At 42.1% G+C, this 144,179-nt stretch overlaps 2 protein-coding genes, 2 long non-coding RNA genes and 3 other non-coding genes across 9 annotated transcripts; 5 read left to right on the forward strand and 2 right to left on the reverse strand.

The window, feature by feature from the left end:
• Nucleotides 1-7,104: 7,104 nt before the first annotated feature.
• On the forward strand, nt 7,105-7,185 carry TRNAL-AAG. The gene has a single exon. It is a non-coding gene; the product is annotated as a tRNA-Leu (tRNA).
• A 34,707-nt stretch (nt 7,186-41,892) lies between these two features.
• On the forward strand, nt 41,893-69,623 carry LOC120106728 (mediator of RNA polymerase II transcription subunit 15a-like). Its single transcript, XM_039119782.1, has 10 exons — nt 41,893-42,082; nt 49,348-49,459; nt 55,337-55,475; nt 63,176-63,246; nt 63,499-63,576; nt 63,702-64,850; nt 66,809-67,135; nt 68,518-68,706; nt 68,795-68,883; nt 68,987-69,623. The coding sequence occupies exons 1-10, from the start codon at nt 41,964-41,966 to the stop codon at nt 69,189-69,191; spliced, it is 2,478 nt and encodes an 825-aa protein (XP_038975710.1). The 5' UTR covers nt 41,893-41,963; the 3' UTR covers nt 69,192-69,623.
• Nucleotides 69,624-70,717: 1,094 nt separating this feature from the next.
• Nucleotides 70,718-75,802, reverse strand: LOC120106729. The gene is made up of 2 exons (XR_005508788.1): nt 75,417-75,802; nt 70,718-70,978 (listed from the first exon to the last, which is right to left on the reverse strand). It is a non-coding gene; the product is annotated as an uncharacterized LOC120106729 (long non-coding RNA).
• On the forward strand, nt 73,511-95,690 carry LOC103698854. Of its 3 annotated transcripts, XM_039119783.1 has the most exons (4): nt 73,511-75,038; nt 76,357-76,411; nt 77,771-78,790; nt 95,514-95,690. In XM_039119783.1, the coding sequence occupies exons 3-4, from the start codon at nt 77,785-77,787 to the stop codon at nt 95,525-95,527; spliced, it is 1,020 nt and encodes a 339-aa protein (XP_038975711.1). In that variant the 5' UTR covers nt 73,511-75,038; nt 76,357-76,411; nt 77,771-77,784; the 3' UTR covers nt 95,528-95,690. The 3 variants fall into 3 exon arrangements, 1 of the variants encoding a protein (XP_038975711.1); XR_005508787.1 differs by lacking the exons at nt 77,771-78,790; nt 95,514-95,690 and adding an exon at nt 77,382-77,559 and having other exon boundaries at nt 73,789-75,038; XR_005508786.1 differs by lacking the exons at nt 73,511-75,038; nt 76,357-76,411; nt 77,771-78,790 and adding exons at nt 92,648-93,164; nt 94,484-94,538.
• A 1,626-nt stretch (nt 95,691-97,316) lies between these two features.
• LOC120106732 lies at nt 97,317-98,789 on the reverse strand. Its single transcript, XR_005508790.1, has 3 exons — nt 98,190-98,789; nt 97,903-98,001; nt 97,317-97,706 (listed from the first exon to the last, which is right to left on the reverse strand). It is a non-coding gene; the product is annotated as an uncharacterized LOC120106732 (long non-coding RNA).
• A 2,274-nt stretch (nt 98,790-101,063) lies between these two features.
• Nucleotides 101,064-101,144, forward strand: TRNAL-AAG. The gene has a single exon. It is a non-coding gene; the product is annotated as a tRNA-Leu (tRNA).
• Nucleotides 101,145-116,439: 15,295 nt separating this feature from the next.
• On the forward strand, nt 116,440-116,545 carry LOC120106734. Its single transcript, XR_005508792.1, has one exon. It is a non-coding gene; the product is annotated as a small nucleolar RNA R71 (small nucleolar RNA).
• Nucleotides 116,546-144,179: the final 27,634 nt, after the last annotated feature.

A 144,179-nucleotide genomic window follows, 5' to 3' on the forward strand; every position in this document is an offset into this window, starting at 1 on the left:
TCCGGTCTAATGAACCGAGTTGACCAGGTAAGCTCCCAGGTAAGTGGAGGGGTCACGATGCGTTCGCAAAGGTCCCACTTAAAACCCACTTGCCTCGAACAGATGAACTGTCTCCCTTATAGGGACAAAGCTTGCCTAGACATCAACTAAGCCACAGAGCGAAATTGGTGCAACCTTCGGTGATCTTCGTCCTATTGAGCTCGAATGTCCCTAGGGGCCAACGTCTAATTGATTTTAATTAAAGATGACACTATGTGAGATTGAGTTCACCTAAGTTGGGCAAGAGTCCGGTGATGAAATCCGGCTCTTATCTTGTTGGGGTGATTGCCCTTACTATGTGCAAATTGATTTGTGTATGTGTATCAAGCATGCATTCACAATTTTGCTATAATTAAAATCAAACAATCACCACAAAATTTCAAGCCAATAATTAATTTAAATAAGAAAAGTTTAGAGGTTACCAAAGAGAATTTCTCCAGCAATTTATTTTTTTTTTTAAACCTCTACAGCATTTCTTTTCCAGCAGTTCTCCTTTTGATCATCCCAAATTTTTTTTTCCTCGATTCCTGATAAAAAAAATAAATAAATAAATAAAAATTAGTAAGGGAGAAAAAGAAGATAAGAAAAGTAACAATAATAGAAATTTTTTTTTACAATTTTTTTTAATTTTTAAATAATTTTTTTAATAAGAAAAATAACTATGCTAGCAATCTCCGGCAACGGCGCTAAAAATTGATCGGTTCTTTCAATTTCGAAAATAAACCACGCAATAGCACGTATCCTGTAGGATAGTGATTACGGGTGTCGGTCCACAGGGATTGGAGACAAGTTATTTTTCTTTTAAAAATAAATCAAGAAGAAGAGTTTGCTAACTTAATTATACTGAATTAATCTATGAGTGCAAATTGGAGTTTATCAGAGTAGAGGGATCTAGGATTTGGAATCCACCGCATATCATTGCATTAGGGGTTGTGTTCTTAATTTTTATCTTTTGGAGAGGCATGCAAATTGGCTACAAGCCTTTTAAAATAAAAACATAAAGAGTTTTAGAAAGATCCATCTTCGGTATAGCATGAAGTGTCTACCTAAGTATGCTAATCTAGGGTGTAGCACATCTCATCTTCCTAGGCATGGATCATCTTAGACTACTTTAGCAAACATGAATAGTAAATGGCATGCTCAAGGTTTAAACATCATAAAATAATTTTTTATTAAGAATGAGAATTTAAACAAACTCCAAAAAGATTAAAAGAGTAAGAACTACAATGCCCTGTTACATTGCTAGGGCTTCATCCAGCCCTAGACTAGATGCTCAGCCGCGCATGGTTTCCGGACGGCCTTTCATCTTCATATAAAAATCTTCCGCTACCGCTGTTCCCAAAATACCCAAAATATTCTCTCCCCCCTCCTTTTCTTTTCTTTTCTTTTCTCCCGAACAGAGCATCTCTCCCCAAAACCGAGCGCCCCCCTGTTTTCTTTCGAACCTAGCTCCCCCCAGCCGATGGCCACCCTCCTCCTTTTATAGCTGTCCGGAGTGCTCATTTGGGAAGGGAGAAGATATCACGGGTGGCTGATTCCGAGGCGTGATACCGGAGGGCAGATCGCGGACGAAGACGTTGAGAAATGGGAGGCTGGGTTGTGGGCTATAGATCCGTGGAGCGGCTGGGTCTCGGCGTGATCCGTGGAGCGGTTGGGGCGCAATGCTGGGAGGAGCGGAAGAAGAAGGTGGCCGGATCCATGGCGTGATACGCTGGGAGAATGGCTGGATCTCGGGTGACGACGTGGACGGCGCTAGAGACGGATGCCGACGGCTGGGATCGCGGAGGAGTGGTCGCTGGCTGCACCGGCGGATGGCGGAATACTCGGGGATGAAGACGATGCCATGAATCTCGGCTGCTGGGAGGGGCTGATCGGAGGATCGATGGGAGGACGCCATGGACGGCCGTGATGCACTGCGGGAGGAAGAAGATAAACAGTGGATTCCCAATTTTTTTTATTTTTTTATTTTTTATTTATTTATTATGTATTATTTATTTTTTTCTCTATCACTGTTCACATGAACAGTGTTTTCACGAACACTGTTCATATGAACAGTGTTTTCGGCATTTTGTTTTTTTATTTATTTATTTATTTTTAACACTGTTCTTATGAACAGTGTTTGAACTGGACACTGTTCATATGAACAGTGAATCGTGAATATTTAGTTATTATTATTATTATAAATTTTATATGAAGGCAGATAACGAATTGGTTGGGAATTGACTTTGGGTTTGAGGTGGGTTATGATGGTTGACTTGTCCTTGAGCCCATTGTCATTTAAATTTAATTCTTGCTAAGCTGCTTCAGATCGAACTCGACCAGACACGACTAAAAACCGGACCGTGACCTAATAAAAAGGGTTAATCAAACCTTTGCCCCATACATAATTAATTATAACTTTCGGTCGAATCAGGACCAAAACCCATTTAATTATAACCTTAGCTTGATTACAACTCCATCAGGTTACCAAATCGGGTCAACACAATCTCCTCCTTATATGTTTTCATGAAAGATTATAACCAGGAGAGAGACAAGTTTAGAGTCTATTTTGAGAAAAGAATTATTTATCTCTTACCATATTTTAAATTCATTTCCATGTTATTTAATTTTATGGTAAAATATATATTTATCAGTTTAAAAACATTAATAAGTGCTATGGAAAGATAAGTAAATTATAGATTATTAAGCACTTATCATTGCTTTATTTGGAGCAAGAACAAAGTGTGGATAAACGGCGACACGGGTTGGACACGTTGCGCGGAGGCACGGAGCCCGAGCCAGAGCGGCGAGCCTGAGCCCGCCCCATCCCCATCCCCATCCCCATCCCCGTCCCCGTCTCCGTCGGAGAGAAGAACAAGCAGCCAAGCTCGGTTCCGACGGATTGTCGTCGGAGAGAAGAATGAAGGAAAGAAAGAAAGAAAATCAGAAGGAGAAGAAAGGAGGAAAGAAATCAAGCATCTCGAGAAGTAACACATTCACTTGAATATAGAAAAATTTGGCAAAATCAAGCTCAGCAAAAGGCACATTTGTTCACACATCCTTGAAGAATGACCCTTATAGATATTAAAAGATGCTTTTCAAGTACAAAAATCATGAATCCACAAAATTTGCACATTGGTGATAACATAAACTTGCATGTTTGTGGGATATTGGTTGCACTTCAATTGAATACCCATAATTCTATTGTTGTTTTGAACATTCAACTGGGATAGAACTGGATCCCAACCACATCCTATGGAAGAACAAGAAGATGCAGATGAATGTGAGCCAAAATGAAGGTTATTAATATTTGACATTCCACCTTTTACCAAATTCATGATTGTACAATATTTGTACATACTGTCGAGTAGATAGAACTAATATGTTCATCAACCTAAAACATTGAATTTAAATAAGCAAACTAGAATAAAGATACTGCACCCTATTATCATTAGTAACAAATTGCAATATAAGCATGTTCATTATTAACATGAAACCATTTGGCAAAACCAATGTCAACCAAAGGCACATCTTCATACACATCGCTCAAGAATGACCTGAACAGATATTGGCAGAATTTCTCGAGCACAAGGACCACAATTTCACAAGATGCAAACATTGGAATAACATAACTTACAGGTTTGCAAGATATTGGTTGTGCCACAACAGGATCCCCTAGATTGAGATGTTGCTCTGAGGATTCGGTCGAGAAAGAACTAGATCCAACTACATCCTGTGGAACAACAGAAACATGCAGATGAGAGTGAGTAAAAAAATAAAAATAAAAATAAAGAGAACAAGTGAGCTAGAAAATTGAAGGATCTGAAATCTTTGACCTTCCATAGTTTGCCAAATATATGGAACTACGATTTGTACGAAACTGTGAAGTAGATAAAAGGTCAATCTCAGAAATCAGGTAGAGGAATTACCGTGCAAAAAAGAGGAAAGAGCACAATTCCATGCCATTATGGGCTCCATTAAACATACGCTCTCCGATCACCGTATTTCCTTTGAAATAGGCATGTTCTTCTTATGATGTTGCCATGTGAAGAAAAAGAGGTCCAATATTGAAATATACATAACTAGCAATTTCAACAATGAAATGGTTCAAAATCATCTAACACAAGTTACTAAACTTCAGATAAGCATCAAAATTGATCGGACATAAGGATTATCAAAATGATATTTTTGACACTAATTATGTTCGAGTGTTTTACCTGGAAACAACAAGGCACAAGATTGCTAAACAAATCTTCTTTTACATCATCTGCATCAATGGAGTACAAAGCATTTTTAAGCCCGCGAGAAGCAAGATATTCCTCTGTTTCTTTATGCAAAGTGTAACCCTTAAATACACTGACAGCAGGATCACATACCTATTGGGAAAAAAAATTGATTAAACTAACGAACCACCAAAGCAAGAATCACCTTCTTTGCAAGATAGGCAATAAAAAAAAGAGCAGCTCGGTGCATGAGGCTCCCGCCATCGCATGGTTTGGGGAGGGTAAGATATATGTAGCCCTACCCCCACATGTGGTGAGACTATTCCGTATTTCAAACCTATGACCTCTAGATCACAATGGAACAATCTTACCATTGTGTCAAAGCTCGCCTCTCCAGGCAAGATGGACAATAGCTGTTTAATAATTTATAAAAATTTAACTCAAACGATTGACAATAACCTTTTATAAATTTAATAACTTGAACATAATTTTGAAAGTCGGCATTTGAAAACCATTAGACCAAATTCCTAGAGTAGCAGTCTGAATCCTGAACATCAAGAAAATTTATCATGGAAATTTCTACAAGGTCATCCTACATCGTCAAGTGCTTGATTTAAAGTTTTTTCCTTTTTTTCCTTTCTTTGCTTTGCTTTTTGCTTTCTAGAAAACCTGCCGCTCAGAATGTTACTAGCCAGATCATAAACTGATCTCAAAACTTTCAGTAAAACTAGCTTTTACGATACACATGTGAAGGTGATTGACCAGTCTCGCTCCTCTTTTGTCCAATCTAGCTCTTCTTTCATCCCACATAGCACTAGCACGTAGCACTCCAAATTTGGAACATTTAGTTACCTAATATATTTTGTTAGACTCAATACATTGCAGCTTCCTAGTCCTCAAAGTTTGTAACCAAACAAAGCCATATATGTTGATTTTAAAACAGAGCAAAGATGACAATGAAGGGAAAAAAGCAGAACAAAGACTAGATAAAGCTTTCAAGAGGCATCTTGGATCCAAGGACATAATTGAAGATTTGGACAAAAACAACTGTTATCATAAAGAAATAGATAACGAAGCACACACATGAAAGAACATATGAATATACAGAATAGTATAAGATTAAAGATTCCATAAGGAAATATGATATCTTTAGAGCAAAGAGTCAAAACCATGAACATTTTCTTCTCGTCCTTCCTTTCCTTTATCGGCAAGTCACACTAATACAGTTGTCTTTAGCTTCATGAAGGGGAGGTTAGAAAACTGAATGATCTGATTCATGACTAAGGCGAGTTATTGTACATCTAGCTTTAAGAGAAAAACATGAATGAGTCTGCCCAAGTCTATCATGTCTCCAATTACTTGCCCTAGTTAAATGAAACTCCATGTCATGTTCTTAGTAAGTTGATCCAAGCAAATATTTCTTAGTTTTTTCAGAATGAGTTTGAACTCTTTGCATCAAGCATATATGTTTTTTTCCAAATATCATCTTCTTATAGTTTTCAAATAAATATCATCTTCTTGTAGTTTTCAAATGTTGATCATGCCTAATCCTATAATAAGCTCAGACCAATATAGTGGCGGTTGCAAAAAGTTAACATGAATAATGAGTGGAGCATATCAACTCTTGCAATGGCTGAAACTTAAAAGACCAGAAAGAACATATCTTTTAACAAAATATAAGGACAGTGACACTTGAACCCATCAAGGAATATAAAGACCAAAGAAAGGAAACCTTCACAGTGCTTTACACTACAAGAAACAGAAAATGAAAAAAAACAACAAAAAAAAGAAATAACAGCCCCATAAAGTTAATGGTATCAAAGATGCCTACCAAAGAGCTAACTTGAGCTTGACATTCACTTAAGGTTCAGTAAATGGAAATAATATTCCCCTTATGTACAACATAGAATGCATTAACATCCTCCATTGACAGCCAAGGATCTACTTCTGGCTGAAACAAACCAGTTATGCATAAAGCAAAGAAGAGCTAAACATAAGCTTATCAACAGAAATTTTAATTTATATCCACCAAATGCCAACATGCAAATGCCTCGACTATGTTGTAGACAGAGCAAAACAAAGAACCTCCAAGATGATTCATCTTTTGTGAAAAACATTGTCGACCAAACTTATCTCAGTTGGTAGCATCCCACTCGTCAAGGCAGACATCCCAAGTTTGACTCAGGATGATACTCCCACTGTATTTCTCAAGAAAATATTTTTTTGTGAGAATATCAATGAAGCATTTGTGCATCAAATGCAGTTCATCAAAGAGTTTCGATTTGTTATGTTGTTAAGATGAGGGAAATTGAGATTAAAATCATACGAAAGTGTAATTTGATCTAATCAAGGGGTGATAATTTGCAGCTATTTTGAATCTGCTGAAAAGGTATCAATGAAAATGGAATCTCAAAGGTAGTATTTTGTTCGATCAAAAATGGCATACTTTCCAGTAAAACATATTGAACTCCCTCCACTCATTCATCAGCATCCCAGAGAAACAAGTTATGACCTACTGGTCAATTATAAATACAGTATGACAGTACAAGATCAGTATACTATAAATCAAAACATTTGCTGAAAACTGACAAAATATTTACTAAAACATGATTTCTGGAAACATAAAGTTATAGTGGTATACTGGTATCTGTATAAGTATCCACTTTTTAATTCCTATCAACTACAATTTATAAAAACTTTTGTTATGGCCACAGCAGACACAAGAAACTCGGATAATAATTATAAAAACAACGCCTATTTTCTTATGCAGATGTCATGGTCAAAAATACTAGCTATAGAAGATTTGATGTTGAGAAGGGACCCAGACAAAGAGCCATCTTCAAAAACAAACTAAGTATAACCGGTTGAGATGGGCGAGTTGGTCTAAGGCGCTAGATTAAGGTTCTGGTCCGAAAGGGCGTGGGTTCAAATCCCACTCTCAACATAACTGTTTTTAATCATTTTTCACCGAAGCAAGTTACTAAAAGAATTTTTCCTCCCATCCACTTTGACAAAAAACAATTTGCTAAAATCATTTTTAAATCCTACCCTCAATATATATTGTTTTAATCTTTTTGGTAAAACTAGTTACTAAAAAACACCACGTCCATTTTATCTAAGTAAACAAATATTTGTCACATATTTAGAATATACATATATATTAATATTAAGAATATATATATATATATATATATGTATGTATGTATTGACACACATACTTACATATATATACATACTCTCAACATAACGTTTTTTAATCATTTTTCACCGAAGCAAATTACTTAAAAAATTTCTCCTCCCATCCATTTTGACAAAAAACAATTTGCTAAAATCATTTTTGAATCCTACTCTCAATATATATTGTTTTAATCATTATGGTAAAACTAATTACTAAAAAACACCGTCGTCCATTTTATCTAAGTAAACAAATATTTGTCACATATTTAGAATATACATATATTATTATTGTTACGGGGGAAATAAGCCGCCATGCCCCACGTGACCGGCACGCGCGCCCAGGAAGACTACGGCTGCCCTTTGATCCAGCGCTCCGACCCCGAGTCGGACGTCCTCGGCTCCGCAGCCCGACCCCGAGTCGGCTGCCCTTTGATCCAGCAATCCGACCCCGAGTCGGATATCCTCGGCTCCGCAGCCCGACCCCGAGTCGGCTGCCCCTTGATCCAGCGCTCCGACCCCGAGTCGGAGATCTCTTGATAACGACAGGCTATTCCCCAGAGGCACGCCGCGGCCTCCTGCTCCACTACTCCCTGCAACGGCTGTATCCGATGCTGCTCCACGATCTCCTGCATCAGCCGTACAAAGCGGAGCCCCACTATGCCCTGACGTGGCCGTACCCGGTGCTGCTCCACGATGCCCTGTAACGGCCATGTCAGTGGCCACACCATCGTGCCCCACGATAACGAACCCCCCTGAGAGACCCCCCAGCCAGGTATATATGCGGCTGGGGGGAGAAAGGGGGGGGTGAGCAATATCTCCCAGAGCACTCTCTTACTTGCGATTATCACCTCTCCTCCTCCTCCAATCTCCTCTGACTTGACCGTCGGAGGGCCATCACCACCCTGGTGGTGGTGCAAGGCTTGTTTGCAGGTTTCTTGGCGGAAGGTGGAGCGCAACCAACACCAACCAAGACAACTCAGACGGAACCCCGTTCACACTGCAGTGCCAATCGTTCTCGGTTTGGACCACCAGCAACAGTTGGCGCTAGAGGGAGGGACGAATCTTAGAACGATCATAATGGCACGGCGAGGTGGTCGTGGAGCTTCCAATGCTTCCGGTCGCGGAGCCTCTCGCGCCTCCGGCCGAGAGGCTGCTGCGTCCCCAACGCACTCTCAGCAGCATTCCACCGCCCCTTCTCCCATTCAGACGGTCGAAGCTGCTCAGTTCGACCAGCTAGCCCAGCAGGTTCGCACCCTCGCGGAGGCAGTGCAGAATCTGCAGGGTGTGATCTCTCGGGTGCCGCAACGGGCTCAGGAGCCGCTGCCCCCCGAGCACTCGCCTCTTCCTCACAACCCGCGCTCCTTCCTCTCCCATGGAGAGGAGCGCCGGCGCGAGGAGGATTCTCGAGTGCGGTCCATTCTGCCAGGACCTTCTCATCGGAGCTGTGCGGGGTACGAGAGGCGGACCCGGGCGCGTTCTCAGACACCCCAGTCCTCGAGGGGCCCGCACTCCAGTCGGTCCCCCTCGCGCCGCTCCTTCTCCCCCACCCACCGGTCGCGCTCCCTGGACCGGCGGGTGGACGATCTCCACAGACAACTCCAGGTCCTGAAGGGCCACTCCAAAGATCCCTTCGCTGACTTGGAGATCTCCTCCCAGCCGGCGCTTGCCTCGAGGATCCTGCGGACCCCGAACCCGCCGGGGTTCAAAATGCCGGCGATCGAACCCTACGACGGGGCGGCGGACCCGCGGGACCACGTGGAGAGTTTCAGGACTCTTATGCTCCTCCATGGAGCATCGGATCCGCTCCTCTGCAAGGCCTTCCCGGCGACCCTCCGTGGCCCGGCAAGGGCATGGTTCGCCGGCCTGGAGGCTAACTCCATCCAGTCCTTCGACCAGTTCACCCGCTTCTTCATCAGCCATTTCGCCGTCAGTAGCAGGCGGCGACTGGTCTCCGACTCCCTCTTTGATGTCCGGCAAAACGAGGGAGAAAGCCTGCGGGATTATCTCACCCGCTTCAACAAGGCTACACTGGAGGTCCGGAACCTGAGCCAGGAAGTGGCTCTCTCAGCCCTGAAGCGTGGCTTCCGGAAGGGCAGACTCACCTTCTTCCTGGACAAACGCCTGCCGCGGAGCTTCCCGGAGCTGTTATCTCGGGCAAACCAGTATGCAGACGCCGAGGAGGCAGCCTCCCACCGGAACAAGGAGGCCGCCGAGGCCCCTCTAAAGCCCGGGAAGAAAAGGCGAAAAGAGGCACCCCAGAGGAGGAGCCCGACGCCTCAACGCCGGCGCAGAAGCCCGTCACCAGCAAGGAACCACGGCGCCACACGCCCTCGTTCTCCGCACCGACGCTTCAACCGGTACACCCCACTCCTGGCCCCCCGGGCCCAGATCCTCATGGAGGTCAAGGGGCGGGAGGACCTCCCGGTCCCGAGGCAGATGAAGAAGATCCCTGGGAGGAGGCCTTCTCGGGCGTACTGTGAGTACCACCGAGACCACGGCCACGATACCGAAGACTGCTTCCAGCTTCGGGACGAGATCGAGGCTCTCATTCGCCGAGGGCGTCTCGGTCGATATGTAAACGACCGACGTCCCCCGGCAGACCCGCGTCCGGCCGACCCGGCCCCTCAGGAGCCTCGGAAGCAGAATCGACCCGTTGCGGGAGTGATCCACACCATCACTGGGGGCTGCTCTCGGCCCGTGAGGAACGCAGGGGGCTCGGCGGAAGCATCAGGAGTGGCCGTCGCGAAGAGGCAGCGGGTCGGAAATGTAATCGCTTTTTGTGATGAAGATGTAAAGGGGGTTCAGACTCCCCACGATGACGCCATGGTGATCTCTCTCACTATGGCGAACTATGATGTAAGGCGTGTTCTTGTGGATAGTGGAAGCTCAGCTGATATTTTGTATTACGAGGCCTTCCAAAAGATGAGCTTGTCCCGACAATTGTTGCAAAAAACATCCACCCCCCTCATAGGATTCACTGGAGACGCTATCTCGGCCGAAGGTGTCATTGAGCTGCCTGTGACTGCGGGCGTTGCACCCGCAGAAGCCACGGTGCGACTCGGGTTCTTGGTCGTCCGTGTCCCCTCGGCCTACAACGCTATCCTCGGACGACCCGGACTGAACGCCCTTCGCGCGGTGGTTTCTACCTACCATTTGCTCATGCGGTTCCCCACGGCGGCCGGGATTGGAGAGGTCCGAGGTGACCAACCAACTGCACGGCAGTGTCTCCTAGCAACTCTCAAAGGGAAGAAGCCCATGGAGGCCCTAAGCATCGAGTCCCTTGACGCCAGAGACGAAGTGGCCTTGCGGCACGGGGAGCCGGCCGAGGGCGTAATCGAAGTTCCCCTCGAAGAAGGCCGCCCGGACCGCACGGTCCGGGTCGGTGCCAACCTCGACTTGGAAGCTCGGCTCCGGTTAGTGGAATTCCTCCGAGCCAATGCTGATGTGTTTGCCTGGTCGGCGGCCGATGTACCTGGGATCGACCCGGAGGTCATTTCTCACGCCCTCAACGTCGACCCGACCCACCGACCAGTAAAGCAAAAGAAGAGACACTGTGCCCCGGATCGGATCCGGGTGGTCGACCAGGAGGTAGACAAACTCTTGGAGGCAGGTTTCATAAGGGAAGTGAGCTACCCCGAGTGGCTGGCAAACGTCGTACTTGTCCGGAAGGCGAGCGGGAAGTGGAGGATGTGCGTCGACTACACCGACCTGAACAAGGCGTGCCCCAAGGATAGCTTTCCGCTTCCGCGAATAGACCAACTGGTCGACGCGACTTCCGGATATCAGCTGCTGTCTTTCATGGACGCCTTCTCCGGCTACAACCAAATAATGATGGCTCCACAGGACGAGGAGAAAACGGCCTTCATAACAGACAGGGGGCTGTACTGTTACAAGGTAATGCCCTTCGGTCTGAAGAACGCTGGCGCTACTTACCAGCGCCTCGTCAATAAAATCTTCAAGGAGCAGATCGGCCGGAACATGGAGGTGTACGTGGACGATATGCTGGTAAAGAGCCGCCATGCGGATCAGCACATTGCGGATCTGGAGGAGACCTTCGCCACCTTGCGGAAGTTTCGTATGAAGCTAAACCCAGCGAAGTGCGCCTTTGGTGCTTCGGCAGGGAGGTTCCTCGGCTTCATTGTCAACCAGCGGGGGATTGAGGCCAACCCGGACAAAATCAAGGCCATCCAAGATATGTCCCCTCCGACCAAAGTGAAGGAGGTTCAGGAGCCCGCTGGGAGGGTCGCCGCGCTCGGACGATTTGTGGCAAAATCGGCCGAACGCTGCCAACCGTTCTTCAAGGTGTTGAAGCGCCCGAAAAACTTCCTCTGGACGGCTGAATGTCAAGTGGCGTTCGACCAGCTCAAGGAGTACATGGCGTCTCCTCCCCTGCTGTCCAAGCCGCAAGAGGGGGAGATGCTCTACCTTTACCTGGCGGTCTCCCCAACCGCAGTCAGCGCAGTACTGGTTCGGGAAGAGGCAAAACTTCAGAAGCCCGTGTACTACACCAGCCGAGTCCTCCGGGATGCCGAGACGCGGTACACGAAGGCTGAAAAGATCGCCTTCGCGCTACTGACTGCGACCAGGAGGCTTCGCCCCTATTTCCAGGCTCATTCTGTCACCCTTTTGACCGATCAACCACTGCGGCAGATCCTCAGCAATCCTGAGAATGCGGGACGGCTGGTGAAGTGGGCAGTAGAACTTGGTGAGTTCGACATCCGCTACCAGCCCCGGCCCGCCATCAAGGCCCAGGTGCTCGCGGACTTTCTCGCTGAGTGCACTGTGCAGGAGACGGAACCTAGGCCGCCGGAAACACCCAGCCTCGATCTCCCGATCTGGACGCTCCACATTGACGGGTCGTCGAACCCTGAAGGTGGAGGGGCTGGGCTGGTCCTTACCAATCCCGATGGAGTGATAGCCGAGTATGCCTTGAGGTTCGGATTTCCAGTGACCAACAATGAGGCGGAGTACGAGGCCCTAGTCACGGGACTCAAACTCGCCAAGGAGCTCGGCATCCGGCGTCTGAAGGTCTTCACCGACTCCCAGCTGGTGGTCGGGCAGGTTCGAGGGGAGTTCGAGGCACGGAGCCCGACCATGCAGAGCTACGTCCGGAAGGTGCAAGCACTCATTCCCGACCTCGGCAGTATTGACATTCAGCAGGTCCCAAGGAGCGAAAATGCTAGGGCCGACAGGTTGTTCCGCTTGGTGGGCGCTGAGGCACACAACTTGTCAAGGGCGATATACCTGGAGACCCTAGATGCCCCGAGCATCGGCGAGGCTGAAGCGGTAATGGCAATTGATCCGGAACCATCTTGGATGGACCCGCTTGTAGCTTACCTCGCCGAAGGGATCCTCTCCGAAGATGAAGATCAAGCTCGGCGACTTGTTATGAAGTCCGCCCACTACGTACTCTACGAAGGGAGGCTGTATCGGACCTCGTTCACCGCCCCCCTCTTAAGGTGCCTCCGCCCTTCGGAAGCGGTTTACGCCCTCAGCGAAGTCCACGAAGGCATCTGCGGATCGCACCTGGGGGCTAGGTCCCTGGCACATAAGATCATGAGGCAAGGCTACAATTGGCCGACCTTATTGGAAGACTCAAAGGATCACGTACGGAAATGCGGCGCCTGCCAGCGCCACGCCAACATCCAGAGAGTCCCCTCTGTTCCCTTGGCGCCAATCACCGCCCCCTGGCCCTTTGCACAGTGGGGAATGGATATCCTCGGACCATTCCCCATCGCTTCGGCCCAGCGGAAATTTTTGATTGTCGCCATCGACTACTTCACCAAGTGGGTGGAGGCAGAGCCACTGGCCACCATCACGGAGGCGCAAGTCCGGAAGTTCGTAAAGAAGAACATCATTGTCCGATTTGGGGTACCTCGGGTCCTCATCTCGGATAACGGTCGACAGTTTGATAACAAGCATTTCCGAGACTTCTGCGAGGAGTTCGGGATCGAACATCGGTTCACGTCCGTGTCGCATCCCCAAACCAACGGCGAGGCCGAGGTCACAAATCGGACAATCCTCCAAGGTATCAAAGCGCGGATCGGACGGACGGGGCAAGCTTGGGTCGAGGAACTCGAGAATGTCCTTTGGGCGTATCGGACCACGCATCGGACTCCTACCGGGGAAACGCCTTTCAGCCTAACCTATGGCACGGAAGCCGTTGTCCCCGTAGAGCTCGGACTTCCCTCACCTCGGGTAGCCGCACACCGACCCGAGGCCAACTCGGAGCAACTCCGAGGGAACCTGGATCTCTTGGAAGAAGCAAGGGAAATGGCGCAGGTTCGGATGGCAATGTATCAGCGGAGGGTGGCCCGATATTACAACTCCAAAGTCCGACCGAAGCTTTTCAGAATTGGAGATCTGGTGCTGAGGCGAGCTAAGGCATCTCAACCTACGGAAGGTGGGAAGCTAGCGCCGAATTGGGAAGGCCCGTATAAAGTTCGTTGGGTAAACCGACCTGGCTCCTACCAGTTGGAAGCCCTAGATGGCCGAGAAATTCCAAGGGGCTGGAATTCCGCTAACCTGCGGATGTATTACCAGTAGAACAACAAGGCCAGAAAGACAATTTGAAAAGGTGCAACACTTTTCATTTCAATAATTTCTGGTTACAATGGCGTGCTCGTGTGATTACAAGGAATTCCCAGAGGGGAATTAGGGAGTAAAGAAAGCAAAGAAGAGGTGGAGAATCCGTGGAGCTGAGGACCGAGGATCCCAAACCCTCAACCCAAAGCAGCTGCAATCCCACCGGAAGTGGGTGCTTCTAACCGGAGGCGCCATCCAGCACCTCACCAAAAAGACGAGGAGCCGCCGCAGAAGAAGCTCCCGCTGCCCCCAGGGGAACGCCGCCTCCAAAGGATATTCCCATCCTCCCCAGTGGTAGGAAAGAGAAGGAATTCGAGGGGGAAGAGCATATGGAGGCGCGGTCCCGGACTGAGCGTCTGGTGCAGAGCTCAATCGGGAGGCTGAACTTCAAGGAGGGGAGATGTGATCCCGGATGAAACGCCTAGAGCGGAGTTCCGCCGGGAAGACTCTCCTTGTTGATCCCAGATGAAACGGCTAGTTGGCTGAAGTCGCAAGGGGAGCGCCTCCCCTTTCCTTCAACAGGAGTCTCTCAGTCATATGCCAAGGAGGAGGTCCGCGATTCATGGCAACCTGAACAGCTCCGGCTTGGCAAACTCCATCGTACCTGCACCTGTATTTATAGCCAAACTGCGGCCCCCTGGTCGTTCCGATGCGGGTGGCTCCAATAAATGCAGGCGCATTGAAACCGGAGCCGTTCCGGCTCCCGAGGCGTATCTCTCCGCGATTTCCTAAGCGTCATTCTCCTTAAACCGCATTCTTTGTGCAGGACAATCCGGGTGTCATGTACCCCTAGGTCCACATATCTCCGCTCGCGCCCAGGCCGTATCCTCCTCGAAGAACCCGCGTATCGCGGCCGCTCAACTAACACTCCTCGCAAGCAGCAGCTGGCGATCCGATTTCCCAGGTAACGTATTAATTAGCGTTTAATGCCCTTCTCGGGTTCCCCCAGGCAACGCTTAGAGAAAAGGAGAAACATGATCGCGGCTGGCCACGGAGAAACCCCGTCGGGCAGCGAGCGACAAGCGCACGACCAGCGAGCGGAATTTCCCGAGGCTCGGCCCTCGGATGCCAGGCTAACCCGACGATCATCCCGGGAGCAGACTAGCCTGAAGCCCCGACCGGTCGCCTCGGCTTGCGCCAGCCTTGGCCGACCAACGAGCGGAATGTCCCGAGGCTCGGCCCTCGGATGCCAGGCTAACCCGACGATCATCCCGGGAGCAGACTAGCCTGAAGCCCCGACCGGTCGCCTCGGCTTGCGCCAGCCTTGGCCGACCAACGAGCGGAATGTCCCGAGGCTCGGCCCTCGGATGCCAGGCTAACCCGACGATCATCCCGGGAGCAGACTAGCCTGAAGCCCCGACCGGTCGCCTCGGCTTGCGCCAGCCTTGGCCGACCAACGAGCGGAATGTCCCGAGGCTCGGCCCTCGGATGCCAGGCTAACCCGACGATCATCCCGGGAGCAGACTAGCCTGAAGCCCCGACCGGTCGCCTCGGCTTGCGCCAGCCTTGGCCGACCAACGAGCGGAATGTCCCGAGGCTCGGCCCTCGGATGCCAGGCTAACCCGACGATCATCCCGGGAGCAGACTAGCCTGAAGCCCCGACCGGTCGCCTCGGCTTGCGCCAGCCTTGGCCGACCAACGAGCGGAATGTCCCGAGGCTCGGCCCTCGGATGCCAGGCTAACCCGACGATCATCCCGGGAGCAGACTAGCCTGAAGCCCCGACCGGTCGCCTCGGCTCGCGCCAGCCTTGGCCGACCAACGAGTGGAATTTCCTGAGGCTTGACAACCCTCGGATGCCAGGCTAACCCGACGATCATCCCGGGAGCAGACTAGCCTGAAGCCCCGACCGGTCGCCTCGGCTTGCGCCAGCCTTGGCCGACCAACGAGCGGAATTTCCTGAGGCTTGACGGCCCTCGGATGCCAGGCTAACCCGACGATCATCCCGGGAGCAGACTAGCCTGAAGCCCCGACCGGTCGCCTCGGCTCGCGCCAGCCTTGGCCGACCAACGAGTGGAAGGTCCCGAGGCTCGGCCCTCGGATGCCAGGCTAACCCGATGACCATCCCGGGAGCAGACTAGCCTGAAGCCCCGACCAGTTGCCTCGGCATGCGCCAGCCTTGGTCGACCAACGAGTGGAATTTCCTGAGGCCTAACCCTCGGATGCCCGGCTTAGCGCCGAAAGAATTTCCTGAGGCCTAACCCTCGGATGCCTGGCTTAGCGCCGGAAGAATTTCCTGAGGCCTAACCCTCGGATGCCTGGCTTAGCGCCGGAAGAGTTTTCTGAGGCCTAACCCTCGGATGCCTGGCTTAGCGCCGGAAGAGTTTCCTGAGGCCTAACCCTCGGATGCCTGGCTTAGCGCCGGAAGAATTTCCTGAGGCCTAACCCTCGGATGCCTGGCTTAGCGCCGGAAGAATTTCCTGGGGCCTAACCCTCGGATGCCTGGCTTAGCGCCGGAAGAATTTCCTGAGGCCTAACCCTCGGATGCCTGGCTTAGCGCCGGAAGAATTTCCTGAGGCCTAACCCTCGGATGCCTGGCTTAGCGCCGGAAGAATTTCCTGAGGCCTAACCCTCGGATGCCTGGCTTAGCGCCGGAAGAGTTTCCTGGGGCCTAACCCTCGGATGCCTGGCTTAGCGCCGGAAGAATTTCCTGAGGCCTAACCCTCGGATGCCTGGCTTAGCGCCGGAAGAATTTCCTGAGGCCTAACCCTCGGATGCCTGGCTTAGCGCCGGAAGAATTTCCCGAGGCCTAACCCTCGGATGCCTGGCTTAGCGCCGGAAGAGTTTCCTGAGGCCTAACCCTCGGATGCCTGGCTTAGCGCCGGAAGAATTTCCTGAGGCCTAACCCTCGGATGCCTGGCTTAGCGCCGGAAGAATTTCCTGGGGCCTAACCCTCGGATGCCTGGCTTAGCGCCGGAAGAATTTCCTGAGGCCTAACCCTCGGATGCCTGGCTTAGCGCCGGAAGAATTTCCTGAGGCCTAACCCTCGGATGCCTGGCTTAGCGCCGGAAGAATTTCCTGGGGCCTAACCCTCGGATGCCTGGCTTAGCGCCGGAAGAATTTCCTGAGGCCTAACCCTCGGATGCCTGGCTTAGCGCCGGAAGAATTTCCTGAGGCCTAACCCTCGGATGCCTGGCTTAGCGCCGGAAGAATTTCCCGAGGCCTAACCCTCGGATGCCTGGCTTAGCGCCGGAAGAGTTTCCTGAGGCCTAACCCTCGGATGCCTGGCTTAGCGCCGGAAGAGTTTCCTGAGGCCTAACCCTCGGATGCCTGGCCTAGCGCCGGAAGAATTTCGGGAGCCAGGAGTCAGCAAGACGCTACCGAGAGTTAAAAGAAAAAGAAGGACGAAGGCGAGATGAAGAAACATTCAACTTGCATTAATTTTCATTGTTTCAGGGCCGAGGCCCATACAATTTGGCAAAACGCCGGTATGCAAAAAAAAAAAAAAAGAAGACAACGAAAGGTACAAGAGGTCAGCTTGGAGGAACTCCCGGGTCGGGAACGTCGGGCTCGTCCGCAGGAGGTAGGGAAGCAGCAGGAGAACCAGCAGGCAATGGCGCCGGAGAGGAGTCGAGAAGGGAGATCTCGCTCAGGTCAACTTCGGGGTACTTAGCCGACACCCTTGCCAGGCCCTCCTCGAAGCCTAAGACAAAGGCTTCGGCCCCCGCGTCCGACGCGTCACGGACAAACTCGTCGGACTGACGATAGGTCTGTACTGCCTCCGACATATCATGAGCGAACTCGGCGGACTGGCGATAAGCCTCTACCGCCTGACGCCCGATTTCCGCACTCCTCTCGGCCAGCGCCGCCTCTGCCTGCTCCATAATCTGGGCTTTCGCCTCCAAGACCTTCGCCACAATCCGGCCTTCCGCCTCGGTGGAGACCCTCAGCAGCTCAGCCCGAGCCTCCTTGTGCTTCGCTTCGGCAGCAATGCGAGCAGCCTCAGCCTCCGTCAGGCGCGAATGAAGCTCCTGATCGCTCGCACGGGACTTCTCCAAGGCCGACTCCAATTCGCCCAGCTTAGCTTCAAGAGACCGGGTTCGGTTGCGGGCGTTGTCGGCTGACCGCTGGGCCTTCTCCCACCTCTCCCGGTAGTCGGCAGCCTTCCGGGACTGCTTCTCGGCCCGCTCATCCGCCTTCTTGACCTCGCCCTCGAGACCCGAGGCAACCTTGAGCTGCTCCTGAGCCTCCAACAGTTGCTTCTCGAGGGCAGCAAAGCCGAGTGCCCGCTCTTCGGCCTCCCGGAGCCTCGCCTCGAAGTCCCCGGTCGTCCTGCCTGCCACAGCCTGGCCTCCCTTTTCCACTGCTTTCAGCCGGTCCTCGGCCTTCGCCAGAAGCCCCGCCTGTTCCTTGTAGCACTCCTCCAGACGGATCATGTACTGGGCGAGCTAAGAAATAGGAAAAATAAGGGAGTCAGGCGGAGAACAACAGAGCCAATAAATGGTGAAAAGCGGCCAGAAGAACACTCACCGACATGAGACAGACACAGCTGGCAGCCCCAACGTCAGAGACCTCCAACTCCCGGACCCGCCGACGGTCCTTCTCCAGCAGCACTGTTTCGATGAGATTTCGGGCGCCATCGGTAGTGAAGGCAGACCCTGATTTCTCCCCAGAGCCGGACGGTGGTTCTGCAGCCTTACCCCTATCCATCGCCTGGGGAAGAGTCCGGCCGATCGCGCTCGGGGCGGGGGTCACCCCAGGAATTGATAGGGTCCCGCTCGGTCGGGGCCTCGGCGCGTCCCTCCTCGAGTCATCAGGAGCCGACCGAGTCGAAGGCCGGGTCGGGGACCGATCACGTCCGACCCGTCCGTCTCGGGCAGGCTCGGATGATACCTCCGGAGTAGCGGCAATCTTACCACCGGAGGGCTGATACAGCGTCAGCTGCCGGTCCGTGCCCACGACGTCTCCCTGATCGGTGGGCCCGGACTCGTCGGTCGGCGTCGGAGGCACCTCCTTACGGGACTTCTTCGCCGGTGGGGCCCCGCTCGGAAGAGCTCGTTTCCTCCTCTGGGCTGCTTCCAGCAGGGACGCCCTACCAACAGCCTTTGTCTTCACCGACCGCATGACGTCGTCGATCTCTGCAAAAAGGACGGGATAGTCGGAGACGGAGAAACCAAAGGAAAGAACGGGACGAAAGAAGGGAAAAAGTCAAGAAAGAATCGGTGGCGGACTCACGGTCGGTGGGGACCGAGCTCAGACCGACATTCACCAAAGTATCCTCGGAAATAAGGCGGGCCACCGGGGGGAGCTGGCCCTCGGCAACCAACCCCTTCAAGGCGGCCAAGCCATCGGACTCCTCCCTTGACAGTCTCGATAGGCCGATCGGAGACTTCATCGGGGTCTCCCAGGTCGCCCTGATTTCCCAAGAGGGATCTGCATCAACAAAAAAGAAGCGCTCCTTCCATTTGTGAATGGAGGTAGGAGCCTTCTTGACAAGGCCGCATCCTCGCCGCGCTGCGAAGCACCACCACCCTTTGTCCTGGGGGTGGCCGCTCAGGCTGTAGAACTCCCAAAAAATATTCAGGGTGGCGGGGATCTCGTGCATACGGCAGAGAACCTGGAAGACCGTCAGGGCCCGCCACGAGTTCGGCACCAGTTGCGTCGGTGCCACTCTTAAACCCCGTAGCACCTGCATGACCAAGTCCGAAGGGGGAAAGCGGAACCCGGCCTGGAGAATGCCCTCATTGATGGCGATCTTCCCTGGAGGAGGATGGGACATCCTCTCCTCAGGCCCCGGGAGCGTGGCGTTGCAGGCCTCGGGAAGGTGGTACCGAGCCACGAGTCTGTCTAAGTCTGTGGCGACCAGCTCCGACTTAATTTGGTCTGCTCTCACTTCGCCCATTCCTAATGGCCAATAAACCTACGGTCAGGACGGGGACAGGAAGGGGGGAAAGACCGGAGCGACTGGAGTACACTAGTATAAGAGGGGAAAGTATGGAGAGCCCTAAGTAGAAGAATGGGGAAAACTCACCGGAAAAGAGGTAAGAACGGCTCCGAGAGCGCCAAAGGAGAAACAAGTGAACAGTCCGACGGCAGCAACAGCTGCGCAAAGGGGAAACTTGAAAATATCTGTAAAGAAGAAGACGGACGGGGAAAGGCCCCCGATTAAATAGGCGGAAAGGCAAGTGACGCCTCGATGACGCCAGAGGACGCCTGGCTGCCGAAGGGTCGCTCGCGCCCCAAAGGCGAATCGACACCATTAAGGAAGGATGTCCGCCGAAATCCTCAGACTGCCAGGTCGGCAATAACCGCCATACGCCATAAAAAGGGCGGGGAGCTCGAAGCGCGCGCGCCTCTCCGAGGAACGACGGCAATCCCGAAACATCACTCCCTTCACCTGTTCCCCTTCTGGTTCCAGGCTCGGAAGTGGGGGGCTACTGTTACGGGGAAAATAAGCCGCCATGCCCCACGTGACCGGCACGCGCGCCCAGGAAGACTACGGCTGCCCTTTGATCCAGCGCTCCGACCCCGAGTCGGACGTCCTCGGCTCCGCAGCCCGACCCCGAGTCGGCTGCCCTTTGATCCAGCAATCCGACCCCGAGTCGGATATCCTCGGCTCCACAGCCCGACCCCGAGTCGGCTGCCCCTTGATCTAGCGCTCCGACCCCGAGTCGGAGATCTCTTGATAACGACAGGCTATTCCCCAGAGGCACGCCGCGGCCTCCTGCTCCACTACTCCCTGCAACGGCTGTATCCGATGCTGCTCCACGATCTCCTGCATCAGCCGTACAAAGCGGAGCCCCACTATGCCCTGACGTGGCCGTACCCGGTGCTGCTCCACGACGCCCTGTAACGGCCATGTCAGTGGCCACACCATCGTGCCCCACGATAACGAACCCCCCTGAGAGACCCCCCAGCCAGGTATATATGCGGCTGGGGGGAGAAAGGGGGGGGGGTGAGCAATATCTCCCAGAGCACTCTCTTACTTGCGATTATCACCTCTCCTCCTCCTCCAATCTCCTCTGACTTGACCGTCGGAGGGCCATCACCACCCTGGTGGTGGTGCAAGGCTTGTTTGCAGGTTTCTTGGCGGAAGGTGGAGCGCAACCAACACCAACCAAGACAACTCAGACGGAACCCCGTTCACACCGCAGTGCCAATCGTTCTCGGTTTGGACCACCAGCAACAATTATTATTAAGAATATATATATGTATATATGTATTGACACACATACTTACATATTTATACATACTCTCAACATAATGTTTTTTAATCATTTTTCACCGAAGCAAATTACTAAAAAAATTTCTCCTCCCATCCATTTTGACAAAAAACAATTTGCTAAAATCATTTTTGAATCCTACTCTCAATATATATTGTTTTAATCTTTTTGGTAAAACAAATTACTAAAAAACACCATCGTCCATTTTATCTAAGTAAACAAATATTTGTCACATATTTAGAATATACATATATTATTATTATTATTAAGAATATATATATATGCATAGACACACATACTTACGCATATACATACTTGCATATATAAATATACATAAATATATACATAATTATGTATGTATAGTATTTGGTAAACATGTATGGGGCATTTTAAATTTGTGTATATTATCCATCTTGTATTTAGATCCAAGGTTAAACTTATCCAAAAAGTTCTAATTGTGCATCCTTATGTGCAAGAATAGTCCAATCTTTGTCTTTTAAAAATCGATAATTAAGAAAAGTCAAATATTTTTTGTGCAATATTATCCATCTTGTATTTAGATCCAAGGTTAAATTTGTCCAAGAAGTTCTAATGTGTCGGCCGTTATGAGAAAGAAAAATCTATTTTTTTTCTTTACAAATCAATAATTAAGTGGTTTTTTATGCAAAATTTACTTTCACCTTTTAAGTATTTTCGTTGCAAAGTTTCATAAGAGCAATAGAACATGTGTACGAGTCCAACTATCGTCATTCATAAGTTGGATCGTGGTAAAGCATATGACAGTTTGATTCAAAGATTTATATTAAAAATATTTTTTATACTATAGGGGGCCACAAAGGGGTTAGTTTCAGAATGAGCCAGCCTTTTTTTTTTGGACCCAAATTAGACTTGAGTGATACGTGAGCTAAGATGAGTCAGGATTGGATTAGAAATTATAAAATCTAGAACTGACCTAGTTTTCAAATGAAGTTCAATTTTTGACCCCAATCCGATTAGGAATTTGTAGTCTACTCAGGTTGCATTCAGGTCATGGATAGATCCGGCCAATTTGTGGTCGTAATCTTGTAGCAGCTCAACAATCTGCTTGTTATTAATTATCAGAAAAACACAAAGGGAAAAAAAGAAAAAGATAAAACAAAAAAACTTATTCAGCAAATAATGAAAGATGGATTTATGTTGTACTTATCATTGATCAAGCCCACCTAGGACGGTTATTATTTTCATTTTTTGTCCAATCGGAAGGTTTTGTGTTTATTTTTATTTTTTATTTTTTGGATAGAGGGAAAGCTTGCTGTTGCTTTTATTCCCATAGACAAGATGGTATCAGATTTCTTTAAACTGTTTACTCCATTAGTCGGATTTATCAAACAACATCCTGTATTTTTAGGTATTATTTTGGTTGCAAAGTTTCCATCTCGGCTCGAATTTGTATCGTACCATATATCCTTGTTCATTAGTCTGTTGGAGTTAAAACATGGATCATTTTAAATCATAGTCAGGGGGTCAGATGGAGCAGTCTAATTGCCTCTAAATGGATTTACAAATTTATGAATTATATTTATTTATATATTGCAGCAGTTTAACATTCAGTGTATTTGGCAAAATAATAAATATCAAATTTTTGTGCCCACCCTTGGTTCGACCCCATCTAGCATGGTTCTTCCTAAAATAAATTATAATTTTACTGGGATGCAATTTTTTGTTTTTGTCCAGATTATCATGATTTGGACTGCTTGGTTAGATGGACTTCAGCACTTGCTTTATTTGGAGCAAGAACAAAGTGTGGATAAATGGCGACACGGGTTGGACGGTCCACATTGCGCGGAGGCACGGAGCCCGAGCCAGAGCGGCGATCCCGAGCCCGCCCCATTCCCATCCCCGTCCCCGTCCCCGTCCCCGTCCCCGTCCCCGTCTCCGTCTCCGTCGGAGAGAAGAACAAGCAGCCGAGCTCGGTTCCGACGGTTTGTCGTCGGAGAGAAGAATGAAGGAAAGAAAGAAAGAAAATAAGAAGGAGAAGAAAGGAGGAAAGAAATCAAGCATCTGGAGAAGTAACACATTCACTTGAATATAGAAAAATTTGGCAAAATCAAGCTCAGCAAAAGGCACATTTGTTCACACATCCTTGAAGAATGACCCTTACAGATATTAAAAGATGCTTTTCAAGTACAAAAATCTTGAATCCACAAAATTTGCACATTGGTGATAACGTAAACTTGCATGTTTGTGGGATATTGGTTGCACTTCAATTGAATACCCATAATTCTATTGTTGTTTTGAACATTCAACTGGGATAGAACTGGATCCCAACCACATCCTACGGAAGAACAAGAAGATGCAGATGAATGTGAGCCAAAAGTAGAAAGCTAGAAAAATGAAGGTTATTAATATTTGACATTCCACCTTTTACCAAATTCATGATTGTACAATATTTGTACATACTGTCGAGTAGAAAGAACTAATATGTTCATCAACCTAAAACATTGAATTTAAATAAGCAAACTAGAATAAAGATACTGCACCCTATTATCATTAGTAACAAATTGCAATATAAGCATGTTCATTATTAACATGAAACCATTTGGCAAAACCAATGTCAACCAAAGGCACATCTTCATACACATCGCTCAAGAATGACCTGAACAGATATTGGCAGAATTTCTCGAGCACAAGGACCACAATTTCACAAGATGCAAACATTGGAATAACATAACCTATAGGTTTGCAAGATATTGGTTGTGCCACAACAGGATCCCCTAGATTGAGATGTTGCTTTGAGGATTCAGTCGAGAAAGAACTAGATCCAACTACATCCTGTGGAACAACAGAAACATGCAGATGAGAGTGAGTAAAAAAAATAAAAATAAAAATAAAAATAAAGAGAACAAGTGAGCTAGAAAATTGAAGGATCTTAAATCTTTGACCTTCCATAGTTTGCCAAATATATGGAACTACAATTTGTACGAAACTGTGAAGTAGATAAAAGGTCAATCTCAGAAATCAGGCAGAGGAATTACCGTGCAAAAAAGAGGAAAGAGCACAATTCCATGCCATTATGGGCTCCATTAAACATACGCTCTCCAATCACCGTATTCCTTTGAAATAGGCATGTTCTTCTTATGATGTTGCCATGTGAAGAAAAAGAGGTCCAATATTGAAATATACATAACTAGCAATTTTAACAATGAAATGGTTCAAAATCATCTAACACAAGTTACTAAACTTCAGATAAGCATCAAAATTGATCGGATATAAGGATTATCAAAATGATATTTTTGACACTAATTATGTTCGAGTGTTTTACCTGGAAACAACAAGGCACAAGATTGTTAAACAAATCTTCTTTTACATCATCTACATCAATGGAGTACAAAGCATTTTTAAGCCCGCGAGAAGCAAGATATTCCTCTGTTTCTTTATGCAAAGTGTAACCCTTAAATACACTAACAGCAGGATCACATACCTATTGGGAAAAAAAAATTGATTAAATTAACGAACCACCAAAGCAAGAATCACCTTCTTTGCAAGATAGACAATAAAAAAAAGAGCAGCTCGGTGCATGAGGCTCCCGCCATCGCATGGTCTGGGGAGGGTAAGATATATGTAGCCGTACCCCCACATGTGGAGAGACTATTCCGTATTTCAAACCTATGACCTCTAGATCACAATGGAACAATCTTACCATTGTGCCAAAGCTCGCCTCTCCAGGCAAGATGGACAATAGTTGTTTAATAATTTATAAAAATTTAACTCAAATGATTGACAACAACCTTTTATAAATTTAATAACTTGAACATAATTTTGAAAGTCGGCATTTGAAAACCATTAGACCAAATTCCTAGAGTAGTGAATCCTGAACATCAAGAAAATTTATCATGGAAATCTCTACAAGGTCATCCTACATCGTCAAGTGCTTGATTTAAAGTTTTTTCCTTTTTTCCTTTCTTTGCTTTGCTTTTTTGCTTTCTAGAAAACCTGCCGCTCAGAATGTTCCTAGCCAGATCATAAACTGATCTCAAAACTTTCAGTAGAACTAGCTTTTACGATACACATGTGAAGGTCTCACTCCTCTTTTGTCCAATCTAGCTCTTCTTTCATCCCACATAGCACTAGCACGTAGCACTCCAAATTTGGAACATTTAGTTACCTAGTATATTTTGTTAGACTCAATACATTGCAACTTCCTAGTCCTCAAAGTTTGTAACCAAACAAAGCCATATAAGTTGATTTTAAAACAAAGCAAAGATGACAATGAAGGGAAAAAAAGCAGAACAAAGACTAGATAAAGCTTTCAAGAGGCATCTTGGATCCAAGGACATAATTGAAGATTTGGACAAAAACAACAGTTATCATAAAGAAATAGATAACGAAGCACACACATGAAAGAACATATGAATATATAGAATAGTATAAGATTAAAGATTCCATAAGGAAATATGATATCTTTGGAGCAAAGAGTCAAAACCATGAACATTTTCTTCTCGTCCTTCCTTTCCTTTATTGGCAAGTCACACTAATACAGTTGTCTTTAGCTTCATGAAGGGGAAGTTAGAAAACTGAATGATCTGATTCATGACTAAGGCGAGTTATTGTAAATCTAGCTTTAAGAGAAAAACATGAATAAGTCTGCCCAAGTCTATCATGTCTCCAATTACTTGCCCTAGTTAAATGAAACTCCATGTCATGTTCTTAGCAAGTTGATCCAAGCAAATATTTCTTAGTTTTTTCAGAATGAGTTTGAACTCTTTGCATCAAGCATATATGTTTTTTTCCAAATATCATCTTCTTATAGTTTTCAAATAAATATCATCTTGTAGTTTTCAAATGTTGATCATGCCTAATCCTCTAGTAAGCTCAGACCAATATAATGGCAGCTGCAAAAAGTTAACATGAATAATGAGTGGAGCATATCAACTCTTGCAACGGCTGAAACTTAAAAGCCCAGAAAGAACATATCTTATAGCAAAATATAAGGATAGTGACACTTGAACCCATCAAGGAATATAAAGATCAAAAAAAGGAAACCTTCACAGTGCTTTACACTACAAGAAACAGAACATGAAAAAAAACAACAACAAAAAAAAGAAATAACAGCTCCATAAAGTTAATGGCATCAAAGATGCCTACCGAAGAGCTAACTTGAGCTTGACATTCACCTAAGGTTCGGTAAATGGAAATAATATTCCCCTTATGTACAACTTTGAATGCATTAACATCCTCCATTGACAGCCAAGGATCTACTTCTGGCTGAAACAAACCAGTTATGCATAAAGCAAAGAAGAGCTAAACATAAGCTTATCAACAGAAATTTTAATTTATATCCACCAAATGCCAACATGCAAATGCCTCGACTATGCTGTAGACAGAGCCAAACAAAGAACCTCCAAGATGATTCATCTTTTGTGAAAAACATTGTCGACCAAACTTATCTCAGTTGGTAGCATCCCACTCGTCAAGGCAGACATCCCAAGTTTGACTCAGGATGATACTCCCACTGTATTTCTCAAGAAAATATTTTTTTTGTGAGAATATCAATGAAGCATTTGTGCATCAAATGCAGTTCATCAAAGAGTTTCGATTTGTTATCTTGTTAAGATGAGGGAAATTGAGATTAAAATCATACGAAAGTGTAATTTGATCTAATCAAGGGGTGATAATTTGCAGCTATTTTGAATCTGCTGAAAAGGTATCAATGAAAATGGAATCTCAAAGGTAGTATTTTGTTCGATCAAAAATGGCATACTTTCCAGTAAAACATATTGAACTCCCTCCACTCATTCATCAGCATCCCAGAGAAACAAGTTATGACCTACTGGTCAATTATAAATACAGTATGACAGTACAAGATCAGTATACTATAAATCAAAGCATTTGCTGAAAACTGACAAAATATTTACTAAAACATGATTTCTGGAAACATAAAGTTATAGTGGTATCTGTATAAGTATCCACTTTTTAATTCCTATCAACTACAATTTATAAAAACTTTCTGTTATGGCCACAGCAGACACAAGAAACTCGGATAATAATTATAAAAACAATGCCTATTTTTCTTATGCAGATGTCATGGTCAAAAACACTAGCTATAGAAGATTTGATATTGAGAAGGGACCCAGACAAAGAGCCATCTTCAAACCAATACTTGAAAATCATTTCCACATAATTCAAAACACATAATTTGAGAATGTTGGGAGCATGACTTAGAGGCCTCCTAAAGTGATATCCTAATGTAGGCAGCATCGTAAGTGTGTTACATCTAGAGATATTTTGGTGGAGCAGCTATGCAACAGAAACTGTACAAGTCCATGCCCAAGTAAAGAATTAGACATATCACACTCCTCATTAATTTTCCCCTCAAATGGATGGTGCTTGATGTAACTGGGGAAAGATGTGCTGAAGTTTGTAATTTCTATAAAACTATATATTTTATTGTTGAAGTTGGGATGATTTATGATGCTAAATACTAGCTAAAAACTTTTTTTTATTGAAGACGTATATATAATAATATAAAGCAGTTCAAATCAGTTGGTCGAGAGAATTTACTAGAGTATCTTAGTGCAAATCCTTCACAAATTTGCTTGCTTCTTCATTGTAATGCATGCTAAATTTACGGTATGCTGCACCATCCTGCCGGAATGTCATTGGCATGGACATGATAAGCAGTAATTCAATACCTGGTAGATTATTCCAATTCAAATAAAAATAGAAGCCTATATTTAGACACTGGAATTGTGCAAGGAGGTAGCAAGAGCAAATGGCATAATGTGCTGCCCTAACCAACAGAGGAATTGATACATGCTAGTTCAATCCTTGATTTATAGCGATATGTAACATCGACATATGTATCTAGATGTTAATTTGTGTGAACGTAGAAGGGCTAGAGAAACTCTCAAAAGGTGAAGAGACACAAGAACACCAAGTGCCAAAAGGCAAGAATGAAGAGGAACAGAGTGAATGCAAATAAATCAGGGGAAGCAACCAATGATTTGAGTGACCCTAGAGAGCTCTAAAGCCATAAAAGACAAATGGAAGCGACCTTGGAGAAACAATGCAAAAGAAGTAGACAAGGAAATGGACACCTCCAACTGGTGATATGGTGAACAAATCCAAGAAAACTGATTAGACAAGGTCAAGTGAGAGAATACAAGGATGGAAATCTGAACCTATATTGAGCAGATATAGTTTAATCAGGATGGAATGACTCGAAAAAGGGCAAAAATGAGTAGGTACAAACGTAACCATAAACATCAAGCCTTGTCTTACTACCATTACTGATCCCGAGCCCTCATGAAAATGTTGGCGTCCGACCGCACCGGAACCCACTCACACCGGCACTGCCCACCAACGTCGGAAAACAAAGAGAGAATAACTCTCTCGCTCCCTCGACACCGGACTCAAGGATCACCGCTTAGCTTATCCCTACGAAGGGCAAAAGATTACCCCGTGGTGTCAATAGGGTAAAACACTTGAGCACCGCAGCGGATTATCAAACCAAAGGAAGAAGAAATAGGAAGAAGATAGCAAAGCAAACACAAAGATGTAACGAGGTTCGGCTACAAATAGCCTACGTCCTCCACCGCTCCAAATCTCAACTAGGATGAATAGACTACAGAGATGGCACACACCCGAACGATCACACGAGATCACTCTACAAGAGATTCACACAGAATTCCCTTTGCACAAGAAGTAGGATCCCAATCCTCTTCTTCTCTAGAACCCTAGCCTCACAAACAAGAGTCTCTCTCAAATATACGGCCAATCGCTATACCCTAGGGCTCTCATGAGTCCTATATATAGTCTCAAGACCTTCAGATGATCATAGCCGTCGAAACGCCAACAAAACACCAAAAGAAAACTCATCCGTATGATTTCCGCGAGCTCGAGTCGACTCGGCTTTTAGTTCGAGTCGACTCGGGCACGTCTGGACAACTTCCAGTATGACTGGCACGATCTCGAGTCGACTCGACTGTGGCTCGAGTCGACTCGACGATGCTTCGAGTCGACTCGACTGTGGCTCGAGTCGACTCGACGATGCTTCGAGTCGACTCGACTGTAGCTCGAGTCGACTCTGACAGTCCAGACAGAAACATGGTTTTTTCGGCCTTTCTTCTCCCGGGTCGACTCGATGGACCTCGAGTCGACTCGACTGTTCCTGAGTCGACTCGACTGAAGCTCGAGTCGACTCCGACAGTCCGCCAGACAGAAAACTATGCAGAATTGATTTTTCTTCAATTCTCTTCATCACCAAAGGTCTCCACATACCCCAACAATCTCCCACTTGGAGACCTTGGGTATATCCTCTTGTTACTTGGCTCTCCTCTGTGCTCCCACTGAAACTGAATCATCCTAGTGAAATAGGTACGATGCCTCCTCAACGTCTTCAAGCATGAAGACCAGCAGAAGCTGAACAACTCCTCAGCTTCTCCACCGTGACGACCTTCGTCAGCATATCTGCAGGATTCTGACTTGTATGAATCTTCTCCAACTTGACGAGTCCCTGCTCGAGCAATGACCTCACGAAGTGGTACCGTATGTCAATATGCTTCGTCCTCGAATGGAAAGCTGAATTCTTCGCCAGATGAATTGCACTTTGACTATCTGAATATAACATGCAATCCTTCTGCTCCTTCCCAAGCTCCTTCATCAAGCCTTGAAGCCATATTAGTTCCTTGCACGCCTCTGTGGCTGCCACATACTCCGCCTCCGTAGTCGACAATGCAACAACTGGTTGCAACCTGGAAATCCAACTGACGGCTCCACTGCCCAAGGTGAACAAGTACCCTGTCGTACTTCTTCTGCCGTCCAAGTCCCCTGCCATGTCTGAGTCCACAAAGCCCTGTAACTGGATCTCAGAACCTCCATAGCACAATGACATGTGCTCCGTGCCCTTCAGATACCTCAGTATCCATTTGACCGCGCGCCAATGCTCCAAGCCTGGGCAGCTCATAAAGCGACTCACAACTCCCACTGCTTGAGCAATGTCTGGTCTTGTACACACCATAGCGTACATCAAGCTCCCCACCGCCGATGCATACGGGATTTTTGACATATTGAGCTCCTCCACCCGCGTCTTCGGACTTTGCCCTTTGGAAAGCTTTAAGTGGGCACCCAGCGGTGTGCCAACAGGTTTGGCACCCTCCATGCAGAATCTCCTGAGTACTCGGCTGATGTACTCCGCCTGAGATAGTCTGAGGATATGTTTAGACCTATCTCTGCTGATCCGCATTCCAAGGATCTGTTTCGCTGCTCCTAGATCCTTCATTGCAAATTTTCTTGACAGCTTCAGCTTCAATTTTGCAATCTCATGCATGCTAGCTCCTGCAACTAACATATCATCAACATACAATAGCAAGATAATGTAAGATGTACCGAAGTCCCGGAAGTAGCAACAGTGATCCTCCTGACATCTCCTGTATCTTATCTTAAGCATGTAGCTATCGAACTTGAGATACCATTGCCTGGGCGCTTGTTTCAAACCATAGAGGCTTTTCTTTAATTTGCAAACCAAGTCACCCATGCCAGCTGCAATGTATCCCTCCGGCTGCTGCATATATATCTCCTCATCGAGATCTCCGTGGAGAAAAGCCGTCTTCACATCAAGCTGCTCTAAGTGAAGATCCTCTTCTGCCACCATGCTCAGCACCGCCCGAATAGAACTCATCTTGACTACAGGAGAAAAGATCTCCGTGAAGTCGATACCTGCTCTCTGCTGAAACCCTTTTACAACCAGCCTGGCCTTGTATCGCTTCTTCCCATTCTGCTCTTCCTTCAGCCTGTAAACCCATTTATTTGACAGTGCTTTCTTCCCCTTGGGCAGATCCACCAAATCCCACGTTTGATTCTGCTCCAATGACTTCATCTCATCATCCATGGCCAACTCCCACTCCTTCCTGGTATCAACCTCCAATGCCTCCGTGAAGCATTCAGGTTCGCCATTATCTATGAGCAGCAAATAACTAAGAGTCCCATCATACCTTTGAGGAGGCTTCCCATGAGTACTACGAGTGGACCTTCTTAGTTGTGGAGGGGATGCCAATACTTCAGGTTCTTGCTCTGACTGAGTCTTCTGACCAGAATTTGTAGACTCCTCTTCAGGATCCACAAAACACGGCTCAACAGGTTTTGTTTCTGATTCAGTGCTCTGCTGCATTTTCTCATTGAATACCACATCATTACTACGAATGATCTTCCTGTGTTCGGGATCCCAAAACCGATACCCAAACTGTTGACCTCCGTATCTAACGAAAATGCACTTCTTTGATTTGGTGTCTAGTTTGCTTCTTTGACTGGAATCAACATGGACATAACTGGTACAACCGAATACTCGTAAGTGCGCCAAATCAATCTTCTTTGCTGTCCATGCTTCCTCAGGAATCCCAAATTCAAGTTTCTTTGATGGCCCTCTGTTGATCAAATAGGCAGCAGTGTTAACTGCTTCCGCCCAAAACTGCTGTGGCAATCCAGCATGTATCCTCATACTCCTGGCACGCTCATTAATTGTTCTGTTCATCCTTTCAGCAACTCCATTTTGTTGTGGTGTCCCTGGAACTGTCCTCTGTCTAACGATCCCAGCCTCTGCACAGTAGTCCTCAAACTCCCTGCTACAATACTCACCACCGTTGTCTGATCTCAGGCATTTTAACCTCCTTCCTGTCTCGAGTTCTACCATTGCCTGCCATCTCCTGAAGACCCCAAATACCTCTGACTTGTGCTTCAAGAAGAACACCCAAAGCTTCCTGGTAGCATCATCAATAAAAGTAACATAGTACTGAGATCCACCAATGGAAGAAACCGGTGCAGGCCCCCACACGTCCGTGTGCACGAGATCTAGCTTTTCTTGCTTCCGAGGTTTACCTTCTTTGTTGAATGAAACACGCTTCTGCTTTCCGAGAATACAATCCTCACAGAAGTCCATCTCAACACTCCTGAGATCCTGCAGTTTTTCCAACTGGTGCATCACCTCCAGTCCCTGATAACTCATGGGCCCAAGTCTGCAATGCCATAACTTGGTGTCCACATCTGCTGCAGCAACTCCAATAGAGTTTTCTGTGCCATTGGCGACATAAAGTGTCCCAATCTTCTTGCCACTAGCCACCGTCAACGAACCTCTGGATACCTTCCACTGATCAGCTGTGAAAGTAGTCTTGTACCCTTTGCTCGCCAACTGTCCAACAGAGATCAGATTCCTCTGCAGTTGAGGCACGTGCCGTACGTCCTCAAGCTCAAGTGAAGATCCAGAAATCAACTTCACTTCCGCGCTTCCCCTTCCTTGTATAGTGCAAGGCTCTCCATCCCCTAGGTAGACTTTGCCGAAGTCTCCCTTCTCATATCCTCCAAGAAGCTTTCGTTGGGATGTAGCATGGAAAGACGCGCCCGAGTCTATCACCCAAGACTCGTCACCGGTAGATAAAGATAGAACGAGGGCATCCATGTCACCGTCTTCAGCAAGATTTGCCAGATCCTTGCTGACTCCTTCGGTGTGGTCGCCTTGCTTCCCTTTAGGAGATTTGCAGTCCCTCCTAAAGTGCCCCATCTTCCCGCAGTTCCAGCACTTCGCTCCCTTGTTCTGAGGTGCTCGAGACCTGCTGGATCTCGACTTCGAGTCGCTTCGAAATCGACCGTCCTTCTTTTGTCTTCCCCGGTCAGAGGTGTTTAGTGCACTTCCAGACGACTCCGCAGCTCCAGAAGATTTCCTTCTTGCTTCTTCACTCAGAAGCACTCCCACAACGTCATCAAAGATCAACTTCCCCGTTGCCGAAGAGTTGCTCACCGCCATCACCAGGCCCTCCCAGTTATCAGGTAATCCGGAGAGAATTAGCAATGCCCGAATCTCATCGTCAAAACTAATCTCCACTGACTCCAACTGGGCCGTGAGTCCATTGAACTCGTTGAGGTATTCTGCTACGCTGCCGCCATTTTTCATACGAAGATTAAACAACCTCTTCATGAGAAATACCTTGTTTGATGCTGAGGGTTTCTCGTACATCCGCGACAATGTTGCCATCAACTCCATCGTCGTCTTCTCGTTTTTGATGTTGAATGCCACTTGGGATGCAAGTGACAATCTTATGGTGCCGAGCGTCTTCCGATCGAGGACCTCCCAGTCTTCATCGGACATCTTCTCTGGTTTCTTCGCTCTACCTCCAAGAGGTAAATAGAGATCCTTCTGGTAAAGGTAATCCTCTATTTGCATCTTCCAAAACCCGAAGTTCGTTCCATTGAACTTCTCAATTCGCAACTTTCCTTCATCCGCCATTGCAGAATAACCAATAGCTCTGATACCAATTGTTGGCGTCCGACCGCACCGGAACCCACTCACACCGGCACTGCCCACCAACGTCGGAAAACAAAGAGAGAATAACTCTCTCGCTCCCTCGACACCGGACTCAAGGATCACCGCTTCGCTTATCCCTACGAAGGGCAAAAGATTACCCCGTGGTATCAATAGGGTAAAACACTTGAGCACCGCAGCGGATTATCAAACCAAAGGAAGAAGAAATAGGAAGAAGATAGCAAAGCAAACACAAAGATGTAACGAGGTTCGGCTACAAATAGCCTACGTCCTCCACCGCTCCAAATCTCAACTAGGATGAATAGATTACAGAGATGGCACACACCCGAACGATCACACGAGATCGCTCTACAAGAGATTCACACAGAATTCCCTTTGCACAAGAAGTAGGATCCCAATCCTCTTCTTCTCTAGAACCCTAGCCTCACAAACAAGAGTCTCTCTCAAATATACGGCCAATCGCTATACCCTAGGGCTCTCATGAGTCCTATATATAGTCTCAAGACCTTCAGATGATCATAGCCGTCGAAACGCCAACAAAACACCAAAAGAAAACTCATCCGTATGATTTCCGCGAGCTCGAGTCGACTCGGCTTTTAGTTCGAGTCGACTCGGGCACGTCTGGACAACTTCCAGTATGACTGGCACGATCTCGAGTCGACTCGACTGTGGCTCGAGTCGACTCGACGATGCTTCGAGTCGACTCGACTGTAGCTCGAGTCGACTCTGACAGTCCAGACAGAAACATGGTTTTTTCGGCCTTTCTTCTCCCGGGTCGACTCGATGGACCTCGAGTCGACTCGACTGTTCCTGAGTCGACTCGACTGAAGCTCGAGTCGACTCCGACAGTCCGCCAGACAGAAAACTATGCAGAATTGATTTTTCTTCAATTCTCTTCATCACCAAAGGTCTCCACATACCCCAACAGAAAAAGGTGGTGGTTTGACAATCGGTTGACAGCCAGCCATCAAAGGCATGTAAAAATTATGAAATTAAACTAGTGGCTATGATGTAAACATTTCTATAAAAGCCACAAAATAAGGGAAGAGCATCATAGTAGAAGTGACAGAAGACCATTTGGAACCAAAATGCCCTTATCAACCCCTAGCATCACTCAGTTACAAATAATACTAGAATATAATACATGACATTGTTTGTATTAAACAGAGAACCTTTTAAGCACAACTTAAAATGGAAATCAGTACATACAGGAATAAGAAAAGGCTTGTACACTTGGAAAATTCAATAAGCTCTCCAATGATGAAAGGTCCTTGTTTGCTGCAGTTCTTTAGTTTTTGAATGTGAGTTAATGGATTTTCTGGTCTTTCTTCTCTTCTCTCTCCTAAAGAGCAACGGATTATGGATTTCTATGGTTTCTATAAGATTAGGTAATTAGGATGCAGCAAGGTTCGCAATACCTATACTTACCACCCTGTGCTGGGTGTATCATACCATACTGATACTGGAGCAAGACTTGATATGGGGGGCTTACCGAATCTCGGTATGCCAAACCAACCCCTATATCGGATGTACCGATACTATACCAGCATTGTAGTGGGATGGGTTTCTGATCGAGATTGTGAACCTTGGGCTATAGAGACTACCTCCATATTTGATTAGAATATTTTATCCATGTATTTTTTTAGAGCTGACATGAATTGTATCTAAACCTATTCTCATAGGTTTAATCTGCAGGAGTGACCCCGTGTTCAGCAGCTCTGTAAATAACATTTCTTTTTCTGAACTTTATCTAATCCTTGGCTTTTTAAACCAACTTTACTCTTTATCCACCACTACTAACTCATTTTTGTCCTCTACCTTCCTTCTAAATACCCTAGTTGGCTCCTTTCTGTGAAATGCCCTACATCAAATAGAGATTCCTTACTGGAGCTGCTTGCTTGTTGTCTATTGCAAGCTGCATTTTCTTGACTTTGGACTCTTTTTGTTTAGGAGAGCCAAGAGGTGCATGAGGCAAGCAGTAAAAATGCAAATGCATGTGGAGGAGAATAGAGGATACTAAACAGAATTCATGAGAGCCCTAGGAGACTATAATTAAAGCAACATATTGGATAGTTTCCAACTCACCAAGCTGCACTATATAAGATTATTACATTTTTTAATAGTCTGTATGACCCACCTATTGCTGATAAATAAACAGTCAACAAGGGATTTTTCATAGTAATTTTTAACCAAGTGATGCTCTTTAGCATTGGCAAAAAGATAAGATGACTTTCTAACCCTATATTTATATTTCTAGTTCTATATCGTGGGAACCTATCTTTTATGGTTCTTTGGTTTTGAAATGCATTAATGAATTTTCTGTCTGTTTGCTATCCTTCTTTCTCCTAGAGTGCAGTAGATTTCGCTGCTTGCTGAAGGATTAGGTCATTAGCTATACAAGTAGCCCCTACCTTCAATTGTGAACTCGATCGAAATATTTTACTCATTTATTGCCTCAAATCTGATCTTGAATTAAATCTAACCTTGATACTTGTCATGAATACTATCATATCTGAAAAAAAGCAGACAATGTTATATTATTTAGAATGCTGGGAAATAAAGAGCGTGTAAGAACATTAGAGGGTATAAAAATGAGACTGTCCTGATCATGGCTCTAGTATATCTTGGAAGGAGATGCTTAGAATAAAGAATAACGAATGCTTAATAGTTTGGAGTTGCATTAGCAGACATCAAAAGGACAGATACTATAAAGAAAGTATAAAGGAACTCACCTGCCATTCTTTTTTGATACAAAGGATTATAAGACTACGCTGACTTTATATTTAGCAGCAAACACAATTGCTTAAAAAACTGATAGGATATGTTTTACATGATGAAAATCACAAAGTAATATTAAGATGTTTAAAGCCAAAACTTCCTCAACTTCCAAGCATAAGTCCACTTTTCTAACCGAGATGTCATGAATCGGGAAAAAACTTCAGAAAATTCAAGGGAAGCAGGTAATGTACCAGCTCTAGAGAAACTCTCATGCAGCTGCTGTGGCTCCTTCAGCAGTGTAGAGAAAAATAAGCTCCAGTTAGTACAGCAGCTTCATACGGTAACATAAAATTTTTCCATCAAAATCTGTATGATGGAATAAGAGACTTTTCAAGCTGTCATTTTTCATTATATCGCATAATACAAAAGGAAAAAAAGGAAGGAATAATGAAGAAAAATGGAATGCAAAGAAGAACAAAATCCCTTGTTACCGGTCAAGAGAGGAACTGGAATCTTTCCTTGGATGGAGCAGGCATAAGCCCCCTGATTGTTATAAACCCTAATGCCAAGCCTATAGTCCCTATTTTTCAATAACCAAAATAGTAAATTTGAGGATTTGGGTACTTGGAGCATTACCCCCAATTTTTCATCAGCCTCCTCCATATCATATGAAATCTTTGAGAAGCCGTAGGAACAACTTATCAGAAGACCAGTAAAAAAAAATCAAAGAAACCTTCAAGAAAATTAAAATCTCGAAAAAAACAGAAATTGGAAAAAAGAAGAAGGGGAAGAGGAAGAGGAGGCTCAGATTCACAATTTACATTCCATAAACTCTCTGCAGCTAAACCAAAACGGGCACAAACGGTTGCCTGCAGAAAGGTAGCAGGCCATCCAAGATCGCCATCCCGTTAGACATACCCATCTTTCGCACAGCAATGCAGCAAAACCCTCGCCGAGGAATCATTACAGCCTCTTCATATAAACCTCAAAAAGAATTGCCGCTTTCCAAATTCGCAAAACATAGAAGAAGAAGAGCAGGAGAGAAGAAAGAGAGAGAGAGAGAGAGAGAAAGAAAGCACATCAGCATGGCCATTACCCAAGAAGAAGAAGAAAGAGAAGACCATCTAATCTTGGTAAAGAAAGCTAGCGAAAACTAGGGTTCGAAGGCTCAGAGGGATTCTTGAATCGACCGGAAGTTATCACCTTTTCTCGTCCTTCTGTAGCCTCTCCATCTAGCAGTGGCTCTAGATCGGTTGCCTGCGGAATAACAGACCTTCCATAGCTGCCTCGCCAGTGGCTGGAGAAGAAGGCATGCAAAGAAGAAGATAAGAAGAATAATAAACCCTGACGACTCACCCATCATCATCGCTTCCACGTATATACACAGAAGAAGAGGAGGAGGAGGAGAAGGAGGGAGGGAGAGAGAGGAGGTGCTAGGAGAGTAACCTCCTCTCCCGAGGAGAAAGCCAGCTAGGAGATGGGAACCGAGAACCTCAGAAGAAAGGGTAAGAGAGAAGAAGAAGAGCAAAAAAAGGGTGCCGCTTTCCGCATTCGTAAAACAGAGAACAAGAAGAAGAGCAAGAGAGAATAAAGCAAGAGAGAATAAAGCAAGAAAGAGAGAGAGAGAGAGAGAGAGAGAGAGAGAGAGAGAGAGAGAGAGAGAAAGCACAACGGCATGGCCATTACCCACCTGAAACAAGAACAACAACAAGAAAAAGAAAGAGAAGACCATGTAATCCTGATAAAGAAAAGGAACGAGAACTAGTGATCGGAGGCTCAGAGGGATTCTTGAATCGGAAGTTATCACCTTTTCTTCTCCTTGGGCCGCCTCTCCATCTAGCAAGGACTGCAGATCGGTTGCCTGCGAACCACAGACCTTCCAGAGCCGCCTCGCCGATCGCTAGAGAAGAAGAGGCGAAGAAGAATAATAACCCTTGCGACTCACCCACCATCATCGCCTCAATATATATATATACACACACACAGAGAGAGACAAGGAGAAGGCGGACGGGGGAGGGAGAGAGAGAGAGGTGGTAGAAGAGTAACAGAGAACCCTCCATGGATGATTGCCTAATCCCTCGAGGAGAAATTGACCTCCAGTAAGAACAGATGACCCATGACTTCTAAGGCGATCTACAAGCCAAATTTCATACCACACTATTTTTTATCTATATGACTGATTAGACAAGCCACCTTCTTTCCAACTCAAACCAGCGGTCCTCTCTCTCTCTCTCTCTCTCTCTCTCTCTTCTGGGCCCAAGAGATTCTGAAGCAGAGCACAGCTATGTGGAGCTCCTGTCATCATCTTCTTCTTCTTCTGGCACAAGAACATATCTGAGATAGCTCCCATTCATTAAAGAAACCATCTTGGGTCTGCTTCTCTGGCTTTCTTGCTGCTATACCTGTCCCGAGTTAAACCAAAAGCTTGAGAGCTCGGCGTTTGGGTTTCCTTCTGTTTTGCTCTGTCGTTTGAAGCCAAATCGATAGCTCATTCTCTTCTCCAACTTCTCTTCCAAACCTCGTCGACAGGATGATCACAGCTGCCGATCTCTACCACGTCCTCACGACGGTAGTCCCGCTCTACGTCGCCATGATCCTGGCCTATGGCTCTGTCAAATGGTGGAGGATATTCAGCCCCGACCAGTGCTCCGGCATCAACTGCTTCGTCGCGCTCTTCACCGTCCCCCTCCTCTCATTCCACTTCATCTCCACCAACAACCCATACGCCATGAACTACCGCTTCATCGCTGGTCACGGGTCGACCCGACTCGGAGGAGGCGCTCGGAAGAGGCGGCGCTCGGAATGGCGATAGGGACTCGGGAGAAGAAAACTCTGGCGCTGTGATTCCAATTTATAACGCTCCATTTCGGGTTCGGCTCTTCAGTTCGGGTCGGAATCGGGTCCAGAGTCAGTAAATTCGAAATAAATCCAAAAAAAATAATGGGCCAGGTAGGATCGAATCCAGATTTCGTAAAATCAGATCCGACCTAAAAAATGGCTTAGGTCTAATTGTAGAACCCAATCCAAAAAATAGTTTGGATCCAATTTTAAAACTCGATTCAGGCTTGCAGATTTTAAAATTTAAATTTGGTTGGGACTACAGAGTCGAATCGGATCGATCTGAGCCGATCCATTTGCAGCCTTAGCTTGGAGAGAACCCGTTCTCCGATCTCTCAAAGGGGGATGACTCTTTATATAGCGCGCCTGCCTGTGTCCCTTTATAAAATATTTGAGCCATTATATTGAAGCCAGGGCTTGCTTACGTCTTAACCAAGGTATTTATTTTTCACTTCTTGGTTTGTACAGAAGGTGGGACAACATGTTTGTATTGTAATTAATATTTAATCAAAATTTTTACTATGAGATTTATTTATTAATGGAACAGATGGGATGATGATATTCTTTGTCCCATATTGAGTACGTCATGATTAAAAAAAGCCATTGGCAGCAGAATTTTGCTATTTAATAACTATATTTCTAAAATGCATGTATTTGGTAAACAAACTACCTACCAAGTTAGAATTATTTGAAATGCCCAAAAAATTAATATGTTTGAAATTTATAATTTATCTAATCAATAATATAATTAAAATTAAATTGAATTACAAAAGGTTTAGTTAAGGCATGTGGCTTTTATTCCTTTCACCTAAAGATGAATGTAGAAACAACAATTTCAACTCATAACAAATTTGAGAATAGGATCAAAATACAAGAATCAAACTGTCTAATATCTACAAGATAACTTTGCATCTATTTTTAATAAAATATCAATATGTTGTATGAATATGATATCGACAATAAATCTTATGGAATCCATTTGATATACTAATATATTTTATCATATCTAATATAACAGATATAAAGTGCTCTTCTCAGTTCTACCAAATTCAAAAGTTTTTGCTGTGCAAATGCCTCGGAAGAATTGGAATTAGGCTTACCCGCAAAACATGTTCTAGATTAAATTAGTCGGAGTAACAAAATGTGATTGTTAAAGCATGAGTTTTCCAAGCTCTGAAGTTCCAATGATTGTTATCTATTTCTCATTGAAAAATCTTCCTAAGTATCCATGGAAAGAATGAAATTTGATTGGTTGCTAATTTGTGTTAATCCATCTATAGGGAAAATCAAAAAGTGAAATTTAGGAAGAACTTTGTTGCTTAAAATGACTATATTTATCTATGAGAACAATGTGTTATAGGGTTGTTCATGTGTGTTGATCTTATGGAATGAAATTAAAATGAGCATTCTGACAAAAAGGCAAATATTCTTATGGAAAGTTGGAGTGGGAAATTATAGGATCTGAATTAACAAACTATTTTGGACACAATAGCAGGAATGGAGGAGCAAAAATAGGAACATATAAAGGGAATTCATGGCGGGCCCTGAAATGCATTAATAGCAACATTTAATTAGGTTTGAAACCATTGTAGTTCCATATCTCATATAGAGAACGCAAATCATTTGCAGATCTCAATATGGAAAAAAATAAAGTGGCCCAAAATATAATTGAAGTGTTAGTCAAGGACTTTGTTTTCATTTCACACGTTTCTTGGACAATGTCAAGCCTACTTCAAACTTTATTAAGACAGATGATGCTAGAAGCCATGCGGAGTGCTACTTACTGTCTTAATGGAACTTAAGTGCACATTGGCTAGATAATGATCTCCTTTTATTATCGAAATAAACTTGGAGCAGTTTCGGAAATTAAAGATTCTTAGCACAAAAAAGAGTCAAAAAATCTTAATTTTCCACTTCAAAGGACTACAAAGTCAAGATGAAAAAACAAAGAGTGAATGTAATTAAATAACTAGCCAAGGACTTGTTACGAGTTTCACATTTCACCAAGATTCTTAGATCCTATGATATTCATCATCCGAGTGAGTGTCTGAGACTAAAATGCATCGAGATTTTAAGATACATCGAGATTTTAATCTATCTCTGCCGATATGTCAGAAAGTTTCGGGGAAGCCCAAATTCTCGGAGATCTAACTTGGGATCGAGTTATTAAATGACAACCAAAATAAAAGGTAACTTAGGATTATCAACTAGTTTTAAACATTACTTTTGAGTTTCATTAATTAAACAATTTATTTAATAAAACTTATAGAAAATATAATTATATATACATTGGCTATATCGTATTGGTGGGACTCTAATATTGATGCAAAATGAGATATTGGTAGAAAAAAAATCTTGCATTTTACATATTCTCCAGGATAACTAACAAATTTCGCTTGACTACAAAGTATTCATGACAAGACACTATCAAGGTATTAAACTCTCTAGTATTAAAGTGAGTGCCCACCTAAAATTTTCCAATATGACATTAGTAGCAGTTTAACATGCATTGTTGGCCATTATAATGGAAAATAAGTGCACAATAATGGCAATATTCAGATAGAACAGCCCTAACAATTACAGATCTTTTATTTCACGTCACTTAGGCATCGCAAGCAACATAAGGTGGCCTAAAAATAATAAAATTATCAGAGAGGGACTTCGCTTAAATTTTAGACTCACAACTTTCGTGTGCTGAATGCGCGCGTGACCCGGACTCCATCACACATGATTCTCACGGTTCCCCAATCCCTACTAGGGCGTCCTTTCCTTGGTCCCAAAACGCGTTTCCCCACGCCCAAATTTTAAAACCGCCGTCCTGCTCTCCTCCTATAAATAGGACACCCCCTCGTCTCGTCCGTCTTCCAAACTCGTTGAGAGAGGGAGAGGGGCTTTCGCTTCTCCTTTCTCTACTTCTCCCGACTGAGAGCTTCTTTCAACCCCGGTTCACTCCCATGGAAGGGAGCACTCGGAATCCTTCCAGGGTGGAGGGCTCCGCCCGCGCGGACGCTCGCCCCGCCGACTGGAGGTCCGACCTCAACGCCGAGTCGCGGCAGAGGGTCGTCGGCAAGATGTGAGCGAAACCTCCTGTCTCTTCCTTTGGTTTCGATATTTATCTTTCGATTTATTTGTTTCCCTGCTAGGGATTTATGATGGATGGTTTAATGTTGATCTCGAAATCTTTTTTGCCCCTCCCTTCTTCTTTCCATAATTCGGTCCTTGATTCCTTTTATTTGTGGTTTGTCTTCCTGTTTCTAATTTTTTTTTTGATTGATTAGTGGCGCCCTTATGAATGAAATTGTGACATTGATTCTGTTGTGGTTTTGGTGAGGGTGGTCTGGGATAATATGGTTTATTTTTCGAGGGGTGGGCAGATAGTGTTGAAGTAGAGCATGGACATGGAAAAAAACGAAAAAAAAAGAAGAAGACCCATTAGGGCTTTTCAGCGAAAGGCGAAGACTTGTTTTTCGCCATCTTTGTGTTTGCTTCCAGTATTCTTAAACCCTTGTCAATGGGAGGTGGTGACACACAACGACCAATCCTGAAAGACCACTCTTTCGTCTAAGGATGCCTAACCGCCACACCGATCATTTGGAGGGGGGGGGGGGGTGGGACACTGCAAGGTGGGTAGTTTATCTGGGGCGGATGCCTCCTAAAGAGTAACGGAGGTGTGCGAAGGTAGGCTCAAGTGTTGATTCTGCTAGTCAACGAAAAGCAAATACAATACAAGTACGAAAGGAGCTAACCAACCAAGCTCGGAAATAGGGAAAGACTACCTAAAGACTCCTCCGCTTGTACGCTGCAGGTGCTTTCCTTTTTTTTTTGCAGCGGGATTTCGGGTGAGGTACGGTGTCCGGTTCATTCAACCTATTCTTTGTTGGTGCTTGCTCCGATTCTATAAAACCGAGACTCCGAGACCTACGAACCCGCCTCGGTGCGGGAGCCGCTCACACTTTGTTCAAAAACTTAACGGCAACGCTCATGGCAAAGTGGATGGTTCTGAAAATCAACCACGAGATCAATTTGACCTCTCCCTTTTCCCTTTGTTATGAGAAGTTGTTTTGTGCTGTTTATGATAACAGCTGCATGTATAGGTTCATCAAATGCATAAAATGTCAGTAGAAAAATTAAAGAAGGATAAGGGATGTGAAAGACCCTATTTAAGCTATATGAAAGACCCTATTTTAGAACCTTGTGGACAAGGTTATACTCTTGAAGGGATCCATGTTAGGATTCTAGAGTAAATTCTGTATTACTTCTGTTTATTTAATAATCCTTTTCAAGAAGCACAAAGGCAAATCTTCTTTGAAAAACTTGCTTTGTCATATACAGGGGGAAAGCCAAGATTTTGCCTCGGGGAAGGAGGCAAGGTTAGATTGTCAGTTCCTGCCATGTCTACTAATAATAATGCTTTGACACATCTATTTTAGTATTCATATGATATTCAAATCATGATGATTTAGGCCCAATTCCATAGTGCAGTATTAAAAAAATCATGGATTTAAGAAGAACAAGTAAGTTTATAGATGCTAGAAAAAGAATTGAATTTGCGATGATTTGGAGTAAAATCTTACCATATTTATATAAAGTATTTTTTCAAATTGTGAAATTTTAATGATCATATTATTTATTTTTTAATGTGATAAAGTACAAACAAAGCTTTGTCTATTTGCTAACAGATTACATCATTAATCAACAGCAAAGCAAAATCTATTTAAAGTGCTCTCTCTAAGATTATGATCCTAATCGAAGCAAACATTCTTCACAATCAAACAATTATTATTAGACACCAGTACATGGAAGAAGAGAAGAATTAAGCTCTGTTTGGAAGTGCAGGCATAGGATGTTCTAGGATAAGTTCTCCATTTAGCTGAAGATAAGGGAATGGATAGTGATTGGAGAGAAGAAAATCAATGAGGAAGAGCCCTTCCTTGGTCTTCGGAGATTGTAATCCAGAAAATATAGAATACCGGATTCCATTTAAAAGGCGGTTTCCACTGTCATAATTTTTCTTGAGTTTTGTAATCTTAACTTTCCATATTAGAAAAGATTCTTCCCTCCCATGAAATAATTAATACTTAATGGTAACCTTGTAGAGGAACAATCCATGGATTATTTATTGAAGCATCCAAAGAGCCCTTAAACAAATAATCATAAAAGAACAATACATTTGATGGAAATAAATAACTGAGCAAGAAAAAAAACAGTCATTGGTTATGACCAAATAAGTTTAAGGAATAAATGAAACATTATACTTCTTGCGAGGAGATCATCTTGGCCACTGACTGGGCATGAAAATAAGAAAGCCAAATAGGATCGTCTTTTAGTACCAATTCCGGCTCGACAACATTGAAACAGTCAAGGGAAATGCCTCTTCCTCACCCTCACTGCCTTCCCACTTGGGATAGATTTCGTTTTCTACTCTCTCGTGCCATTTGAACTTCTGTCTTGTCTAGCTTTAAATAATTTTTTTTTAAAAATTAGTTGATATAGAGATAGACATTTATACAGAGAGGAGCTAAAAGAGGGCAATTGGTTTGGATGGAGTTGTGGAGATGTGAAATACTGGCAAAGATATCTTTTTCTTCCTTTATTTGATTACAGAGAAAAAAGAGGGTATGGATTAATATATTATAGACTACAAAGTTTTTAGGAGGGTTCGATGGAGATTTATTGCATGGTTTTTCTAATTAAAATTAATTATGACATAAGGATGAGAGAAGATAGAGTAACTAGGAGGGGCCAATTTTCTCATGGTAGTGGGATAACAAATTTTCACCAATTTTATGAGTGGAGTGGGGCCAACACCAATATTTGCACTTGTACTTACCATAAGGGAATCAAAAGGAACCCCAAAATTTTGGGGTGCCATGCCCCTCTCCCACCATGTCCCCTGGCTCTACTCCTATCTACATGCTGGACATTTGGAGACCACATGCTGCTAAGGTTAAAATTTCTACCTATATTGCACTTTCTTCTTGAAAGGTGCTATATCCATTTATGTTGTTACATGTTGATGTGTACACTTAAGTGCATGTTTATACAACGCAATTCATAAGTCCACCATCTTGTGTAGCCACTACTATAGATGGTCAGTTCTATCTTATAGAGGATATGGAATTTTGATTTACAAATTGGTTATGATAATGACAAACAAACATCATTCTGTATTAGGCAAGATGTTAAAAGTCTAGATAAGTTTTAGCCAATGACCTTCCCATAATATGTCTATTATAAGAGCTTTCCGGAGTACCATTATTATGCATACAACTATTCGAATAGGTAAATTAGTGTGAAAATGGTTGTATCTTTCCCTGTAATTTTTATCACACATGTTGTGATTGTTTGTATTTTTATATGTTTAAAATAGTAGATGAAATGGGCACTGTATCAACATCGTAGGTTAATTGAAGAGAATATATCATATGCTAACATCTCCTACAAAACTATTGTGTTTATGTAAACGTGCTGGCTGGTATGGATACCTCATCGATTTTTCTTACTCGCTCCATCAATGATTATATTTTATTGGCTTGTTAATTAAATCAAGTCTTTAAGATATTACTTCATGATGATCTCATGAGTATGACATTCTTGTTATGACCTATCAAATGTCTCACATACCTCTATACGTTAGAAGCAACAAATGCTTAGGTTGCTGTTGCTAAGATATTACTGAACCATCTTATATACAACTTGGAAAATTTTTTGATGTGGTTTCAAGCTGGAGAAACATGACTTATTTATGGCTTTTTGACTAACAACCACCTAGAGGGCGGGTATTGGTGCAATGGTAAGGTTGCTGCACTATGACTTGGGTGTCATGGGTTCAAAACATGGAAATAGCCTCTCAGCACATAGGGCTAAGGTTACATGCATCTGAACCTCCCCAAATTCCATAGTGGTGGGAGCCTTGTGGTTGAGGACCTTCTTTTAAATTTTGACTGATAACCACCTATTAAGCTTTTCCATGACCTGTAGAGCAACCTAATAAGTTTTATTGCATGATCTTTTCACTAGAGTGATCTTGATATCCTAGATTGTATGCCTAAAACTTGCTTGATATCTGATATCATCATGCCATCCATGATTTAGATGCTAGTCTGGTAGTTACATGAAGTACTTCTTAGTTATGCCATGCAATTTTACTTGGACATTTGTGGTTGCCATGGATATATATATGTGTAAGAATATGTTACATGTCTGCAAGCTGAAAGATATGGATATATATATATGTGGTTGCCATGGATATATATAACTGTAGCCTGGGAGGGTATCTCTTATGCGAAGCGTGTACCTGGTGCCGATTGTGTGTGCCTCAAGGGAGACTCATCCACGATGATTGATTGGGTACGGAGAGCGGATAGATATGGGGATGGTCACCCGTTGATCCGCGAGACCCGCAGACTGGTCTAGGAGTGGGGATCCTTTCGACAGCATATGTGTTTCAGGAGGCGAACAGAGCAGCAGACTGAGTTGCCTCATTTGGCTAGCTGTACCCACATTAGAGCCATATGAAATGTCGTTGTTACCAAAAAAAAAAACATTTGTCCACCTAGCTAAAAATAACCACACCTCTTGTTGTGTTCTTACGATAGAAGATAGGATGATCATGCACTTATGTGCTAGTTTAGCACTTTGTGCTCAAAATGATCTAATTTGCCTTGTAGAAGAGGGTTCAATAGCCACTCATGGTGTGCAGAAAGGTATTCTATTATGACATTCTGAAAAGCGTTGAGAGGTTGTTCTTAATTTGCGCTACAGTGAGGCGGAGTTTATGTGCAATGGAGAATCCTTACTGACTCTTGCTTAGGAGAATGGGTGAGATTTCAGTTGGAATCCAGGTTGTAACTTTGCAGGATAGTGGATTGGTATCTTGTGGGATGCAACATTGTAAAGATAGAAGCAAGGTTAGCCGTCATGGTATCGAACCCCATATTAATACCATCCTAATATAGTATCGGTACACTTGATATGAGGGTTAGTTTGGCGTATCAAGTATCTTGTGGGACACAACACTGTAAAAATAGAAGGTTCGCTCTCCGTACTGGTACCATCCTAGTACAATGCTGGTGCGCCTATTATGGCAGTTGGTTTAGCGTACCAAAACTCGGTATGGCCCCCATACTATATATTAGTTGGTACTGGTATGGTATGGTACAGTAGGTATGCATTAGTACCGATCGACACAGTGTACCATGCACAAACTGTGCAGAAGTATTAGGCAAAAGGTGTATGGTGTGGTTGTCTCATGAAAGAGAGTTTAAGGAACAAGCAAGTAAAAAAGTACTCCATGATTATAAATACTTATCATTTAATTCTTTTGATGCTCTAACAATTAGGATTATATGATTATATCTATACTAGTGTTAAGATGTCACATGTATTCCTCAATGCACTTGGAGCCCATTGATCTGTCTTTATAGGAAGAGTGTCTTGGATAGACTCCCCCCTCTTTCCTTTCTTTTGTCAAGTTTATGAATTCAGGATCATTATATTTACAATTGTACAGGGATAAGGGAGGCTTCGATATATCATGATCCATACCCTAATTAGGAAAGGTCATGGATCTCACATTGAATATTCATGGAGAATTCTGTTATAGTGTTGTAGTTTTTGAAGATGAGAAAACGAATTAAATTTTTTTTTCTCTCTTCTTTCGTCTATAGCAAAGTGGATCTTCATGTTATCTGTGATTTGGTCATTAAGCTAGAGAAATTGTTGCTACCATCATCTGTGAAATTGATCAGAATCTCCTACCTGTCGATAAGTCGATTTTCTCAGATGCGACATCCATGTCTGGTCTAACCCTATTTTAATTCCCATCAAAGATGATATAAATATAGCATGATGCGGATTATGTTGTATTTTTTAGATTGATGGGCATCAAATAAGGTTTAGGCATATGAAAATGCACTAGAGATGAGGATGTTAGGGTGAACTTCTGGTGAATCTAGGACCAGCTCAGGATGAAGCATGTCACTGTTTATGAGCTACAGTGTTATAGAATGAGGTATATCACTTTCTAAGATAATACAGAACGACTGGGATTCTTTTTCAAAACTCCAAAACTGAACTGAATTGAGGCTAGTTTTGCAGTTTTGGCAGAAAATGATGGGGCCAAATCCATAGTGTATGCTGTATATGAAGTACGTATGCCAAATTTTTGCTCTCATCTTTTAAATGTTCAGAAGCAGTTTTCAGAAGATATGGGAGCACTGCATTATTACATTGCAAGGAGATACAGATTTACGTAAACTTTTTGACATATGCCCATTTATGGTGAAACTTAGGCATTTCATTGTTGATGAGTCAATATGTGATCAAATAATAAACTTAAACTTTAAGGGTAATCTTTTATTTGACATCTTACATATGTTTATGCTTGAAGCTACTGAAAAAATACACCCAAAGTTCCTGATAAATAGAATATGCGTTATGATGATATCTAGCTTACTTATTTTTATTATTTGTCCATCTGACATCTTTTCTTGTTCTAATTGACCATTCTATGTTTCAGTAATTTTCAATTGAAAATTGTTCAAGCTGGAACTCATTTGGTCTAGTTGAAACTGAAACCAAGAACTCAAGCTCTGTTTTGTAGTTATATGCAATTAAAATTTGTGGAATCACTATGATGATAACTTCTGGTTTTTTGTTTGTCAATGTGAAGCCTGAGAAAATTGGGAGGAAGATTATACATTGTTTTTCTCCCTATGGTTTTTCATTCTAACATTTGAAGGGTGAAGAATGCATAAGGCCTGACCCTGCTTATATGTGGTAAGGCTTTTTGGTTATCACATATATAAGGTAATAGACATCTCACTAGTATAGGCAGTTGCTTGAATACGTGTTGCTTATGGTTAAGTGTTGCTACTTCTTTGATTTATGATACTGCTAAAAGATGACACAGTTTGTTTTATTGTTTTCCTTTATCAGCAAGTTTCGATATTGAATGCATTTTACATATTGGTCCAGATTCCAGGGTAGCTGCAAGCAACTAGTATAAACATGTTGATCTGGTGATTTAGGTCAATATGTTTACACTCACAAGGATGCGTAATTACTTGTATTTTTTTCTTTTTCCCCTGTGCAGATTTTCCACGCCAATATACTAGGAAAGTAGGAATGCTATACTCTTTAGAAGACATTATGTCACTTTTCCTGACTGTTAGATCAGTATAAAATCAATTTTCTTCAATATTTTCTGATGTTCATCATGTCCTTTTTACAGATTAAAATTTTCTTCATTAATTTTTGTTGATAATTTTTTCAGCCACCTGTAGCTTCTGCATAATGTTTTGATCAATTAATTCTATTTTTTCTTTAAATGCACAGAATCAGCTCTCTAAAGAAACACTTCCCACCAGGTGCTTCTGAGGGTCTAAGTGATTTTCAGAAACTTGCTGTTCGATTTGAGCAAAAGGTTTACGCTGCAGCTACTAGCCAGGTTTGTTCATTTGCTTTTCTTCAATCTTTCTTTGCTTTTTGTTGCAAGATAAAGTGGCCAGGTAAAGACATATCCAAAACCATTACCTGATTTACCGTTCCTGCTTGTTATTTAGTTCTTATGGAAAATTAGATTCCATGCATAAAATCTGGCAGGGTTTGCTGATAATTTTGTACGTACAATATGCATGACAAATGCTCATGTTAAGGTGACTGATTAACTAAGAAAGCTTAGACAAAGGTTGAAAAGATATATGATCTTTGTCTAAATAGTTTGACGAATCAGGCAATCTCTACTACGATAAACTGTAAGGCATTGGAGTCATGTTTGAAACCCCTTCAAGGTTACTATTTTCCATTCTTTGATCTCTAAGAACTTTGTTTGAGTTGAGCACATCAGTGAGCAGTCCTGCTGTGGAAAACATTATATTGGTTTTAGGGGTAAGTATGATGCTGTTGCAGCAAAATAGCAAGCAGGGAGACTAGCCATATTTTATGGAAATATCCCATGAGAAAAACCCTTTCTGGAGCATTGAAATCTAAATTTCACTGAATACTATCTCCTTACGTCAATTTCAAATTTAAATTCTGGAAAAAGAGAATTTGGTACCCAGGTTTCTGCTTTCTCCTTCAATTGAAGGTAGTTGTAATTCGACTTCAAATTTCAGCATACATGTAAATTAGGGGATCTTGTATGCAAACTTTCTGTTCTAATTGAGTCCTCACACCCAGGGGATGCTGTGCTTGCAAAAAAGAACACTTGCGTTGCTGCTGCTCTTGATGGTGTTCTTCTCTGGATTAAAACTTTCAACCTTGAAAGATCAAATAAATAGTGAGGGGAGCTCTTTTTTGAATGAGATCTAGCATAAAACTACAATCGATTGACTCCAACAATGAAGGTTTGGTGACTTTGGCCTCACTAGTATAGGCGTTTTTAAGTAAGATTCGCTATACTGGTACCGGACCCCATACCGGTGCCACATTGTCATAGTGTCAGTATGGTATCGTAAGCGGTACGTCTGATGTACCGAGTGTCGGTACGCCACCGGTTCCAGTATCGGACTGGTATGGCACTGTACGGCATGCCGATACTGTCCAGTGTGGTACGATACAGCATATTATGTTTTTAACAACAATGAAAGGCAAGGAGGAAACTAAAACTTTGTTCTCTACTATTTAGATCGAGAAGGTCTCTATGAGGTAATGCATAGACATCGGCAGCTAAAAAAGAATGACCTTCTTGAAAAAGAATGACATTTTTCAAGAAGGTCTTTATGATGGGAGCTCTTTTCGTAAAAAAAATAATATGATGACAGGAAGAAGAATGACCTTTTACAAACCACCTTCTTCCTACTCCAAGCTTCATTATAACTTTCAGACATATTTGAACTTTCCAAAACAAGCCAGTTTGTATCATTTCTTGAAAACTTACAGCAGAAAAGAAAAGAAAATATAGAATAATTAAGTAAAAGACTCTAGTGGGACCTCATATCTTGAGGTGATGTGTGGGATGTTTCATTTAGCCGGCTGCTATGTGGGCACACCATGGTGTTTAGCCTTTTATTTTCTTTTCCGCTTGATAGACATCAGCAGAATGTATGTCCCATAGGAATGTATTTGGTTGAAGGGGGATAAAAGTTATACTTTTTTCGGGTAATGTTTGGTGTTGCTTAAGAATTGTACTTTTGCAACTTTTTGAAGAAAAGTACTTCCTAGAAAAAATGTGCTTGGTAACAATATCTGAGAAATGCTTCAACAAAATGAAAAATCAAACAAAGCGTTTTAGGAGAAGATAAGAAACCTAGCTTCAGGTTCCTTTTGGGAGAAGATCTTATAAATTAAAAAAAAAAACAGAAGCAACACTAATAGAGATAGTTTAATAGAATTGATATCATACTAGAAACTAGGAATTCAGGCATAAGGCATAAAAATCCAATAGGGATAGTTTGGAAACAAAACACACTTAAAATAAATATTTAATTGAAGCACATTAGTTTGTAGAAATGGAATCACCAGCATATATGGACTTATGGTCCCTTTTTTCTAAGTCTTGCTTCAAAGCAATGCCATGTGTTCCCTCGAAGTCTTATCAATGCAATGAAGTCATGGAGCCCGGGTTTATCTAAAGTCACACCTTGTGTCCAAGAGAGAGCGTTTGTGTGCGTGTGTGTGTGTGAGCGAGAGAGAGAGAGAGAGAGCTGCTTAACATCTTTGGCTAGTGTGTATAAAGAGAAAGAAGAGAGAGAGGCACATGATCCTAGAGAGTAGGTGTATAAATGGTATCTGAAAATCCAATAACTTGATCTAAATATTTTACAATAATGGGGTATGGATCCATTTAAGTTTTCTATAACCTTATTGGAATGAAGTCGATTTCCATATATAGGATCCAATTTCTTATTGGATCAAACTTGGATGTAACTATTGAGCTATATTCAAATATGTTGTGGTTCAAATTTGGCCCGAGGGTGACCACGTCGGGGGAGTCGAGGGAGCTACTGGCCGGGGCGGAGAATGAGGAGAGCCACCTCCCGCGCGACGGCATACCTGCACAAAGCCTCACCGGTGATTCCGGTGAGGGCCCTTCGACACCCAAGTTAGAGTGGATCTTAATTGGTCCAAAAGTTCTCTTAGTGTTACCTGATGGGCCTATATATAGTCTCCGTAGAGGTGTCCAGATGGCGGAGGTATGACCTGTCCTCATCATGGGAGAAGATAGGTTTTAGACAGATGGTGCGCAGCTAGAGCTTGCTTGAGGCGCACGGCATAGGCCGTTTTTCTGTGAACGATAAGGCATTGACGGATGCGACGGGGTATGGCTGGAGCAGCATGGCGTTGTCCACTGTCGTTAGCCAGCAAGCAAGCATGGCGCGGTGACGTTGTAATGTACGGCCACGTAGGTGGGCGTGGGCACGCACGAGGATGCTATCATGGGCGAGGCCGAGCTCGATGAGGGGCCACAGCGTATATTCAGAGAGGTTGGCTTGGCGGTTGCTGAGGTCGGCCTCACTTCTCCGGTCCCGAGGTCGTCCAGTAGAGCGCCTCGAGCTCGAGGGTCGGGGCGCGTTAATGGATAAGATGCCCCGAGCTCAGTCGGAGCGCATTGGCGAATATAAAGGGCGCCCCGAGATCGGTCGGGGCGCGTCGGCGAACATAAAGGGCGCCCCGAGCTCGGTCGGGGCGCATCGGCGAATATAAGGATGCCTCGAGCTTGGTCGGGATGCGTTAGCGAATATATAAGGGCATCTCAAGCTCGATCGGGGCGCGTCGATGAGTATAAAGGGCGCTCCGAGCTCGGTCGGGGCGTGTCGGCGAATATATAAGGGCACCTCGAGCTTGGTCGGGACGTCATTATAAACATCAGAGGAGGTTACTGCAAGTCGTGGCAGCGGAGAGATCCGGCCGAGGTCAACTGAGCCTTCGACAGAGCCCGAGGTCGGACTGGCTTTTAGCGGGACCGAGGTCCGGCTCAATCGGTGTTGGGGTCTATTTGGCTAAATTAGGTGGTCCTATTGTTGTGAGCAGGACGATCCATTTTGCCCCCCATCAAAATCCAACGACCCGATAACCGTATGAATGTATATATGGTTGCATTAATTCCTTTTCTCCATGTTCGGATTTATACTTTTCTCGAACAAGCTCTCTTTAACTTTCCAACACCATCATTTCAGTTCCCAACACCTAGGTGGCACTTATATTCTGATTCTCTTTCAATCAAATCTAACTTCAATGGGAACTTAAAAAACATTCTCAAAGTAATTGTTTTTTTTTGAAAACCAATCATTTACTTCCCATGTCGTGCTCCTTTACTACTGCAATCTGCCACAAATTCACCATATATGGAGGACTGTTGTGAGGAGTCCTTGTAATTTTGGGAATTGTTGACCTTTGCTAGCTGTCTAACTAAAATCATGCGCTCCAATCCTAAATCAAATACAATTATTGATTGAGCTTGATGCGAATTTTGAGCTTTCTAAATTGATGGATCCCAACATGAATTCGAACTTGATTTTTCTTTATCAAGTTTGGATGTGGATACAGCATGGATCCAACTAGAGTTTGACCTGATTACAACCCTACTAAAGAGAAATAGAGGGAGCAAGAGGGCTCTGTAGTTTGGAAGTTTCACCAATATCCACCTGTAAATTTGTCTCAACACCCAATCCAAAATATAGAAATATTTTAATTTTTTAAAAATATGAATTTTTTTTTAATTTAACCTTTTCAAAATAATGTGATAGAGAGAGAGGAAATTGGAACAGTCTAACCACTGTGAGATATTGGAGGTGATTGGGGGGCACATCTCATGATGAGGGTGGTTGGCAGACCTTGTGTATGTAATACATGTACTGGAAATCACTTGAAATCGGGTTGGGGGGAGCATGGCCCCCCTCTGATTGGCTCTCCCCATGTTCTGTGGTGATGGGGCTTCTGATATTGAGGATCACAGACCAGTCTCAATGCAGGACTTCTCTGATTGCAGATCGCCAATTGGTTTTCTTTTTTGATCGATTTATCAATGGTGGTGAGTTGCCTATTGGAAGCATGGCCTATGATCTGATATTCAGTATTTATCATTTATTTTTTGTTTATCCTTACAATCGTCCGTGCTGATCTTTCATGTTTCATTTATGCTTTAATCTACACTGAATGTTAAGTGATGCGTTACATGTTACTAATCATTCATGATCCATACCATTGTTCAAACCTCGAGTGTTAAATGATCTGTTGTGTTGCATATGTTTGGTTTTAGAACTTATATTTAGTTAAGTTTACTCGAAATCTTCTCCTTAATTTAGTGTTTTTGGGTTGATCATTGAATCCAGTCCTTCAACCACTAATGAAATATATTATTTTTCATCAACAAGTTGTGCATAGAAGTACCACCTATTTACATTTCCAAATGAATCTGTTGGCACAACCCATCTGTTAGAATCTGGTGAAGTGATTCTTTTGAATGTGAGTTTATCAATCGAGGTTGAGTAATCAATTTGATTGAATACTTGATAAAAAATCAAGTGCTGCATATTTTATGCTATCTACCTCTCAAAAACTAAACCATCCGGTTATTATATTTTATCAATCTAGTCATAGCTTTTCATCTATTAATAGAAGCATCAAAGAACTTGGAATTAAGATCATCACGCTGAAACCATTGCATTGCCTTTTTACCCTTAATTGACTCTCTTCTGTTCAAGAATAGGGTTTATGAGTTTCTCTGGAAGTTGTGCCTGAATGTCTACAACTGCAACCTTGGTGTGATCATTATAAGAGGCAGGAAAATCAGTTTTCTTTTCCTGTCCAGATTTTATGAGATCTCTTAGTAGCCTTCTACTTGCTTACAAACCAAACATTGGCTTACGTTTGGGACAAGAGTTGAGGGATGCTGTAAGCTTCCCAGAAGGGCAACATGGTCAGTGGTATCAGGCTGTGAAAGATATCTACCATGGAATTTGGGAATAGATGCAATAGGTCATAATATTACGCACTGCTATCCAAGGTTCACCATCTTGGTACTAGACCCTGTACCGGTAATATATTGGTACATTTTTTATATGCTTGGTAAGAGGGTTAGTTCAGCGTATCGGCACTGAGTATGCTTCCCATAAAATGTAACAGTGCAATACCGGTATGGTATGGTACACTCAATTTGCACCGGTACTAACTAGAATGGCGTACTATGCTGCTATCAAGTCTACAAAAAATTCTGCTAGAGACATGAGCATCCTGGGTCGAAGTCCATTTATTGCCGATTTACATTCCAGTGTCTTCATTCATGCCCAACACATGCTTATTCCTACCTTTCCCCCCCTTTTTCCTGTTAATATGAGCTAAAAACTTCCATGGTAAGCAACTTTTCCTATTTTGTATATTTCAGGATGATTATCTGAGGAGAATTTCTGCAAAATTGCTTACAATGGAAACAAGAGCTCAAAATGGTGCTGGAATTAATTCTTCACCATCAGTCCTTGCTACTGAGAGCCAAAATTTAGCTGATCCAGGAATTGGCACAAAAGGTATTAGTTTTTCTAACATGAAGCATAATATATCTTTCAGTTTTTTGATTTATATTTTTTGACAAAAGAGAAAGACTTATTCTAGTTCAAAGATTATGGAAAAAAAGCTTCTTTTGCCTTTTCATATATATAGTCTTCTTATTTTGATCCAGTATAATCTTAAAGCAGGTAAGGCCCATTAAACTTCTCTATTAGTGAATTCTTATTCCATGTTGCACGTTTGCCATTTCTTTCCATACATGTTTATCTGCTTGTCTGGTTATGCTGTCTGGGACATTTGGGTTAACTTGAGATAATATGGTTTCATGCTTTTCTCCAAACTATTAACACATAGACACATGTTTTTTTTGGTTTCCATGTCTTTTTTTCTTTTTAAGCTTTCTTTTCTTTGTATCATTATACCATTAGATTAACAAGGATTGAAAAGCCAAGTGTTTGTCCTTGTATTGGCCAGTATTTACTGTATTTATCTGGCCAATATGCCCCTGCATATGTTGAACTGGGTTTGTGGCTTTGTGCCACTCCTTTTGGTCCATATCAGGGTGTATTGGTTCTGAACTGGCCCTGAACCTCGCCAAACCAAGCAGTAAGATACTGCTTGGGATGAACTTTTAAAGGTTCTTTGCTTGAAAATATTCAAAAAATTGTACAGACTGCTATAATGATTATATGTCTAATTAAGTTTGAATAAGGATGCTTAATTAAATTTTAGAGTTGTTTAATTTTTCATTAATTAGGCATATAATAAGACTTGTCTAATTAAGTTTAAATAAGGATGCTTAATTAAATTTTAGACTTGTTTAATTTTTCATTAAGATACTGCAAGCTTAATTGTCAAAGTTAACATAAAATCATTTTCTTAATTTAAATCTGTTTGATCATCTGAAAAGGAGCTACGAAAAAATTTAGAAATTTGTTTAAGGAAAAAAATAAATTTTCTTAATTGTTTATGTTGGTATTGCATATTAGGGTTCCCTGGGGGCCGGGGCTGTCCTGCATCAGTGCTGGTCATTAAAAAGACATTCGATGTACCAAATAGAATATGATGACAAGTTATTGAATCTGAAAAATTAAAATATGAAACTGATGGATTCAGAAAATTAATTCAAAACATAACATATATGCAAGATGAAACATATAACTGCTGTCATGCATGCAAGATGCTGAAACAAACATCGGTCTGTAGTCTCTAAGAACAAAAAAAAGAAAAAAAAACTAATTGTTGAGAACAGAGATAATGAGAGTTACTAAATTCTTTGAGTCATAGGAGATGGGATATATATCTTGCCCAGTTTATTTGCTGCAGTCGCAATTAGGAATTTGCCTTGTTCGTTTTCCTCCATGCTGGACTATAGATTGTCAATGAATCCAAGATGTTTGTGAACAGATAGCAAAATTGATGCTCAAGATACCTTTGCAATTTAGGATTAGGGTTTGGATGTAGGAAAAAACCAACAAGTGGATTACAGCTCTGATTATCTTCATATCTGAAACATGAAGTTAGCAAAAAAGAACTGACAGCAGATCTTGTGGTGTGTTAAGGGACACAAAGAATATGGGACTTATTTAGAAGATTGCTGGGCTGTGAAGACTTGTGTCGGGGATTAGAAAAGCTGTTGCATGGCTGAAATCATGCTGGGTGAGATAACCTGTCAGCAGTCCAGTTTGATCCTTTAGGAAGGCCTGTTTGATGGCTGCTAACAGCACCTATATTAGGTGGTGCTAGACTGCAGTATAGGACCCATGCACGCGTGTTTAGTCTATCTTTTGTTGTGCATTGGAGAGATCTTGTGTACTTGTACAGGGTTAAGAAACCCAAACAAAACCTCGGTCGTTACAAATAGTATTAAAGCGGACTCGGCTCATTGCTTATGTGTGACTAGTGGATCTCACAGGTTGATCATGATGTTTGTGATTGGATTTGGACCATTGTCCTGACAAGAATGCTAGGCTTTACTCTAAGGGAGTAAGTGAAGACCCATACAGGCGCATGTTTAGTCCCACATTATTCATGCATTGGGGAGATATTGGGTATTTATACAGGGCCAAGGAACCTAAACAAAACCATTCAGCTAGTCTTTTCAGGTGAGGTCCTAGGTTGTTACATGCAAAATGAAAGAATAGTAGAAAAGAAAAAAATAGAAAACAAGATGCAAAGAAAGAGTGAAGAAACTTATGGAATAAAGAAACGTACCTGACTGAAACTGGTTTGATTCTCACTTCCGAGGGCCTTGGATCTGATTTTCCATAAAACCCTAATAGGAGAAGCCTTAAATAGCCATGTGCTTAGTGTTCTTGTTCTTGCTACAATGATATGAACTATATTCTGCACCTATTTTTATTCGTAAGACACCGTCTTGCCTCTACAATTATGCATGTGACTAAACTAATCACTTAAATTCAATCTTTTTCACACTAGACTGAGTAGAACATGGACTAAAGGGACTAAAACAAAAGATAAAATTATAAGTAAGACTCAAAAACCTAACAAGCTCCAATGGTTCGAATGATGCTTGATGATAAGGTTCACAATACCAATTTGTACTTGTACTGGTACCATTCTAGGACCATGTTAGTATAGGTCAGCTTTATGGTATGAATACTCGGTAACCCCCTTGTCTCCAAATTCATGGTGCCACATGATCGAAGTCAATCCAAATACTCGGAAAACTTCTTGAGTGTTGTGTATAAATGCAAAATACTCAATCCATCAAACATTTTTATTTTCATATGATTAATGGACTCTTAGATTATTAGATATATAAATAAATATTCTTTTACTTATTTGCATGTACTCTTGTATTCTATTATTGTTAAGCAGTCTATGTAAATAAATAAATAAATAAATCTTTAAAAACATGAAGACATGATGCTTCTGTGGAATGACATCAGTTATCATACAATTTGCTTTCTTTTTATTATGTGCACTTATCTTAGGAAAATTTATTGATATTAGTTTTTTCTTGATACAAATTGATCAACTTGATTGTTACCAACTTCTTGTACCACTTCAAAAACCTCAGCAAATATAGAGAAGGATGCACTTAATGTTACCTTATTACTTACAAAAATGGAGCATTAAGAAAATAATTCATACAAAAATGTAAATAATGAATTTGGAGGCCAAAATTAGTTGTACAGGTGCATAATGTCCATGTGAATGTGTATCGGTTAATGCCTTATGTTGATATACTACATGTTATGGTATATATTAGCCGAACCATCGAAATAGGACGGTTTGGTCCATACTGAACCATCCCGAATTAGACGATTCGGTCTATACAAAATCGAACTAGTCAAGAATCAGGATGGTTCAGATAGTCAGAAAGGTTTCTGCAAAAGTGGCCTTAAGGCATGTCGAGTTTGTGTATTATAAATTTAACGAGGCTTGCGATGTCCCTTAAATAACCTCCAAGCCTCCCTGACCCCTTTGATTGTTCGACATCTCTCTCTTCCTTCCTCGTTCCTCCCCCTATCCCCTTGGGTCCTCCATAATTAGAGTTTTGAAGCTCCATGTTACCCAACCGTAGGCTCCATCGGTGATAGTGACACTGCGCTCTCCTCAATCGTTGTTGAAGGTGACTTCGATCCCCTCGATCGTGACCAAACTTAGCTATTGCTCTCTTTGTTCCCCCCTCCCTCTTTCTCCTTCTTCCCTCTCTCCCCGTCGCTCATTCACCCCTTCTTCTCTCCCCACCCCCTAGTTATCCTAAGATTAGCATTAAGGTTAGGGCTTTTCTCTCCTTCTCTCTCTTCCTCCCTCTTCTTCTCCCTATCTTCCTCTACATGGACCCCTCTCTCTCCCTCTCCCTCCCTCCTCTCTCTCTCTTCCTTGTTTTCTTCCCTCTCCGTACTTGAGTGTGCTCTTAATCGGAGTGGTACGCATGTGTACTGTACCGAACTGTCGCCGGCCAGTATGAGCCTTGGTACCGGTCTGGCAGACCTTGGCATGTACAATACCCACCTTTGGTTTATAGATTGTACATGTTAGGTAGTTGATATTTCAAACATTGCATACTAACTAGTGGATACACTTTTAATGTGTTATAGTGGATTGCGACATAGGTCCAGATACCACTACTAGTTAAGTTATCTTTAGGATTGGATAAGTGATGTAGCACATGGTGCTGCAAAATAAAGGAGAAAAAATAGCGGACTCGTGAATGAATAATAAAATTAGTATGAATTTTGCAAAATAGCCCACTAAATTTGGATATTTGCTTCTTGAGCTTTCTTGTATGATCATCTTATGCTGTAGAATAAAATGAGATAGTGTAATGGTGACGTGAAAGCTAAATAATAGATGAATATATCTAAAAGTATAAGAGCATAAACATGAGGGCAGAAAAAATAGATGTGTTGCAAGTGTCCTTGCCAAGGTTTGGTGAACAGGTATCGTGAACCGTATTGGTGAACTATCGGTATGGTATAGTATGGGCTGTGCCATGTTGAAGTGTACTGAAATAGGGAGAGGGAGGGGCAGAGAGAGAAGGGAGGAGAGAGAGGGGGAGAAGGAGAGGGCAGGAGGGACTATAACTAAGGTTTGCCGTCTCGGTACCGGACCCCGTACTGGTGCCACACTAATATAGTATCGATATAGTATTGTACATATTTTTTTGGCGTACCGAGTGTCGGTACGCCACCGATATCGGTACCGGTATGGTACAGTACGTTCGGTACCGTCCGGTTTGGTACGGTACGACATACCATGATTATAACCCTAAACCTAATAGAGTGAGAGAAAGAGAGAGAGGGAGCAGAGGGACTTACCAGTGACGGCCGACATTGTCAGCGAGTGGCATCCGACAGCATAGGTACCTTCAAAGGCAGTCCGAGGAGCGAGTGGATAAGAAAGGGCCTCGAAGGCTCTCAAACCATAGAATGGGTGGGGTGGAAGGCATTTTATATATGAACTAACTTGAGCAGCTGTACCGTCCTAAGCTAGCATCGCTATGGCTCCGTACGAGCAGTTCGACTCGGTTTAGCATTCACTAATCCTTGCTAACAAACATGTTATAAAGAGCCACTCACAATATATCTTCGTAACTTTGAACTTAATGCAGGAATATGAGCTAAAACATATGCATCATGGGTTACTACGATGAACTTGAGATCTGCTCATGACCAAATATATCTTAAGGGGCATATATGATGGTGACGATATATATTGAAGCAAAATGCATTTAATTGTATATGTAGTAGTAGTATCTCTTATGCAGGTTTTCAAGTAATCAACTTTGTAAGCCTAAAGCAAAAATCCAAAGGAGGAGATAGATGGAGAATTTGGCAATAGACTTGTTTGTTGCCCCTTTGATGCTCGAGACACATGGAATCAAATGGTCATGATAAAATCATTCCATACATTCTAAACCGTTGCTAAATTCTAAATTGTCTTGTTGATCAAATATGGCTTAGGTTTTTGGATAAGATTGCCTGCTTAGTATTGTGGCAACATTTTGTCGTTCCATTCAAGGATGTAAGGTGGCTTTTTTATAATGAACAACAGGAACTTTGTTATCCAATCATCAACATCCAGTCCCATGTGGTTATGTTCATCTAAATTTACTACAATACCAGAATATCCTAGATCATCCATGCCACTTCCTTTTTAGTGCACATTTCTTTCCCAAATTGGTATGTTTTAACTAGAATTATAGATCTAAGTAGAATCTAGAAAGAACAACGAAGAATCGGTGAAAGAGGAAGGAGATGAATGGTAGGAGGAACTAAAAGAAGAAGAGAAGAAAAATAAAAGGAGTACTACTACTAGTGGTCTTCTTTGTAGCTTAGGTACGTATGGCTTGTCTTTAATTTCTTTGATTTACTCTCTATCTATTGTCTTCGTTATATATATATATATATATATTGAGAGACTTTGGATATATAAGTTTTTATTTTTATTTTGCAGAGAATACTTATAAATTATAACAACTGAAAATGGAGATACATAAATCGCCTTCTTCAAACACCTCTAAGGCTAGGAACTAGCAAGAAAAGGCCTTCAAATTGCATGTTGGGTCCATTCCGAATATGTAATGAATGTCATTAATTGCTGGATACAGCTACTAAATGTGTCGAGTACTTATGTATTCTATTTTGTTAAAATAAAAGGGCTCCATGTGCTTATGGATAGACCTGGGAATAATTCCTCGATACCTCAAGGGATGATAAGCAGGTTTTTTTTCCTCCTTTTCGATGGATGTTGATGTTTCACTAATGGATAGTTAATTTCAGATTCCCATGTTGATGTCATTGTTTGAGATTTATTATGGCCCATGAAGTTGAATGATGACTGAATGATAGAGTTTGTGGATTTTGATCTTATTGTATGAAGTGTAAGCTATTTTTGTGATAACCCTTTATAATCTATGAGTGCTTTATTTATGTACATGTAAATAATTATTTTATATAGTGAGCTTAGCTATATCATATTTTATTTATCTTTTAAATTGCCTGATTAATATGTATATATTGTGCCATATCATATCATATATCCATGCCGTAAAGCTTGGGAGGATTTTCTGAATTGGAATGTCATCAAAAGTATGATAAAAATTTTCTATCTGATGTGTCATTTGTGCTAACTTACTCTTGAAAATGTGTCTTTTCTAAATTCATCATTTTTTATGATTAACATGGGTTTGTTGTTGCCCCCTTCAATAAAATACTGGCTCTACCAGTTGTCCTAGCCTTGGAGAAGTCCTAGGGTTGGATGGCTCATTATAAAATTTTTCATATAGTGAGGTAAACTAGTTCTCACTAAACATATCTTTATTTCACCATGTGCAGCTCAAGGTTTTTTAAGTCGATGTACAGATTTGTATTGGTTACTGGCTGGTACGGGATGACTGCATTGAATTATGTTATGGGTTGTATATGTACTAAGCAAGAATAAGCAGAAGGTGTGAAAACACCTTCAAACTCGTCCTTAGTGGTGTCAAGTGGTGCGTGGTTCATTAGAAGTTGGTTTACAGCAGTTTAAGGTGGTTTAGGTCCATTGATCTAGGGATCAGTCCTAAGGGGGTGCGAGATGCCGGATTCTTGTGACAGTATGAGCCACTGCAGGATGTAACATGGTATTTTAGTCATTAGGATTCATCAATCACTTACTACCTGCAGACTATATTATGTGATAATTTTCCATGGGCAATTCTGATGGTAGATGGTGGACCTACTTAGAAGTTTGTGAATTGCATCTAGACTTGAAACTTTTGCAATGATGTTGATGCACAATTGATTTCAAAAACCAAATTATTTCTATTATTTTTGATACTTAATAAATCATTAGAGATTTCTTCCACGGGCATCCTAAAAGTACAATTTTATTGCTTTCGGGTTTTTTTTAGAGTAGTAAGGTTGTGATAGAATGGGTTTTCAACTTCATGTTAAATTTTCTCTCATCTTATAATATGCCGGAATTTAGATCCGCCAGTAAATAAAGTAGAAGTCCTATTCAGAGAATTATTTACGTCTAAGATAAGGTTTTGTTCTGCTTATTGAATAATAATTTTACATAATTTTGGTTCATATGATTTTTTTATTGGTTAACTAAGTTGAATCCTGTGGCTGAAAGATTGTTAGCAGTTGTTGTTTAATGTCTATCTTGTTGGCCTTGGGTTTCCCTTGAAATATTCCTACTTGCCTAATGCCTATTTCTTTCAGCTAAATGTTTTATTTTTTCAAAAAAAAAAAAACAACAGCATTGGTGGATTCTACAGCACAGATTGGAAATGCAGATGTCGTTGATCGGCAAGAGGAAATCTATCAAGAGGTGACTTATCGCAGCTTTCCTTTCTTGTAATTTCCATTGATATGTTTTTTGTGTTTTATATTATTCATTTGCATAAAATAAATGAAAATTCATTGCAGTGCTAGACAGACCTAAGTTGTTCTTTCAAAAGAATAGAGATGCCCCATGAAGTTTAATCTGTTGGTTAATTTAAAAATTAAATTAGCATAAGAAAGAAACTTAGAGATTTCACCTCTGCATTCTATTAGTTTTGATGGTTTTCCTCAATTGCAGATAATGTCCTGGAAGAAGTACTCTACAGAGCTCAATGAATTCAATGGAAGGATTACTCTGAAGATTGCGCAGTTTCATGTATTATATCTGTTGACCCATAAAGCTTTAGATTTCCCTACAAGTTAAATAGAAGAAATGTTTGAAAATCTAGTTTTTTTCTGCTAATCAATCTTGTCTTCCCCCTTCCCCCCTTATTTCTACAGCATGAAGGTGTCAATGCGGCGGCAACAAAACAATCAAAACAGTTTGAAAAAGCAAAATCGTGCCAGTCTGCATCACGGCTCATATTAAATCTTTTACATACATCTAAGAGCAACATCAATTCTGATGTGATGAGGAAGTTTCCTTTGCTTCAGAATTTTATGAGCAATTTCATAAATTCAAGAAAGAATAGGAGTGTTCCTTCTCAGCCTCAGGGACATTCTCAGTCCATGCCACAGCATCTACCATCTCAAGTTTCTCAGCTGCAGCAGCATGATAATCATGTAAACGAGGTGCAACGGATAAACTTGCCGTGCTCGGTAGCATCAATGCAGTCAGCTGCTGCACCAAGCATGCAGCTTGGATCCATGCCTTTATCAACGGCTGTTAATGTTCCAACAACACAGCAGAACATGGCAAATACACTGCAGCCAACTCCTAGCTTGGATCCAACGAAGCAAGGATCTTTGGACTCCATGAAACAGGGAACTGTGGGCTTGGTGCAACAGGATGATGTTGGATCCTTGCAGACTACCATCAGTGCATCTCAACAGCTACATCAAGTGACACAGTTGCCGCTGCACCAGATGCCACAGCATCAAAAAAATGATGTAAATGAGTTGAAGGGGAGACAAAGCTCTGGCATCAAATCAGGATTATATCAACAACATTACCCTTCAGGTCAGCACCATAATTATTCTCATCAACAACTTAAGGCAGGTGTCTCTTTTCCAATTTCTTCTCCTCAAAACCTTCAACCTACTTCACCTCAAGTTTCTCAGCATTCATCGCCTCAAAAAATTGATCAGAACATTCTATTGTCATCTCTTCCAAAAGAGCAAACACCTTCGCAGTCTGCAAACTCAACCTTTATTTCGTCTCCTTATGCTCCCACAACTCCCTCTCCAGTACCTGGAGATCCTGAGAAACATTTTAGCATTTCATCATTATCAAATGCTGTAATTATTGGACATCAACAAGCATTTTCTTCCCCTCAAAGTCATCCTATTACTATCTCTACACCTGGGATTTCAGCCTCACAATTGCTTGAAGAATTTTCGAGTCCAGATGGGTGTGAGGCGAATGTTGTATTTACAACTCTGGGCAAATCAAATGCCAAAGAACAGCCTATAAATCGCTTAATCAAAGCGGTCAGTCAACTTTTCTAAAGCGCTTTTATATATTGGTCTTTATATGATTTTGTGAAAACTTGGTAATTAATCAAGAAAAGTTATTAGACCATTTTCTATGTTCAATTATTTGCATTCATGGATCTGAAATATTGATTCTCAACATCTGCAATATAGCTAAAACTTTGTAAGTGTTTATTGATGAGGATTTTGCTGCATTTCACATTGTAAAGCTAGATTTTTGTAGTCATTATGAATGTTACTTACATGTTATATTAACTTTTAATCATTATGAAGTTACAGGCTGCATTGAATATGGGACATGTTTTTTTGATATCATTTAATAAAAAATTTCATTCAGACATCCATGTATCTGAAGTTATTAAAATTTTAAACTTGTATTTTATTTGCAAAAGCCATGTTTTTACAAGGTTATTTAGTGATTGATGTCGCCATTTCCCATACGCATTCTTGTGCCTCTTGAAGCTCCTATTAGTTCCATGGAATCGCTGATTGAATAGATTGATGATCTTGTGTGGAGCTGTCAAAGTGTAAGCCCCAGTCAAAGTGATCTCAATCTTCAATCATCAATCCAACATCTTATCATGATTGGGGGTCCTGCAAGAGAATTACAGTCTCTCTTTGAAAAAAAGAAATCATATCAGTTGAGGTCAAAAGGAATTTCCTTAATTCCAGAAATTTTGTGTTTTTTTACAATCACCTCATCAGTTCAAACCCGATTTTTAAATATTTCATAATTTTTACTCTTTTCTCACATTCTTCCGTTTTTTCTCTTCCTTTTTCTTCTTCTTGATTCTTTTCCTTAAAATTTTAGAAATTACTTTTTTATAAACTAAGAAACAGCTTCCAGTTCTGCTTGAACTAGTGTGAGCTAGTTCAACAAGCGGTTGACCTGTTATGGTTGGTATTTGGTAACCTGGTCTTTTCCATGAACTGGATGTACACTGGTAGAGGCCAAAATTTACTGGTTAGGGTGAATTTATTAAATATTGGGCTGTCCAGAATCTGATTCCAACCATTTTCTAATTCATGATTTGATTAAGTAAATAATAGATTTGCTTTCAACTATAGCATAATCTGATGAGAAGGTTTTCCGGTGCATGTCCTTTTCTTTTTTCTTTTCTTCAATTGTTAGATTTTATGCTCTTTTTTTACAACCTACTAATGCTTAAAAGTGCTATCTAAACATTCGAATGGCTGTCTAGAATCTCTAGATGCTTGGATGGGTGTTTCATCCATCAAATGGTTATTTTAATAAATTCTTGAATTGACTATATTTGGAGGCCGGTCTATATGTCTGCCTGGGACATCCAAGGACTGGATGTTAAACATTTTTAGTGGAGAAAGAGCATTATATGTGCACAAGATAAAATCATGTTGGTCAACAATTTCAAGCATTTGCAAAATAATGTAGGGCTCTTTAATTTATCGAGGCTCTTATGTATCTTGTTGTCCAGCCTTTTGGCATGCTACAGCTGCAGGAAGTGAAAAAGTTATTTTTTTTATTTAGGGCTATTTACTTTCTTCGAAATTCTGGTCCAGAGACTGTCTTGTTGCTGCACTTGTATCAATATTTAAACAGCTTGCTTAAAGGTATGCCTCATGTGTTGTAAATATTTCCTATATAAAAATATAACGTATTGGTAGGCGCCGGTACCGGTCCGAATCAGTATCGAACCGGTACCACTGGTTTAGCTTAATTCACGCATCCAAAATATTTGGAAGATACATGCCAGTACGGTTGGCCGGTACCAATTTTTAACACCGAACCAGACCGGTCAGAGCCGGTACTGGTTCGGTATGGGCTGAACCGGCTGGTACAGGCCGGTTCAGCATTCCTTGCTTGGTACCAATTGTATAGATAAGAAGTTAGCTACTAATATGTTAGCATGCATATGCAGTATGTTTTCCAAGATTTAAGAAGTATGAAAACTTTATTGTTTTTGCTACTCTTTCAGGTACAATCCTTATCACCAAAGAAGCTGAGCTCCTCTGTTAATGATATTCGCTCTGTTATCAGCATGATTGATGGAATAGCAGGCTCAGCACCTGGAAATGGTTCCAGAGCTGCTCTTGGTGAAGATTTAGTTGCCTCAACAAAGTTCCATTTGGAAGCTCAGGAACTCATGTCACAGGATGGAAATAATATGACAAAAAAATTGAAGCGTGATATAACTGCCAGGCCCTTGAATGTTATGCCATCAGCTGGCAGCATGAGTGATAGTTTCCAACAATCTGAACTTGAATCAACTTCAACATCCAATTTCAAGAGACAAAAAGTTGAGGTATGGTATAATCCAATTCGTTTTCTTGTGTAGCATCACTAAATGTTTTCTATTATTAATGTATGTTACCTTTAAGTCTGCAGTGTTCAGCTTTTATGTCTAAATTATAAATTCTTGTGTACAATTAAGCCGTTTTCCCCAAGGATAAATGTCAATTATGCTTCAGAGTGGTGGTTTTTGTTAGCTTGGACTTATTATACAGAATAAGGAGAGATAGATGAAGATATATGTAATAGAACTAGAGCTAGTTGGATGAAGCGTAGAGGTGCCTTTGGGGTTTTATGTGATAAATAAGGTATTGCTGATAATCTATAGAACGACTCGGGGGTTTCATGAATTTACCTAAATAATAGGCAAGCAAAAAAGAACCAACGAAAAGAGGTGGGTCTAGCAGAAATGAGAATTTTGACATGGATTTATGTTTTTTTATTGAAAAAAGAAAGATCGAGGGTGAAATTCCATTGGAGTTGCTGAAATTATGGAAATGATGGGAGAATCATCAAATTCGGTATGAGCAATATTCAGTGAGGACCTAATGGGGCACCAGCAAAGATAGGTTCTAATATGTTTTAAAAGATGTAGAAGCATAGAAGAGAAGACATAAGGTCACGTAGATGGTGATTGTGAAGAAGGATTTGGAAAAGCTTGAACTAATACTATGGATGGCCCTGGAAAAGTAAAAACTATGTCAAAACTGTTTGAGCTAATTACAATCCATAAAGCCAATGCCATATATTGTGACAAAGCTGGATGATTATTGTTAATGTTTGAGTAAAACAACCCTTACTCAAGAAATTTTCCATTTTTGACAAATTAAAACAACATTTATTTCTTGGATATCAATTAGATAATGATTGAACTGTTCCAGAAATAATTTATGATAGATCATGCTTAATCAAGATAATAAGGTGGGCTTGTAACAAATAGTCCAGAAACTGCCATATGAGGTTTAATTTTTTGAATAGTACATTTCCAAACAACATAATCAAATCCTCTAAAGATGTAATTCTGTGGAGATGACCTTATGTTAAGCACAAAATTACAGCTTCGAAAGAAAATGCAGATTTTTTTAAAATTATTTTTAGTACATTGACAGATGCATTATGTAGTTGGTTTCCAGAGGTGAGGCATGTCTATGTGAACTGATATTTTATTATTGTATACTCGTTCTTTTCTTTTCTCATTATTAAATTGCAATGGAAATATATTAGACGAGCATCTGGAACTAGTTCCAAGGCTTAAGATGATGTAAATTAAAATTACATGTGCACATAAATTTTTATAAGCCTTGAAAGAACAGTTGCACATTGTCTATCATCTAATATCATCATGCTACTTAGTTTTTGGTATTCTTACTGTCTATTAAGATCTCCTCGATGCAGGTCAACCATGCTCTACTGGAAAAGATCAACGAGATAAATCAAAAATTGATTGGTATGGTGATAACTGCAAGTGAAGATGCTGATATGGTTGTTGCTGCAGCTGGGGGAGAAGGGACAGTTATCAAATGTTGTTTTAATGCTGTGTTTCTTTGTCCGAACTTGAAATCACAGTTCGCTTCAGATCAGATGGTGAGCCCTAAATAGCCAAAAGGCAGAGGTACATATATGAACTCCTCATTGATCTATCTAGTATTGATTCAACATTTTGTTTATGCAGTCTCCAATTGTGCCTCTGAGGATTCTCATTCCTACCAATTATCCAAAATCATCCCCCATACTTCTAGACATGTTACCAAGTGAACTGAGGTGAGATGAAATTGTTGTGATTTTCATGCTTAGGGGTTTGAGTTCACCACTCCCTTCTATATCTGACCTGCAATTTTTCTTATTCAATCATGTGTTCCTATAGCAAGGAGTTCGGAGATCTTTCTGTCAAGGCATGGTCAAGGTTCAGAATGTCCCTCCGTGACCTTCCACAGCCCCTTTTGCTTAGAGAAATCGTAAAGACATGGGATGCCTGTGCACACAAAGTTATTGATGAGTACGCTCAGCAAACCGGAGGCGGTAGCTTCAGCTCTAGGTTTGGTGCTTGGGAGAATTGTGTCAGTTCGTGACCGTGCTGCCGTCAACAACATGGATTTCTGAGGTCTTATGGGTATTTAGCCATAATTAACTAATCATCATGATGGCCATTTTTATGAAGGATGCCTGTTGAAGACCATAAAAATTTGAACAAGGGAGTTAGCAAACAAACAGCTGGGGACAACAATTTCTTCTGAATTTTTGCTAATTGTAATTCATTTGTCATAGGTCCCATATATATATTTTTTCTTGTGTTATTTAGAAAGCAACAACCTGGCATTCTTGGGGTTTCATATGCAGATTCAACAGCTGCATTAGTGCACTCGAGATGGAATCAATGTCTTATATTGTGTGACATAGACTGTTTAGTCTTCTTGTTATGCCATATTGATTATACAATATACTGGTTCAAACCTGGTTTCAGACAATTTCTTTTTTACATTAAAAAATGAAAGTGTACATAATAGAATTTGATTTTCTGTATATCATGGAGTATAACTCCCCTGCAATCAATTTTAGCCTGAGGCTTCCATATGTGGTGCACCTGTCGGCTTGACTGTTTAATGAAGTAACAAACATGTGGTACGAATGAGTTTGGCAACTAAGGTGGCTGAAAGAAATGAGTTGTCCATCATCTTTCTCATACGCGTCATATATGTCTGCTTAAAACCCTGTTATATATGATTCTTGAGTTTTGATGTCTGAAAAGTTGAATGTGCTATATGGAACCTATTTTTCTCTGCGATGCTTGAGAAAATCTTGGGCCTCACGAATCATAAAGGGTGACTTCAGAAAGATTTAGTTTGCTTTGTCCTACTTGTATAAAGATTTACTTTGTTTTTAAGCTCCTGACTTTACAGGCATTGCATAAGCCTTCCATCCTATTTTTTCAAGATGATTCTGTAACTCTGATCCAAATTATGTTGTTATGTAGGTTCATTCATAATTTATGGCATGATAAAACTGAAGACAATATTGATAACATAGAAATCTGTCTGATAACAATGCATCTAGCTGGTTTATGAAATTCATAGTCAATTTTTTTACTAAATTTTCACTTTGTTCTCACGCAACCATAATCATAATCAGTCAAACCTTCTTTCAATTATTTGAAAGCTTTACGAATTCTCATTCAGCAAGCAATTCTATTTGGACCTCTCAAATTATTTAAAAAGGTTAGTTACATTTCAAGCTTTACCATTTTGGTTATCTACCTTCCATCCATTTTATAACAAGCTATTCTTACGCTGAATAATCTGCTATTGCAGTCATTATCTTTTTCTTTGTTATAATGGATATAATATAACAAAGGGGGCCCAAACCTGTTACAGGCTGCTGTAAGATTACAAAATCATCTTAAACCTTCTAACAAGAATAGATTGCTTACAATTTGCTACAATTTTTGACTTTTAGTCTTTAGATACAAATTAAAAAATTTTATTTTAAAATAATATATCTAAAAGATGACTCTTATAACAATCCATTGTACGGTATGATTGTTATTTCTATTTTGATTCTAAATTGCAATTTTCTCTTTAAAAGAGTTTGTGCACCTGCATAAATAATAATAATAATAATAATAATAATGTTACATCGGATATCCTAATGTTTGTTATTTAACAATAAAAATTTGGAACCACACGCTAACAACAGGGAAGTAAAAGGATGATGACGATTATAATGTTATAATGGCCTGCTATAAGTCTACATGTTGGTCATAGAGCCAATATTTCGCTATCTGTATTACATATAAACTCTAGGGTATCCTTTCCTTATCAAGCCATCTTCCCCTTAGCCGGCTTCCTCTCCATTCTTTCATCTGCGACAATTGGTATCAGAGTCAGCAAAGGCTACGTATTATAACCTGCTGTTATTTCTATTTTTATTCTAAATAAAACAATTTTTTGTACAATTTTCTCTCTAAAAGGGTTTGCGCACCAGGAAAAACAAACGCTGTAACGGCTGTTATAACACTCGTATTTTAATATAAAAAATTGAAATCACCCTTTTGTAATCGGGCAAATAACGGCTCAGATTACCGATATAACAGTCGGCGGCAATGGAGGCCGTTATATTGGAATAACGCCGTTATCGGAACCTTAGCCCCTACCCAATCTCCTCTCCCTCTCTCCCGATGTTCTCCCCTTCCCCCTCGGCCGCCGTCCGGTCCCTCTCCGGCCTCCTCCGTCTCGCCGCCGGCGCCGGCGCCCTCCGGCTTGCCCAGCGAGCCCACGCCCGCGCCTTCCCCATTGGCCTCCACCGCCACCCCGTCCTCTCGTCCGCTCTCATCTCCGCCTACTCCCGCCTCGGCTTCCCCTCCCTCTCTCGCCTCGTCTTCGACTCCGCCGCGGCCACCGGCGCCCCGTCCAACATCTTCCTCAGGAACGCCCTCCTCGCCGCCTACTCCCGCGCCGGCCTCTTCATCGAGCCCCTCGCCATCTTCCGCCGCATGCGCACTCACCAATCTCCTGATCATTTCACCCTCGCCATCCTGGCCAAGGCCTCCGCCGAGCTTGTCGACTCCGGCACCGGCAGAGGCATCCATTCCCTCGCTATCTGCCTCGTGTTCGGGTCCGACACCGTGATAGCTGAATCAAGCTGTGGATTTTATAAATTCAATGCCAGTTGCACCCTCTTTATCTAGTGTTTGGGGAGCTCTTTTTGGTGCTTCTGTGATTCATAAAAACCAGGAAATGCAAGATCTGGCTTCCAGGTTCCTTCTTCAGTCAGAACCAGAGAATCCATCAAATTATGTATCTCTATCAAATTTGCATGCCCCTTCTGGAAGATGGGATTGATGAATGGCGTGAAACATGCTACTGTGCTACTAGAATTGTTAGAATTATGTAGTTTTATACATTATTTTTAATTTTAGCAAATTATTTCTGATTTTGATTTGGAAGTATATGATTGAAATATTTATCAGATAGCAGCATATAGAACTAATAATAGGACCAAGCGAAGCCTATTAGCATATTCTTAAGGTAAATGGCTTAGATCGAGGCCCAGCTTGTGGATTAGAAACTTTTTAATTTGGTCCAGATAAGAATTCAATGGGGAGGTTGAGCTCGGGTACTTTGATTCTTAAAAACTAAAAACAATAAATCTAACGAAACTGGTTGAGATGGCCGAGTTGGCCTAAGGCGCCAGGTTCTGCTCCCAAAGGGTGTGGGTTCAAATCCCACTCTCAACATAACGTTTATTAATCATTTTTCACCGAAGCAAATTACTAAAAAAATTTCTCCTCCCATTCATTTTGACAAAAAACAATTTGCTAAAATCATTTTTGAATCCTACTCTCAATATATATTGTTTTAATGTTTTTGGTAAAATAAATTACTAAAAAACACCATCGTTCATTTTATCTAAGTAAACAAATATTTGTCACATATTTAGAATATACATATATTATTATTATTAAGAATATATATATGTATATATATGTATTGACACACATACTTACATATATACATACTCTCAACATAATGCTTTTTAATCATTTTTCACCGAAGCAAATAACTAAAATAATTTCTCCTCCCATCCATTTTGACAAAAAACAATTTGCTAAAATCATTTTTGAATCCTACTCTCAATATATATTGTTTTAATCTTTTTGGTAAAACTAATTACTAAAAAACACCATCGTCCATTTTATCTAAGTAAACAAATATTTGTCACATATTTAGAATATACATATATTATTATTATTAAGAATATATATATGTATATATGTATTGACACACATACTTACATATATACATACTCTCAACATAACGTTTTTTAATCATTTTTCACCGAAGCAAATTACTAAAAAAATTTCTCCTCCCATCCATTTTGACAAAAAACAATTTGCTAAAATCATTTTTGAATCCTACTCTCAATATATATTGTTTTAATCTTTTTGGTAAAACAAATTAGTAAAAGACACCATCGTCCATTTTATCTAAGTAAACAAATATTTGTCACATATTTAGAATATACATATATTATTATTATTAAGAATATATATATGTATATATGTATTGACACACATACTTACATATATACATACTCTCAACATCATGCTTTTTAATCATTTTTCACCGAAGCAAATAACTAAAAAAATTTCTCCTCCCATCCATTTTGACAAAAAACAATTTGCTAAAAACATTTTTGAATCCTACTCTCAATATATATTGTTTTAATCTTTTTGGTAAAACTAATTACTAAAAAACACCGTCGTCCATTTTATCTAAGTAAACAAATATTTGTCACATATTTAGAATATACATATATTATTATTATTAAGAATATATATATATATGTATATATGTATTGACACACATACTTACATATATATATATACATACTCTCAACATAACGTTTTTTAATCATTTTTCACCGAAGCAAATTACTAAAAAAATTTCTCCTCCCATCCATTTTGACAAAAAACAATTTGCTAAAATCATTTTTGAATCCTACTCTCAATATATATTGTTTTAATCTTTTTGGTAAAACAAATTACTAAAAAACACCATCATCCATTTTATCTAAGTAAACAAATATTTGTCACATATTTAGAATATACATATATTATTATTATTAAGAATATATATATGTATAGACACACATACTTACATATATACATACTTGCATGTATAAATATACATAAATATATACATAATTATGTATGTATAGTATTTGGTAAACATGTATGGGGCATTTTAAATGTGTATATTATCCATCTTGTATTTAGATCCAAGGTTAAACTTATCCAAAAGTTCTAATTGTGCATCCTTATGTGCAAGAATAGTCCAATCTTTGTCTTTTAAAAATCAATAATTAAGAAAAGTCAAATATTTTTTGTGCAATATTATCCATCTTGTATTTAGATCCAAGGTTAAACTTATCCAAGAAGTTCTAATGTGTCGGCCGTTATGAGAAAGAAAAATCTATTTTTTTTTCTTTACAAATCAATAATTAAGTGGTTTTTTATGCAAAATTTACTTTCACCTTTTTAGTATTTTCGTTGCAAAGTTTCATAAGAGCAATAGAACATGTGTAGGAGTCCAACTATCGTCATTCATAAGTTGGATCGTGTTAAAGCATATGACAGTTTGATTCACAGATTTATATTAAAAATATTTTTTATACTATAGGGGGCCACAAAGGGGTTAGTTTCAGAATGTGTAATGTCCGGGCCCACAACCTACTAGGCCCAATAGGAAATAGGCCCAGTTAAGGGTTTGGGCCCAAATTTCACTGTGGGCAGTATTATTATAATGGCTATCAGGAAGAGGTTGCCACCTCCTTCCTGCTCTGAAACGAAAGGATAAGACCGACAAGGAAGGGTTACCTCACGCCCCAGACGGTAAGCCAGGCACCATGGCAGAGCAGGGAGAGGTGGCTAGGGTCGCCTCACGCCCCAGACGGTAAGCCAGGCACCATGGCAGAGCAGGGAGAGGTGGCTAGGGTCACCTCACGCCCCAAGTGGCGAGCCAGGCACCATGGCAGAGCAGGGGGCAGCTATGAGTCCCGGAGCCAGAGGATAAGGGAGGATAAGGGGGATGGGACTTCACAGAAGGAAATCCCCAGCCATGCAAACCCTGGGACGGTGACCTCACCCCTGCTGGCAGCCGATTCCGGCGCGCCTGAGACAGGGGGGCGGCTGCCAGTCCCAGAGCAGGGAGGAAAGGAGAGGATGGGACCTCTAAGAGGGGGGTCTCACCCTCTAAACAAATTATTTAAGCCTCTGCCGGCAACCCCAAGTCACAGACTCCCTAGAATACTGAACGAGAGAGAGAGCCGAAGCCTTGGAGCCGAAGGCAAAGGAGCCCTGAAGCTCCAAGGGGAAGGAGGGACTACCAGGGGGAGGTACTGCCCGACTGCAACCGGCCAAGGTAAGGAGCATTAGGGTAAGGATTTAACCGGGGTAAAGAAATTTCACTGTGGGGTGCTCTTCCCCTCTGTGTCAACAGTGAAACAGAGGGGAGGAAACCGACACAGGGGAGGGGGGAAAAGGCCTACAGTCCACGGGTCGGGCCGAGCTCGGCTGCAGATGAGCAGGGCACCGCAGCTTCGGCTGCGGCTACCCTAGGGCTCGGGGGGCAGCCCCGGGCCGCCGGTCTGGCCGAGCCGGCAACCGGCGTGGCCACAGGGCCGCCAGCCCCGGCCGGACCACCACCTCCTCTCCGGCAAGAGGTGGTGGTGCCGGAGGGAAGGACCGAAAAAAAAAGGAGAAAAAGAAAGAAAAGAAGAAAAAGAAGAGGGGAGCCTACCGGTGTTTCGACCGTGGATCTGGCGCGGTGACCTTGGCTGCAGTCGTGGTCGCAGCATCGACGGCTGGAGGCCCTTCCTCCCCTCCCTCGGGCACGGTGAGCTCGACCGCCACCTTCCTTGGTCGCGGCGAGTTCGACCGCAGCCATAGTCGCGGTGGTGGGTTTCTTTCCCCACCATAGTGGGAACGAGGGAGCCGTCGGCTCCGACCACGGGCTCAGCCGGGGACGCCGTGGGCTCGGCCTCGGGCATCGGCCGCAGGTACCGCCGGCCGTGGCTCGGCCCCTCCGGAGAGCACCTTCCTCCCTTCGCAGGAGAAGAAAGGGGGAAGGAAAAGAGGGATCGGGAGAAGGGAAGAAAGAAAGGAAAAGAGAGAAGGAAAAGAAGCTTCGGGAAGGAGAAGAAAAGAAACAGGGAAGAAAAAGAAAGAAAAAGAGAAAGAAAAAAAAAAGAGAGAAAAGAAAAGAGTGGGTTAACGGGTCGGAATCGGGTTTGGGTCCGAAAATCCGTTAAGCCCAATAATAAGAAATTGGTTTAGCCAATTGAACCTGAACCCGAGCCCAATCAAATTGGGCTAAACCTGGACGAGCCAAACTATAAATTTAACCAAAATTAAGCCCAAATGGAATGAGGCCCAAACCCAATTCGGCTGGGATTGGTCCTAACAGACCAAATTAGTGGAAATAAGCCCAATTCAAGCCCAATGTGACTAATTTGGGGCCAAATTGACCCCAGATTAATCCTGACTCAGGCCCAAATAGGCCACGGTGACCCTAAACCCGGAATTAAACCCAATTAAGCTGGGAATTAAGCTTAGTGGCCAATCGGAGGGCCAATTAAGACTTATGAGCCTAGCCAAGACCCCAATACAGAGGAATTAGGCTTGGGCTAAATTTCAGGTAGAAAAGGAAATAACATATTATTATTATGACATGATTGTAGGTGACTTAGGACTCGTCACCAGGACGCAGGAGACCTAGGAGAAAGGCAAATTACTGTAAGTAACTTGTTTTAATCTTGTTGTGAATCATGTATGTAAGTAGCCTGCCCTAATCTTTTATGAATCATACATGAAATTTAACATGTTATGCATGTACTGTAGGCTAAGAACGATATGTGTATCTGACATGCTCTAGTTACACAAGATATGATGATATATGCTTTATATTCCGTTATGCCGTTATGCTCTAGTTACATTACATGCTAAGATATGAGTTATGAAATATGAACATGGGTGGTACATGTCAGTCACATAATTCATAGTTGTGCACATATTATGTTTTCATAGCTCTTGTGATACATGCAAAATGAATTGAATTCCATATTATGATTTTTATTAGCATGAGTGTAAAGAATGATAATGATTTGCTCTAGCTGCATATTGCTTGTAAAGGGGTACCTAAGAACTCCTATTGCTACGGGCCGAATGCAACTGAGCCGGCCTTGCCAGTGGCCGATAATGACTGAGCCAGCCCCGCCAGTGGCCGACTAATAACTGAGCAGGCCCCGCCAGTGACCAATAATAAATTCGCCGTAGCATCTATGAGGTACTACCTATACGAAGCATTATTTATGAACTCTTAAGAGCTACTGACCCAATGTAACTGAGCCGGCCTTGCCAGTGGCCGAGAATGACTGAGCCAGCCCCGCCAGTGGCCGCCTAATAACTGAGCCGGTCCCGCCAGTGGCCAAGAACGACTTGCAGTAGCATTTAAGAGCACGACCACGGCATGCCGGTGGCACGATTTTTCCTACATGTGCACATTACATGATTTCTTGACATTGTAGGATACTGTTTTATTTACTCAGCATGGATATTTTATTATGATGATTGATTTAGTAGCATACATGTCAGCTTCTCAAACCCTGATAAGCATGGTTAGCATTTTTAGTTGATTCGACAAGATTATGCAGGATTACTTACTGAGCCGTGTAGCTCATGCCTGTTCATTTACGTTTTTTTTCAGATCACCACCAGTGACAGCTGCTAGAAGCATTTTTCTTTTGCAACAGGGCTTCCTTATTTTTGGGGATGATATAAATAAACTTTTGTGTATATAAACTATGTAGAAGCTCTGTACTTTATATGAACCAGTGTGTTGTACCACCTTCTTTTGATATATGCAAGTTTGACTGCTTTGACTACCTGTTGACCATGTACGAGGCTGCGTGCTATTGTGGGCAGTAGTCGGCAATAGCACGGCCGTGTCACGGATCCGGATCCGGGGCGTGACATTTCGTGGTATCAGAGCTTTAGGACTAACAAGAACATAACAATAAAATTGGGGTTAACGGGTAGTTAAGTGTGTTGAGACTTATTAGGGTATATTGACCTTACTTTGAATTTTGGTTGCAGAAACACTATAAGATATGGAGGATGATAGGAGGCCACCGTCCCCAGATCCTAGCTACCGCTCCGAGTCCCCGGATACACCACGCTCTGGGGCAGGTAGCGCGGATCTAGCTGGAGTGTACCAATTGATGGTGCAGCTCCTCCAGCAGCAGCAGCAGATACAGCTAGCTACCATACAACCAACCAGCTCTTATTATGAGAGGTTTCGACGATTGAACCCACCAGTATTTGATGGCGGACCGGACCCGATAGCGGCCGAGACATGGATTCGGGATATGGAGAAGATGTTCCAGGCACTCCAGTTCCCCGAAGAAACGAAGGTCCGATTAGCCATTCCCCAGCTGAAGGGGAGCGCCGAGTTTTGGTGGACGACCATGGAGCCCGCATACCCCGCCAGCAGGATTACTTGGAGGGACTTCACGAGGCTGTTCTATGCAGAGTATTTTCCGGACTCGGTGAACCAGATGAAACAAGATGAATTTTTGACACTGACGCAGTCCGAGCATATGTCTGTCCTGCAGTATGCCAGCAAATTCAACGAACTGGGCCGGTTCTGCCCCCAGTTCATGGAAAATGAAAGCAGTAAGGCAAGCCGGTTTGAGCGAGGGTTGAGGTACAGGATCAGATCTCGGATATCTTCTCACCTATTCACCTGCTACAGAGACGTGCTGGATCGGGCCTTGAAGGTTGAGGCCGACTTGATGAGGCCTGACTTAGAAAGAAGTGATCTGACGAAGGCCAGGCCAGCAGGAGGACAGAGCAGTAGGCCCAAGGGCATCAAGGGGTCTATGATTAAGAAGAGACAGAACCGAGGTTGCCCTAGCTGCGGCAAGCATCACAGTGGGCCCTGTTTGAAGAAAATTGGGGCCTGTTTTACATGCGGGCAGCTCGGACATATGGCATGTGACTGCCCGAAGAGGGCACCCAGACCTCCTGCAACCGAGGGCCAGAAGCCAAGGAACACCCCCCGAGTATTCGCACTGACTCGCCAGGACGCCAGTGTGAGCGACCAAGTGGTGACAGGTACATTGCCAGTTAATTTGATTGATGCCTCTATTCTATTTGATTCTGGTTCCACACATTCCTTCGTGTCAGTTAGTTTTTCCAAACAGTTGCACTGCACATCTGAGAAAATAGAACCATTGCATGTTGCCACTGTTAGATGTATGCCCTAGAAGCCAATTTGGCTGACACATTGTTGATTCTAGGGACATAATTTTGTACTTGACTATTTATTATTGAATAAATAAAAGGCATCTTTTTCATTCATATTGTTTATGTGTCTATGAATCGTCCAAGAAATTAATAAGATGATGATACATATTCTCAAGAGTTGAGAATTTGAGCCATGTATCATTGGTGATTAATTTCTAAATGCTCCTGATCAAAGGATCATCACGAGGACGGTGATCGATCCGATCAGTGCACAGATCACTCTCCTTCTGGATGGACGAGACTTGAGTCCACAGTGTAGGGACACTGAAGTGATAGTGCAGGTGCTTGTTAGAGAACAAGGGTACTGAGCGTGACCAATACAAGAAGTCACTTGGATGTCTATCCACTCGTCAGTGACTTGCTTGATGTTGCAGTAGTGTGACTGGTCCTTTGACCTGCAGTGCTTCGGCTACTCACAGTGAGGTTATTATAGTTTGACTGCACACATACATGGTCTCTAGCCATATGGGTCCATGCAGTGTAGATTGGCTGCAGTAAGTTCACTGTAGGAGTAGGGTATGCACCTATATGGAATCTATCGACCTTGATAGATAAGGAGAGATCCTATGTGATTTATAAGACTGAGTTCGTAAGACCTCGGCCGGGGCAGTATACACAGTGGAGAAAGAGTTTTTCACTATCGAACTCGAGTCAAATAAATCTTGACATATGACAGACGATGGGGTTTGACGAGTTGTCCATGACCTCCGTCCTGTAGGGATCCACGATAGTAGGACTGTATCACATGTTAACTGCACCTAGAGGTTCATCATTCCATTCTGCTGGGTAGCCACTACATGCTGCTAGGTGTCACTGGTGGATGGTGGGACTTATAGGGATTATCTTGATGATCGATAAACCCTAATGAGTTGAGTTGGAATCGTTCCAACCCATTGAAAGGAGTTTTCAATGATATAGTGATAGAGATCACAATATATCTCACTACCAGTCAGAATAGAACCTATGGGGTCACACACACTAGAAGTATTGACCGATCCGATGGTTGAAATCGTGATTAGGAATCACAAGAAATCAATTTGATTGATAAGAAGTTGAAGAAGAAACAAAGGGAATTAATTAATTAGACTTAAACACAAATCCTACTTCGGGAGGGATTCCTAGAGTCCTAATTGGATTAGGGCTGGGAATCCTAGTTGGAATAGGACTGGAATTCCTACTTGGAATAGGATTCCTACAATCCTAATGAGATTAGGAATTTTGAATTAAAATTGGATTCCTACTTGGAGTAGGATTTCTAGAAATCCTAATTGGATTAGGACTTCGGATTCAAATAGAGTCCTAATTGGATTAGGACTAAAATTAAATACATCCTAATTAGATTAGGATTCCTTAAGTCTAAATTAATTATTAATCTAATGAATCAACATGACTCCTAATTGGATTAGGATTGAAGAGTTCAATTGAGTCATGGTTCATTCAAATCCTAATTGGATTAGGACTAGCATAGATTGAACCCAATTTGGCTAATCCTAATTGGATTGGGATTAAACCATAAGAGAGGCACCCAATCCTCTTTGGAAGAGGATTAGGGCATCACAAGAAGGAGGGTTCACGCCCCTCCTCCTCTCCTTGTGTGCGGCATGAAGAGAAGGGCCGGCGCCCCCCTTCCCTCTTAGGCAATATGTCTAGGGCTCCTAGATTGTAGGAGCCCTAGATGGCTTTATAAGGAGGCATGAGGCCGGCGCCCTAGCTAAGAGCTCTCTTCCTCCTCTTGCTGCCGCCACCAGCCCCCTCCTCTCTTGGTTCAGCCGCAAGCAAAGGGAGAGCAAAGTCCAAGCGTTGGCGTCATCCTCTTCCTCCAATCCTTCTTCCAACGCAGGGAAAAGAAAGAAGGCTGCAGAAGCTGTGTTCTTCTTCCTTGAGTCCCTTCTTCTTCTTCCTCCTCTCAAGCACTTTCAAGAGTTGAAAGAAAGAGAGGAGATCAGCCATCAAAGGAAGTCTCTGCAAGGGAGCTAGCACCCCGGGGAGACGAGAAAGCTTTGATCGGTCCTCTGCTTCGTGTGGATACCCGTAGAGGCCGAACGTTTGAACGGCTTCAAGCGAACCCTCTTCCTAAAACCACGAATTCAGATTCGCGGTGATCATCTACCCGCGCAAGGTGAAGATTTGATCTTCCTATTAGTTTTAAAAGGATTTAATTCTTACCTAATTACGAAAGGTCTCGAAACAACGGTCATGAGATGAACGTCGAACTCGTGCATGCCGATTCCGCTGCCATCTGAAAAATTTTTGAAATATCAGCGGCATGGGCGGGTTCCCAACAGTGGTATCAGAGCCTAGGCTTCGTAGATTAAGGTAAGAATTAAATATTTAAAGGCTTATTAGATCTGAAAATTGATTGATCATGCATGCTGAAAAATTCTGCATGCAGATTTTTTCAGGGGTGCTGAATTTTTACATGCTGATTTTTATGTGATAAAAAGATGATTCTAATTGCATTGTTAATGGGATTACAAAGTTTAGAATCATGATTAGCATGATCAGCGACCTATGTCATGATATAATCAGTTAAGTTTCAGATCTGAAAATTATAATTGTAGCATACGGTGATGATCATAGGATTCAACCCCTTTTGGTATCAAATGTAATGACCTGCGATGTGATCTGCGATGTCATGTAATTTTTCAGATGCTTGCATGCATCTTATTTGATGTTTTGAGAGGCCTGCGTGCCCCCTAAAAGGAGATGTAAATTATTTTTATTTTTATTTTACATCTGGTTGTATTTCTGTGATGTGATGTACATCAACGATCAAGTTGAAGCAAAGGCATGAGATGAAAGGTGATCCAAGTGGTTGATGGCGATGGGATCAAGGGTTGATCAAGGATCGAATCAAGGAGGCTTGGAACCAATTCAAGAGTTGAAGACCACTTGATCAATTGATGTGCATGTGCTTGTAATACGACCTAATTAGAATCCATGATCATCACCTAGTTAAAGTTTAGCTTTAATTTGATGCCGCGATTATAACTGCCTGCAATGCGCCGTTTGCATGTGATGTGAATGAGAGTCGGGTAGATAGGTCTACATGTGATGTAGCAAACCCAATTGAGACCTAAATTAAAACCTCCTCAATCAAGTCGAGAGTGAACCGACATGAGCAAGTCATATTAGATTAATTGATCTAATTGGTGTCTAGGAAAGCATGAAAGGTGGTTACTTAATTAGGACCTTACTCTCTGAGTAAGGGGAGCCTCCCACCTGCTTACCTGGCCAATTGTTCGATTACCTCTTATGAAAGGCTCAAGTTGCAAACACTAAGACCTGATTAACCAATATTAAGTCAATAGGTCTTCCACTGTAGTAGAGCTGCTAAGGCCTTTCTGATGTTGACTTGTCTCGGCTGGATACAGTGGTCAAGTTGCATTGGGGGGCTGGACCTCTCTATAGACATGAGATGTTGTAGGGTAAAGGTGGGGTTGGGCACCAATAACTGTTAGGTGAGGACCCAATGACGACTTTATTCCTACGGTTATACGATGGGTCTGACTTAACTAAGAAATGGGACCAATAACTGTTAGGTGAGGTCTTCATGGCTTAGAGACCAAGTTGCACTGCAACATGCTTGAGAAGCATTGTACAAGAGTTGTACACTCATCCATCTATGTGTCACCAATAACTGTTAGGTGAGGTGGCATGTGAATTGGTGGGACCGCAGTACCCACTAGAAATCCTAGTCGTGTGGGATTTCCGTTTTCCTACCAGGGGAGTGTGAGGAATTCGAGAAAATAGTGGGAGTCATATTTGTTCTAAAAGACCTTAGGACAGATTAGGATCAAGTACAAGAGTCTAACTAGAATCTTTACTCTCTGCAGATACAATGTCGGCTTCAAACCCTTTGACCCGTATTCTTGAGACCAACCGACTGACCGGAACCAATTACAAGGACTGGCTTAGAAATCTCAAAATAGTTTTGGACTGTGAGAAGATAGGCTATATACTCGATTCACATATCCCCACATTACCAGCACGTCCCACTGATGTTCAGCGTGAGATGCATAAAAAGTGGTTGGACGATGACATTAGAGTAAAATGCTATATGATGGCATCTATGTCTAATGAACTCTAATGCCAGCATGAAAATATAAAGACTGCTAGGGACATACTGGCACACCTACAAGAGTTGTATGGTGAGCAGAGTCGCACAGCTCGTTTTGAAGTGTCCAAGAGGCTTTTCAAAGCGAAGATGCGCGAAGGGCAGTCTGTCCATGATCACGGTCTGACCATGATCAAGGACCTAGAGGAGCTTGAGAAGCTCGGTATGGACATGCACAAGGAATTGCAAGTGGATTTGATCCTACAGTCACTTCCTGATTCATTTGGTCAGTTTATAGTAAACTACCACATGAATAAGATTGAATGCACTAAGACTGAACTAATCAACATGTTGGTAACTGCTGAGGGAGCCTTGAAAGGTTCAAGGGGCAATGTCCTCGCTGCTGAGTTGACTTCTGGTTCCAAGAGAAAGTCTACTTGGAAGAAAAAGAAGCCTGCAAAGAAGCAGAAGAAAGACAAGAAGCCAAAGAAGGAAGTTCAAAAGAAAAAGGCTAACGACAAAGGAAAATGTTTCCACTGCAATGTCGAAGGCCACTGGAAGAGAAACTGTCCTTCATACCTCGAGAGCCTGAAGAACAAGAAAGGTGACACACCTTCAGAAGGTATAGACTTGCTCATTATTGAAACTAATCTAACGGTTTCTTCTACTTCTAGTTGGGTTATAGATTCTGGTTCTAGTGCTCATTTGTGCACTACCATGCAGGGTCTAAAGGAAAGTAGAAGGCTGGCGGAAGGTGCGGTAACCCTTCGGGTTGGCAACGGGGCAAAAGTTGCTGCTGTGGCTGTGGGCACCTACCATCTGCGACTACCGTCTGGATTTAGTTTAATACTTAGAGACTGCTATTATGTACCTGTTGCTAGCAGAAATTTGATTTCTGTTTCATGTCTAGCACAGGAAGGTCATGTTTTTACATTTGACAAAGACTGCTGTTCTATTTATTTGAGAAATAAAATAGTCGCACGTGGTTTTATGATTGACAGTCTCTACCATTTACATATGGATGTATCTGTGAATGTTACCGAGCAAGATGTGAGTGCCAAAGGATCCAAAAGATCCAGAGATGAGATAAACCAAAGATATTTATGGCACCTCAGACTTGGCCATATTGGAGAAGATAGAATGAACAAAATGGATAAAGATGGGCTCTTAGGCTCATTGACTTCCGAGTCATATCCAGTTTGCGAGTCCTGTCTTCAAGGAAAGATGGCCAGACTACCCTTTGTAGGACATGGGGAGAGGACCACTGAAATACTTACCCTAGTACATACAGATGTATGTGGCCCATTCGATGTGCTAGCCAGGGGACGTTATTCTTACTTCATTACCTTTACCGATGATTATTCACGGTATGGGTATGTGTATCTTATGAGACACAAGTCTGAATCCTTTGAAAAGTTCAAAGAGTTCAAGAATGAAGTAGAAAAACAAACTGGAAAACCTCTTAAGGCTCTTCGATCAGATCGAGGAGGAGAATACCTTAGTGGAGAATTCCGGGACTATCTCAAAGAAAACGGCATAGTCTCACAATGGACACCTCCGGGTACACCTCAACTCAACGGGGTGTCAGAGAGGAGAAATCGGACCCTATTGGATATGGTCAGGTCCATGATGAGCTTCACTGATTTACCTATGTTCCTTTGGGGAGATGCCTTACTCACAGCGATTTATTTATTGAATAGAGTTCCCTCTAAATCCGTTCCTACCACACCGTATGAGATATGGCATGGTAAGAAACCAAGTCTGGGTCATCTCAAGATTTGGGGATGTCCGGCCCACGTCAAGCGACTACAGGCGAACAAGTTAGAGGCTAGGACCATAAGTGCTCGTTTTATAGGATATCCTAAAGAGTCATTAGGATACAATTTTTACGTCTCAGAGGATCACAATGTGTTTGTGAGCCGTCATGCCATCTTCTTGGAAAATCAGTTTATCCTTGATAGAGGCAGTGGGAGGAAAATTGAGCTTGAAGAGAAAGTCTCTGAAAAGCAACGAGTCATGGATCCTATAGAACCTATTCATAAGGAGCCAGTACACGATGTCCCTCAACCACCTCGTAGATCTAGTAGGGTCTCCCATCCTCCCGATAGATACTTAGGTATACTAGAAGAGGATACAGAGGAAATGTTCCTAGTGGGGGATAGGGATCACATACAGGATCCCAAAACCTACAACGAGGCGATATCTGATATCGATTCCGAGAAATGGCTGGAAGCTATGAAGTCAGAGATAGACTCCATGCATTCCAACCAAGTCTGGACCTTAGTAGATCCACCAGAAGGTATTGTACCTATTGGATGCAAATGGATCTACAAAAGGAAGATAGGTTCGGATGGAGAGGTAGAGACCTATAAGGCAAGGCTTGTGGCGAAAGGGTATAGTCAGCGCGAAGGCATTGACTATCGGAGACCTTTTCACCTGTAGCCATGCTAAAATCCATCCGAACATTGCTTGCCATTGCAGCATTTCATGATTATGAAATCTGGCAGATGGATGTGAAAACTGCTTTCCTGAATGGATATCTTGATGAAGATATCTATATGGAACAGCATTTGGGTTTTACTTCCAGTGATGGAGATCACAAGGTCTGCAAGCTGCAAAGGTCCATCTATGGACTAAAGCAAGCATCTCGGAGTTGGAACACTCGTTTCGATGATACAATCAAAACGTTTGATTTCATCAAAAACGAGGAGGAACCATGTGTTTATAAAAAGGTTAGTGGGAGTGCTGTCGTTTTTCTCGTACTGTACGTAGATGACATTCTCCTGATTGGGAATGATATTCCCATGCTAACCTCGGTCAAGGTCTGGTTGTCAAAAGAATTCTCCATGAAAGACCTTGGGGAAGCATCCTATATTTTGGAAATAAAGGTCTATAGAGATAGATCTAAAAGGATGCTTGGCCTGTCACAGAAAATGTACATAGAGGAGGTGCTGAACAGGTTCAGCATGGAAAACTCCAAGAGGGGTCTCTTACCCCTAAGGCATGGAATTCATCTCTCCAAGAAGATGTGCCCCAACACACCTGAGGAGATTCAACGCATGAGCAAGATTCCTTATGCATCGGCAATAGGAAGCCTCATGTATGCCATGCTATGTACACGACCTGATATAGCTCTTGCTGTGAGTGTCACAAGCAGATATCAGTCGAATCCAGGTGAAGAACACTGGACAGCTGTGAAGAATATTCTTAAGTACTTGAGAAGAACTAAAGATTTATTCTTGGTTTTTAGAGGATCATCAGAGTTAAAGGTAGAAGGGTACACAGATTCAGACTTCATGACTAATGTCGATGACAGGAAGTCAACATCTGGATACGTGTTCTTGTGCAATGGTGGTACGGTGAATTGGAAGAGTTCTAAACAACCGATCATTGCTGATTCGACTATGGAAGCCGAATACATCGCCGCCTCTGAAGCTGCTAAGGAAGGCTTCTGGTTCAAGAAATTCATTGCAGAGCTGGATGTGATGACATCAGATGCCATAACACTCTACTGCGATAACAATGGCGCCATAGCCCTTGCTAAGGAGCCAAGGTCTCATCAGAAGTCTAAGCATATAGAGCGGCGCTTTCACCTCATACGCGACTATGTGGAGAAGAAATATGTAGAGGTGCAGAGAGTAGACTCCGCGGATAACGTGGCAGACCCTTTCACTAAGCAGCTGAGTCAGCAAAAGACTGAAGCCCACCTTGAGAAGATGGGCCTAAGATATATGACCAATTGGCTTTAGTGCAAGTGGGAGATTGTTAGATGTATGCCCTAGAAGCCAATTTGGCTGACACATTGTTGATTCTAGGGACATAATTTTGTACTTGACTATTTATTATTGAATAAATAAAAGGCATCTTTTTCATTCATATTGTTTATGTGTCTATGAATCGTCCAAGAAATTAATAAGATGATGATACATATTCTCAAGAGTTGAGAATTTGAGCCATGTATCATTGGTGATTAATTTCTAAATGCTCCTGATCAAAGGATCATCACGAGGACGGTGATCGATCCGATCAGTGCACAGATCACTCTCCTTCTGGATGGACGAGACTTGAGTCCACAGTGTAGGGACACTGAAGTGATAGTGCAGGTGCTTGTTAGAGAACAAGGGTACTGAGCGTGACCAATACAAGAAGTCACTTGGATGTCTATCCACTCGTCAGTGACTTGCTTGATGTTGCAGTAGTGTGACTGGTCCTTTGACCTGCAGTGCTTCGGCTACTCACAGTGAGGTTATTGTAGTTTGACTGCACACATACATGGTCTCTAGCCATATGGGTCCATGCAGTGTAGATTGGCTGCAGTAAGTTCACTGTAGGAGTAGGGTATGCACCTATATGGAATCTATCGACCTTGATAGATAAGGAGAGATCCTATGTGATTTATAAGACTGAGTTCGTAAGACCTCGGCCGGGGCAGTATACACAGTGGAGAAAGAGTTTTTCACTATCGAACTCGAGTCAAATAAATCTTGACATATGACAGACGATGGGGTTTGACGAGTTGTCCATGACCTCCGTCCTGTAGGGATCCACGATAGTAGGACTGTATCACATGTTAACTGCACCTAGAGGTTCATCATTCCATTCTGCTGGGTAGCCACTACATGCTGCTAGGTGTCACTGGTGGATGGTGGGACTTATAGGGATTATCTTGATGATCGATAAACCCTAATGAGTTGAGTTGGAATCGTTCCAACCCATTGAAAGGAGTTTTCAATGATATAGTGATAGAGATCACAATATATCTCACTACCAGTCAGAATAGAACCTATGGGGTCACACACACTAGAAGTATTGACCGATCCGATGGTTGAAATCGTGATTAGGAATCACAAGAAATCAATTTGATTGATAAGAAGTTGAAGAAGAAACAAAGGGAATTAATTAATTAGACTTAAACACAAATCCTACTTCGGGAGGGATTCCTAGAGTCCTAATTGGATTAGGGCTGGGAATCCTAGTTGGAATAGGACTGGAATTCCTACTTGGAATAGGATTCCTACAATCCTAATGAGATTAGGAATTTTGAATTAAAATTGGATTCCTACTTGGAGTAGGATTCCTAGAAATCCTAATTGGATTAGGACTTCGGATTCAAATAGAGTCCTAATTGGATTAGGACTAAAATTAAATACATCCTAATTAGATTAGGATTCCTTAAGTCTAAATTAATTATTAATCTAATGAATCAACATGACTCCTAATTGGATTAGGATTGAAGAGTTCAATTGAGTCATGGTTCATTCAAATCCTAATTGGATTAGGACTAGCATAGATTGAACCCAATTTGGCTAAGCCTAATTGGATTGGGATTAAACCATAAGAGAGGCACCCAATCCTCTTTGGAAGAGGATTAGGGCATCACAAGAAGGAGGGTTCACGCCCCTCCTCCTCTCCTTGTGTGCGGCATGAAGAGAAGGGCCGGCGCCCCCCTTCCCTCTTAGGCAATATGTCTAGGGCTCCTAGATTGTAGGAGCCCTAGATGGCTTTATAAGGAGGCATGAGGCCGGCGCCCTAGCTAAGAGCTCTCTTCCTCCTCTTGCTGCCGCCACCAGCCCCCTCCTCTCTTGGTTCAGCCGCAAGCAAAGGGAGAGCAAAGTCCAAGCGTTGGCGTCATCCTCTTCCTCCAATCCTTCTTCCAACGCAGGGAAAAGAAAGAAGGCTGCAGAAGCTGTGTTCTTCTTCCTTGAGTCCCTTCTTCTTCTTCCTCCTCTCAAGCACTTTCAAGAGTTGAAAGAAAGAGAGGAGATCAGCCATCAAAGGAAGTCTCTGCAAGGGAGCTAGCACCCCGGGGAGACGAGAAAGCTTTGATCGGTCCTCTGCTTCGTGTGGATACCCGTAGAGGCCGGACGTTTGAACGGCTTCAAGCGAACCCTCTTCCTAAAACCACGAATTCAGATTCGCGGTGATCATCTACCCGCGCAAGGTGAAGATTTGATCTTCCTATTAGTTTTAAAAGGATTTAATTCTTACCTAATTACGAAAGGTCTCGAAACAACGTTCATGAGATGAACGTCGAACTCGTGCATGCCGATTCCGCTGCCATCTGAAAAATTTTTGAAATATCAGCGGCATGGGCGGGTTCCCAACAGCCACACCCCTTCAAGAGACAGTGATAGTTGACACTAAATACAAGAACTGCATAATTCAGTTGGGAGGAAAAGAATTAGAAGCAAATCTTCTACAACTGGACATGCATGATTTTGACATCATCTTGGGGATGGACTGGATGTCCCAGTATCATGCCCACATTGATTGTTACCATAAGAAAGTGGTATTCCGGATGCCAGGGGAATCAGAATTCTTCTTTCAGAATGACGATATGCCCCCTCAATGTAAGCCGACACTGCATTTCATTTCTTCCTTGCGAGCCATTAGAGCACTCAGAAAGGGGTGCACGGCTTACCTGGCATGTGTCACGGATACCCAAAAGGAAATCAAACTAGAAGATATTCCGGTAGTCAGAGAATATCCGGATGTTTTTTCTGAAGAGTTACCGGGACTACCCCCTGATCGGGAGGTCGAATTTACTATAGACCTCACCCCTGGAGCAGGACCTATCTCCAAGGCTCCTTATCGAATGGCCCCTGCCGAGCTCAGAGAATTAAAGACACAATTACAAGAACTTTTGGATAAAAAGTTTATTCAACCCAGTGTGTCTCCATGGGGAGCTCCAGTACTATTTGTGAAAAAGAAGGATGGGAGCATGCGGCTGTGCATCGATTACCGGGAACTGAACAAAATAACTATAAAGAACAAATATCCTCTGCCCCGGATCGACGACCTGTTTGACCAGCTGCAAGGTGCCCAAGTCTTCTCCAAGATAGATTTGCGGTCCGGTTACCATCAGTTAAAAATCAAGCCTGATGACGTGCCAAAGACTGCATTCCGAACCAGGTATGGGCATTATGAATTTCTGGTTATGCCATTCGGACTGTCCAATGCTTCAGCTGCTTTTATGGACTTAATGAACAGAGTCTTCAAGCAGAATTTAGATCAGTTTGTGATAGTCTTTATTGATGATATACTGATTTACTCAAGGAGCAGGGAAGAGCACGAAGTTCATTTAAGAATGGTACTACCGACCCTTCAGAAGAAAAAGTTATATGCCAAGCTGAGCAAATGCGAATTCTGGTTGAGCAGCATGGCATTCCTCGGTCACGTGATCTCCGGGAATGGGGTGTCAGTGGATCCTAAGAAAATAGAAGCAGTGGTAGATTGGCCTCATCCCACCAATGTTAAAGAAATTAGTAGCTTTTTGGGACTGGCCGGGTATTACCGACGGTTTGTGGAAGGATTTTCCAAAATAGCCACCCCCTTGACCCGATTAACCAAAAAACGGGCCAAGTTTATCTGGGACAGCAGTTATGAGAAGAGCTTCCAAGAGTTAAAACAGAGGTTAGTATCTGCTCCAATTTTAACTCTGCCATCCACAAATGGAGAATTTACTATTTATAGCGATGCTTCCAAAACCGGGCTAGGTTGTGTATTAATGCAAAATGGCAAGGTAGTAGCCTATGCCTCTAGACAGCTAAAGCCCTATGAGCAGAATTATCCAACCCACGACCTGGAGTTAGCTGCAGTGGTCTTTGCCCTGAAAATCTGGAGGCACTACCTTTATGGAGAGCATTGTGAAGTGTACACTGACCATAAGAGTTTAAAGTACATATTCACTCAGAAAGAATTGAATATGCGGCAAAGAAGATGGTTGGAACTCCTGAAAGACTATGATTTGGATATCAAATATCATCCAGGCAAAGCTAATGTGGTGGCTGACGCTCTAAGCAGAAAGTCAGCAGTAAGTTCATCTGCACTACTCACCACCCAGCCACAGGTTCAGAAGGATCTTGATAAGCTGCAGGTTGAAGTAATTGTACCAACTACAAAAAGTCTGTTGGCCACTCTAAGGATACAACCGACACTGATCGACAGAATAAAGATCGCTCAGCAGTCTGACGCACGCACAGGTCAACTCAAGGATGAAGTGGAAAAAGGGTTACGACCCGAGCTCCAGATTCACTCAGATGGTACCCTGAGGTTCGGTCATCGATTGTATGTCCCAGCTGATGTGGAATTAAAGAAAGAAATTCTAGGAGAAGCCCACCAATCCCGCTTCTCCGTTCACCCCGGCAGTACTAAGATGTACAGGGACCTCCGAGAGCATTACTGGTGGAAGGGTATGAAAAGAGAAATAGCTGAGTATGTTGCCCGATGCATGACCTGTCAGCTGATAAAAGCAGAACACCAGAGGCCAGCAGGGTTACTAAAGCCATTAGAGATTCCAGAATGGAAATGGGAGCATATCACTATGGACTTTGTTACAGGGCTTCCAAGGATAGTAAAAAGGAATGATGCAGTGTGGGTGATTGTCGACCGCCTCACAAAGTCAGCTCACTTCCTACCCTTTAGGGTTGGAACCTCATTGGACAGGCTAGCCCAAGTGTACATTAATGAAATTGTGCGCCTACATGGAGTGCCAGTGAGCATCGTCTCTGATCGCGACCCCCGATTTGTATCCAGATTCTGGGAAAGCTTTCAGAAGGCCATGGGTACCGAATTGAGGCTCAGTACCGCATACCACCTCCAGACCGACGGTCAGTCAGAACGAACAATATAGACCCTGGAAGACATGTTGAGAGCTTGTACCATGGACCTAGGTGGAGGCTGGGACGACCACATACCTCTGGTAGAGTTTGCCTACAACAACAGTTACCATTCCAGCATCCAAATGGCGCCATATGAAGCTCTATATGGAAGAAAATGCCGATCTCCTTTACATTGGGATGAGGTCGGAGAGCGAAAACTACTCGGTCCTGAATTGGTCCAGAGTGCTAGAGATAAGGTACTGCTAATAACGCGGAGACTACAAGCCGCTCAGGACAGACAGAAACGATGGGCTGACAAAGGCAGGAGGAAATTGGAATTTTTGGAGGGGAACTTTGTCTTCCTAAAAATTTCTCCGTCAAGGGGTGTTACCCGATTTGGGCGGCACGGTAAACTGAGTCCCCGCTACATCGGCCCATTCGAGGTTTTCGCTAAAGTGGGCAAGGTCGCCTACAAGCTGGCCCTACCTCCAGAGTTATCAGGAGTACACGACGTCTTTCACGTCTCCCTCCTACGCAGGTACATCCCAGATCCCAGCCATGTATTATAGTATGAACCCTTGCAGATAAATGAAGACCTGACCTATGAGGAAGCTCCTCTGCGCATCGTCGATAAGAAGGAGCAAATTCTTCGGAGGCGTACCATCCCTTATGTCAAAATTCAGTGGGCCAACCACACTGAACGGGAAGCCACCTGGGAACTTGAAGAGGAGATGCGCCAAAGTTACCCCCAGCTCTTCAAAGATAGAGGTATGTATAATTTCGCGGACGAAATTTATTTTAAGGGGGGTAGGATGTAATGTCCGGGCCCACAACCTACTAGGCCCAATAGGAAATAGGCCCAGTTAAGGGTTTGGGCCCAAATTTCACTGTGGGCAGTATTATTATAATGGCTATCAGGAAGAGGTTGCCACCTCCTTCCTGCTCTGAAACGAAAGGATAAGACCGACAGGGAAGGGTTACCTCACGCCCTAGACGGTAAGCCAGGCACCATGGCAGAGCAGGGAGAGGTGGCTAGGGTCACCTCACGCCCCAGACGGTAAGCCAGGCACCATGGCAGAGCAGGGAGAGGTGGCTAGGGTCACCTCACGCCCCAAGTGGTGAGCCAGGCACCATGGCAGAGCAGGGGGCAGCTGTGAGTCCCGGAGCCAGAGGATAAGGGAGGATAAGGGGGATGGGACTTCACAGAAGGAAATCCCCAGCCATGCAAACCCTGGGACGGTGACCTCACCCCTGCTGGCAGCCGATTCCGGCGCGCCTGAGACAGGGGGGCGGTTGCCAGTCCCGGAGCAGGGAGGAAAGGAGAGGATGGGACCTCTCAGAGGGGGGTCTCACCCTCTAAACAAATTATTTAAGCCTCTGCCGGCAACCCCAAGTCACAGACCCCCTAGAATACTGAACGAGAGAGAGAGCCGAAGCCTTGGAGCCGAAGGCAAAGGAGCCCTGAAGCTCCAAGGGGAAGGAGGGACTACCAGGGGGAGGTACTGCCCGACTGCAACCGGCCAAGGTAAGGAGCATTAGTGTAAGGGTTTAACCGGGGTAAAGAAATTCCACTGTGGGGTGCTCTTCCCCTCTGTGTCAACAGTGAAACAGAGGGGAGGAAACCGACACAGGGGAGGGGGGAAAAGGCCTACAGTCCACGGGTCGGGCCGAGCTCGGCTGCAGATGAGCAGGGCACCGCAGCTTTAGCTGCGGCTACCCTAGGGCTCGGGGGGCAGCCCCGGGCCGCCGGTCTGGCCGAGCCGGCAACCGGCGTGGCCACAGGGCCGCCAGCCCCGGCCGGACTACCACCTCCTCTCCGGCAAGAGGTAGTGGTGCCGGAGGGAAGGACCGAAAAAAAAAAAGAGAAAAAGAAAGAAAAGAAGAAAAAGAAGAGGGGAGCCTACCGGTGTTTCGACCGTGGATCCGGCGCGGTGACCTTGGCCGCAGTCATGGTCGCAGCATCGACGGCCGGAGGCCCTTCCTCCCCTCCCTCGGGCACGGTGAGCTCGACCGCCACCTTCCTTGGTCGCGGCGAGTTCGACCGCAGCCATGGTCGCGGTGGTGGGTTTCTTTCCCCACCATAGTGGGAACGAGGGAGCCGTCGGCTCCGACCACGGGCTCAGCCGGGGACGCCGTGGGCTCGGCCTCCGGGATCGGCCGCTGGTACCGCCGGCCGTGGCTCGGCCCCTCCGGAGAGCACCTTCCTCCCTTCGCAGGAGAAGAAAGGGGGAAGAAAAAGAGGGATCGGGAGAAGGGAAGAAAGAAAGGAAAAGAGAGAAGGAAAAGAAGCTTCGGAAAGGAGAAGAAAAGAAACAGGGAAGAAAAAGAAAGAAAAAGAGAAAGAAAAAAAAAAGAGAGAAAAGAAAAGAGTGGGTTAACGGGTCGGAATCGGGTTTGGGTCCGAAAACCCGTTAAGCCCAATAATAAGAAATTGGTTTAGCCAATTGAACCTGAACCCGAGCCCAATCAAATTGGGCTAAACCTGGACGAGCCAGACTATAAATTTAACCAAAATTAAGCCCAAATGGAATGAGGCCCAAACCCAATTCGGCTGGGATTGGTCCTAACAGACCAAATTAGTGGAAATAAGCCCAATTCAAGCCCAATGTGACTAATTTGGGGCCAAATTGACCCCAGATTAATTCTGACTCAGGCCCAAATAGGCCACGGTGACCCTAAACCCGGAATTAAACCCAATTAAGCTGGGAATTAAGCTTAGTGGCCAATCGGAGGGCCAATTAAGACTTATGAGCCTAGCCAAGACCCCAATACAGAGGAATTAGGCTTGGGCTAAATTTCAGGTAGAAAAGAAAATAACATATTATTATTATGACATGATTGTAGGTGACTTAGGACTCGTCACCAGGACGCAGGAGACCTAGGAGAAAGGCAAATTACTGTAAGTAACTTGTTTTAATCTTGTTGTGAATCATGTATGTAAGTAGCCTGCCCTAATCTTTTATGAATCATACATGAAATTTAACATGTTATGCATGTACTGTAGGCTAAGAACGATATGTATATCTGACATGCTCTAGTTACACAAGATATGATGATATATGCTTTATATTCCGTTATGCCTACAAAATACTGGGATTACATTACATGCTAAGATATGAGTTATGAAATATGAACATGGGTGGTACATGTCAGTCACATAATTCATAGTTGTGCACATATTATGTTTTCATAGCTCTTGTGATACATGCAAAATGAATTGAATTCCATATTATGATTTTTATTAGCATGAGTGTAAAGAATGATAATGATTTGCTCTAGCTGCATATTGCTTGTAAAGGGGTACCTAAGAACTCCTATTGCTACGGGCCGAATGCAACTGAGCCGGCCTTGCCAGTGGCCGATAATGACTGAGCCAGCCCCGCTAGTGGCCGACTAATAACTGAGCAGGCCCCGCCAGTGACCAATAATGAATTCGCCGTAGCATCTATGAGGTACTACCTATACGAAGCATTATTTTTGAACTCTTAAGAGCTACTGACCCAATGTAACTGAGCCGGCCTTGCCAGTGGCCGAGAATGACTGAGCCAGCCCCGCCAGTGGCCGCCTAATAACTGAGCCGGTCCCGCCAGTGGCCAAGAACGACTTCGCAGTAGCATTTAAGAGCACGACCACGGCATGCCGGTGGCACGATTTTTCCTACATGTGCACATTACATGATTTCTTGACATTGTAGGATACTGTTTTATTTACTCAGCATGGATATTTTATTATGATGATTGATTTAGTAGCATACATGTCAGCTTCTCAAACCCTGATAAGCATGGTTAGCATTTTTAGTTGATTCGACAAGATTATGCAGGATTACTTACTGAGCCGTGTAGCTCATGCCTGTTCATTTACGTTTTTTTTTCAGATCACCACCAGTGACAGCTGCTAGAAGCATTTTCTTTTGCAACAGGGCTTCCTTATTTTTGGGGATGATATAAATAAACTTTTGTGTATATAAACTATGTAGAAGCTCTGTACTTTATATGAACCAGTGTGTTGTACCACCTTCTTTTGATATATGCAAGTTTGACTGCTTTGACTACCTGTTGACCATGTACGAGGCTGTGTGCTATTGTGGGCAGTAGTCGGCAATAGCACGGCCGTGTCACGGATCCGGATCTGGGGTGTGACAGAATGAGCCAGCCTTTTTTTTTAACCCAAATTAGACTTGAGTGATACATGAGCTAAGACGAGTCAGGATTGGATTAGAAATTATAAAATCTAGAACTGACCTAGTTTTCAAATGAAGTTCAATTTTTGACCCCAATCCGATTAAGAATTTGTAGTCTACTCAGGTTGCATTCAGGTCATGGATAGATCCGGCCAATTTGTGGTCGTAATCTTGTAGCAGCTCAACAATCTGCTTGTTATTAATTATCAGAAAAACACAAAGGGAAAAAAAGAAAAAGATAAAACAAAAAAACTTGTTCAGCAAATAATGAAAGATGGATTTATGTTGTACTTATCATTGATCAAGCCCACCTAGGACGGTTATTATTTTCATTTTTTGTCCAATCGGAAGGTTTTGTGTTTATTTTTATTTTTTATTTTTTGGATAGAGGGAAAGCTTGCTGTTGCTTTTATTCCCACAGACAAGATGGTATCAGATTTCTTTAAACTGTTTGCTCCATTAGTCGGATTTATCAAACAACATCCTGTATTTTTAGGTATTAATTTGGTTGCAAAGTTTCCATCTCGGCTCGAATTTGTATCGTACCATTTATCCCTGTTCATTAGTCTGTTGGAGTTAAGACATGGATCATTTTAAATCATAGTCAGGGGGTCAGATGAAGCAGTCTAATTGCCTCTAAATTGATTTACAAATTTATGAATTATATTTATTTACATATTGCAGCAGTTTAACATTCAGAGTATTTGGCAAAATAATAAATATCAAATTTTTGTACCCACCCTTGGTTCGACCCCATCTAGCATGGTTCTTCCTAAAATAAATTATAATTTTACTGGGATGCAATTTTTTTTGTTTTTGTCCAGATTATCGTGATTTGGACTACTTGGTTAGATGGACTTCAGCACTTGCTTTATTTGGAGCAAGAACAAAGTGTGGATAAACGGCGACACGGGTTGGACGGTCCACGTTGCGCGGAGGCACGGAGCCCGAGCCAGAGCGGCGAGCCCGAGCCCGCCCCATCCCCATCCCCATCCCCGTCCCCGTCCCTGTCTCCGTCGGAGAGAAGAACAAGCAGCCGAGCTCGGTTCTGACGGTTTGTCGTCGGAGAGAAGAATGAAGGAAAGAAAGAAAGAAAATAAGAAGGAGAAGAAAGGAGGAAAGAAATCAAGCATCTGGAGAAGTAACACATTCACTTAAATATAGAAAAATTTGGCAAAATCAAGCTCAGCAAAAGGCACATTTGTTCACACATCCTTGAAGAATGACCCTTACAGATATTAAAAGATGCTTTTCAAGTACAAAAATCAAGAATCCACAAAATTTGCACATTGGTGATAACATAAACTTGCATGTTTGTGGGATATTGGTTGCACTTCAATTGAATACCCATAATTCTATTGTTGTTTTGAACATTCAACTGGGATAGAACTGGATCCCAACCACATCCTATGGAAGAACAAGAAGATGCAGATGAATGTGAGCCAAAATGAAGGTTATTAATATTTGACATTCCACCTTTTACCAAATTCATGATTGTACAATATTTGTACATACTGTCGAGTAGATAGAACTAATATGTTCATCAACCTAAAACATTGAATTTAAATAAGCAAACTAGAATAAAGATACTGCACCCTATTATCATTAGTAACAAATTGCAATATAAGCATGTTCATTATTAACATGAAACCATTTGGCAAAACCAATGTCAACCAAAGGCACATCTTCATACACATCGCTCAAGAATGACCTGAACAGATATTGGCAGAATTTCTCGAGCACAAGGACCACAATTTCACAAGATGCAAACATTGGAATAACATAACTTACAGGTTTGCAAGATATTGGTTGTGCCACAACAGGATCCCCTAGATTGAGATGTTGCTCTGAGGATTCGGTCGAGAAAGAACTAGATCCAACTACATCCTGTGGAACAACAGAAACATGCAGATGAGAGTGAGTAAAAAAATAAAAATAAAAATAAAGAGAACAAGTGAGCTAGAAAATTGAAGGATCTGAAATCTTTGACCTTCCATAGTTTGCCAAATATATGGAACTACGATTTGTACAAAACTGTGAAGTAGATAAAAGGTCAATCTCAGAAATCAGGTAGATTAATTACCGTGCAAAAAAGAGGAAAGAGCACAATTCCATGCCATTATGGGCTCCATTAAACATACGCTCTCCGATCACCGTATTCCTTTGAAATAGGCATGTTCTTCTTATGATGTTGCCATGTGAAGAAAAAGAGGTCTAATATTGAAATATACATAACTAGCAATTTCAACAATGAAATGGTTCAAAATCATCTAACACAAGTTACTAAACTTCAGATAAGCATCAAAATTGATCGGACATAAGGATTATCAAAATGATATTTTTGACACTAATTATGTTCGAGTGTTTTACCTGGAAACAACAAGGCACAAGATTGCTAAACAAATCTTCTTTTACATCATCTGCATCAATGGAGTACAAAGCATTTTTAAGCCCGCGAGAAGCAAGATATTCCTCTGTTTCTTTATGCAAAGTGTAACCCTTAAATACACTGACAGCAGGATCACATACCTATTGGGAAAAAAAAAATTGATTAAATTAACGAACCACCAAAGCAAGAATCACCTTCTTTGCAAGATAGGCAATAAAAAAAAGAGCAGCTCGGTGCATGAGGCTCCCGCCATCGCATGGTCTGGGGAGGGTAAGATATATGTAGCCCTACCCCCACATGTGGAGAGACTATTCCGTATTTCAAACCTATGACCTCTAGATCACAATGGAACAATCTTACCATTCCGTCAAAGCTCGCCTCTCCAGGCAAGATGGACAATAGCTGTTTAATAATTTATAAAAATTTAACTCAAACGATTGACAATAACCTTTTATAAATTTAATAACTTGAACATAATTTTGAAAGTCGGCATTTGAAAACCATTAGACCAAATTCCTAGAGTAGCAGTCTGAATCCTGAACATCAAGAAAATTTATCATGGAAATTTCTACAAGGTCATCCTACATCATCAAGTGCTTGATTTAAAGTTTTTTCCTTTTTTTCCTTTCTTTGCTTTGCTTTTTGCTTTCTAGAAAACCTGTCGCTCAGAATGTTTCTAGCCAGATCATAAACTGATCTCAAAACTTTCAGTAAAACTAGCTTTTACGATACACATGTGAAGGTGATTGACCAGTCTCGCTCCTCTTTTGTCCAATCTAGCTCTTCTTTCATCCCACATAGCACTAGCACGTAGCACTCCAAATTTGGAACATTTAGTTACCTAATATATTTTGTTAGACTCAATACATTGCAGCTTCCTAGTCCTCAAAGTTTGTAACCAAACAAAGCCATATAAGTTGATTTTAAAACAAAGCAAAGATGACAATGAAGGGAAAAAAGCAGAACAAAGACTAGATAAAGCTTTCAAGAGGCGTCTTGGATCCAAGGACATAATTGAAGATTTGGACAAAAACAACAGTTATCATAAAGAAATAGATAACGAAGCACACACATGAAAGAACATATGAATATACAGAATAGTATAAGATTAAAGATTCCATAAGGAAATATGATATCTTTGGAGCAAAGAGTCAAAACCATGAACATTTTCTTCTCGTCCTTCCTTTCCTTTATCGGCAAGTCACACTAATACAGTTGTCTTTAGCTTCATGAAGGGGAGGTTAGAAAACTGAATGATCTGATTCATGACTAAGGCGAGTTATTGTACATCTAGCTTTAAGAGAAAAATATGAATGAGTCTGCCCAAGTCTATCATGTCTCCAATTACTTGCCCTAGTTAAATGAAACTCCATGTCATGTTCTTAGTAAGTTGATCCAAGCAAATATTTCTTAGTTTTTTCAGAATGAGTTTGAACTCATTGCATCAAGCATATATGTTTTTTTCCAAATATCATCTTCTTATAGTTTTCAAATAAATATCATCTTCTTGTAGTTTTCAAATGTTGATCATGCCTAATCCTATAATAAGCTCAGACCAATATAGTGGCGGTTGCAAAAAGTTAACATGAATAATGAGTGGAGCATATCAACTCTTGCAATGGCTGAAACTTAAAAGACCAGAAAGAACATATCTTTTAACAAAATATAAGGACAGTGACACTTGAACCCATCAAGGAATATAAAGACCAAAGAAAGGAAACCTTCACAGTGCTTTACACTACAAGAAACAGAAAATGAAAAAAAACAACAACAAAAAAAAGAAATAACAGCTCCATAAAGTTAATGGTATCAAAGATGCCTACCAAAGAGCTAACTTGAGCTTGACATTCACTTAAGGTTCAGTAAATGGAAATAATATTCCCCTTATGTACAACATAGAATGCATTAACATCCTCCATTGACAGCCAAAGATCTACTTCTGGCTGAAACAAACCAGTTATGCATAAAGCAAAGAAGAGCTAAACATAAGCTTATCAACAGAAATTTTAATTTATATCCACCAAATGCCAACATGCAAATGCCTCGACTATGTTGTAGACAGAGCCAAACAAAGAACCTCCAAGATGATTCATCTTTTGTGAAAAACATTGTCGACCAAACTTATCTCAGTTGGTAGCATCCCACTCGTCAAGGCAGACATCCCAAGTTTGACTCAAGATGATACTCCCACTGTATTTCTCAAGAAAATATTTTTTTGTGAGAATATCAATGAAGCATTTGTGCATCAAATGCAGTTCATCAAAGAGTTTCGATTTGTTATCTTGTTAAGATGAGGGAAATTGAGATTAAAATCATACGAAAGTGTAATTTGATCTAATCAAGGGGTGATAATTTGCAGCTATTTTGAATCTGCTGAAAAGGTATCAATGAAAATGGAATCTCAAAGGTACTATTTTGTTCGATCAAAAATGGCATACTTTCCAGTAAAACATATTGAACTCCCTCCACTCATTCATCAGCATCCCAGAGAAACAAGTTATGACCTACTGGTCAATTATAAATACAGTATGACAGTACAAGATCAGTATACTATAAATCAAAGCATTTGCTGAAAACTGACAAAATATTTACTAAAACATGATTTCTGGAAACATAAAGTTATAGTGGTATACTGGTATCTGTATAAGTATCCACTTTTTAATTCCTATCAACTACAATTTATAAAAACTTCTGTTATGGCCACAGCAGACACAAGAAGCTCGAATAATAATTATAAAAACAACGCCTATTTTATTATGCAGATGTCATGGTCAAAAACACTAGCTATAGAAGATTTGATGTTGAGAAGGGACCCAGACAAAGAGCCATCTTCAAAAACAAACTAAGTATAACCAGTTGAGATGGGCGAGTTGGTCTAAGGCACCAGATTAAGGTTCTGGTCCGAAAGGGCGTGGGTTCAAATCCCACTCTCAACATAACTGTTTTTAATCATTTTTCACCGAAGCAAGTTACTAAAAGAATTTTTCCTCCCATCCACTTTGACAAAAAACAATTTGCTAAAATCATTTTTAAATCCTACCCTCAATATATATTGTTTTAATCTTTTTGGTAAAACTAGTTACTAAAAAACACCACATCCATTTTATCTAAGTAAACAAATATTTGTCACATATTTAGAATATACATATATATTAATATTAAGAATATATATATATATATATATATATATATATATATATATATATATATATATATATATATATATGTATGTATGTATGTATGTATTGACACACATACTTACATATATATACATACTCTCAACATAACGTTTTTTAATCATTTTTCACCGAAGCAAATTACTAAAAAAATTTCTCCTCCCATCCATTTTGACAAAAAACAATTTGCTAAAATCATTTTTGAATCCTACTCTCAATATATATTGTTTTAATCATTTTGGTAAAACTAATTACTAAAAAACACCGTCGTCCATTTTATCTAAGTAAACAAATATTTGTCACATATTTAGAATATACATATATTATTATTATTAAGAATATATATATGTATATATGTATTGACACACATACTTACATATATATACATACTCTCAACATAACGTTTTTTAATCATTTTTCACCGAAGCAAATTACTAAAAAAATTTCTCCTCCCATCCATTTTGACAAAAAACAATTTGCTAAAATCATTTTTGAATCCTACTCTCAATATATATTGTTTTAATCTTTTTGGTAAAACAAATTACTAAAAAACACCATCGTCCATTTTATCTAAGTAAACAAATATTTGTCACATATTTAGAATATACATATATTATTATTATTAAGAATATATATATATGCATAGACACACATACTTACGCATATACATACTTGCATATATAAATATACATAAATATATACATAATTATGTATGTATAGTATTTGGTAAACATGTATGGGGCATTTTAAATTTGTGTATATTATCCATCTTGTATTTAGATCCAAGGTTAAACTTATCCAAAAAGTTCTAATTGTGCATCCTTATGTGCAAGAATAGTCCAATCTTTGTCTTTTAAAAATCAATAATTAAGAAAAGTCAAATATTTTTTGTGCAATATTATCCATCTTGTATTTAGATCCAAGGTTAAATTTGTCCAAGAAGTTCTAATGTGTCGGCCGTTATGAGAAAGAAAAATCTATTTTTTTTCTTTACAAATCAATAATTAAGTAGTTTTTTATGCAAAATTTACTTTCACCTTTTAAGTATTTTCGTTGCAAAGTTTCATAAGAGCAATAGAACATGTGTACGAGTCCAACTATCGTCATTCATAAGTTGGATCGTGGTAAAGCATATGACAGTTTGATTCAAAGATTTATATTAAAAATATTTTTTATACTATAGGGGGCCACAAAGGGGTTAGTTTCAGAATGAGCCAGCCTTTTTTTTTTTGGACCCAAATTAGACTTGAGTGATACGTGAGCTAAGATGAGTCAGGATTGGATTAGAAATTATAAAATCTAGAACTGACCTAGTTTTCAAATGAAGTTCAATTTTTGACCCCAATCCGATTAGGAATTTGTAGTCTACTCAGGTTGCATTCAGGTCATGGATAGATCCGGCCAATTTGTGGTCGTAATCTTGTAGCAGCTCAACAATCTGCTTGTTATTAATTATCAGAAAAACACAAAGGGAAAAAAAGAAAAAGATAAAACAAAAAAACTTGTTCAGCAAATAATGAAAGATGGATTTATGTTGTACTTATCATTGATCAAGCCCACCTAGGACAATTATTATTTTCATTTTTTGTCCAATCGGAAGGTTTTGTGTTTATTTTTATTTTTTATTTTTTGGATAGAGGGAAAGCTTGCTGTTGCTTTTATTCCCATAGACAAGATGGTATCAGATTTCTTTAAACTGTTTACTCCATTAGTCGGATTTATCAAACAACATCTTGTATTTTTAGGTATTATTTTGGTTGCAAAGTTTCCATCTCGGCTCGAATTTGTATCGTACCATATATCCTTGTTCATTAGTCTGTTGGAGTTAAAACATGGATCATTTTAAATCATAGTCAGGGGGTCAGATGGAGCAGTCTAATTGCCTCTAAATGGATTTACAAATTTATGAATTATATTTATTTACATATTGCAGCAGTTTAACATTCAGTGTATTTGGCAAAATAATAAATATCAAATTTTTGTACCCACCCTTGGTTCGACCCCATCTAGCATGGTTCTTCCTAAAATAAATTATAATTTTACTGGGATGCAATTTTTTGTTTTTGTCCAGATTATCATGATTTGGACTGCTTGGTTAGATGGACTTCAGCACTTGCTTGATCGGTTCTTTCAATTTCGAAAATAAACCACGCAATAGCACGTATCCTGTAGGATAGTGATTACAGGTGTCGGTCCACAGGGATTGGAGACAAGTTATTTTTCTTTTAAAAATAAATCAAGAAGAAGAGTTTGCTAACTTAATTATACTGAATTAATCTATGAGTGCAAATTGGAGTTTATCAGAGTAGAGGGATCTAGGGTTTGGAATCCACCGCATAGCATTGCATTAGGGGTTGTGTTCTTAATTTTTATCTTTTGGAGAGGCATGCAAATTGGCTACAAGCCTTTTAAAATAAAAACATAAAGAGTTTTAGAAAGATCCATCTTCGGTATAGCATGAAGTGTCTACCTAAGTATGCTAATCTAGGGTGTAGCACATCTCATCTTCCTAGGCATGGATCATCTTAGACTACTTTAGCAAACATGAATAGTAAATGGCATGCTCAAGGTTTAAACATCATAAAATAATTTTTCATTGAGAATGAGAATTTAAACAAACTCTAAAAAGATTAAAAGAGTAAGAACTACAATGCCCTGTTACATTGCTAGGGCTTCATCCAGCCCTAGACTAGATGCTCAGCCGCGCATGGCTTCCGGACGGCCTTCCATCTTCATATAAAAATCTTCCGCTACCGCTGTTTCCAAAATACCCAAAATATTCTCTCCCCCCTCCTTTTCTTTTCTTTTCTTTTCTCCCGAACAGAGCATCTCTCCCCAAAACCGAGCGCCCCCTGTTTTCTTTCGAACCCAGCTCCCCCCAGCCGATGGCCACCCTCCTCCTTTTATAGCTGTCCGGAGTGCTCATTTGGGAAGGGAGAAGAGATCACGGGTGGCTGATTCCGAGGCGTGATACCGGAGGGCAGATCGCGGATGAAGACGTTGAGAAATGGGAGGCTGGGTTGTGGGCTGTAGATCCGTGGAGCGGCTGGGTCTCGGCGTGATCCGTGGAGCGGTTGGGGCGCAATGCTGGGAGGAGCGGAAGAAGAAGGTGGCCGGATCCGTGGCGTGATACGCTGGGAGAATGGTTGGATCTCGGGTGACGACGTGGACGGCGCTAGAGACGGATGCCGACGGCTGGGATCGCGGAGGAGTGGTCGCTGGCTGCACCGGCGGATGGCGGAATACTCGGGGATGAAGACGATGCCATGAATCTCGGCTGCTGGGAGGGGCTGATTGGAGGATCGATGGGAGGACGCCATGGACGGCCGTGATGCGCTGCGGGAGGAAGAAGATAAATAGTGGATTCCCAATTTTTTTTTAATTATTTTTTATTTATTTATTATGTATTATTTATTTTTTTCTCTATCACTGTTCACATGAACAGTGTTTTCACGAACACTGTTCATATGAACAGTGTTTTCGGCATTTTGTTTTTTTATTTATTTATTTATTTTTAACACTGTTCTTATAAACAGTGTTTGAACTGGACACTGTTCATATGAACAGTGAATCGTGAATATTTAGTTATTATTATTATTATAAATTTTATATGAAGGCAGATAACGAATTGGTTGGGAATTGACTTTGGGTTTGAGGTGGGTTATGATGGTTGACTTGTCCTTGAGCCCATTGTCATTTAAATTTAATTCTTGCTAAGCTGCTTCAGATCGAACTCGACCAGACACGACTAAAAACCGGACCGTGACCTAATAAAAAGGGTTAATCAAACCTTTGCCCCATACATAATTAATTATAACTTTCGGTCGAATCAGGACCAAAATCCATTTAATTATAACCTTAGCTTGATTACAACTCCATCAGGTTACCAAATCGGGTCAACACAATCTCCTCCTTATATATTTTCATGAAAGATTATAACCAGGAGAGAGACAAGTTTAGAGTCTGTTTTGAGAAAAGAATTATTTACCTCTTACCATATTTTAAATTCATTTCCATGTTTATTTAATTTTATGGTAAAATATATATTTATCAGTTTAAAAACATTGATAAGTGCTATGGAAAGATAAGTAAATTATAGATTATTAAGCACTTATCACACCCCCAAACCTATATTTTGCTAGTCCTCGAGCAAAATAAAACTAGAAAAGAAGAATTTTAACTCACTTTCGCAGGCATCGCAGTTACATTTACCATATGTAACAAGGCTTTAAACCCCTAGGTTACCCTAGTGGACGAGTTGTAGTCTCGTGAGGATTTTCAGTGAAGATACCCACAAACTTCAGTAAATCATTTATTATTATTGTTATTCTTAATTTCTTTTTTTTTCTTTTTTTTTCACATAAATTGATCTATGAAGTGAAAATCGAATTCCAAATGCATACTAGTAAAGAATTTCAAAAACTCTCTTTTTTTTATTAAAATCTAATTTAAGATACATAAATGATGAAAATTTGAAAGCACACACGGTTTTATTTACTAAATCAGCCCAAATCCTAGGTCAAGATGCAATTCAAGTTGAAGTCATTAAGTTTCCGTTAGGGAGTTGTAAGACTTATTTATACTGGAGTGTTCGGTGAAATCTGGACCGTACACAAGCTAAGGATTCGGATCAACAAGATATTGTTAAGACTAGTAGTTTCCAAGGATTGGTCGAAAGGACCTGTTCACTAATTCAAAATCATTTTATCTGCAGGATTTCGAGAGTTGTGGATGTTTACTTTAGTACCTCACGGGCTTTATCTGTAATATTCCAGTTTACTCGAATTTTTACAACGACGGCTTTCACACTATTGTCTTTTCGGTCAATACAGTATTTTTTTTCCTTTTTTTTTCTTTTTTTTTTTAAAGAAAGATATATAAATTGTGCACTTTTACTCTTGTGGTGATTTCTCCGTGTAACGAGCAATCAGTCGACAACTCTCACACCAGTTGGCATAAGGTGTCGGGCATCAAGACTCCCCTACGGACTTATGCTCGGAGTCCTCATCACAAGCCCACTTGACCTTTGACAATAGGTAGCCCTTTTCGATGTTCCTGACTAAATCCATTATTATTGATGATTTTTTTTTTTTTTTGGATTAGATAAGTATGATTCATCAGGGTCCAAGGTTGCTACCATACTCTCAACATAATGTCGAGCCTAGACCTTAGAAGAGTCGGCCAGTGTGTAGTGAAATTCCAAAGTATTAATTAGCTTACAACTCCCTAAGAGAGACTTAATAAAAAGAACTTAAAGTCATTGGGCTTTTTAGATTTTATATACCTTGTGTGTTTATCATTCTCGCATAAATGTATATAAACAACTTTTTTTATTATTATTTTATATAAAAAATGGAAATAAACACATTTTTTTAAAAAAATATTTTTATTTTTATTTTTTTCTTTTTAAAAAAAATGATTTTTTTTATTATTACTATTATTTTATTTTATTTTATTTTTTATTTTTTTTTGAAAATCAAGATGAATACCCCCAAACCTAAACCTAACATTGTCCTCAATGTTAAGAAATAATCTAAGAGAATTGGGTTGCCTCCCATTAAGCGCTAAGTTTATTGTCTTCAGCCAGACACAGTGAGATAAGTTTTGCATCTCCTTTTATGAGGTCATCTATTTTGTCTATCATAAAACACTCAACTTCCCTCGCGGGTTGGTCGGCCGCATTGAACACATTTAATTTTACCTTCATGTTCCCAAATGATATGTTCATTACCCCTGTTCTACAATTGATGCACGCATTGGCTGTTGCTAAAAAGGGGCGCCCAAGGATCACAGGGATTTGTTTCTTAGGATTAGGTTCATGTTCCATATCAAGGACGATGAAATCTACTGGAAAATAGAATTTATCTACCTTGACAAGAACATCTTCAATTATCCCACGTGGTGTTTTTACAGATCGATCAGCCAATTGAAGGAATACTGAGGTTGGTTTTAACTCACCTAACCTAAGCTTCTCATAAACTGAATAAGGTAAAAGGTTGACACTTGCCCCTAGATCTAAGAGTGCTCGATCAATGAAATTATTTCCTAAGACACAGGAGATGGTGGGAGCACCAGGATCTTTGAATTTCGGAGGGGTGTTGTGTTGGAGAATAGAACTCACTTGATCAGTTAGGAAGACCTTTTTAGGCACATGTGTCCTAAATTTTCGCTTTTGTGTACAAAGGTCTTTGAGGAATTTGGCATAGGAGGGAACTTGTCTAATAGCATCAAGAAGCGGAAGGTTGATTTTCTGATGCCGGACCAAGTTTTAAATGGAAGAAGGAGAAGAGGGGAAGAGAAGGAGGAAGAAGAAGAGAAGAAGGAGAAGGGAGGAGAAGAGAAGAAGAGGAAACGTGGGGGAAAGAAATCTTTAATTCTTCATTAAAACCCTAATCAACATAAAGTTCCCTTTAAATAGGGCCCCATAAGAACAATTAAAATAAACCCCTTACATAAAATAATTCTCCACAAATAAGCCCTAAAATGCAAATAAGCCCAGAATAAAATAAACCCCAAATAAATTTTAAAACACAAATAAATCCAGAAATAACAATAAGCAAATATGCAAATAAAATGGGGACCTAGCTGATGTCCCCATCAACTCCTCCCGGGTGAGAAAAACTCGACCCCGTTGAGTGTAAATCGGGTCGGCTGTCGTACTGCTCCAGAAGATCCGGGTCAAGGCGCTGCAACTCAGCTCGCGAAATCCACGACACATCTGATTCGGGTCGACCTTTCCACCGAACAAGGTAATGTTGGTAGCTTCCTCTCCTGGTAGATATAACCTGCTCATCTAATATATGTTCTATGTGTTCTCTGCGTGCATGAAACTGTGGAGGTGGAGGCTCACTAGCAGGTGCTAGAGCAGGGTGATCAACAACAGTGGATGTATCAACAAAAGGGTCAGAAGGAATGAATGTTGATTTCTGTATGGGACTAAATCTTCAATATTAAATGTCGCACTAATCCCATAGTCGTCAGGAAGATCTACAACATACGCATTCGAACTGATTTTCTTTAGGACTTTGAACGGTCCCGCACTACGAGATTGCAACTTTTTGAATGTCCCCGAAGGAAGTCGTTCAGGTCTAATTCTTACCATGACTGAATCACCTACATTTAATTCTTTATAATGGCGGTGCAAATCAGCAAAGGATTTATATTTTAAGTTATTAGAGTGAATAAGTTTGCTGATCTCCTGATGCAATGAATGCAGGTGTGAAGCAAATGATTGTGCAGACTCAGAGACTCTATGTTGATGAGACATGGGAATCAAGTCTATAGGTTGCCGAGGTTTATAGCCATTCACCACTTCAAAAGGACTCATGCCTATGGTCCTATTGACCGAACTATTATATGCAAACTCGGCAGTTGGTAACACGAGATCCCAAGTCCTAGTATGCTCACCTACCAGACATCTGAGAAGACTCCCTAGACTTCGGTTGACCACTTCGGTCTGGCCATCAGTTTGGGGATGATAGGCAGAGGAAAATTTTAATTTGGTACCCATCATGTGCCAAAGAGTTTTCCAAAAATAGCTCACAAATTTAACATCCCTATCGGACACAATAGATTTAGGAAGACCATGGAGTCTAACGACTTCGTCAAAATAGAGTTTCGCAATCCTAGAAGCATCAGAAGTCTTAGAACATGGGAGAAAATGAGCCATTTTAGAGAATCGGTCCACTACTACAAAAATGGAATCGTGTTTAGTCGAGGTACGTGGAAGCCCTAACACAAAATCCATGCTAACATCTTGCCACAGACAATCAGGAACAGGTAGTGGAGTGTAAAGCCCAGTGTTCTGTTTACGTTGTTTGGCTAATTGACATGTGCGGCACTGAGCGACGATCTTGGCCACGTCTCTCTTGAGACTCGGCCAGAAGAAACGTCTTTCCACCATCTCAATGGTTTTGTCTCTCCCGAAATGCCCAGACAGTCCTCCAGTGTGTATTTCCCATACTAGAAAATCTTTCAAAGAAGTTCGAGGAATACACAAACGGTCGGAGCGAAAGAGATAATCATCGTGTAAAAAGAAATCATCGTGCTCTCTCTCTACTCCATCTCGTAAGGTCAGGTATACATTACTAAAATCGGGACAGGTGGTATATTGTTCCCTGATCCTTTCAAAACCAATTACTTCAGTGCTTATCATGGATAGGAGGAAGATCCGTCGACTGAGTGCATCAGCAGCCTTATTCTCAACTCCAGCTTTATGTTTCAGCACAAAAGTATAGGCTTGTAGAAACTCAATCCATCGGCCATGTCGAAGGTTTAATTTCTTTTGAGAATTGAGATACTTTAAAGCCTCATGGTCTGAATACAGAACAAATTCTTGCGGTAGCAAATAGTGTCGCCAATGTCGCAAAGTTTGCACTACCGCATAGAATTCCTTATTATAGGTGGAATAACGCAACCTGCCATCACTTAACTTTTCGCTAAAGAACGCGACAGGGTGACCTTCTTGGCTTAACACACCACCTATGCCAACGCCAGAGGCATCACATGCGACCTCGAATACCTTAGTGAAATCAGGGAGGCGCAAGACAGGTGCTTCGGTCATCCTATGCTTAAAATCTTTAAATGCTTGGGATGCCGACTTAGTCCAGATAAAGTCTCCTTTCTTCATGCAATCTGTGATGGGAGACATTATTGACTAAAATTCCTAATGAAGCGATGATAGAAAGTAGCTAGACCATGAAAACTACGTACCTCGGCTAAGGTCTTGGGCTCAGGCCAATCGACTATCGCGCTTACTTTTTCTAGATCAGCGGAGACACCCTTGGAAGACACTATGAATCCTAAGAAAGTGACGTGATCAGTCAGGAAGGCACACTTCTTAGGGTTTGCAAAAAAGCTTTCTTTCCGCAGGACTTCACAAACCTGCCTCAGGTGTGAGAGATGGAGCTCTTGAGTTTGACTATAAATGAGGATGTCATCAAAGTATACAACGACAAATTTGTTCAAGAAAGGTCGAAAGATCTGTGTCATCACCCTCATAAAAGTACTTGGAGCATTTGTTAATCCGAAAGGCATTACTAACCATTCGTAGAGTCCATCTTTGGTTTTGAATGCAGTTTTCCATTCATCCCCAGGACGAATTCGAATCTGGTGGTACCCACTCTTTAGGTCGATCTTGGAAAAAACTGTAGCACCAGACATATAGTCTAAAAGGTCGTCCAGCCGAGGAATAGGAAAACGATACTTAACCGTGATTTTATTGATAGCACGGCTATCGACGCACATCCTCCAAGAGCCATCTTTCTTGGGAGTGAGGAGTGCAGGTACAGCACAGGGACTCAAACTCTCACGAATATACCCTCGAGTGACTAGTTCGTCAACTTGGCGTTTCAGTTCAGTGTGCTCGTTTGGATTGAGTCTATGGTGGGGAAGATTTGGCAGTGACGCTCCAGGAATGAGATCAATTACGTGCTGGATATCACGCATTGGAGGGAGTGCCTCTGGAAGATTAGTGGGGAAGACAGAGTGAAACTCCTCCAACAGAGGAACTACGGCGGCCGGATGTTCGGCATTTGACTCCACATTGATAACTCTAGCCACAAGGGCGAACACAGGTGAGTGGCTTTCGATATCTTTCATTACCTCTCTCGAAGTAATGATGTGAAGTGACTCATCTTTTTGTGGTGTAGCACCCTTCTTCTCAGGGCCGGGCTCTCTAGGAGGCAATGAGTTCAGTATAATTTTCCGACCCTGGAACATAAAACTACACGAATTTGACCGACCATGAAGTGTGACGTCCCTATCGTATAACCAAGGTCTTCCTAGAATGACTTGACCTACGTCCATCGGGAGGCAGTCGCACCAAATCTCGTCTTTGTAAGATAGGAATTGAATCGGGACAAGGCATCTTTCTGAAACTGAAATGGACGTCTTATCTACCCAGGCTACTTTATATGGATTAGGATGAGGGGTAGATTTCAGGCCAAGGCGAGAAACAACTCCAGACGCAATGGCATTGATGCAACTCCCGCTATCAAATAAGATTTTGCATGTTTTACCATTGATCTTGATAAGTGTATAAAATAGGGAGGTTCTTCGCCAGTCTTGTTCGGTCTTTGTTTGGGCTAGTGTGCACCTAACCACATGGAGCCTATGGTTTTGGTCATTCCTATCAGTGGGCTCATTTTGGTATTCAGTCTGAACAAACTCTAACCCAGTCTTTTCGTCTCCAAAGTCATCTACAAAATCCTCAATGTTTGGTTCATAGATTTCTTCGACACATTCAGTATCCTGGGTTCCTGCTTCCAATTCAGTCATTAAATAGGTCTTGGCGTTACATTGGGACGCAATATGGCCAAACTTTTGGCACCTGAAACACTGGGTTTGGTTTCTTAAAGGCGGGTTGGACCCTAATATGTCTTTTTCTTTATCAGTTGATGTACTTTGAGCAGGCACCGGGAACATCCTAGTCGGTGTTTGGCTAGAACCGGGCTGGGAAGGATGGTTGGAGAGTGGTCTGGGTTGTGGAAGATGGCTTTGATTAGGTCGGGCTCCTGGGGGTAAGAACCGAGAGTCGGTACGTCTCACCACAGGGACTCGTAAAAAACTATCCACATCTTGAGCCAATTGGTATGCCTGGCCAAGGGTAGTAATCTCTCGGAGGATCAATTCTTTCTGGATCTCCTCACGGAGTCCTGCTCGAAACCTAAAAAGAGTAACAGTCTCCTCTTCAATTACACCGCACCTCATGTGAAACTCCTCAAATCGTGCAATGTAATCGGCAACAGTTGAGGTTCCTTGAGTTAGTTTCTGCCACCTATCCATAAGACGTTGTCGGTAAGAGAATGGCAGATACTTCTCATTCAGTTTTTCTTTCATATCCTCCCAAGTGGTGATACGTGGAAGCCTTTGGGTCTCACGCCAATGTACAACGTTATGCCAGTACCAGTGAGCTTGCCCAATAAGCTTTATTTTGGCAAACCGTACTCTTCTATCATCGGTCATATCGTACCACTCAAAATAATTATCCATGGCTGCTCTCCAATCAAGGTACACGCTCGGCTCTAATTGACCAGCAAATGTGGGGGCTTCTACTCGCACGGTACGAAGTAGTCGCTCGTCAAGATCGCGCTGGTGATCAGGACGATGTTGGTTCCTAGGGGGATGGGGAAAAGCTACAGGCGGTGTGGTCAAACCAAACTCGGGATAAGCTGCGATTGGGGATGATGGTTCCGGAGTCCTAGGGTGTTGTACTAGAGCACGGATCTCACGTTTGAATTCGTCATGATCAGCTCGTATTGCAGCTAATTGTTCCAGAATATCTTGTATAACTCTGGGGTCCATGGTGGATAAAGGGGTCTGAGAGTCAGTGAGGAGGTACTCTCTACCACTACGGATGGGCATACAGGAACTACTCTAGTTGGTGATATGATATGCAATGCTACTAATGAACCCTAATTGTCCAAATGTAATGCAGGACAACCTACTGATGCAACCCACTAATGCAACCTACTATGAATTCGGAAATCAGCAACTTTTCACAAAAATAACTTAAAATTAAATGTTACTAATTTGTACTTTGGTTATTTCAGAATTAAAGTAGAAAATTAGTCACTATAAGAAGTTAGGTTGCAAACACGTTTTACAGTCATTCAAAGTCTGAAAGTAATCTGATCTATGGATGTTGATGATGTCCTGACACTAAAGTGTGCTAATTTAATATTTAGATTTAATTGGTAGGTAGGACGGGTGTGGTGGAAAATGTTCTAGGTTTTGCAGTTTGACAAGAAAATAAGTTTAAAATAGGGCTGTCATGCAAGAGAATTAGAACATATTTAGATAAGCAAGCCCAAAGGAGGAAGAACCTATTACCTGTGGTGAATGCAGTGGACCAGAATCGTCTGCTCGTGGAGTCTCGAACACGAAGTTGGCACCGGGCAGAGCTAGCTGGAGTTTTGGACCTGCATCTACAGCACAAGGCTTCCTGGGCTGTTGAAATGGGCTGAAGAACACCCTGGCTTGGGCCTGAAACAGGGCCTGCGGCCAAGGGCCTTGGGCTAACGGACAGAATCGGGCCGTAGAGACGGACTGGGCTGGTGGCCTGCTGGACAAGTGGCAACAGGGCCAAACGGGAGGGTTTGGTGGAAGGCGGGCCAAGGAAGCCCGCGATGGTGGCTTGGATGACTGCAACAGGGGGTGGGGAAAAATGGAGTTAGGGGAAGGGGCTCGGTGCCTCTCGGCGAAAGGAGAAAACGGCAGGCGGCGGTCGGCAGTGGTAAGGAGGAGGGGCGGAGCTGCGGTGGCGTGCGACGGCGATGGAGAGGCGGTGAGCAGAGGGGCAGCGGCGAAGCAAGGAGGGTAGGATGCAGCGGTGGTGGCAATCGGGCGGTCGCGGGAGCGGAGGGGACGACGACGGCAAGGCGGTGCAGCTCGGTGGGGAGGGAGAACACGGGAATCGGGCGATGGCGAATCTCGGCGGCGGCAAGAGGCGGCACGGGCGGAGACGGCGAAGACGGAGCGAGGCTGGCGGAGACGGCGAAGGCGGAGACGGCACGGACACAGGGGCGGCGCGGCTCGGTTGACGGAGGAGAGGGCGTCGGTAGCAGAGACGGCACGGCAGGGGGCGGCGACAATGGCGTCGGCGGCGGAAACCCTAGGGTTTCCGTTCGAAAGAAATAGAGGTTAGTTTTTTTTTTTTTTTGGGAACACGGGCAGGTCACGGGATCCTACGGGATTTTTTTTTTTTTTTTGAACCTTAATGGGTTCGGGTTATCGGTTTTGGGTTTCGAATGAAACCCGCTCCGATAACTGTAAAACCGGCACGTGCAGATCACGTGATTTTTTTTTTTGTTGGAGACCCGGGTTATCGGGTTGGGTAACGGGTTTACAACTGACCCGTTACCGTAACTCCTTCTTCAACCTCCCGATCGATTCGGGAGGGCGTTCCGGCCGCTTCGGCGGTGGTTGCGGAGCGGCCGAAGGAACGGTGACAGTGGCTCCGTTGTCGGCGGCGGCTGGTCGTGGTGGTGGCCGGGATTTCCTTGTGCGCGGTGGTCGACGGGTGCGTCGACAGGGCCGAGGGACAAGGTCGAGAACAGGTCGGCGACGCTCTTCCTCTTTCCGGCAGCGGGAGTCACACGTGGCCCTTCGACGCGCTCCGGTGTCCGTGGTCGACGTACGGCGTAATATTCGTGCGGCCACAGGAATCCGGGAATCCGGCGACGATCGGCCATACACCGGCTGCCGGTGGTTGCAGGTGGTGGGGCAACGGCGACGACCGAGGGATCAAGTCAGATGGACGCGAGGGGGAAATCCGGCGCAGGGACTGTGGCTCTTTCTTCTCTCTCGGCTGCAGACTTTTTTTTTTTTTTTTTTTGCTGTTTGCCTGTGACGCTTGATCCCGGACGGCTACGGCTTAACTTCTGGGAGACCGCAGAAGAACCACCGGTGGTCTGGCGGTGGGTGGTAGAGGTGTTCACGGTGGTGACGGCTGGTGGGAAAGGGCACGCAGACAGGGTTTCCCTTTGCCTCTGGTGAGAACCGAGAGAGAGAAAAGCTAGACCCCGGGCGTTGGCAGATAATCTGGCTCGTGGCTTTGGCAGCAGGGGCAAAGCCGACGGCTCTGATACCAAGTTGATGCCGGACCAAGTTTTAAATGGAAGAAGGAGAAGAGGGGAAGAGAAGGAGGAAGAAGAAGAGAAGAAGGAGAAGGGAGGAGAAGAGAAGAAGAGGAAACGTGGGGGAAAGAAATCTTTAATTCTTCATTAAAACCTTAATCAACATAAAGTTCCCTTTAAATAGGGCCCCATAAGAACAATTAAAATAAACCCCTTACATAAAATAATTCTCCACAAATAAGCCCTAAAATGCAAATAAGCCCAGAATAAAATAAACCCCAAATAAATCCTAAAACACAAATAAACCCAGAAATAACAATAAGCAAATATGCAAATAAAATGGGGACCTAGCTGATGTCCCCATCATTTTCACTTGTTTGAAAACCTCCATTATTTCCTCTAGTGAAGTTTCCTTTTTGCCAAAGGGAGAGGGTGAATTAAGAGCTTCAGGATATGGGGCCTTTGGGATATGAGTTTTGGCAGAAGGTGGACTAGGTGAAGAAGAAGAAGAAGGTTTTTCATTTGACACATTTCTATCTTCTTCTTCATCTTTCTTATTGTTGTCCTCCCCAATCTTATTGTCTACTACACGTCCACTCCTTAGGGTAGTCAAAGCATTGGCTTGTTCATGATGAATTGCATTTACTTGATTTTCTTGAGCCATGTATTGTCCCCTAGGATTACTTAGTGGTTGGCTTGGAAGCTTTCCTTCCTCTCGCTTGTTTAGTGCATTAGCTAGTTGACCCATTTGGAATTCTAGCTTAGCGATTGATTGCGTATGAGAGTGCACTAATTGTGTAATGGTTTCCAAACCTTGAAGGGCGTTCAACACTTTCTCCTCAAAGGCTGTGTTTCTTTGGGGTGGAGGAGGAGTGTGTTGAAATTGAGTCGAGGGACGGTAGGGATGAAAATTTTGTGGGGTTTGAAAATTCTGAGGGTTTGGAAAGTTTTGGAAATAAGGTTGGGCAGTATTCGAAGCTTGCTGCTTCCAAGAAAAGTTTGGATGATTTCGCCATCCCGGGTTATATGTATTGGAAAATGGGTCATTACCCGGTCTAGGCAATGTTTGAGCAGCATTGATGTGTTCTTGCACGAGTTCGGGGAATTGGGGTGCTGAAGGGCACTCATGAATAGGGTGGGATGGGCTAGAACAAATAGTACACACTTGTGCTTGGGAAGAGTTCATGTAATGCCCACCTATCATCAGTTGGTCAATCTTATGAGACAATGCATCTACCTTGCTAGACAGGTCCATAGAATGACTTATTTCACAAATGGTCCCTTTTCTTTGAGAACTCGGGGGTGCTTGACGAGAACATGAAGCATGGTGGAGGGAGTTTTCATTTAGATTTTCAAATAATTTCCATGCTTCATGCTCATTTTGAAGCATGAATGTCCCCCCACATGCGGCATCAATCATCTGACGGTTTCGTTCAGGCAATCCGTCATAGAAGCATTGCACTAGCTGCCACTTAGGTATTTGATGATGTGGGCATTTACGGATTAGGTCCCGAAATCTCTCCCAAGTTTCATGAAATTCTTCTCCCTCAGTTTGAGAGAAGCTTGTGATAGCACGTCTAAACTGGTTCGTTCTTCCTATGGGAAAGTATTTTTTTAAGAATTCTTGTTGCATTTGACCCCAGGAATGAATCAAGTTGGCTTCTAAAGAATTCAACCATTGCTTGGCTCTATCTTTAAGGGAGAAGGGGAATAATCTAAGTTTCAGAGCATCATCAGTGAAATTCTGAATCTTGACAGTGGTGCAAATCTCAAGGAATTCATCTAGGTGTTTATATGGATCTTCATTGGTGAGCCCATAAAAAGATGGAAGCATTTGGATCACACTAGATTTTATTTCATATTGTACAGCTGCTACCTCAGGTAATCGAATGCAAGATGGGGAAGTGTAAATAGTGGGAGTAAAGTATTCCCTCAGGAGTTTGGGTTGTTCTTCAGCCATCTTAAGAGGTGGGGATGATCCTAATGTTTTGATCTTAGCTCGAATGTTCCTAAGGGTTCGTTCTATTTCAGGGTCAAAAGGTAATAGGTTTTGTACTCTAGAACGACTATCGTGCATACACTAGTACTCAATTAATCAAGCATGCAATAAAAGAGAAAAGCATATCAATCCTAGTCTTTGTCCTAAAATCACTAGACAGCTCCTAACTGGTTTGAAGAGGGCACCTAAGCCTCCAATCCGGTCTAATGAACCGAGTTGACCAGGTAAGCTCCCAGGTAAGTGGAGGGGTCACGATGCGTTCGCAAAGGTCCCACTTAAAACCCACTTGCCTCGAACAGATGAACTGTCTCCCTTATAGGGACAAAGCTTGCCTAGACATCAACTAAGCCACAGAGCGAAATTGGTGCAACCTTCGGTGATCTTCGTCCTATTGAGCTCGAATGTCCCTAGGGGCCAACGTCTAATTGATTTTAATTAAAGATGACACTATGTGAGATTGAGTTCACCTAAGTTGGGCAAGAGTCCGGTGATGAAATCCGGCTCTTATCTTGTTGGGGTGATTGCCCTTACTATGTGCAAATTGATTTGTGTATGTGTATCAAGCATGCATTCACAATTTTGCTATAATTAAAATCAAACAATCACCACAAAATTTCAAGCCAATAATTAATTTAAATAAGAAAAGTTTAGAGGTTACCAAAGAGAATTTCTCCAGCAATTTATTTTTTTTTTTAAACCTCTACAGCATTTCTTTTCCAGCAGTTCTCCTTTTGATCATCCCAAATTTTTTTTTCCTCGATTCCTGATAAAAAAAATAAATAAATAAATAAAAATTAGTAAGGGAGAAAAAGAAGATAAGAAAAGTAACAATAATAGAAATTTTTTTTTACAATTTTTTTTAATTTTTAAATAATTTTTTTAATAAGAAAAATAACTATGCTAGCAATCTCCGGCAACGGCGCTAAAAATTGATCGGTTCTTTCAATTTCGAAAATAAACCACGCAATAGCACGTATCCTGTAGGATAGTGATTACGGGTGTCGGTCCACAGGGATTGGAGACAAGTTATTTTTCTTTTAAAAATAAATCAAGAAGAAGAGTTTGCTAACTTAATTATACTGAATTAATCTATGAGTGCAAATTGGAGTTTATCAGAGTAGAGGGATCTAGGATTTGGAATCCACCGCATATCATTGCATTAGGGGTTGTGTTCTTAATTTTTATCTTTTGGAGAGGCATGCAAATTGGCTACAAGCCTTTTAAAATAAAAACATAAAGAGTTTTAGAAAGATCCATCTTCGGTATAGCATGAAGTGTCTACCTAAGTATGCTAATCTAGGGTGTAGCACATCTCATCTTCCTAGGCATGGATCATCTTAGACTACTTTAGCAAACATGAATAGTAAATGGCATGCTCAAGGTTTAAACATCATAAAATAATTTTTTATTAAGAATGAGAATTTAAACAAACTCCAAAAAGATTAAAAGAGTAAGAACTACAATGCCCTGTTACATTGCTAGGGCTTCATCCAGCCCTAGACTAGATGCTCAGCCGCGCATGGTTTCCGGACGGCCTTTCATCTTCATATAAAAATCTTCCGCTACCGCTGTTCCCAAAATACCCAAAATATTCTCTCCCCCCTCCTTTTCTTTTCTTTTCTTTTCTCCCGAACAGAGCATCTCTCCCCAAAACCGAGCGCCCCCCTGTTTTCTTTCGAACCTAGCTCCCCCCAGCCGATGGCCACCCTCCTCCTTTTATAGCTGTCCGGAGTGCTCATTTGGGAAGGGAGAAGATATCACGGGTGGCTGATTCCGAGGCGTGATACCGGAGGGCAGATCGCGGACGAAGACGTTGAGAAATGGGAGGCTGGGTTGTGGGCTATAGATCCGTGGAGCGGCTGGGTCTCGGCGTGATCCGTGGAGCGGTTGGGGCGCAATGCTGGGAGGAGCGGAAGAAGAAGGTGGCCGGATCCATGGCGTGATACGCTGGGAGAATGGCTGGATCTCGGGTGACGACGTGGACGGCGCTAGAGACGGATGCCGACGGCTGGGATCGCGGAGGAGTGGTCGCTGGCTGCACCGGCGGATGGCGGAATACTCGGGGATGAAGACGATGCCATGAATCTCGGCTGCTGGGAGGGGCTGATCGGAGGATCGATGGGAGGACGCCATGGACGGCCGTGATGCACTGCGGGAGGAAGAAGATAAACAGTGGATTCCCAATTTTTTTTATTTTTTTATTTTTTATTTATTTATTATGTATTATTTATTTTTTTCTCTATCACTGTTCACATGAACAGTGTTTTCACGAACACTGTTCATATGAACAGTGTTTTCGGCATTTTGTTTTTTTATTTATTTATTTATTTTTAACACTGTTCTTATGAACAGTGTTTGAACTGGACACTGTTCATATGAACAGTGAATCGTGAATATTTAGTTATTATTATTATTATAAATTTTATATGAAGGCAGATAACGAATTGGTTGGGAATTGACTTTGGGTTTGAGGTGGGTTATGATGGTTGACTTGTCCTTGAGCCCATTGTCATTTAAATTTAATTCTTGCTAAGCTGCTTCAGATCGAACTCGACCAGACACGACTAAAAACCGGACCGTGACCTAATAAAAAGGGTTAATCAAACCTTTGCCCCATACATAATTAATTATAACTTTCGGTCGAATCAGGACCAAAACCCATTTAATTATAACCTTAGCTTGATTACAACTCCATCAGGTTACCAAATCGGGTCAACACAATCTCCTCCTTATATGTTTTCATGAAAGATTATAACCAGGAGAGAGACAAGTTTAGAGTCTATTTTGAGAAAAGAATTATTTATCTCTTACCATATTTTAAATTCATTTCCATGTTTATTTAATTTTATGGTAAAATATATATTTATCAGTTTAAAAACATTAATAAGTGCTATGGAAAGATAAGTAAATTATAGATTATTAAGCACTTATCATTGCTTTATTTGGAGCAAGAACAAAGTGTGGATAAACGGCGACACGGGTTGGACGGTCCACATTGCGCGGAGGCACGGAGCCCGAGCCAGAGCGGCGAGCCCGAGCCCGCCCCATCCCCATCTCCGTCCCCGTCCCCATCCCCGTCTCCGTCGGAGAGAAGAACAAGCAGCCGAGCTCGGTTCCGACGGTTTGTCGTCGGAGAGAAGAATGAAGGAAAGAAAGAAAGAAAATAAGAAGGAGAAGAAAGGAGGAAAGAAATCAAGCATCTGGAGAAGCAACACATTCACTTGAATATAGAAAAATTTGGCAAAATCAAGCTCAGCAAAAGGCACATTTGTTCACACATCCTTGAAGAATGACCCTTACAGATATTAAAAGATGCTTTTCAAGTACAAAAATCATGAATCCACAAAATTTGCACATTGGTGATAACATAAACTTGCATGTTTGTGGGATATTGGTTGCACTTCAATTGAATACCCATAATTCTATTGTTGTTTTGAACATTCAACTGGGATAGAACTGGATCCCAACCACATCCTACGGAAGAACAAGAAGATGCAGATGAATGTGAGCCAAAAGAAGAAAGCTAGAAAAATGAAGGTTATTAATATTTGACATTCCACCTTTTACCAAATTCATGATTGTACAATATTTGTACATACTGTCGAGTAGAAAGAACTAATATGTTCATCAACCTAAAACATTGAATTTAAATAAGCAAACTAGAATAAAGATACTGCACCCTATTATCATTAGTAACAAATTGCAATATAAGCATGTTCATTATTAACATGAAACCGTTTGGCAAAACCAATGTCAACCAAAGGCACATCTTCATACACATCGCTCAAGAATGACCTGAACAGATATTGGCAGAATTTCTCGAGCACAAGGACCACAATTTCACAAGATGCAAACATTGGAATAACATAACCTACAGGTTTGCAAGATATTGGTTGTGCCACAACAGGATCCCCTAGATTGAGATGTTGCTTTGAGGATTCAGTCGAGAAAGAACTAGATCCAACTACATCCTGTGGAACAACAGAAACATGCAGATGAGAGTGAGTAAAAAAATAAAAATAAAAATAAAAATAAAGAGAACAAGTGAGCTAGAAAATTGAAGGATCTTAAATCTTTGACCTTCCATAGTTTGCCAAATATATGGAACTACAATTTGTACGAAACTGTGAAGTAGATAAAAGGTCAATCTCAGAAATCAGGCAGAGGAATTACCGTGCAAAAAAGAGGAAAGAGCACAATTCCATGCCATTATGGGCTCCATTAAACATACGCTCTCCAATCACCATATTCCTTTGAAATAGGCATGTTCTTCTTATGATGTTGCCATGTGAAGAAAAAGAGGTCCAATATTGAAATATACATAACTAGCAATTTCAACAATGAAATGGTTCAAAATCATCTAACACAAGTTACTAAACTTCAGATAAGCATCAAAATTGATCGGACATAAGGATTATCAAAATGATATTTTTGACACTAATTATGTTCGAGTGTTTTACCTGGAAACAACAAGGCACAAGATTGCTAAACAAATCTTCTTTTACATCATCTGCATCAATGGAGTACAAAGCATTTTTAAGCCCGCGAGAAGCAAGATATTCCTCTGTTTCTTTATGCAAAGTGTAACCCTTAAATACACTGACAGCAGGATCACATACCTATTGGGAAAAAAAAATTGATTAAATTAACGAACCACCAAAGCAAGAATCACCTTCTTTGCAAGATAGACAATAAAAAAAAGAGCAGCTCGGTGCATGAGGCTCCCGCCATCGCATGGTCTGGGGAGGGTAAGATATATGTAGCCCTACCCCCACATGTGGAGAGACTATTCCGTATTTCAAACCTATGACCTCTAGATCACAATGGAACAATCTTACCATTGCGCCAAAGCTCGCCTCTCCAGGCAAGATGGACAATAGTTGTTTAATAATTTATAAAAATTTAACTCAAATGATTGACAACAACCTTTTATAAATTTAATAACTTGAACATAATTTTGAAAGTCGGCATTTGAAAACCATTAGACCAAATTCCTAGAGTAGTGAATCCTGAACATCAAGAAAATTTATCATGGAAATCTCTACAAGGTCATCCTACATCGTCAAGTGCTTGATTTAAAGTTTTTTCCTTTTTTCCTTTCTTTGCTTTGCTTTTTTGCTTTCTAGAAAACCTGCCGCTCAGAATGTTCCTAGCCAGATCATAAACTGATCTCAAAACTTTCAGTAGAACTAGCTTTTACGATACACATGTGAAGGTCTCACTCCTCTTTTGTCCAATCTAGCTCTTCTTTCATCCCACATAGCACTAGCACGTAGCACTCCAAATTTGGAACATTTAGTTACCTAGTATATTTTGTTAGACTCAATACATTGCAGCTTCCTAGTCCTCAAAGTTTGTAACCAAACAAAGCCATATAAGTTGATTTTAAAACAAAGCAAAGATGACAATGAAGGGAAAAAAAGCAGAACAAAGACTAGATAAAGCTTTCAAGAGGCATCTTGGATCCAAGGACATAATTGAAGATTTGGACAAAAACAACAGTTATCATAAAGAAATAGATAACGAAGCACACACATGAAAGAACATATGAATATACAGAATAGTATAAGATTAAAGATTCCATAAGAAAATATGATATCTTTGGAGCAAAGAGTCAAAACCATGAACATTTTCTTCTCGTCCTTCCTTTCCTTTATTGGCAAGTCACACTAATACAGTTGTCTTTAGCTTCATGAAGGGGAAGTTAGAAAACTGAATGATCTGATTCATGACTAAGGCGAGTTATTGTAAATCTAGCTTTAAGAGAAAAACATGAATGAGTCTGCCCAAGTCTATCATGTCTCCAATTACTTGCCCTAGTTAAATGAAACTCCATGTCATGTTCTTAGTAAGTTGATCCAAGCAAATATTTCTTAGTTTTTTCAGAATGAGTTTGAACTCTTTGCATCAAGCATATATGTTTTTTTTCCAAATATCATCTTCTTATAGTTTTCAAATAAATATCATCTTGTAGTTTTCAAATGTTGATCATGCCTAATCCTCTAATAAGCTCAGACCAATATAATGGCAGCTGCAAAAAGTTAACATGAATAATGAGTGGAGCATATCAACTCTTGCAACGGCTGAAACTTAAAAGACCAGAAAGAACATATCTTCTAGCAAAATATAAGGACAGTGACACTTGAACCCATCAAGGAATATAAAGATCAAAGAAAGGAAACCTTCACAGTGCTTTACACTACAAGAAACAGAACATGAAAAAAAACAACAAAAAAAAAGAAATAACAGCTCCATAAAGTTAATGGCATCAAAGATGCCTACCGAAGAGCTAACTTGAGCTTGACATTCACTTAAGGTTCGGTAAATGGAAATAATATTCCCCTTATGTACAACATAGACTGCATTAACATCCTCCATTGACAGCCAAAGATCTACTTCTGGCTGAAACAAACCAGTTATGCATAAAGCAAAGAAGAGCTAAACATAAGCTTATCAACAGAAATTTTAATTTATATCCACCAAATGCCAACATGCAAATGCCTCGACTATGCTGTAGACAGAGCCAAACAAAGAACCTCCAAGATGATTCATCTTTTGTGAAAAACATTGTCGACCAAACTTATCTCAGTTGGTAGCATCCCACTCGTCAAGGCAGACATCCCAAGTTTGACTCAGGATGATACTCCCACTGTATTTCTCAAGAAAATATTTTTTTGTGAGAATATCAATGAAGCATTTGTGCATCAAATGCAGTTCATCAAAGAGTTTCGATTTGTTATCTTGTTAAGATGAGAGAAATTGAGATTAAAATCATACGAAAGTGTAATTTGATCTAATCAAGGGTGATAATTTGCAGCTATTTTGAATCTGCTGAAAAGGTATCAATGAAAATGGAATCTCAAAGGTAGTATTTTGTTCGATCAAAAATGGCATACTTTCCAGTAAAACATATTGAACTCCCTCCACTCATTCATCAGCATCCCAGAGAAACAAGTTATGACCTACTGGTCAATTATAAATACAGTATGACAGTACAAGATCAGTATACTATAAATCAAAGCATTTGCTGAAAACTGACAAAATATTTACTAAAACATGATTTCTGGAAACATAAAGTTATAGTGGTATCTGTATAAGTATCCACTTTTTAATTCCTATCAACTACAATTTATAAAAACTTTCTGTTATGGCCACAGCAGACACAAGAAACTCGGATAATAATTATAAAAACAATGCCTATTTTTCTTATGCAGATGTCATGGTCAAAAACACTAGCTATAGAAGATTTGATATTGAGAAGGGACCCAGACAAAGAGCCATCTTCAAACCAATACTTGAAAATCATTTCCACATAATTCAAAACACATAATTTGAGAATGTTGGGAGCATGACTTAGAGGCCTCCTAAAGTGATATCCTAATGTAGGCAGCATCGTAAGTGTGTTACATCTAGAGATATTTTGGTGGAGCAGCTATGCAACAGAAACTGTACAAGTCCATGCCCAAGTAAAGAATTAGACATATCACACTCATTAATTTTCCCCTCAAATGGATGGTGCTTGATGTAACTGGGGAAAGATGTGCTGAAGTTTGTAATTTCTATAAAACTATATATTTTATTGTTGAAGTTGGGATGATTTATGATGCTAAATACTAGCTAAAAACTTTTTTTTTATTGAAGACGTATATATAATAATATAAAGCAGTTCAAATCAGTTGGTCGAGAGAATTTACTAGAGTATCTTAGTGCAAATCCTTCACAAATTTGCTTGCTTCTTCATTGTAATGCATGCTAAATTTACGGTATGCTGCACCATCCTGCCGGAATGTCATTGGCATGGACATGATAAGCAGTAATTCAATACCTGGTAGATTATTCCAATTCAAATAAAAATAGAAGCCTATATCTAGACACTGGAATTGTGCAAGGAGGTAGCAAGAGCAAAGGGATAATGTGCTGCCCTAACCAACAGAGGAATTGATACATGCTAGTTCAATCCTTGATTTATAGCGATATGTAACATCGACATATGTATCTAGATGTTAATTTGTGTGAGCGTAGAAGGGCTAGAGAAACTCTCAAAAGGTGAAGAGACACAAGAACACCAAGTGCCAAACGGCAAGAATGAAGAGGAACAGAGTGAATGCAAATAAATCAGGGGAAGCAACCAATGATTTGAGTGACCCTAGAGAGCTCTAAAGCCATAAAAGACAAATGGAAGCGACCTTGGAGAAACAATGCTAAAGAAGTAGACAAGGAAATGGACACCTCCAACTGGTGATATGGTGAACAAATTCAAGAAAACTGATTAGACAAGGTCAAGTGAGAGAATTACAAGGATGGAAATCTGAACCTATATTGAGCAGATATAGTTTAATCAGGATGGAATGACTCGAAAAAGGGCAAAAATGAGTAGGTACAAACGTAACCATAAACATCAAGCCTTGTCTTACTACCATTACTGATCCCGAGCCCTCATGAAAAAGGTGGTGGTTTGACAATCGGTTGACAGCCAGCCATCAAAGGCATGTAAAAATTATGAAATTAAACTAGTGGCTATGATGTAAACATTTCTATAAAAGCCACAAAATAAGGGAAGAGCATCATAGTAGAAGTGACAGAAGACCATTTGGAACCAAAATGCCCTTATCAACCCCTAGCATCACTCAGTTACAAATAATACTAGAATATAATACATGACATTGTTTGTATTAAACAGAGAACCTTTTAAGCACAACTTAAAATGGAAATCAGTACATACAGGAATAAGCAAAAGGCTTGCACACTTGGAAAATTCAATAAGCTCTCCAATGATGAAAGGTCCTTGTTTGCTGCAGTTCTTTAGTTTTTGAATGTGAGTTAATGGATTTTCTGGTCTTTCTTCTCTTCTCTCTCCTAAAGAGCAACGGATTATGGATTTCTATGGTTTCTATAAGATTAGGTAATTAGGATGCAGCAAGGTTCGCAATACCTATACTTACCATCCTGTGCTGGGTGTATCATACCATACTGATACCGGAGCAAGACTTGATATGGGGGGCTTACCGAATCTCGGTATGCCAAACCAACCCCTATATCGGATGTACCGATACTATACCAGCATTGTAGTGGGATGGGTTTCTGATCGAGATTGTGAACCTTGGGCTATAGAGACTACCTCCATATTTGATTAGAATATTTTATCCATGTATTTTTTTAGAGCTGACATGAATTGTATCTAAACCTATTCTCATAGGTTTAATCTGCAGGAGTGACCCCGTGTTCAGCAGCTCTGTAAATAACATTTCTTTTTCTGAACTTTGTCTAATCCTTGGCTTTTTAAACCAACTTTACTCTTTATCCACCACTACTAACTCATTTTTGTCCTCTGCCTTCCTTCTAAATACCCTAGTTGGCTCCTTTCTGTGAAATGCCCTACATCAAATAGAGATTCCTTACTGGAGCTGCTTGCTTGTTGTCTATTGCAAGCTGCATTTTCTTGACTTTGGACTCTTTTTGTTTAGGAGAGCCAAGAGGTGCATGAGGCAAGCAGTAAAAATGCAAATGCATGTGGAGGAGAATAGAGGATACTAAACAGAATTCATGAGAGCCCTAGGAGACTATAATTAAAGCAACATATTGGATAGTTTCCAACTCACCAAGCTGCACTATATAAGATTATTACATTTTTTAATAGTCTGTATGACCCACCTATTGCTGATAAATAAACAGTCAACAAGGGATTTTTCATAGTAATTTTTAACCAAGTGATGCTCTTTAGCATTGGCAAAAAGATAAGATGACTTTCTAACCCTATATTTATATTTCTAGTTCTATATCGTGGGAACCCATCTTTTATGGTTCTTTGGTTTTGAAATGCATTAATAAATTTTCTGTCTGTTTGCTATCCTTCTTTCTCCTAGAGTGCAGTAGATTTCCCTGCTTGCTGAAGGATTAGGTCATTAGCTATACAAGTAGCCCCTACCTTCAATTGTGAACTCGATCGGAATATTTTACTCATTTATTGCCTCAAATCTGATCTTGAATTAAATCTAACCTTGATACTTGTCATGAATACTATCATATCTGAAAAAAAGCAGACAATGTTATATTATTTAGAATGCTGGGAAATAAAGAGTGTGTAAGAACATTAGAGGGTATAAAAATGAGACTGTCCTGATCATGGCTCTAGTATATCTTGGAAGGAGATGCTTAGAATAAAGAATAACGAATGCTTAATAGTTTGGAGTTGCATTAGCAGACATCAAAAGGACAGATACTGTAAAGAAAGTATAAAGGAACTCACCTGCCATTCTTTTTTGATACAAAGGATTATAAGACTACGCTGACTTTATATTTAGCAGCAAACACAATTGCTTAAAAAACTGATAGGATATGTTTTACATGATGAAAATCACAAAGTAATATTAAGATGTTTAAAGCCAAAACTTCCTCAACTTCCAAGCATAAGTCCACTTTTCTAACCGAGATGTCATGAATCGGGAAAAAACTTCAGAAAATTCAAGGGAAGCAGGTAATGTACCAGCTCTAGAGAAACTCTCATGCAGCTGCTGTGGCTCCTTCAGCAGTGTAGAGAAAAACAAGCTCCAGTTAGTACAGCAGCTTCATACGGTAACATAAAATTTTTCCATCAAAATCTGTATGATGGAATAAGAGACTTTTCAAGCTGTCATTTTTCATTATATCGCATAATACAAAAGGAAAAAAAGGAAGGAATAATGAAGAAAAATGGAATGCAAAGAAGAACAAAATCCCTTGTTACCGGTCAAGAGAGGAACTGGAATCTTTCCTTGGATGGAGCAGGCATAAGCCCCCTGATTGTTATAAACCCTAATGCCAAGCCTATAGTCCCTAATTTTCAATAACCAAAATAGTAAATTTGAGGATTTGGGTACTTGGAGCATTACCCCCACTTTTTCATCAGCCTCCTCCATATCATATGAAATCTTTGAGAAGCCGTAGGAACAACTTATCAGAAGACCAGTAAAAAAAAATCAAAGAAACCTTCAAGAAAATTAAAATCTCGAAAAAAACAGAAATTGGAAAAAAGAAGAAGGGGAAGAGGAAGAGGAGCCTCAGATTCACAATTTACATTCCATAAACTCTCTGCAGCTAAACCAAAACGGGCGCAAACGGTTGCCTGCAGAAAGGTAGCAGGCCATCCAAGATCGCCATCCCGTTAGACATACCCATCTTTCGCACAGCAATGCAGCAAAACCCTCGCCGAGGAATCATTACAGCCTCTTCATATAAACCTCAAAAAGAATTGTCGCTTTCCAAATTCGCAAAACATAGAAGAAGAAGAGCAGGAGAGAAGAAAGAGAGAGAGAGAGAGAGAGAGAGAGAAAGAAAGCACATCAGCATGGCCATTACCCAAGAAGAAGAAGAAAGAGAAGACCATCTAATCTTGGTAAAGAAAGCTAGCGAAAACTAGGGTTCGAAGGCTCAGAGGGATTCTTGAATCGACCGGAAGTTATCACCTTTTCTCGTCCTTCTGTAGCCTCTCCATCTAGCAGTGGCTGCAGATCGGTTGCCTGCGGAATAACAGACCTTCCATAGCTGCCTCGCCAGTGGCTGGAGAAGAAGGCATGCAAAGAAGAAGATAAGAAGAATAATAAACCCTGACGACTCACCCATCATCATCGCTTCCACGTATATACACAGAAGAAGAGGAGGAGGAGGAGAAGGAGGGAGGGAGAGAGAGGAGGTGCTAGGAGAGTAACCTCCTCTCCCGAGGAGAAAGCCAGCTAGGAGATGGGAACCGAGAACCTCAGAAGAAAGGGTAAGAGAGAAGAAGAAGAGCAAAAAAAGGGTGCCGCTTTCCGCATTCGTAAAACAGAGAACAAGAAGAAGAGCAAGAGAGAATAAAGCAAGAAAGAGAGAGAGAGAGAGAGAGAGAGAGAGAGAGAGAGAGAAAGCACAACGGCATGGCCATTACCCACCTGAAACAAGAACAACAACAAGAAAAAGAAAGAGAAGACCATGTAATCCTGATAAAGAAAAGGAACGAGAACTAGTGATCGGAGGCTCAGAGGGATTCTTGAATCGGAAGTTATCACCTTTTCTTCTCCTTGGGCCGCCTCTCCATCTAGCAAGGACTGCAGATCGGTTGCCTGCGAACCACAGACCTTCCAGAGCCGCCTCGCCGATCGCTAGAGAAGAAGAGGCGAAGAAGAATAATAACCCTTGCGACTCACCCACCATCATCGCCTCAATATATATATATACACACACACAGAGAGACAAGGAGAAGGCGGACGGGGGAGGGAGAGAGAGAGAGAGGTGGTAGAAGAGTAACAGAGAACCCTCCATGGATGATTGCCTAATCCCTCGAGGAGAAATTGACCTCCAGTAAGAACAGATGACCCATGACTTCTAACTAAGGCGATCTACAAGCCAAATTTCATACCACACTATTTTTTATCTATATGACTGATTAGACAAGCCACCTTCTTTCCAACTCAAACCAGCGGTCCTCTCTCTCTCTCTCTCTCTCTCTCTCTCTCTCTCTCTCTCTCTTCTGGGCCCAAGAGATTCTGAAGCAGAGCACAGCTATGTGGAGCTCCTGTCATCTTCTTCTTCTTCTTCTGGCACAAGAACATATCTGAGATAGCTCCCATTCATTAAAGAAACCATCTTGGGTCTGCTTCTCTGGCTTTCTTGCTGCTATACCTGTCCCGAGTTAAACCAAAAGCTTGAGAGCTCGGCGTTTGGGTTTCCTTCTGTTTTGCTCTGTCGTTTGAAGCCAAATCGATAGCTCATTCTCTTCTCCAACTTCTCTTCCAAACCTCGTCGACAGGATGATCACAGCTTCCGATCTCTACCACGTCCTCACGACGGTAGTCCCGCTCTACGTCGCCATGATCCTGGCCTATGGCTCTGTCAAATGGTGGAGGATATTCAGCCCCGACCAGTGCTCCGGCATCAACTGCTTCGTCGCGCTCTTCACCGTCCCCCTCCTCTCATTCCACTTCATCTCCACCAACAACCCATACGCCATGAACTACCGCTTCATCGCTGGTCACGGGTCGACCCGACTCGGAGGAGGCGCTCGGAAGAGGCGGCGCTCGGAATGGCGATAGGGACTCGGGAGAAGAAAACTCTGGCGCTGTGATTCCAATTTATAACGCTCCATTTCGGGTTCGGCTCTTCAGTTCGGGTCGGAATCGGGTCCAGAGTCAGTAAATTCGAAATAAATCCAAAAAAAATAATGGGCCAGGTAGGATCGAATCCAGATTTCGTAAAATCAGATCCGACCTAAAAAATGGCTTAGGTCTAATTGTAGAACCCAATCCAAAAAATAGTTTGGATCCAATTTTAAAACTCGATTCAGGCTTGCAGATTTTAAAATTTAAATTTGGTTGGGACTACAGAGTCGAATCGGATCGATCTGAGCCGATCCATTTGCAGCCTTAGCTTGGAGAGAACCCGTTCTCCGATCTCTCGAAGGGGGATGACTCTTTATATAGCGCGCCTGCCTGTGTCCCTTTATAAAATATTTGAGCCATTATATTGAAGCCAGGGCTTGCTTACGTCTTAATCAAGGTATTTATTTTTCACTTCTTGGTTTGTACAGAAGGTGGGACAACATGTTTGTATTGTAATTAATATTTAATCAAAAATTTTACTATGAGATTTATTTATTAATGGAACAGATGGGATGATGATATTCTTTGTCCCATATTGAGTACGTCATGATTAAAAAAAGCCATTGGCAGCAAAATTTTGCTATTTAATAACTACATTTCTAAAATGCATGTATTTGGTAAACAAACTACCTACCAAGTTAGAATTATTTGAAATGCCCAAAAAATTAATATGTTTGAAATTTATAATTTATCTAATCAATAATATAATTAAAATTAAATTGAATTACAAAAGGTTTAGTTAAGGCATGTGGCTTTTATTCCTTTCACCTAAAGATGAATGTAGAAACAACAATTTCAACTCATAACAAATTTGAGAATAGGATCAAAATACAAGAATCAAACTGTCTAATATCTACAAGATAACTTTGCATCTATTTTTAATAAAATATGAATATGTTGTATGAATATTGTGGAGTGATTGATTGTAACCCTATTTGATTTTGATGAGCTCAAAGCATTTGAGTATATCTTATGATTACTAATGAATTCAATCTAGTGTTTCAGTGATATCCCTGTAAATTTATGGTTAAGAGTCTCTAGATTTGGTTCAAGACAATTTGGATAAGTTAAGAAGTCTATATGAACCATAAACTGAGACTCGAGTCGACTCCAGGATATTACGAGTCGGCTCCAAGCATATCAGAAGCACTGGCACGGGCTCGAGTCGACTCTGGAACATTACGAGTCGACTCCGACTGAGAACAGACAGATGAACAGAAAGACACAATTCAAAACCTGTCAGCGAGTCGACTCCTGGAGTGCGCGAGTCGACTCCGATGCTAGCCGAGTCGACTCCAGGGTAGTATGAGTCGACTCCAGGGAGTTACAGACAGAAAAGTCAGAGAGCGATTTTTGACCCTGAGAGCCGAGTCGACTCCTGAGGAACGCGAGTCGACTCCGATGGCTGGTAGGTCGACTCCAAAGAAAACAAGAGTCGACTCTCAGTGTAATACAAGGCAAAAGTCAGAGAGCAGTTTTCGGACACTGAGATCCGAGTCGACTCCCGCAATGCGCGAGTCGACTCCGAGACAGCGCGACCCCAAAAAGACAGAAGACCAAACTGTTGTCTCTGAGAGCCGAGTTGACTCCAAGACAGCTCGAGTCGACTCCAAGGCAGCGCTACATCAAAAAGACAAAAGGCAGTGTTTCGAAAACTGAGAGCCGAGTCGACTCCGGAGCAGTTCGAGTCGACTCCAAGACTGGACGAGCCAAAAGACAGAAGATCGGGAGTTTGGACTCTGAGCGCCGAGTCGACTCCCAGAATTTTCGAGTCAACTTGAGTGGGCCAAGTTGAAAAATAGCTCTGCGGATTTGATGGGATGAGCCGACTCCAAAAATGCCAAGTCAGCTCCAGTTTTTGGCGAGTCGACTCCAGGTTAAGTCGAGTCGACTCCCAGTCGAGTAGGTCACTTTAATTCAAATCCGAAACAGTTGCCGAGCCGACTCCAGAAAAACACGAGTCGACTCCAGATCCCGCGAGTCGACTCCGACCCCAACGGAAACATTGTCAGAATGTGCAGAGTGTGCAGAACGGCCAGAAAAGTGAGTCTAACGGCTAGTTTCCGTGGGGAATGGCTTAAATAGCCACAGAGGACTGTAGCAAGGTAGGAACTAGAGACTCCATTCAAAGCAAAAGTGATTTTCACCTACCAAAGCCTCTCTAGAGAAAATACAAGAGAAAGAAGGAAGAAGAGCATTGAAGTCCATACTCCCAACGTCTTCCTCGCATTCAAGGCTCCTCATCTGACAGCAAATCTTATTCCCACTCACGAGGAGATTGGAGAGTTCGAGAAGCCTCCTTCCTCAAATCAAAAATCTGTTTGAGGGCTTCTAACTCTTCTTTAGTTATATTGTTTATATTTGCTTTTCAAGAAGCTATTTCTGTATTCTTTATAAACTGTTTTCTTGTCACTTGATTCAATCGGGGGATTGAATCAAGGGTGTAGAGGTTGGTTGGTGAGCCAAGGGTAAAACCAACGTGTAAGGGTTCGATTGTGATCCCGGGAAAATAATCGGGTGGTTCTAGTCGGTGAGCCTGGGAAAACCGACCGAGTTCATTGTGACCTCGTAAAACAACAAGTTAGGTTGTGAGCTTGTAAAACAACCGGCTGTAATCCTAGGAGTTATAGTGAATTCCCAAGTGAGACTTGGGGAGTGGACGTAGGAGCAAGGGTTAGCTCCGAACCACTATAAAAACATTATGTTTGTGATTGCTTGTGTCTCTCTCTCTTACTCTCATTTCACTCATAGCACATAGCACTAATTAAACATCTTGCAAAAGTATTAATTAGTCATCCACAAAAGTTTTAATTGCAAAATTATTTTAAAACCCAATTCTTCCCCTCTCTTGGGTTGTCTATCTGGGCAACAAGTGGTATCAAAGCCTAAACTCTTCTACCCTAAGAGTAAAAGATCAAAATGACAACCCCATTTGGATCTTCCCACATTGAGGGTCAGTCCACCCAAAGACCCCCATTCTTTAATGGATCCGACTACTCATATTGGAAGGCTAGGATGAGAATATTTATCCAAGCCCAAGACTATGAGATGTGGACCATTATATTGAATGGACCATACATCTCATCCATCTATGTAGAGGGTGTCACTGTACCCAAACTTGAAAAGGATTGGGATGACCATGACATGAGGAAGGCACAACTCAATGCCAAAGCAATGAATGTGCTTTACTGTGCATTAGATAGGAATGAATTCAATAGGGTCTCTACTTGCAATTCTGCAAAAGAGATTTGGGATAGACTTGAAGTGACCCATGAGGGCACGAATCAAGTCAAAGAATCCAAAATAAATATATTGGTTCATAAGTATGAACTGTTTAAGATGGATTCTAATGAAACAATCACTTGCATGTTCACTAGATTTACTGACATTGTCAATGGCCTAAAAAGTCTTGGCAAAAACTATACTAACAGTGATCTTGTCAGGAAGATTCTTCGCTGTCTACCAAGGTCATGGGAAGCCAAAGTGACGACAATCCAAGAAGCAAAGGATTTGAACAAACTTCCACTTGAGGAGCTTCTTGGATCCCTAATGACGCACGAGCTAACAATGAGGCAACACAGCGAAGAAGAGTCCACCCATAAGAAAAAGGTAATAGCTCTCAAATCTACATCATCTAACAAAGACTTGTCTTGTAGTAGCAGCAGTGAAGAAGAAGATCACGAGGGAGATGATGATGAGGCTCTTCTCGTGCGCAAGTTCAGAAAATTCATCAACCAAAAGAAGTCCTTTCATCAAAGGAGAGGCCCCTCAAATTTCTATCACAAGGATAAAGGTAAGGAAAGGAAAATTGAGGGCATTGGATGTTATGAGTGAAAGAAGCCGGGGCACATAAGAGCTGAGTGTCCTTTACTAAAGAAGGGGAGCAAGTACAAGAAGAAGAAAGCCCTTGTCTCCACCCTATCGGACTCCGACGCATCATCATCATCATCGGATGAGGAACAAGAAGAAAAGGCCAATTTCTGCTTCATGGCCAATGAAAATGAGGTAACACCCGAAACGCATCTAGATTTTACCTTTGATGAACTGTATGATGTATTTAATGAATTAATGATTGAATATAAGGCTATAAATCTTAAGAATAAAGAGCTAAAGCTAGCTAATCAATCTTACCTACATAAATACAATAAATTAGTTAAGGATAAGGACTTTATCACCAAAGAAAATTTAGAATTTAAGACAAGCAACCAACTCTTAATTCAAAAAACTAATACCTTGAGTAAAGATAATGAAAAACTAACTAAGGAAATTTCAGAACTTAAAAACAATAAACAAATTTTAAACGAGAATCTCACAAAAGACTTGAACATTCTAAAAACGGAAAAATAAACACTAACTAAAGAACTTGAAAAATACAAACCTTTGGTTGAAAAATTTACATATAGTTCTGAAAAATTGAATATGATAATTAATAGTCAACGAGCTGTATTCAATAGAGCTGGTTTAGGATATAAACCTAAAAATAAGCAAAAACTCCTTAGTAACTTCTTTGTTAAAGCAGGAGAAAGCAAAACTAAGAAAATAACATATTTTTGCTGTGGAACATTAGGACATAAAGCAAATGTGTGCGATTATAGAAAAGAAAAAACTAAAAGAAAAAATTAAAAGGGTATGGGTTCCAAAAGGAACCAACATTACTAACCATGAAGGACCCAAGAAAACTTGGGTACCTAAGATTATATGATTTGCTTGTGTAGGAGTGTCTTGCAGCCAAGGTCGACAAAAATTGTTGGTACTTGGATAGTGGCTGCTCAAGATACATGACGGGTGACAAGGATCAGTTCTTCACCCTTGAAGCTAAGAAGGGAGGTGCTGTGACTTTTGGAGATAATAACCAAGGTCACATCATTGGTATAGGTAAAGTACAAATTACCCCTTCAATCTTTATTGATAATGTTCGATATGTTGATGGTCTTAAGCATAATTTACTTAGCATTAGTCAACTGTGTGATAGAGGTTTTGATGTTTTATTCAAACCATCACTATGCATCATAACCAACTCAAATGACAATAGTTTAGTTTTTAAAGGAATAAGACGTGGAAATGTGTATGTTGTAGACCTTGAGGATCTTGCCAAACATAATCCATGTTTAGTTGTTAATGAAACTAAGGATAGTGATGCTAGTTGGTTATGGCACCGGAAGTTAGGTCATGCAAGCATGGACACCATATCAAAACTAGTTAAAAGAGATTCCGTGATAGGTTTGCCAAAACTAAAGTTTGAAAAGAATAAAATATGTGAAGCATGTCAATTTGGCAAACAATCAAGGAACTCCTTTAAATCTATAAATTGTGTCTCTACCTCTAGACCTCTATAACTACTCCACATTGATCTATTCGGACCAACTAGAACCACAAGTCTAGGTGGAAATAAATATGGTCTAGTTATTGTAGATGATTATTCTAGATACACTTGGGTCATGTTCTTAGCTCATAAGGATCAAGCATTTTCAGTTTTCAAGAAATTTCATAAAGAAGTAACCAATGCTAGAGATACTTCAGTCATAGCAATTAGAAGTGACCATGGAACCGAATTTGAAAATCAGTTATTTGATGAGTTCTGTAGTAAAAAGGGGATAACTCATAATTTCTCTGCACCTAGGACACCACAACAAAATGGAGTTGTGGAGAGAAAAAATAGAACTCTAGAGGAAATGGCTAGAACTATGTTGTGTGAAAATAACCTCCCTAAGTACTTTTGGGGAGAAGCCATCAATACTTCATATCATATATTAAATAGAGTTTTATTGAGACCCATTATAAAGAAAACACCTTATGAACTCTGGAAAAATAGAAAACCAAAGGTAAACTACTTTCATGTTTTTGGATGTAGGTGTTTTGTTCATAATAATGGAAAAGATAATCTAGGAAAATTTGATTCTAAATCTGATGAGGGTATATTCTTGGGGTACTCTACAACTAGTAAAGCCTATAGAATCTTTAATAAAAGAACCCTAGTTATAGAAGAATCCATACATGTTGTTTTTGATGATTCTAGTGATACCTCTTCTAGTAAGAGAGTTAATCTTGATGATGATGCTGAAATTTTTGAAGAAAAGATATATGAGATGATGTTACAAGATGATGATCAAAAATTAATTGAAGGTACATCATCAAGCCAAGAGGCTATTATGGATCATGGGCTAACTAAGGCTTGGAGGTATGCTCACGGACATCCTAAAGAATTGATTTTAGATGATCCATCTCAACCTGTTAGGACTAGAGCATCTCTTAGGAACTTAAATAATCATCTAGCTTTTGTCTCACATTTTGAGCCCAAACACATAGAAGAAGCTGAAAAAGATGTAAATTGGATAAACGCAATGCAAGAAGAATTAAACCAATTTACTAGAAACAAGGTATGGAATCTAGTTGAACGACCTTCTGAATATTCAATTATAGGTACCAAATGGATTTATAAAAATAAACTTGATGAAAATGGAATTGTAATAAGGAATAAGGCTAGACTAGTAGCAAAGGGTTATAATCAAGAAGAAGGTATAGATTTTGATGAAACCTTTGCTCCTGTAGCTAGACTTGAGGCAATTAGACTTTTACTAGCATTTGCATGCTCTAAGGACTTCAAATTATTTCAAATGGATGTAAAAAGTGCATTTTTAAATGGGTATATTAATGAGGAGGTATATGTAGAACAACCTCCTGGTTTTGAAAATCATCAATACCCTAATCATGTATATAAATTGAACAAAGCACTTTATGGTTTGAAACAAGCACCTAGAGCATGGTATGAAAGACTTAGCAAATTTCTACTAGATCATAAATTCTCTAGGGGAAATGTAGATACAACACTATTTTTGAAGAAGAAAAACAAAGATATGTTACTAGTGCAGATTTACGTTGATGATATTATTTTCGGTGCTACTAACAATCGTCTCTGCGAAGAATTTGCTGACTTGATGCAGAGTGAGTTTGAGATGAGCATGATGGGAGAGCTGAACTATTTTCTCGGGCTTCAAATCAAACAATCAAAAGAGGGGATCTTCATCAATCAAGCTAAATACATCAAGGAGACGCTTAAGAAGTTTGATATGGAGGAAAACAAGCCAATCAGCACACCCATGAGCTCTTCATGCAAATTAGATCAAGATGAATCAGGTAAATATGTAGATCAAAAGTTATATAGAGGTATGATAGGATCTTTATTGTATCTCACCGCAAGTAGACCTGATATCATGTTTAGTGTATGCATGTGTGCTAGATATCAGTCTAATCCTAAGGAATCTCATCTAATTGCAGTCAAAAGAATCTTTAAATACCTATTAGGAACAAAGAATATAGGTTTATGGTATTCTAAAGAATCTAGCCTGAACTTAATAGGATACACAGATTCAGACTTTGCTGGTTGCAAACTTGATAGAAAAAGCACCAGCGGGTCATGTCAACTCTTAGGAGAAAATTTAATCTCTTGGTTTAGCAAGAAACAAAACTCGGTTGCATTATCTACTGCTAAAGCTGAATATGTTGCAGCCGGGAGTTGTTGTGCTCAAATCATGTGGATTAAACAACAACTTGAAGACTATGGCATTAAACAAAATAAAATTCCCATTAATTGTGATAATACAAGTGCCATTAATCTAACTAAAAATCCAATCCAGCATTCAAGAACTAAACATATTGAGATAAGACATCACTTCATAAGAGATCATGTACTGAATGGTGATGTGACACTTCAATTTGTTTGCACTGAAGATCAATTAGCTGATATTTTTACAAAACCCTTAAGTGAAGAGAGATTTAGTGCGCTGAGGAGGGGATTAGGAGTGATTGATCCATCCTAGTGGTATTTTCCACTAGTTCGTTGATTTTGATGATTAGATTGTGGTTAATATAGAGTTTCTTTTCAATGATCATCAAATCAGATCATAACTTAGTGATTTTCCCTCATTCGGCACGAACATAGCATGATTTTTAGGTGCGTGCCTGAGTTCGAGACGACTCAAGTAAGTTTCAGAGTCGGCTCGTAAGGGGGAGTCGACTCGCACATATACGGAAGTCGACTCGAGATCGATGGCAGAATAGGGGGAGTCGACTCGCATATAGTCGGGAGTTGACTCGAGGTCAATAGGCGCATAAGGGGAGTCGACTCGCGCATATTTTGGAGTTGACTCGAGGTCGAGTCGACTCGCAACTCAGTGGAGTCGACTTGCAGTCGGAATTCGACTTTTTAACCCTAATTCCAGCGTTTACTCAACACTTCTATTCACCGCCGCCACTGTTCACAAACCCTAGAGTCGACTCCTAGATCGTCTCCGGCCGCCCTTAGGGTTTTTCCCGTCGACCTTCCTCCGTCCATTAGCATTTTACCCCATTCTAGGTCGACCATGCCTCGTAAAGCCGTTGTCCGAAAGAGGCCCCAACCCGCGACCGGTGCCGAGCGGCGTTCCAAGGCTCGGAACGATCCCGTGAGGCCACAACCTCCGGTTCGTTCCCCGCCGAGGGAGGTTCCTGTTGGCGTCCGACCGCACCGGAACCCACTCACACCGGCAATGCCCACCAACGTCGGAAAACAAAGAGAGAATAACTCTCTCGCTCCCTCGACACCGGACTCAAGGATCACCGCTTCGCTTATCCCTACGAAGGGCAAAAGATTACCCCGTGGTATCAATAGGGTAAAACACTTGAGCACCGCAGCGGATTATCAAACCAAAGGAAGAAGAAATAGGAAGAAGATAGCAAAGCAAACACAAAGATGTAACGAGGTTTGGCTACAAATAGCCTACGTCCTCCACCGCTCCAAATCTCAACTAGGATGAATAGATTACAGAGATGGCACACACCCGAACGATCACACGAGATCGCTCTACAAGAGATTCACACAGAATTCTCTTTGCACAAGAAGTAGGATTCCAATCCTCTTCTTCTCTAGAACCCTAGCCTCACAAACAAGAGTCTCTCTCAAATATACGGCCAATCGCTATATCCTAGGGCTCTCATGAGTCCTATATATAGTCTCAAGACCTTCAGATGATCATAGCCGTCGAAACGCCAACAAAACACCAAAAGAAAACTCATCCGTATGATTTCCGCGAGCTCGAGTCGACTCGGCTTTTAGTTCGAGTCGACTCGGGCACGTCTGGACAACTTCCAGTATGACTGGCATGACCTCGAGTCGACTCGACTGTGGCTCGAGTCGACTCGACGATGCTTCGAGTCGACTCGACTGTAGCTCGAGTCAACTCTGACAGTCCAGACAGAAACATGGTTTTTCGGCCTTTCTTCTCCCGGGTCGACTCGATGGACCTCGAGTCGACTCGACTGTTCCCGAGTCGACTCGACTGAAGCTCGAGTCGACTCCGACAGTCCGCCAGACAGAAAACTATGCAGAATTGATTTTTCTTCAATTCTCTTCATCACCAAAGGTCTCCACATACCCCAACAATCTCCCACTTGGAGACCTTGGGTATATCCTCTTGTTACTTGGCTCTCCTCTGTGCTCCCACTGAAACTGAATCATCCTAGTGAAATAGGTACGATGCCTCCTCAACGTCTTCAAGCATGAAGACCAGCAGAAGCTGAACAACTCCTCAGCTTCTCCACCGTGACGACCTTCGTCAGCATATCTGCAGGATTCTGACTTGTATGAATCTTCTCCAACTTGACGAGTCCCTGCTCGAGCAATGACCTCACGAAGTGGTACCGTATGTCAATATGCTTCGTCCTCGAATGAAAAGCTGAATTCTTCGCCAGATGAATTGCACTTTGACTATCTGAATATAACATGCAATCCTTCTGCTCCTTCCCAAGCTCCTTCATCAAGCCTTGAAGCCATATTAGTTCCTTGCACGCCTCTGTGGCTGCCACATACTCCGCCTCCGTAGTCGACAATGCAACAACTGGTTGCAACCTGGAAATCCAACTGACGGCTCCACTGTCCAAGGTGAACAAGTACCCTGTCGTGCTTCTCCTGCCGTCCAAGTCCCCTGCCATGTCTGAGTCCACAAAGCCCTGTAACTGGATCTCAGAACCTCCATAGCACAATGACATGTGCTCCGTGCCCTTCAGATACCTCAGTATCCATTTGACCGCGCGCCAATGCTCCAAGCCTGGGCAGCTCATAAAGCGACTCACAACTCCCACTGCTTGAGCAATGTCTGGTCTTGTACACACCATGGCGTACATCAAGCTCCCCACCGCCGATGCATACGGGATTTTTGACATATTGAGCTCCTCCACCTGCGTCTTCGGACTTTGCCCTTTGGAAAGCTTTAAGTGGGCACCCAGCGGTGTGCCAACAGGTTTGGCACCCTCCATGCAGAATCTCCTGAGTACTCGGCTGATGTACTCCGCCTGAGATAGTCTGAGGATATGTTTAGACCTATCTCTGCTGATCCGCATTCTAAGAATCTGTTTCGCTGCTCCTAGATCCTTCATTGCAAATTTTCTTGACAGCTTCAGCTTCAATTTTGCAATCTCATGCATGCTAGCTCCTGCAACTAACATGTCATCAACATACAATAGCAAGATAATGTAAGATGTACCGAAGTCCCAGAAGTAGCAATAGTGATCCTCCTGACATCTCCTGTATCCTATCTTAAGCATGTAGCTATCGAACTTGAGATACCATTGCCTGGGCGCTTGTTTCAAACCATAGAGGCTTTTCTTTAATTTGCAAACCAAGTCACCCGTGCCAGCTGCAATGTATCCCTCCGGCTGCTGCATATATATCTCCTCATCGAGATCTCCGTGGAGAAAAGCCGTCTTCACATCAAGCTGCTCTAAGTGAAGATCTCTTCTGCCACCATGCTTAGCACCGCCCGAATAGAACTCATCTTGACTACAGGAGAAAAGATCTCCGTGAAGTCGATACCTGCTCTCTGCTGAAACCCTTTTACAACCAGCCTGGCCTTGTATCGCTTCTTCCCATTCTGCTCTTCCTTCAGCCTGTAAACCCATTTGTTTGACAGTGCTTTCTTCCCCTTGGGCAGATCCACCAAATCCCACGTTTGATTCTGCTCCAATGACTTCATCTCATCATCCATGGCCAACTCCCACTCCTTCCTGGTATCAACCTCCAATGCCTCCGTGAAGCATTCAGGTTCGCCATTATCTGTGAGCAGCAAATAACTAAGAGTCCCATCATACCTTTGAGGAGGCTTCCCATGAGTACTACGAGTGGACCTTCTTAGTTGTGGAGGGGGTGCCAATACTTCAGGTTCTTGCTCTGACTGAGTCTTCTGACCAGAATTTATAGACTCCTCTTCAGGATCCACAAAACACGGCTCAACAGGTTTTGTTTCTGATTCAGTGCTCTGCTGCATTTTCTCATTGAATACCACATCATTACTACGAATGATCTTCCTGTGTTCGGGATCCCAAAACCGATACCCAAACTGTTGACCTCCGTATCCAACGAAAATGCACTTCTTTGATTTGGCGTCTAGTTTGCTTCTTTGACTGGAATCAACATGGACATAACTGGTACAACCGAATACTCGTAAGTGCGCCAAATCAATCTTCTTTGCTGTCCATGCTTCCTCAGGAATCCCAAATTCAAGTTTCTTTGATGGCCCTCTGTTGATCAAATAGGCAGCAGTGTTAACTGCTTCCGCCCAAAACTGCTGTGGCAATCCAGCATGTATCCTCATACTCCTGGCACGCTCATTAATTGTTCTGTTCATCCTTTCAGCAACTCCATTTTGTTGTGGTGTCCCTGGAACTGTCCTCTGCCTGACGATCCCAGCCTCTGCACAGTAGTCCTCAAACTCCCTGCTACAATACTCACCACCGTTGTCTGATCTCAGGCATTTTAACCTCCTTCCTGTCTCGAGTTCTACCATTGCCTGCCATCTCCTGAAGACCCCAAATACCTCTGACTTGTGCTTCAAGAAGAACACCCAAAGCTTCCTGGTAGCATCATCAATAAAAGTAACATAGTACTGAGATCCACCAATGGAAGAAACCGGTGCAGGCCCCCACACGTCCGTGTGCACGAGATCTAGCTTTTCTTGCTTCCGAGGTTTACCTTCTTTGTTGAATGAAACACGCTTCTGCTTTCCGAGAATACAATCCTCACAGAAGTCCATCTCAACACTCCTGAGATCCTGCAGTTTTTCCAACTGGTGCATCACCTCCAGTCCCTGATAACTCATGTGCCCAAGTCTGCAATGCCATAACTTGGCGTCCACATCTGCTGCAGCAACTCCAATAGAGTTTTCTGTGCCATTGGCGACATAAAGTGTCCCAATCTTCTTGCCACTAGCCACCGTCAACGAACCTCTGGATACCTTCCACTGATCAGCTGTGAAAGTAGTCTTGTACCCTTTGCTCGCCAACTGTCCAACAGAGATCAGATTCCTCTGCAGTTGAGGCACATGCCGTACGTCCTCAAGCTCAAGTGAAGATCCAGAAATCAACTTCACTTCCGCGCTTCCCCTTCCTTGTATAGTGCAAGGCTCTCCATCCCCTATGTAGACTTTGCCGAAGTCTCCCTTCTCATATCCTCCAAGAAGCTTCCGTTGGAATGTAGCATGGAAAGACGCGCCCGAGTCTATCACCCAAGACTCGTCACCGGTAGATAAAGATAGAACGAGGGCATCCATGTCACCATCTTCAGCAAGATTTGCCAGATCCTTGCTGACTCCTTCGGTGTGGTCGCCTTGCTTCCCTTTAGGAGATTTACAGTCCCTCCTAAAGTGCCCCATCTTCCCGCAGTTCCAGCACTTCGCTCCCTTGTTCTGAGGTGCTCGAGACCTGCTGGATCTCGACTTCGAGTCGCTTCGAAATCGACCGTCCTTCTTTTGTCTTCCCCGGTCAGAGGTGTTTAGTGCACTTCCAGACGACTCCGCAGCTCCAGAAGATTTCCTTCTTGCTTCTTCACTCAGAAGCACTCCCACAACGTCATCAAAGATCAACTTCCCCGTTGCCGAAGAGTTGCTCACCGCCATCACCAGGCCCTCCCAGTTATCAGGTAATCCGGAGAGAATTAGCAATGCCCGAATCTCATCGTCAAAACTAATCTCCACTGACTCCAACTGGGCCGTGAGTCCATTGAACTCGTTGAGGTATTCTGCTACGCTGCCGCCATTTTTCATACGAAGATTAAACAACCTCTTCATGAGAAATACCTTGTTTGATGCTGAGGGTTTCTCGTACATCCGCGACAATGTTGCCATCAACTCCATCATCGTCTTCTCGTTTTTGATGTTGAATGCCACTTGGGATGCAAGTGACAATCTTATGGTGCCGAGCGTCTTCCGATCGAGGACCTCCCAGTCTTCATCGGACATCTTCTCTGGTTTCTTCGCTCTACCTCCAAGAGGTAAATAGAGATCCTTCTGGTAAAGGTAATCCTCTATTTGCATCTTCCAAAACCCGAAGTTCGTTCCATTGAACTTCTCAATTCGCAACTTCCCTTCATCCGCCATTGCAGAATAACCAATAGCTCTGATACCAATTGTTGGCGCCCGACCGCACCGGAACCCACTCACACCGGCACTGCCCACCAACGTCGGAAAACAAAGAGAGAATAACTCTCTCGCTCCCTCGACACCGGACTCAAGGATCACCGCTTCGCTTATCCCTACGAAGGGCAAAAGATTACCCCGTGGTATCAATAGGGTAAAACACTTGAGCACCGCAGCGGATTATCAAACCAAAGGAAGAAGAAATAGGAAGAAGATAGCAAAGCAAACACAAAGATGTAACGAGGTTCGGCTACAAATAGCCTACGTCCTCCACCGCTCCAAATCTCAACTAGGATAAATAGATTACAGAGATGGCACACACCCGAACGATCACACGAGATCGCTCTACAAGAGATTCACACAGAATTCCCTTTGCACAAGAAGTAGGATCCCAATCCTCTTCTTCTCTAGAACCCTAGCCTCACAAACAAGAGTCTCTCTCAAATATACGGCCAATCGCTATATCCTAGGGCTCTCATGAGTCCTATATATAGTCTCAAGACCTTCAGATGATCATAGCCGTCGAAACGCCAACAAAACACCAAAAGAAAACTCATCCGTATGATTTCCGCGAGCTTGAGTCGACTCGGCTTTTAGTTCGAGTCGACTCGGGCACGTCTGGACAACTTCCAGTATGACTGGCACGACCTCGAGTCGACTCGACTGTG

This window comes from Phoenix dactylifera, unplaced genomic scaffold, assembly GCF_009389715.1.
Source record: "Phoenix dactylifera cultivar Barhee BC4 unplaced genomic scaffold, palm_55x_up_171113_PBpolish2nd_filt_p 000613F, whole genome shotgun sequence".
In the NCBI taxonomy this organism is placed as follows: Eukaryota; Viridiplantae; Streptophyta; class Magnoliopsida; order Arecales; family Arecaceae; genus Phoenix; species Phoenix dactylifera.

What these genes read in the sequence shown, in the direction of transcription:
- LOC120106728 (XM_039119782.1), top strand. Translation starts at nt 41,964, where the DNA reads ATGGAAGGGAGCACTCGGAATCCTTCCAGGGTGGAGGGCTCCGCCCGC. An exon ending in AGTTCGCTTCAGATCAGATG is followed by an intron (nt 68,707 to 68,794) that starts GTGAGCCCTAAA and finishes TTGTTTATGCAG; the next exon opens with TCTCCAATTGTGCCTCTGAG. An exon ending in ATGTTACCAAGTGAACTGAG is followed by an intron (nt 68,884 to 68,986) that starts GTGAGATGAAAT and finishes GTGTTCCTATAG; the next exon opens with CAAGGAGTTCGGAGATCTTT.
- LOC103698854 (XM_039119783.1), top strand. Translation starts at nt 77,785, where the DNA reads ATGGAGGATGATAGGAGGCCACCGTCCCCAGATCCTAGCTACCGCTCC.